This window comes from Prionailurus bengalensis, chromosome C1 (genome assembly GCF_016509475.1).
Source record: "Prionailurus bengalensis isolate Pbe53 chromosome C1, Fcat_Pben_1.1_paternal_pri, whole genome shotgun sequence".
NCBI classification, from domain to species: domain Eukaryota; kingdom Metazoa; phylum Chordata; class Mammalia; order Carnivora; family Felidae; genus Prionailurus; species Prionailurus bengalensis.
The window spans coordinates 163441123-163565345 of record NC_057345.1 but is presented as its reverse complement, the minus strand read 5'-3'; the positions used below and the strand labels follow the sequence as shown (position 1 = coordinate 163565345).

Sequence of the window (124223 nt, the reverse complement as noted above, 5' to 3'; positions counted from 1 at the left end):
TGAGATACTACTACACATCTGTAAGAATAGCCAAAATCCTGAACACTGATGATACCGAATGATAAGGATGTGGAGCAACAGAAACTCTCATTCGTTGCTGGTGGAATGCAAAATGATGGTCATTTTGGAAGATAGTATGGCAGTTTCTTACAAAACTAAACATACTCTTACCATACCATCCAGCACTCATGCTGCTGGTATTTATCCAAATGAACTGAAAACTTACGTCTACACAAAAACTGGCACATAGATGTTTATAGCAGCTTTATCATAACTGCCAAAACATGGAAGCAACTAAGGTGTCCTTCAGTAGGACCTATGGTTTTATGACTGGGTGTCCGCAATCAAAATATCCAGAATACTATTCAGCACTGAAAAGACATGAGCTCCCAAGCCATGAAAAGGCATGGAAGAATCTTAAATGCATATTACTAAGTTAAAGAGCAAATCTGAAAAGGCTATATATACTGTATGATTCCAACTATATGACATTCTAGAAAAGGCAAAACTACGGAGATAATAAAAAGGTAAGTGGCTGTCAGGGACTAGGGGGAGGGAGAGATGAATAGGTGGAGCACAGATATTTAAAGCAGTGAAACTATTCTGTATAATACTCACTAATGCATGTCATTAAACATTTGTCCAAACCCATAGAAGGTACAATGAGTGAACCCGAATGTAGACTATGGCTTTTGGGTGATAACGATATGTCAGTGTAGGTTCATCAATTGTAACAGATGTATTACTCTAGTGTGGGATGTTGATGGGGGTGGGGGGGGGGGGAGTTGGAGGTGGGACAGGACGTATGCAGGGACTCTGTACTTTCTGCTCAGTTTTGCTTTAAACCTAAAACAGCTATAAAAAAATATTTTCTTAAAAAGTTTTAGGAAGGAAATGTATTATTAGATTTACATTCCCAAGAGATCACTCTGCTGCAGTGACCCATGTGAACGGAGATAAAAAACAAAAATGGGTGTAGAACAGTTCACTGCAGTTGTCCAGGTGAGACAGTGCTAGTTGAGACTAGGGTGGGATGAAAGGAGGAAGAGAAAACATGTGAGCCCCAGAGAGAGAAATAAGATTCAAGTATGTGCCCCTGGATAAATGAACAGCCTGCTTACCCTTAGTTTCCCCATATATTAAGAGAGAGAAAGGAGGTGTATGGGGGTTGGCCAAAGGTCTTCATGATTTGGGGAGAGGCTTTCACTGAACCATATGTAAAGCAAACACATAATTAACTGAGTACTTGAGACAAATCTCTTTTCTTTTATAATGGTAGCTCTGTATTAGACAAGCAAAATCAAGCAGATTGTGGTTTTTAAATTTTTTTTTCACACTTATTTATTTTTGAGAGACAGAGAGAGACAGAGCGCGAACAGGGGAGAGGGAGATAGAGAAGGAGACACAAAATCCAAAGCAGGCTCCAGGCTCTGAGCTGTCAGCACAGAGCCCAAGGTGGGGCTCGGACCCACAAACCACGAGATCATGACCTAAATCGAAGTCGAACGCTCAACCAACTGAGCCACCCAGGCGCCCCTGAGCAGATTATGGTTTTTATGAGAGAACTAAAAAAAAGAAATTTTCTTTAATCATCCACTACTTTAGTAATAATCCTAATTACAATGATAGCAACCAATAAATACGATAATATAATAAAAAACCTAAAATAGATATTTCTAGAAACCAATAAATAATGTTGAGTTGGATTCTTCTTTTGTTTTATAGTTGCAACTTTGAGTCTTACTTGGTAATTTCTATGTAACTTTAACAAAGTTTTATAAACTTTGGGTAAATATTACTTATTAATAATGTTCATAATACATTATGCACTATAATGTTCTTCATGTTCATAATACACTAATAATTCTATTTCATTGCCACTATCTCATTCCTGTTGCTGTTTTCACTGAGTGAAGAGAAATAAAATTTGAGAAAGATTCAAGACACAGAAACAGTATCTCCTGAGGTCTTGGTTCCCTTATCCCATTTCTAATCCCCCAGACAAGCTCTTCTAAAAACATTACCGTAAAAGCCTGTAAGGGTGCATGGCTGAAAAAGTGCTTGATAATTAGAGCTAAAAGCTCACTGGTGCCAAGTCTTGACAAAAAGCATGTTTGTGTCTAATAAAAGTACATTTGCAGGATTAATACACTGTAATAAGACAATGTATAAATCTAGAAAATTTTGTTAGAGATGATTAATATTTGCTTAATGAGAAAAAACTCATTACTTGAGAAACAATATTTTCCATTACTAAAGAAAAATCTACTTTCTTGCTGTAATTGAGAAAATTATTTGAGGATAATACATAACTATACTAAATATAAATCTATTCATTATTTTAATATTTCATACTTTATGCAGAATTGAATATTTAATTATTGTAATTTTTAAAAAGGTATTATGGCTGGAAAAAAACCACATACACACACACACACACACACACACACACACACACACACATACCTGAAATAACTCCTGGCTATTCCATGATATATGTGCCTAATTCCAATGTTATTTTCTTTCTCAATATTTCAGCAAGACTATGTGTAGTTTTAATAGGCCATTAGGTAAACGCTATTAAAGAAAAATCAGATCTACTCAAACTAGGTTATATCATTTACCAAGGTGATAGATTCTGACTTTGAGGAAGACTGTTGACCATTTATATGACACTAAGAACTAATGTTTGACTTATAAATTCTAATTTCATCTTTTGCACACTGGGGAAAGAGATTAACAATTTTATCAACATCAAGAGGCTTGTTTTGAAGAATTGATTCCATTTCTTTGAATAGTTCTTTCTCCAGTTTCCTCATGTTGTCCAACATAGTTTTGGCTTTTTCCTGAACAATGAAAAAATAAAAATAAGTAAATTCACACACACATATAAGTCTAACCAAATTCCAAACCACCTCTACAGACAAGTTTTTTTTTTCATTCTGGTTTCCACTTCTAGTTTGGTTCTCCTCTCATTCTTTAGATATAGTACAGAATGAAATTCTTTAGGAAAAATCTTTGTTCTATATTGAATTAATGGATTAACTCCAATTTATCAGGTATTCTTAGTAGAAAAGAGTAAGCATAATTGCATAGGATTAGTCTATAAGCAAGAAACCTAAAAGAAAAATTTACAGGACCATTGAAATTATGATATTGTGTCTGGGGAAGGTTGCTGAAAAATGAGGCTAAGATATTTTTATGAAGGTGGATCTTCTATATTTAAAATCAATATTATCAGATTAAACAAAGGAAAAAGAACAGTAGTATTCAAGGGAAAGAACAACTAAAAAAGACATTTTCTCTATGATTCTCCCTGTTTCAAGAATCAGGGGAAAGGTCATTACTCATATAGAATAAAGGAATTTTTGGGGCGCCTGGGTGGCGCAGTCGGTTAAGCGTCCGACTTCAGCCAGGTCACGATCTCGCAGTCCGGGAGTTCGAGCCCCGCGTCGGGCTCTGGGCTGATGGCTCAGAGCCTGGAGCCTGTTTCCGATTCTGTGTCTCCCTCTCTCTCTGCCCCTTCCCCGTTCATGCTCTGTCTCTCTCTGTCCCAAAAATAAATAAACGTTGAAAAAAATAAATAAATAAAGGAATTTTTAAGTTATTGGTGAATTACCATGACCAGTTATAGGGTAGGTACTGAGAGAAAAAATATATAAGAAGAAAGTTACTAGAAAGTAAGCATAATTTTAAAAATTTGAACCATTATAGGGCAGAATTCCACAAAACAAAGATGCTTAATCTAAACATGGACTTTAAAATCAAATTGGATCAACTTTTTCTGACAAAACACTACATTACATATTAGTGAGAAAAAAATATATTTTGTCTATAAATGGTATTGAAATAATTGGTCACCTCTTGGAAAACAAAGTTAGAATCCCTACTTCATAACATACACAAAAATAAATTTCGGGGGCACCTAGGTGGCTCAGTAAGTTAAGCACCAGACTCTTGATTTCAGCTCAGATCATGATCTCAGGGTTCGTGAATTCCAGCCCCACATTGGGCTCTGCGCTGACAATGTGGAGCTTGGTATTCTCTCTCTGCCCCTCCTCCCACACGCGCTCTCTCTCTCTCTCTCTCTCTCTCTCTCTCCCCCTCTCTTAAATAAACATGAAAAAATAGAAAGAAATTTCAGAAAAATTCAAGAACTATTTTTTTCAAACACACACATACATACTAGAAGAAAATACAGAAGTTATATTTATTTTGAGATGAAGCAAGCCTCTTGAAGCATGAAATCAAGATGCCTTAAAGGAAAAGACTAACAAATGTAATTGACATAACTTAAAACTTCTGTCTGAAAAAAAAGTTAAATAAACAATAAACTGAGATAAAAAATTGCAATATAACAAAGACTCAAAATCCATATAGTTTTGCCTCTCTGAGGCAAAAGACAAAAACAACCAAGCAACAACTGAAAAACAGGCTAAGGAAAAGAACAGGCAAGTCATTTAAGAGGAAATACTAATGGCTAATAAACATCTGAGAAGCTTTTCAACCTCATTAGTAATCAAGAAACGTACATTAAAACTACCAGTAGCACTGACTCTCCCTAAGTCATAAAAATAGACTAGAACCAGAGAAAGACAAATACCACATGATTCTGCATAATATATATGGAATCTAAAAAACAAAACAAATGACAAAAAGCAGCATTAGACCCATAAATACAGAGAACAAAGAAATTGATGGTTGCCAGATGACAGGGGGTGAGGAGGTAGACAATATGAGTGAGGAGAAGAGGAAGATATAGGTGTCCAGTTATGGAATGAATGCCATGGGGATAAAAGGCACATAAGGAATATAGTTAATGGTATTGTAATAGCATCGTATGGTGACAGATGGCAGCTACACGTGGGGTGAGCACAGCATAATGTATAGATTTGTCCAATCACTATATTGTACACCTAAAACTAATGTTAACATTTTGTGTCAATTATACTTCAGTAAAAAAAAAAAAAAAAGTAGACTAGAATCCAGCTCTTTGACACTTCTTCCTTCAGGTTCTATGGTTTCTCCATTACTTTCTGTTGTCAATCAACATTTAATGGCTATTAAATAAAGCCTAAAATACTAACAGCTTTTAAATTTTAATTTCAATATTACTTAGAAAAATGTCAATCAGCATTTTAATTTAACAAGCATTTAATAATACGTCTACAAAACCAACCTTCCAGAAACAGTATTGAGGGGAAAGGAAGCTGACAATGCTGAGAACTAAGTAAGCGATTAGTGGCAGTGTGGAGGCTGCTCAGGGAGAAGTGAGGGAAAAATCCCTCCAGAGCAGACATATCTCTTGAAACATATCACTGAGGAACTTGAGCAAAGGCAAGAAGGATCAGGGGGCTCATTTGTCCCAGTACTGTGCTCAGTCAGGAGTGTAAGCCAAGCCCACACAGTGGATGACACCACTGGCCGGTAGACTGGGCTCTCATCAGCGTACTTAATGCCCCTAGAACAACTTGCCTGCCTCTCATTCCATGCCACCGGCTACCTACAAAAAGTGTTTACACTGTAAGTTACAAGTGAAAACAAAGTAGTCCAAGATAAAGCAAGTGTCAAGAATCCACAGCAAACAGGAGGTCTAGACAGAGTTCTCTGCTTTAAGTGTAAGCAAAGCGGGTGAGGGAATGGCAACCGTGCAAACATACTACAGACAAAAGTAAATAAATAATTACCTGGAAGACAACTGATACATTGCATTTTATGTAGAAAGAATGTAAATGTATATATCTCGAGGAAGTAAAAGGAATGATAGCAATAGAAATCGGGAGCCGGTACAAACAGGTGTGGAAAGGTACAAGATGGCCAATCTTTTCCTCCCTGGAGGGAATTAGTTGATGGTTCTGTAAAAAACCTCCAGCTAGCTCTTCCATTTCCTTCTAATCTATATTTTATCTCTGGGGCAGAGAGGGAAGAAAGTTGAAGAGGTATGGATATTAGAAAATTATCTGTCAATCTGTCTGTCTGCCCAAAAATATATCTGCTTATTTCTAGAGATGAGATTTTGGATGATGTTCATCTTCTATACTGCTTACATTTAAAAAGAATAAGCACTTACCATTTTTTAAAAAAGACTCCAATTCATCATTATTATTAAGTCTAAGGAGTGTTAAGCATTTCCAATAAAAATTAATCTGAGGCTATCTGATAAAGAACATTTTGTATGTAAGAGATGTTAACTGCCCTCCAGTAGCTCTGTAATTTTTGGTGTGAGATATAAACTAAGCAAGCTACTTAAACTCTCTAAGTCTCAGTAAATGGAGATTCCTTATCAGTGAAATGGAGATAACAATAGTATTTACCTCATAAAGTGGTTTGAAGATTAAATAAAATATTCTATTTTGTGTAATGATACGATAAAGTGCCCAATAAATGTTAGGTATTGTTATTATGTCTAATATACTAAATTTCTCTAAGAGATTCATAGTGCATTCTTAACCATTATTTTAAATCTTTGGTTTGAGCTCTACTATAATTGAAACATCTAAACTATTTTATTTTTATTTTATTTTTAAAAGCTTTTATTTTTTTAAATGTTTGTTTATTTTTGAGAGAGAGAGAGAGAGAGTTTAAACTATTTTTAAACCTATTTTTACATGAAGCAAGGAAAGAAAGGTGAAGTTCCAAAGTTCAAAATGTGGACTGAATAACACTTTAAACTGTTCTTAATGATAAAACAGAGAATATAATTTAATCATACCTCCTTTTTGTCTATTACTTCCAATGCCTGTTGATGTTCTTGATAGAGTGGGTGTCTTCTGTCAGGCTTAAACTGAAAACGTGGTTTCTTTTTAACTGGGTCTTCAAGATCAAATGTTGGTGAACTGGTATCCAATAGTTGTGAAACATTTGGCACAAATATGAAAGGCTTAAAAACAGATCTAGAAGAAAAAGTCATAGAGTTGGCTTGTGGGGATAGTGGGGATAGGAAAATATTTAGCATTATGCTAAATCTTCTAAGATTCCCTCTAGTTAGAAGGGCCTGGCACAGAAACAGTGTCCAGTGAAATTATAGTCCATAGTTTTCTACTGAAAACTCCATAGTTGAAGGGTAAGAACAATCCTCAATGTTACAGATTGAGGATTAGGATCTGGAATGAAATCACAGTAGCAGTATTAATAAAGTGTCCTCAAGTCTCACTCCATCTTCTTGAAATGATCTTTAATAACATGAAAGACTGTAACACTGAGAGAATATAAGATCATTTCTCAATGTAATGTGCATTAAGTTCTATGAGAGACACTAATGACTTAAGACAATTTTAACATATCTAAAATCCAATTTTAGATATAACTTCAACTACTGATAGTTTAAGTTTTACAGGCATATATTTTCTAGATATGAGCGGATAAGTAACCATCTAAATCCAGCACAACTACATCATTTAATCTTCTTAGTATTCTTAACCATCTAATATTATAATACTGAAATCTGCAAAAGAAAACCATCTACTTTCTTTTCTTGACAATTTTAAATGTATTTGGCCAAAGAGAGTAAGGATTACTGCAGACAAGAAACTATTAACATTTTTGTCCTAAAAAGTGAGAATAGTTATGGCAGGAATGCACATATGTAAATGGAAGCCTACAACCCGAACAGAAAATAGATCCAAAAATTATTGTCATATTTGTGTAAGAAAAAGTTAGCCTGGCAAAATCACCAACAGACTGATGACTATCCTAGCCCCTGACCCCTTGTTGGTTTACAGTATTTTGTGACTTTACCTCTCAGGATCAGGAGTCCCTGTAAAGAAGTGAATGCAAGGAAGGTTGGAGTCTTGAGGTAAAATAGAAACCATGCTTGCAGTGGTCAGGAATTCTCCCTCCATATTAATGCCACTTGGTTTATCTCGGAGAATTTCCATCATTGTTTCAAAAGTTATATTTCCTAGGAAAATCATTTTAAAAATCATCAAATACATATGAATTTGCAGGTTGACATGCTGCAATCATGAACTGCTTTCTCTGTTGATAATATATAACATGACACATTGGGATAAATTAGATATTGGGATAGGGATAAATTAGAGATTGACTACGAACAAACCTTGTATCATAACTATTAGTCTCATTCCACTATCATAAGGAAGATTTCTTAAAAAATATAAAACACACTAAATCTCAAAACCATTACTATCAGGTAAAATCTGTAACTTCCTAAGAAGGAATCAAAAATGCAAAATACACTCAATCTCGTTGCCCTTACAAAAATTTTTAAGGTGTATTTAGTTAGCAGTGAACTGACAATATCAGTAACTATCATCTGAGCCTATCCATTCTGGGAACCAAATATTAAAAGAATACAGTGCTTGGTTTCCAGTATTATACAAGGCGTTCTTTATAAAATAAAATACTCCTTTTCCTGTAATTTCTGTGGCTGATATTAATACTCTTATCTGAAAGTGTGAATTGTAACCTGAGTGGGAATGAAGGAAACAAAACACATTATTAGTTAGTGGGATTTTAATGACCATAAATCTGCTGGACTACTTAAAATATTTAAATGTCCATTGTGTGTGATAAGACAGATGGCATTATATTTTGTTTTCTGCTTTCATATGTAAAGTTTGATATTTTAAGGAGTTTTTTATTTTAGAAAAAGAAACTATTTTATCTCTTTAGCCAACACAACATGACCATGGTTACAGAGCCTCAGAATTCCATATTTGCAAGGCATTTCCACCAAAAAATTTAAAAAGCCATCGTGCCTTCGGACATCTCTGCTCCTTGCTATACATATCCATGCTCAAAGATGTGGTTCAGGATCTAACTACCTCATGAAAGATGAAGAATCTTACCCCCTTACACAATGCAGTCCTCCAAAACGTAGCCCAGATATCTTCTACTCACATGTCATAATTCTCTTCCCTAAAATTTGACTCTCAATTCCCCCTGAATCAAATTAAAACTCCTTCATTTTAAAAAAGTATTTATGTTTAGAGAAAGAGAGAGAGCACAAGCTTGGGAGGTGCAGAGAGAGAGGGAGAGAGAGGATCCCAAGCAGATGAATGGTGAGATCATGACCTGGGCAAATCAAGAGTCAGACGCTTAACAGATTAAGCCACCCAGGTGCCCCCAAACTCCTTCAAATTAAAATTTACCATTAAGATGAACTGAAATAAGCTTTTCCTTTCATATAAGCATTCTTGATTTTTTGCACGTATAGCTTCTATCCCTGCCATTAGATTATAAATTCTCTAAAGACAAAAATGAGATTTTTCTCTATTTAGTTCTCATTCCTCCAACAAATACTTATTGAGCATCTACTAAATGCCAGGCACTGTCCTAGGAAATAGAGAGATAGACAGACAGATTGATATTGATGTACTTTGACACAGATATGTAGCTCTGTGAATGTAAAGAAGTGAAAGTTCCCTTATCCAGTTTCAGTTGGAGGTAACCACAGTTAACAATTCAAAAAGGATCTTTCAGGAAGACTTTCAGAATAGGTTTAAAAGCTTTCAAACAGGAAATTCTCATTATCAAAAGAAAAGTGGTACAAGAAAATAGCCATTTAAAGCAACACATCTAAGTGCTTGCTTCGGCAGCACATATACTAAAATTGGAATGATACAGAGATTAGCATGGCCCCTGAGCAAGGATGCCATGCAAATTTGTGAAGTGTTCCATATTTTTTTTTCTTATTGTTTGATACAGAAAGAGAACATTTTATTTTTATTTCCCGTTAAAAATTTTTAAAAATTTTTTGCTATAGTTTTTATTTTTTGTAATTTTTAAAATTCTACTTTACTTTCCTCATTTCATTTTATTCTATTTTGTTGTATACATTTTTAAATTTTTTTAACACTTCTTACTTTTTTTCTTTTCTTTCCCTTTTTTCTCTATTCTATCAAGCTTCTTTCAAAAACCAGGCCAAAACGCACCTAGGATCTAGCTTCCTTTATTTGACTTTTTGTGTTGCTTTTAATTTTTTAATTTTAATTTTTTTATTAATTATTTTCTTCCTCAAAAATGACAAAATGAAGGATTCGCTCCAAAAGAAAGAACAGGAAGAAATGACAGTCAGGGACTTACTCAACACAGATATAAGCAAGATGTCTGAACCAGAATTTAGAATCATGATAATAGGAATACTAGCTGGGGTTGAAAAAAGCATAGAAGACACCAGAGAATCCCTTTCTGCGGAGACAAAAGAAGTAAAATACATTTGAGATTGCATCTCAGTTGTATGCCACGGCGGCAAGGATGGATGAAGCAGATCAGCAATATAGAAGACAAAATTATGAAGAATAATGAAGCAGAAAAAAGAGGGAAACTAAGGCAAAAGAGCATGATACAAAAATTAGAGTACTCAGTGACTTATTAAAAAGGAATAACATCTGAATCATAGAAGTCCCAGAAGATGAAGAGAGAGAAAAAGGAGTAGACAGTTTATGTGAGCAAACCACAGCAGAAAATTTTCCTTACCTGGGGAAAGACACAGACATCAAAATCCAAGAAGCACAGAGAACTCCCATTAGATTCAACAAAAACAGACCATCAACGAGGAATATCATAGTCAAATTCACAAAATACACAGACAAGTAAAGATTATGAAAGCAACAAGGGAAAAAAAAGTCTTTAATCTATAAGGGAAGACAGATCAGAGAGCTTATGGAAGAAATTGAAGAAGATACAAAAGAATGGAAAACTATTCCATGCTTATGGATTAGAAGAATAAGTATTGTTAAAACGTTGACACTACCCAAAGCAATCTACATATTCAATGCAATCCCTATCAAAATCACACCAGCCTTCTTCACAGAGCTAGAACAAACAACCCTAAAATTTGTATGGAACCAGGAAAGACTCCAAACAGGCAAAGCAATCCTGAAAGTGAAAAGCAAAGCTGGAGGCATCACAATTCTGGACTTCAAGCTATATTACAAACCTGTAATCATCAAGATAGTATGGTACTGGCACAAAAACAGACACTCAGATCAATGGAACAGAATAGAGAACCCAGAAATGGACCCACAAACGTATGGCCAACTAATATTTGACAAAGCAGGAAAGAATATCCAATGGAATAGACAGCCTCTTTAGCAAATGGTGTTGGGAAACCAGAACATCAACATGCAGAAGAATGAACCTGGACCACTTTCTTACACCATACAAAAAGTAAACTAAAATGGATGAAAGACCTAAGTGTAAGACAGGAAGACATCAAAATCCTAGAGGAGAAAGCAGGCAAAAACCTCTTTGACCTTGACCGCAGCAACTTCTTACTCAACACGTCTCTGGAGGCAAGGGAAACAAAAGCAAAAATGAACTACTGGGACCTCATCAAAATAAAAAGCTTCTGCACAGCGAAGGAAGCAATCAGCAAAACCAAAAGGCATAAACAGAATGGGAGAAGATATTTGCAAATGACATATCAGATAAAGGGTTACTATCCAAAATCGATACAGAACTTATCAAACTCAATACCCAAAAAACAAGTCATCCAGTGAAGAAATGGGCAAAAGACACGAATAGACACTTCTCCAAAGAAGACATCCAGATGGCCAACTGACACAGAATGGCTAACATTAACAACTCAGGCAACAACAGATGTTGGTAAGGATGCAGAGAAAGAAATCTCTTCTGCGCTGCTGGTGGGAATGCAAACTGGTGCAGCCGCTCTGGAAAACAGTACAGAGGTTCCTCAAAAATTAAAAACAGAACCAGCCCATGATCCAGCAATTGAACTACTAGATATTTATTCAAAGGATATAGGAATGCTGTTTTGAAGGGGCACATGCACCCCAATGTTTATAGCAGTGCTATCAACAATAGCCAAATATGGAAAGAGCCCAAATGTCCATCAACTGATAAATGGATAAAGAAGATGTGTTATTTACACACACACACACACACACACACACACACACACACACTAGAATATTACTCCTACCATCCATCACAGCTTTCTGCAATCTTTGGTTCACTGGCTAGCTGGTGTATGACTAAAATGAGGTCTTTTTTTTAGAAAGTCTCTCCCCAATTTTCCTCTATGACCTCCTAGTTTTATATGCTTGGAAAAAATTTATATTTCTAAAAGTATAATTCTACTAGAAAAAGGAAGTAGGACCACTGATACACAATTACATACTCGAAAAGCCAAAGAGGATGGAATTGAAGGATTTTTTTTTAAGTTTATTTATTTTTGAGAGAGAAGGAGGGAGAGAGAGAATCCCAAGCAGGTTCTGTGCAGAGTCTGATGCAGGGCTTAATCTCACGAACCCTGAGATCACAACCTGAGCCGAAATCAACAGTTGATACTTAACCGACTGAGCCACCCAGGTGCCCCCCTAGAGGACAGATTTTAAAATTACCAATTCAATAGAGTGTCAGTGAGGTGTTCCTTTAAATAAATGAAAACACTCAACAATTTTTATAGATAAAAAACAACTACTTAGCAAATATAATAGAAAAATATTCCATTCACATTACCAGCCAAAAATATAAAATATTGAGAAAAAACTTAAAATTTTGTCCATTGCATCTCATGCTCCCACCTTAACAAACTAGGAAAAGAGAAAAATAAGCCCAAACCAAGCAGAAGGAAATAATAAAGATAAGAGCAGATGTCAATGAAACTGAAAGAAGAAAAAAACAATAAAGGAAAGTCAACAGAACAAAAATCTGGTTCTTTGAAAAAAATCAATACAATTGACAAACCTCTAGCTACACTGACAGAAAAAGAGAGAAGACAAAAATTACAAAATTACCAATATCAGGAATGAAACAGGGATATCATGACAGACCCTGCAGACATTAAAAGCGAAAGGGAATACTATGAGCGACTCTATGCACATAAATTAACAACTTGGAAGAAATGGACCAATTATTTGAAAAGCACATATTACCTAAACTCACTCAGTATTAAACAGATTATTTGAATATCCCTATAACTATTAAAGAAATTGACTTTGTAGTTTAAAAACCCACAGAAAAGAAATACCCAGGCCCAGATAGTTTCCCTGGAGAATTCTATCAAATATTTAAGGAAGAATTGACAGCACTCTACACTGTCTCTTACACAAAATAAAAAAGGAGGGAACACTTCCTGATTCACTGTTAGGCTGATGTCAAAACCAAACAAAGGCAGTACAGAACAAAACAAACAAGACAGACCAATATCTCTCATAAATATAGATGCAAGAACCCATAACAAAATATTAGCAAACAGAACCCAGCAATACATAAAAAGAATTATATACCACAACCAAACTGGGTTTATTCCAAGGATACAAGGCTGGTTCAATATGTGAAGATCAATGTAACTTACCATATTAACAGGCTGAAGAAGAAAGAGAATCATATCAACTGACACACAAAAAAATAATAAACTTCAACATCTATTCATTACAAAACCTCTCAGCAAACAAGAAATGGAGAGAAACTTCCTTAACATGATAAAGTTAAGCATCTACAAAAAGCTATAGCTAACACTACACTTAATGATAAAAAAAACTGGGGCACCAGGGTGGCTCAGTCGGTTAAGCATCCGACTTCAGCTCAGGTCATGATCTTGTGGTCCGTGGGTTCGAGCCCCAGTCGGGCTCTGCACTGACAGCTCAAAGCCTGGAGTCTGCTTCAGATTCTCTCTCTCTCTCTAGTCCTCCCCCAGTCACACTCTGTCTCTTTCTCTCAAAAATAAATACTAAACATTAAAAAAATGATAAAAAGACTAAATGCTTTCCCCCTAAGACTGGGAATAAAGCAAGGAAGTCAGCTCTTACCATTCTTATTCAATATAATCCTGGAAGGTCTAGCCAGAACTATAAGGCAATAAAAAGACACAAAAAGTATATTGATTGGAAAGGAAGAACTAAAACTGTCCCTATTTGCAGATGATATGATAGTCTACATAGAAAATCCCAAGGAATCCACCCAAAGGAGAATCTGCCCAACAACAACAACAACAAAAACCAAAAGCTCCTAGAACTAACAATTTCAATGAGGAAAGTCACAGAACACAAGATCAACATACAATAAAATAATAACAATTTGAAATTTTGAAAAAATGTTCTAATTAGAGAACAATTTATTTAGGCTCTATAGAAGGGAACTAGAGAACTGTTTTCTTGTTTAGGTTAAGATTGCAAATACTATAGGTCCTGCTTCCCTTCTACAATCCATCCTAAAGAAACAATTTTGGGGGTGCCTCAGTGGCTCAGTCCATTAAGCGTCCGACCTCTGCTCAGACCATGATCTCACAGTCTGTGAGCTCGAGCCCCACATCAGGCTCTGTTCTGACAGCTCAGAGCCTGGAGCCTGCTTCTGGGTTCTGTCTCTTTCTCTCTCTGTCTCTCTGCCCCTCCCCTGCTCATGCTCTGTCTCTCTCTCTCTCTCTCTCAAAAATAAATAAACATTTAAAAAATTTTTTTAAAAAAAGAAACAATTTTGAAATGCAGACAAAACTTAATAAACCAAGATGTACACTGCAACATGGTAAAGACTAGAAAATGACCAAATAGCAAAAAATACTATCTGTTACTTGCCTGTGTCCTACCTTCCACTAGTTATTATGTTCCAGAAGGTCACAGACCATATCAATCATATCTGCTGCTATGTGATCTCAAGTCTAGCATAGAACAAGTTTTCACAAAAGATTTAACAACAAAAAAACTCAATATGGAAAACCTGGATAAAACTACACAAGTCTTAGAAACACAAAAGAAAATTTCAATAAATGGACAGCCATATCTTGTTCTTGAATAGGAAGGCAATATATATTAGATGTCGATCCTCCCCTAAAATAATCTATAGTTTTGATTCAATTCCAGTCAAACCTCAAAGAATGTTTTGGGAGGAGAAGCTGAATAAAATTATTGTAAAATTTATCTGGAAAATGATCAATCAAGGATTGTCAGGAACATTTTGAAAGAGCATAGTAGTGAAGATATCCTTGTCCTACCACATAAAAAGAAAAAAACAGTATTGCAAATTCCCTCATTTTGTTCTTTGTTCATACAACAAGTATTGAGTACTTACTGTGTGTACTTACACTGTTTTAAACAAAACTGGACAAATACAGTAATCTAATTTACACATGGGTTTACTTAGGAATTAATTTGATCAAGTTGGTTGACATTTCAAATCAGTAGAGAAAGATAATCCATTTAATCATTAGTACTGGGATCACTGGATAATCATTTGAGTGGTGAGGAAAACGGTAGAATCCTAATTCATACTTTATTTTAGAATGATTCTAGAATCATCATAATTTAAATTTGCAAAATAAAGTTATAAATATAAGATGTAGATAATCATTTCTGGGGGCACCTGGGTGGCTCAGTCAGTTAAGCGTCTGGCTCTTGATTTCGGTTTGGTCCGTGAGATCAAGCTCTGTGTTCGCACAGAGCCCGCTTGGGATTCTCTCTCCCATTCTCTCTGCCCCTCCCCTCTCTCACACACTCTCACACACTCACTCTCTCAAAATTAAATAAACTTAAAAAAAAGATAACCATTTACGGTATAGTAAAAACGACCTCTCTCAAAGGACATCAATGCTAGAAACCATTAAGAAAAATTCCATATCGGGGCACCTGGGTGGCTCAGTCGGTTGAGCGTCCGCCTTCGGCTCAGGTCATGATCTCGCGGTCCGTGAGTTCGAGCCCCACGTTGGGCTCTGTGCTGACAGCTCAGAGCCTGGAGCCTGTTTCAGATTCTGTGTCTCCCTCTCTCTCTGACCCTCCCCCATTCATGTTCTATCTCTCCCTGTCTCAAAAATAAACGTTAAAAAAAAAAATTAAAACAGAAAAAAAAGAAAAATTCCATATAGTGCAGTGTCTGAGAGACTCAGTCTCCCTCTCCCTCTCCCCTGCTCATGCTCTGTTTCTCTCTGTCTCAAAAATAAATAAACGTTAAAAAATGCTTTAAAAAAAGAAAAATTCCATGTAGGACAAAATCAACCCTTATATTTTTAGTTTTCTATTTATGCCAGCTATTTTTCCTTTTTTCTCCTTCCTTGCCCTCTTGAATTTTTCAAGTGTTTATTATTTTACTTCTCCCCTGTTGATTATACATTCTTTTATCATTTTGTTAGTTTCTCTTGACTTATTACAGTCTGCCTTAAATTAATTATCCATTAACCCAAGGACCTTACAACACTTTAACTCCAGTTACTGCCTCCGGTCTTTTGTGCTATGCTCAGACATTTAATTCTAGTGTTTGTCTGAGTCTTCTGAGAAGCAGATGCCATGACATATGGTTAAATGTACAAGGACTTTATTAGGGAAAATGACTATGAGGGAAAACGCCTGTGAGAGAAAATGAGGAGGAAGCTAGATTATGATGGAAGTCTCAACCTGGGTTTGGAAAGTTGAGAGGGAAGAAAAGTTGAGTTGGAAGTGTCCTAGAATGCCACACCATCTAAGAAAACCTTTGCAAGCCTATCAGGGGTTCCTTGACCCAAAGTCGGCCATTGGAGGATTCCCATGATCCCAGGAATTCCTTAGTCTCCCTGCCTCTTTCAGTCATTGGCAAGGAGCAGCCTGTGGGAAGCATAGTCTCAATACTACACAAAATCCATGCACGACATATTTTGAACACTGCAGCTATGGCCACTGGTCATAAAATTATCATTTTAAATACTCAATATTCATTTAGTTTTACCCACTTATTTCCTGTTTTTGTTGCTCTTCATTCACTCCTGCTTACCTTGCTGATATCCGAGATCATTTTTCCTGCCTGAAGAATGACTCTTACTATTTTAGTGCCAATTGGCTACTGACAAATTTTGTTTTATTTCAACTTCATTTTTGGAGGAGATTTTCGTATTGAGTTCTAAATGACTAGTCATTATTTGTCTTCATCACTTTAAAGGTGTCCTTTACAGTCTTCTGGATTCTTTCCCATCTAGTAAAAAGTTAATCGGTCAGTCCCATATTTGCTCCTTTGAAGATAATATGTATCTTTTCTCTCACTGCTTTTAAGATTTTCTCTCTGTTGGTTGTTGTTTGGTTGGGCTTTTTCCTTTAGAAATCTTACTATGAGGGGCGCCTGGGTGGCGCAGTCGGTTGGGCATCCGACTTCAGCCAGGTCACGATCTCACGGTCCGGGAGTTCGAGCCCCGCATCGGGCTCTGGGCTGATGGCTCGGAGCCTGGAGCCTGTTTCCGATTCTGTGTCTCCCTCTCTCTCTGCCCCTCCCCCGTTCATGCTCTGTCTCTCTCTGTCCCAAAAATAAATAAACGTTGAAAAAAAAAATTAAAAAAAAAGAAATCTTACTATGATGTGCCCAGGTATGGTTTCTTTTCATTTATTCTTGTGGTGTATAGAGCTTGAAGCTGTGGATTAATGACTTTTATTAGTTTTGGGAAATTCTTGGCCAGTATCTCATCAAATATTGCTTTTGCCCCTCCATATTCTCTCTGTCCTTTCCTGCTGAGACTCCAATTACATATGTGTGAGACCTTTTCACTGAGTCTGAGATGGCTCTCACACTCTTTTTTTTTTTTTAATGTTTATTTATTTTTTTGAGACAGAGAGAGACACAGCATGAGCAGGGAAGGGGCAGAGAGAGAGGGAGACACAGAATGTGAAGCAGGCTCCGAGCTGTCAGCACAGAGCCCGACGCGGGGCTCGAACTCACGAACTGTGAGATCGTGACCTGAGCCGAAGTCGGACACTTAACCGACTGAGCCACCCAGGCGCCCCTCTCACACTCTTATGTATATTTTCTAAACTTTTATCTCTCTGCTTCAATCAGGAGAGTTTCTACTGATCTTCCAGTTAATAATTTATTTTGCTAAGTCTAATCTGTTATTAAACCAATCCATTGAATTCTTAATTGCAGTAATTAGAATGCTATAGTTCTATTATTTCCACTTGATTCTATTTATAGATTCCAGTTCTCTGATGAAATTCTCCATCTCTTCATCTAATTTTCTTGAACATATAAAACATGCTAATTTAAGTCGGTGTCTGATAAAGCTATGTGGGGAAATACGTTCAAGAATTCCATATATGGGGCGCCTGGGTGGCGCAGTCGGTTAAGCGTCCGACTTCAGCCAGGTCACGATCTCGCGGTCCGTGAGTTCGAGCCCCGCGTCGGGCTCTGGGCTGATGGCTCAGAGCCTGGAGCCTGTTTCCGATTCTGTGTCTCCCTCTCTCTCTGCCCCTTGCCCGTTCATGCTCTGTCTCTCTCTGTCCCAAAAATAAATAAACATTGAAAAAAAAAATTAAAAAAAAAAAAAAGAATTCCATATATTTACATAAATGGATTAGAAAAAAGTTTAGGGTGGAAAGCTGCCACCATGGGGCGAAAGCGCCCAAGGTTAGCTAGCGAGATTATTGTAATGGGATCACGCGTAACTTGTTATATCACCTGCAGGAAATTACTTTCCATCTGGCGCCAATATACTATTGTGCTTTGATCACAAACTCCACTCGCCCCCCCCCCCCAGACCCTTTGCTTCTTCCACACACAAGTTAACAATTACTATCTGATTGTTCTCTTCATGTTCACCACGTGTGTAAGATCTTGTTTTCTTCACATCACCCTGTGTGTAAGATCTTGAGAGCTCAATAAATACGCACACAAAAGCTTTGTTTGGGGCTCTTGTCTCCTCCCAGACACTAGTCTCTCTCGTATTCAATTCTATGTCTGCTCTCTTGCTGCACAGGAGAGAACTCCAGACTCCTAGTCTGTGACAAAGCTAGTTTGTGGATACCAATGGGTTAGTTTCTATTGTCTGCTTTCTCTTGGTTTTTGGTCATTTAGTCTTATTACCTGGCATGTCTGATAATTTTTTACCCAATGTTGGAAACTATGAATGAAAATTTGTAGAAGCTCTTCATATTTTCAACAGAGGATTTAATTTTCTTCTGGTAAACACACAGAATATAGGTACATTACCTACTGATCCAGTTGTGACTGGCCTGGTCCCTGTTTCTTCTTTCTCTTAAGTGTAGTTTTTCTGGGCTGAAAGGCTGGGGTGTTTCCCAGGCCTCTTCTTGATTGGCAATCAAATTTAAGTTTTGTCCCTAAAGCCATGTGAGAGTCCCACATCTCTACTTAGCTTTTTAAGCAGTTAGCAACTACTCTGGTCTTGATTTCTCAGTGTCTCATCCTACATATGTGCCGCTTAGAAGTCAATGATTGCTTTAAGGAGAAATTGTGACAAGAAGGTCAGGTGCTTCTCAGAGTGTAGATAGTCTTTTCTTAATCTGTTGAACCAAGACCCTCATGTCCTAACTGTTACGGGCATTCACCTATGCCTTCATACAGTGGCTTTTATTCCTCCAGCTTTTTTGTTTTATTCCTCCAGATTTTATAGGTATTCTTAGGGGGAGGTTAGTCTAACACTAGTTACTCCTTAATAACCAGAAGCAGAAGTCCAGCTCTGTGCTTTTAACCCTCCACTGTTGTGCCTCCCACCAGTCTCTTTTTACCCTCACGTAGTATCAATTTCTCAATAACAGTAATGAACATGATAGACCCATATTGGAACAAGTACAGTTACAATAAAAACCCATAAAACCTATAGTTCCTGGTATCAGATATTTTCAGATACTTTATATTGACAATGTTTAGGAGGACCTGGGTGGCTCAGTCAGTTAAGCATCTGACCCTTGGTCTCGGCTCCGGTCATGATCTCACGATTTGTGAATTTGAGCCTCACATCAGGCTCTGCACTGACGGCACAGAGCCTGCTTGGGATTCTCTCTCTCCCTCTGTCTCTGTGCCCATCCCTGCTTTCTCTCTCTCTTCCTCACAAATAAATAAATCAACTTAAAAAAAAAAAAAAAGAGGAAATGTTTAACTACTGCATTAAAATTAGTTCTAAAGAAACAAGTAACTTCAACATGGTTGACCACAGCTATTTGTTTGCTCTCTCCTAATACCCTACTACAATGACAGTAAAGGAATAAAAAACGAAATAACCCACAAAGAAAGCATGAAAAGCAAGCATTTCTGCCCCCTCCCATTCCCATGATATATGGGAATAATTAAAAGAAAAAAGCTTACAGCAAGTCTGTTCTCAAGATGTGATTCTGTGACATTTCAAATTAAAACTGACTTCCATATAAAATTATGTTCCGTCCTCAGTCAGTCAACATGTTACCAACTGTTTTATGTTAATAGCAAATTTTCCATTTCTCCACAGGATAGCTATGACTTCAAATTCAAGAAAAATAATTTATAGATAACTTGTCATAGGAGCAAATCTTTGTTAATTTTGAGAAAATGCAGGAAGAAAAAAAAGGGGGATGTACATGTACCTGAAAACAGCCCTTCACATTAAAACTAAACAATAAAGCAACTTCTATCTATCCACTTCTATCTATCAGACACATAGCTTCTGCACCTAGTGAGATTTTAAAATGATTCAAATCTAAATTCCTATAAATGGCAAGGTTTAATGAAAACAGTGTCAGAACCATAACACTGCAATAATACAGGTATTATGAAAATGTTTTCTGTATTCAAAACCTGCAATTCTCAAAATGAAGGGAGGATTTACATGATCACTTGACTAGGATAGCTATAAGTAATCCACTAGCACGCATTGAGTAAGTACTGAGACCACAGTAGCAGGGTTCAGTGAAATGAATGCAAAACACAGGGTGCAATTTCATTGCAATTTAAACTAGTTATTTAAAATACATGAGTGAATATAGATACAATTTGGATATACATGCAGCACAGTTAATAGCTATCAGGTAGCTGGAAAGACGAGAGGTAGGCTCTTCCATCTAGAAAAATCACAGGAAAAATTAACTGTAATGTACTAGTAGACAATTTTCTATGAAAGTATTGGGAAGACATTTATTCTTTTGGCAAAGCACAGAAAGCTGGATGAACTGTACTTTACACTTGGGAAGAAAAATAAGTTTCATGTCAGATGCAAGTCTTGCTATAATCATGTATGCATTTTAAATCTATAACTCAGTTATTTTGTAGTTAAATATAACAGAATTAATTATTCTGATGCAGTGGCTAATTAATTTATAATTACCTCTATTTTTTCTTTTGTCCAATTACCCTAAACCTTACGATTCCTGACATTTTCCTCTCCACCTGAATTATGTGTTGTTATTCTTCATTTTTTAAAAGGAATACCTGCTAATTTATGTCCTGAGCCTCTAAATTTATTGCCAGAAAAAAAGTACACAACAGCAATCTTTGTTACATTATCTGTAAGTTATGGCTTAATCCAACGAACAATCCTTTGTTAACTTCATCAAAAACACTTATGAAACACACACAACATATTACTGCAAGACACTGAACTAGGTGCTGAGAGAAATGTAAGTTCAAATAAGAGAGTCCATTTTTTTCAGTTTCATAGAGGAGATAAACGAGCAGTTTCCTCATTCATAAAATGAAGCTAATACCTAATTCATAGTTCCCTGGAGAACATAATGTAATCACTTAGCACAATGTCTAGCCCTTGATAGCTTTTAGTAAATGGGAATAGATATGCTGCAATTGCTACTCCGTCTCTACTTTTACAACAATAGTAAGTCTAAAATTATAATCCTTGGGATAACACATTTTGGCATTTTCTTTTTTTTTTTTTTAACTTTTTTGTTTGTTTGTTTGTTTGTTTGTTTGTTTTTTGAGACAGAGAGGGACAGAGCATGAACGGGGGAGGGGCAGAGAGAGAGGGAGACACAGAATCGGAAACAGGCTCCAGGCTCTGAGCCATCAGCCCAGAGCCTGACGTGGGGCTCGAACTCACGGACCGCGAGATCGTGACCTGAGCTGAAGTCGGCCGCTTAACCGACTGAGCCACCCAGGCGCCCCCATTTTGGCATTTTCTACATATCCATCCACATGAAAAAAAAAGGATCATTTAAATAAACTATTTATTAAATGACAAACATTAAGAAACTTTACAGGAAACCTTTCAAACGGTAAGACATTTTGCTGGAAAGCAAAATGTAAGTAAGATACTAAATACTTTGAAAACAATGATATTAAGGCATTCTAAAAAGTCACAAAATTTTTTCTGCTATACCAAATAGATAACATAATTGCTTTGTTTAATGGATACCTAAGAGGCAAATACCAATCACTGATCTCTGAGTAGTTGCTTTCTCATTGATTTACAGAACGATATTATCCTTCAAGTGAAGGAATATATTAGTCACATATTTTGGAATATTAGTGGAATGACCCATTCAGTAGTTATTTCACTCAATAATCTTCTAAATAAAAGGTGTTTTTCTGGAGTTCTTCGGAGGCAAAGGGACAAAGATACATTACAAGTTATTTTTTAAGAATTAGTGGTAACTAGAGGAGGCTGGCTGGCTCAGTCAGTTAGGCATCCAACTCTTGATTTTGGCTCAGGTCATGATCTCAGGGTTTGTGAGATTGAGTCCCACATCAGGCTCTGTGCTGTCAATGGGGAGCCAGCTTGGGATTCTCTCTCTCCTCTCTCTGCTCCTTCCTCTGCTCATGTTCTAACTCTCTCAAAATGAATAAATTAACATTTTTAAAAAGAGTAGTAACTAAATATAAAAATGGAAAGATATATTAATTAACAGGCAATTTAAAAATCACAATTTTTTAACAAACAAGAATATGTCTAATCTTACTACTAACAGATCTATATTTTAAAATAATAACATGTCATGAATAGACACTTCTCCAAAGAAGACATCCAGATGGCCAACTGACACATGAAAAAATGCTCAACATCACTCATCATCAGGGAAATACAAATCAAAACCACACTGAGATACCACCTCACACCTGTCAGAATGGCTAACATTAACAACTCAGGTAACAATAGATGTTGGCGAGGATGCGGAGGAAGAGGATCTTTTTTTGCACTGCTGGTGGGAATGCAAACTGGTGTAGCCACTCTGGAAAACAGTATGGAGGTTCCTCAAAAAACTAAAAATAGAACTACCCTACGACCCAGCAATTGCACTACTAGATATTTATCCAAGGGATACAGGTGTGCTGTTTTGAAGGGACACATGCACCCCAATGTCTATAGCAGCACTGTGAACAATAGCCAAAGTATGGAAAGAGCCCAGATGTCCATTGATGGATGAATGGATAAAGAAGATGTGGTATATCTATACAATGGAGTATTACTCGGCAATCAAAAAGAATGAAATCTTGCCATTTGCAACTACATGGATGGAACTAGAAGGTATTATGCGAAGCGAAATTAGTCAGAGAAAGTCAAGTATCATATGACTTCACTCATATGAGGACTTTAAGATACACAACAGATAAACATAAGGGAAAGGAAGCAGAAATAATACAAAAACAGGGAAGGGGACAAAACATAAGAGACTCTTAAATATGGAGAATAAACAAAGGTTACTGGAGGAGTGTGGGAGGGAGGATGGGCTAAATGGGTAAGGGGCATTAAGGAATCTACTCCTGAAGTCACTGTTGCACTATATGCTAACTTGGATGTAAATTAAAAAATTAATTAAAAATAAATAAAGGCAATGAGATATTTAAAAACTGTTTATAGAATAGGGTAAAAATAGAGATAGAAGAAAAGAAAAATAAAGATAAAAACCATACAATTTAAAAAATAATAAATAAATAAAATAGTAACATGTCATTTTTGCCTACACAATTGATTAAGGTTGAACAAAAATAATATCCTACATTGATAAATATATTAGAACGGCACTCAAATATTGCTGGTAGAAATTTAATTTGATGCAACTTTTCTGGTGGCCATTTTGACAATGTGTTTCTTTTTTTTTTTTTTTTATAAAGTTGATGAGTATTTTTTTTTTAATTTTTTTTCAACGTTTATTTATTTTTGGGACAGAGAGAGACAGAGCATGAACGGGGGAGGGGCAGAGAGAGAGGGAGACACAGAATCGGAAACAGGCTCCAGACTCTGAGCCATCAGCCCAGAGCCCGACGCGGGGCTCGAACTCCCGGACCGCGAGATCGTGACCTGGCTGAAGTCGGACGCTTAACCGACTGCGCCACCCAGGCGCCCCGACAATGTGTTTCAAAAGCCTTTAAACATGCATATGCTTTGACCCTACATTCTACTTCTAGAAACATATTCTAGGAAAATAATCATGAATGAGAATATAAATCAGGTATAAGCATATTACATAATTTTCAGTACTGAAAAACTAAAAACAACCTAGATAATGGGGAATTTTTTAACTAAAGTATGAGTCATACAATCAATCATTACTATATAATGATTATAATACAACCATATGGAAGTAAACAAGATATCACAATATTAGAATACTATGCATCTTTAAAAAATTTTTTTTAATGTTTATTCATTTTTGAAAGACAGAAACTGAGCACAAGCAGGGGTGGGGCAGAGAGAGGGGGGGACACAGAATCTGAAGCAGGCTCCAGGCTCTGAACTGTCAGCACAGAGCCCGACACGGGGCTCAAACTCACAAACCACGAGATCATGACCCGAGCCGAAGTGGGACACTTAACCACCCAGGCGCCCCTAGAATACTATGCATCTTTTAAAAATGAGAAAGTTCTGTACATATCAAAACAGAATTATCTATATTATATATTTCTAACTAAAGAAAAGTTATGTGCAGAAATGTGTATATGGCATACTGCCATTTCTGTAAAAAAAAGAAAAAAGAAAAAATTACATACACATATTTGTTTCATTAAGCATATATTATATCTGGAAGACATAAGGGAATACCTACGGAAAAAAGAAATGAGTATCTAGAGACAGAGTAGGAATATACTCTTGTATACTCTTGTGTACCTGTGGATTTTGAATCATGTGAATATATTTCTATTTCTATAAGTAAAATAATGTCATAGAATATTAAATAACATAGGAAGGAGTTCTGCTTTCAATTAAGCTAAGTAAGTTCCTATCAGACCAACCCTCCCTTAGATAACTATAAACTTGGGATGTAATACAAACTATCAGGCACCTGCGTGGCTCAGTCGGTTAAGTATGTGACTTTGGCTCAGGGCATGATCCCGAGAGATCATGGGTTCGAGTCCTGAATCAGGTGAGCTTGAGCCCCACTTGGGTGAACACAAGCCCCACTTTGGGTGAGCCCCACTTCTCTCTCTCTCATTGTCTCTCTCTCCCTCCCTCCCTCTCTCTCTTTGCCCTCACTTGCACCCTCTCTCTTTCTCAAAAAAATACAGATTACCTGAAGGTTCTTTACCGTGAACAAAAGCAGGAAAATTCTGGAGGGGGACATTTGGAAGATGGGATGAAACACAGGATAAATTTCCTATTTGTGTTCTGGCTTTAGCTCAAGGGAAGGCCACAGTCAATGCTGTGCAGTATTGTGCAGGTATTTACAGAAAATCTCCGTCTTTCTGGCTTGAAGAACCAGAGGTCAACCACAGGTACTAGAAAGGGAAGGAGGAATCCCATAAAAGACGGAGTGACAGAGAAGAACCCCCAAATTCTGTGGAAAAAAAAAACCTGCCCAAATCTCCATCTGCTGTGTGAATCGCCATGTCAGGCAGTTTGCAAGCAGCTCAGCTAAAGATGAAAGAACTCAGCTGAAATTTGAGTTGCCCGCCCGTTGGGTTTACAGATTGAGTACAACCAATTAAATTGTCTGCCAAATCAAGAGTTATTTCTTTTTAGGTGAGTTTTGGTGGTTTGTGGCTTTCAAGGAATTAGTTCATTTCCTTTACTTATTGAATACACTTAGAGCTGTTTGTAGTATTCCTCTATTACCTTCCTTATTGTGCTGTGGTTGATAATGATATTTCTCTTCCTGACATATAACTTGTGTTGTTTTCCTCTTTTTCTTTGTCAAACTGTCTACAGTGTATCAATTTTATTGCTCTTTTCAAAGAACCAGCTTTTGGTTTGATCAATTTTCTCCACTGCTTTGTTATTTTCAATGTTATTGATTTCTGCTCTTGTTTTTATTATTTCCTTACTTGACTGGGATTTTTGTTTGGTTTGGTTTGTTTGATTCATTTTGTTTCCTTTCTTTTTTTTTATTTAAAAAAATTTTTTTAATGTTTTTTTATTTTTGAGAGAGGGAGAAACGGACCACAAGTGGGGGAGGGTTAGAGAGAGAAGACACAGAATCCGAAGCAGGCTCCAGGCTCTGAGCTGTCAGCACAGAGCTTGACGTGGGGCTCAAACTCACAAACCAGGAGATCATGACCTGAGCCCAAGTCAGACGCTTAACCACCTGAGCCACCCAGGCGCCTCCATTTTGTTTCATTTCTTAAGGTTGAACGTTTAAGTATATTATTGATTTAAGACCTTTCTTACTTTGTTCTGTGAACACTAAGTGCTATAAATTTCCCTGTAAGCACTATTTTGCTGCATCCCATAAATTTTGGTATATTCATTTTCACTTCATTCCACTCAAAATATTTTCTAATTTCCCTTGAGACTTTTTTTGACCCACAGATTAAAAGTATGTTGTGCAATTTCCAAGTATTTGGGGACTTTCCAGATATCCTTCTAAAATTGATTTTTAATTTAATTTCATTATCACCAGAAACCATCCTTTGCTCACTGTTTCTTTTAAATTTGGTAACATTTGTTTTATGACCCAGGATATGGGTAACCTTGATGTTTGATGTGCACTTGAAAAGAATATATGTTACACTGTTGTTGTTGGGTGGAGTATCCTATAAATAATCAGTTAGATATAGTGGTTGATGGTATTATTCAGGTTTTTTATTATCCTTGCAGATTTCCTGTCCAGTGGTTCTTCTGATAACTAAAAGTACTGAAGTCTCCAAATATAATTATGAAATTGTCTATTTTTCCTTTGAATTCTGTCAGTTCTTCATGTATTTTGAAGTTTTGTTGTTAGATGCATATATATTTACCAGGGAAACATAATAAGCCTAAAATAACCTTTCTTTGATTATGTAGTGTCCCTCTTTCTCCCTGGTATTTCATCTTGCTCTAAAGTCTAATTTGTCTAAGGGCACCTGGGTGGCTCAGTCAGTTGAGCATCTGACTTAGGCTCAGGTTTGTGGGTTCAAACCCTGCATCAGGCTCTGTGCTGATAGCTCAGAGCATGGAGCCTACTTCAGATTCTGTGTCTCCTTCTCCTTCAGCCCCTCCCTGCTCACGCTCTGTCTCTCTCTCTCTCTCTCTCTCTCTCTCTCTCAGAATGAACACATGTTTAAAAAAATTTAAAAATAAAAGAATTATTATCCTCTCAAAATTATATAGTGCTTCAGTCATCTCAGAGGGAAAAAAAGCTTACATCAGTTTACAAAATTTCAGTTTAATAAAACTATATCTCTACTAAGAATAATTCCCCCCAAACCAGATTTTATCATATCTACATTATACCTAGACAAAATATAATTTTTCATTCTGATATTATTTCAATGATAAAATTACCTTTGTGCTTATTCAGAAGCTTGTAGCCTTCACAGTATCTGCCTGGTGAAAGCATCATCTTGGCTGTGTCAAGATAAGAGTATGTTGCAGCAAAATCAAACTCCGTTTTACCATCCCACCAACCTTTCTGCTTAGCATAGTTTCTCAGGTCTGGATGTTCCCGATCAATCTTGGTTGTTATAGAAAGCTGATTAGAAATATTACGAACTCCCTCTATTTTCAAAGAAGAACAAGGAAAGGGAAGAGAAAAATCACATTTAACATACTGTATTTATCTGTACATTGTAATTATTAACCACTATTTAAATGTGAATGTAGACTTCTATTACACACTCAAAGACATAAAAGAATTACTTTAAAAAAAATTTTTTTAAGTTTATTCATTTTGAGAGAGACAGAGCATGTGAATAGGGAAGGGGCAGAGAGAAAGGGAGAGAGAATCCCAAGCAGGCTCTATACTGTCAGGACAGACCCTGACACAGTGCTCAATCCCACAAAATGTGAGATCACGACCTGAGCTGAAGTCAGACACATAAGTGACTGAGCCACCCAGGCACCCCCTAGAAGTTACTTTTTAAGAAGTAGTCATAAATAATATTAGAACAGAAATATAAGACTTTGCAAAATATCATGGCACTAAGTTATAACAAATTTTCAACTAAAAAACAAAACAGGTGGGAGGGAGGGGAGGGTGGGTGATGGGTATTGAGGAGGGCACCTTTTGGGATGAGCACTGGGTGTTGTATGGAAACCAATTTGACAATAAACTTCATATATTGAAAATAAATAAAAAATAAATAAAAAATAAAAAACAAAACAGAAGAAACAATAAAAACCAGTTCTAAAGAGATCATAGTAAATAAAAGAGATCACGAAAAATGAAAGTTGGTGAATGTTTTAAAACAGATTTAGAATAACACTCTGACAAGTAGAAATCAACTGCCCCCCAATTAGAAAATAATAAAATGTCTAAATTCACTTTTATATCTTAACAAACACACAGGCAATATATAAAATGAAATGTCCATCAAAACTGGCAATGACTTATTTTGAAAAATAACATCCAAATCCTCCAAAGCTCAAGGCTATCTTCATGAAGACTTTCTGAATTTTTCCAGTCCACAATTACTTTTCCCTTCTCTAATTGTTCACAGCATCTATGTGCCTGAATCATTCATGCAACACGCAATATTTTCTCATGTGTACCTTATCTCCCCTGTAAAACTAGGAGATCCAGGAGGTAAGTACATAGGAAGTACATGATCATGCTTAAGCACAAGGCTGTACTCTAATGAAAGAATATTGAACTGAGAGTCAGGATGGAAAGATTTAAATTCTAAGCCTTTCAATCACTGCCTTGAGTAAATCACATCCCTTTTCTGGATTTCCTCACTTTAAAAATGAAAGGAATATTTGATCACAAAGAAACCACGAAAAACATGTAAAGCATCCCAAAACAATCAAATTGTGTTATTCAGTGTTTATGCTTTACTATAATATCAACATATTCTTTCCAACCCTAATGGACAGACACAAATCCCCAGCAACACTCCCACTCCCCTTGCCTTACCTCCTTATGCATGTGTGATCAAATTTTTGAGTTCAGCCCAAAGGTAAATGAGGAAGAAATGGCAAGGGGTTATTAAGTGGAAAAGTACTATAAAACAGCCAAGAGCAGCTGCACAGAAAATATATACAGGTCATATAAAATTAATATCATAATATGAAAAAGAGATAACATCATCTTTTCCTCTTTTTCAGAAAAGTTTTTTATAGTGCTCTTTCACTATTACATTCTTTCACATTTTTTTTTCATTTCCCCTGCACTTTAACCCTTTATTGCACTGGATTACAAATCTTGAGAAACAATTAAATGCAATGTCTACAGTTAAGGGGGTTATTTTATTAATTGTAAAACAAACTAAAAACAAATTAAATCATGAGAAGTTGTCCATACCTTGTACTTTTTCTGCTGCCCAGTACTTCCCTGCAGTCTCCAGAATCCAGGCTTCTTTCCTATCAGCTATCAGGAAACTGTTATGATAGCTGAATACCATCCTACCCTCTGAACAATTTCCACCCTGGCCATATTTTTCTAATAGATCAACAATGACATTGAGGGCTTTTTCAGCTGTATCAGCTCTTTCAAGGCCAAGTCTAAAATAAAAATATTAAAGTTCTCAGATTAAAATAAATCTCCATTATTTTTCTTAAATAATTTCATGCACATGAGATTTTATTTTATATTCAAAATAAAAGTTCTTTTTTAAGAACTTTATCTGTTTTAAGTTAACAGATAAACTGAAATCCAACTTTAAAAAAATTTTTTTTTAACGTTTATTTTTTTTTTAATTTTTTTTTTAACGTTTATTTATTTTTGAGACAGAGAGAGACAGAGCATGAATGGGGGAGGGTCAGAGAGAGGGAGGAGACACAGACTCTGAAACAGGCTCCAGGCTCCGAGCTGTCAGCACAGAGCCTGACGCGGGGCTCAAACTCACAGACCGCGAGATCATGACCTGAGCCGAAGTCGGCCGCTCAAAGACTGAGCCACCCAGGCGCCCCAACGTTTATTATTTTTGAGAGAGACAGAGAGACAGAGACAGAGCACAAGAGAGGGAGGGGCAGAAGAGAGCGAGAGACACAGAATCTGAAGCAGGCTCCAGGCTCCAAGCTGTCAGCACAGAGCTCAGTGCAGGGCTCGAACTCACAAACTGTGAGAACATGACCTGAGCCGAAGCTGAACGCTTAACTGACTGAGCCACCCAGGCACCCCTGAAATCCAACTTCTAAGCCATTCCTTCTGAAGTCAGTTTGAAATCATGAAAATAAAGTTTTTGGAGTGAAGTAGCTCAATGTTAAAATTCCAATGTGGTAACTTATTGCCAAGTTGCTTTGTCTCTGTACCTCAGGTATCTCATCTGTAAAATGAGGATAATAATATATAGTCCATGAGGTTACTGTGAGAATTAAGGTCTGATAAAGTATATTTGGTATTTCCAATAAACCATAATTTTCAACCCCTTCTCTCAATGATATTTGAGGCTTCAAATTACATGCCTATATGGGCATACTTCGGAGATAATGCAGGAGCAGTTACAGGCCACTGGAATAAAATGAATATTGCGAAAAGTGAGTCAAATGAATTTTTTGGTTTCCAAGTGTATATAAAAGTTATGTTCACACTATACTGTAGTCTATTAAGTATGCAACAGCATTACGTCTAAAAAAAACAATTATATACCTTAATTTAAAACTATTGCTAAAAAATGCTAACCATTATCTGAGCTTTCAATAAGTTATAATCACTGATTACAGATCACCATAAGAAATATAATAATAATAAAAAGTTTGAAATAGTGTGAGAATTGGGGCGCCTGGATGACTCAGTCAGTTGAGCATCCAACTCTTGGTTTTGGCTCAGGTCATGATCTCACAGCTCATGAGTTCAAACCCCACATCGGGCTCTGTGCTGACAGTGCAGACCTGCTTGGGATTCTCTCTCCCTCTCTCTGCCCCTCCCCCACTCATGCTGTCTCTGTCTCCCTCAAAATAAATAAACACACTTAAAAAATATACAAATAAAAAAAATAGCGTGAGACACAAAAATCGTGTGAGATACCAAAATGTGACACAGAGACACAAAGTGAGCAAATGCTATTGTAAAAAATGGCACCAACAGACTTGCCTGACACAGCATTGCCACAAACCTTCCATTTCTAAAAAATGCAGTATCTGTGAAGTGCAATAAAGGAAACCATAATAAAGTGAGGTATGCCTGTATTCTAAAGCATTTGAACACAAACTATGAAGTATCGACATCCCCAAAATGGGACAAAAATAGGAAAATAAAACTGGCAAGAGTTACACCAAAATTAAAATTTTAGACATGGTCTATACCAGAAAAATATAATTAAAAAATAACCTGACAAGATCCATGCCCAGTAGCGCCTCTTCATCACACACCTCTTCTCTTCCCCATACAGCTTCATTCCCAATGCAAACTCCATGCTCGTTGGCTCCCATTTCTGCCCCCCATAACCAAGCTGGGCGACTGAGGACAACAGCATATGTTTCAGGAACTTGATCAATTTCTATGTAAGTACACTGTAAAGAAAGGCATAACAACAACCATAAAACCAAAAAAGAAAAAGTTACCAAATTCTAGAATCCTAAAAATCAGAAGACATACCCGTTATGAAATAAAGTATAACTAACTTAAAAATTTCAATAATAAAGTCATTACCCCTAAAACATATTCAGAATTGACCCTAAAGCTTTTATTCCTTCAAATATTTACTAAGCATCTCCTCTTATAAAGTACTCTGCTAAGAGATATGTTAGTTACAAAGATGAATTAGATACAGATCTTGCTTTCAAGAAACTAAGACTTGCACATTAACTAAAACATAACAAAATGTAAAGTATAAGGGCTGTGAAGAAAGATAAAAATGAGGTGCTAACGGAAGCTCAGTAGAGAGATAGTTTCTAGTTGTGAAATCTTGAAACATTTTGTAGAGGAGGATGTATTGAGTTGATGCTCAAGGGAGGAGACCTCAATCTCAATGTCTAGTATTTCTTGATTAGTGACCTAAGTCCCATATGTTAGCCCTTACATACAAGAGAATTGCTTGTATGAATTACATACAAGAGAATTATGTAGCATGTGAAAGTCAACCATCTGGTATGTCCACAGTAGTGAAAAGAATAAGAACCACTGGGTTCAGAACAGGAGAAATTTAAACATAAAGAGAGAAAGTGGAAAGGGACCCATGATGAATAAATAGTCTCAGCAAAAGAAAAAAAAATTTCCCTGTATACAGGAAACATCTTATTTAATATATTTTATTATTAGAATATCAATAAAATGAAATCTAAAAAATATGTTAGCAATAAAAGCATAATGTGAAACTTTAAGTTCTGTGTTGAATGGGTTTTTAATAAAAATTTTTAAAGGATCATTTAATTAATGTGTATACTACCGAATGATTGCATAAAATGCATATTAATAATGTAACCACAGGGCCCCATAGACCTTTTTTGATGTTAAAACTGTTATTTCCAGAGATTGGAATGACTTTCTCTATTCTACACCAATCAGAATCCTTTTTGGCCATCAAACTCCAGCTGAATCCCAGCTCCTGGGGAAGCCTTCCTCGATCTCTAGTCTGAATTAATTGCTCCTTCTCTATTGCTGACACAACTTGTGGCTCTTATTAAAGCATCCCACTTTACAATGGGGTTAATTACATATACATCCTATTCCTCTACTAGACTCTAAGCTCCTGGAAGACAGAACTAGTCTTGACAGCAGGCGTTAAATCCTTGCCCTATTTGACATGCTTGCATATGATAAACATTCAAATATTTGATCAAAGAATCAACAACTATTTCTATTGTTTTTTCAGCTTCCTCCACATCACTGAAAGAAAAGACCAGAAGTCTAATTCTGACTCAAATTATTTTTCAAATTTAAATTCTTGAATTTTTAACTTCTAGAATCTCTGCCAAATAACTAGCTAATTAAAAGGCTGCTTATGATACTTTTAAAGAAAACCATTGCTAACAAAACATGTACTTCACCTACCTGAAGATGTTCTCTCGGGTTCTCATGAACTGCAGCAGGAAAATAAACTACCTCCTGTACTTCATCACACAATCTATCTGAATTTTTTCCAAAAATAATCCTGTTATCAACCGTTGCTGGAGGTAATGCCACAAAAGTATCACAGGAACAAGGTTCCATTTTTTAAAAACTAAAAAACACATAGAAGATTCAAAATAAAAAGGGAGAAACATTTTTAGTATATACAAAACAAAGAGTTTTACTTGACAACCAAGGGATGTTATTGCCATATCAAATAAAGAGTGTTCATGAACGTTTTAAACTTTGTACTGCACTACAAAAATCTGTAAGAAAATGACTTGGGAATGAATCTTGTACTACAAGAATCAATAAGAAAATGACATTACAAGTAACTTCTTCTAGTCTATAGGTTAAATTTATCCTCTAAGATCTTTCTCTCCCGAATTTTTCCCTGAATCTCCTTTCAGTATTTCCATATTTGGGAACCCATGCACTTAACTCTACTGCTATGAAGACTATATTTGTGTACGCCTATGAGTTTCCATATTTGCGCACATATATGAGTCTCCTTCTGGACAATAAGATCCATGAGAGCTGGGAGCGTGCTTTATTAATCTTTGTATTCTCATCACCTGAAGTTATGAAATGTCCCAGTACTTCCTCAAAGGAAGGAAGGGGTCTCCTTTGAGCTGGAGAAGAATACACCCAGATTATAATACTGAGAAGACTGAAATTTTAAGACTCACTGAATCAGACAAATACAAAAACATGTCAATCAAAATACCAAACTGTTGATATGTCTAGGAAGAAGTTCACATACATAACTTATAAATCCTGATTGTAGAATTTAGTATCAAGATTGTGTCTTCATTTGTAATTTGGAAAACCTGAAATCCTCAGTTTTGGTAGATCATATTTGCTTCCAGAATGGACATACTGTTTTAGAGTTTCCTGCTTTCCCTTATTTTATAATGCCCAAACTTTAGAATCGCTTTACACAAACAGATACTAGCAGTTTATTTTATTAAAAAATTTTTTTTTGAGAGAGAGAGAATCTTAACCAGGCTCCATGGTCAGCGACCCTGGGATCAGGACTTGAGCAGAACTCGAGATTGGATGATCCACTGACTGAGTCACCCAGGTAACCCATACTAGCAGTTTAAAAACAAAAAGTAAGTTTAATAAATGTGTCATTCAAAAGAAAACAAGTGACTCAAGTAAGAAAGAAACACATTCAGCCTGAAACTCCTAACACTTTACTCTTTTCTTGTTGTTGAAAGAGGGAAGTCACGATTGCTGCTGTTCTTTTCTGTGTAAATTTCAACCTTTATGTCCTAGGTCCAGTTCTATTTGTGTTCCAAAGTTAGTTATACCACTGCATGACCTTGGCAAGCTATTCAGTCTCGAACTAAGCCTTCTGCCTCATCGGTAAATATCTCAGGAGGTTGTTATTAGAATTTAAAAAGACAGTGTGTAAAGCGTTTTTGCACAGTGCAAGGAACATATCAGACACTCAAATGAAAGCTGTTATTATTGGGCAGAAGAGTATATTTCTCATAAAAGGCTTCTTCTTGTTATCATACCCACCCCCTCCTTGCTGAGGATTTGGTTGGTGGATCCCCTACAGCAAAGCAGCCATGTCCACTCAAAACCCTGGAGTCTGAAGGGCCGTCAAAATGCACTAGATGACCTATGCTAACTGGAGTCATACGAGAAGCTAAGGAAACACGCCACCTACTTAGGAAAACGCCTAGCACGTTTAGAAGGGGATGGCTTGAGAGTCTTTATTAACTCCCAGTACGCATTCATCATCAACAAATGTTTAGGAACATCTTTCTGAACCAGGCACGGTACAGCTGAGAATCCTCGCTCTTACGGAGTTGACATTCCATTTTACATGCTTTAGCGTTTTTAGAAATATCACGTCGTTTGATCCACCCGATCCGTACGTACTACAGTTTGGACAAGAAGTACTATTTTCAAAACGCATTCGAGAAAACTCGGTGCGGAGAACTTTATGTACCCGGAGTCAGAGTTCACAGAATAAAGAGAACGAACTTCAAGCACCCCTTGCCACCCAGCACACACTCTGCACCCCAGCTGGCGGCGCTCAGCCCGCAGCCGGCTCACCCCAGACCCGGGGCCTCTCCCGGAGCCCCTCGGTCCCGCCACGCCACAGCGCGCGGCTTCCCACCTAGCACCACAACTTTGCACGCCCCTGCCCCGTTCACGCCCCTCACCTGGCCTAGGAGCTACCCTCAGAGGAAGGGGTAAGGGGTGTGCTAGGGCGGGCGGAGGAGCTAGCGGCCGGAAGCTGTCACCTTTGACCGCGGAAGTTCCCGCTGCCACTGGAGGCGCAGTTCCGGTTAGGCGGCAGTATTTGTTTACGTTGTTCACAGTTCCAGTGGCCGCCGGCCCCAGCTTAGGCTTCAAGATGGGGAAGTCTTTTGCCAATTTCATGTGCAAGAAGGACTTTCATCCCGCCTCCAAATCCAATATCAAGAAAGTGAGTAAGGGGAGCCGGGTAGGGTTCTGGCTCTTGGCGCCTGGGATCCCCAGGGCTGGAGGTGATGAAAGTGGTTGTGTCTGTGGGATTTCTGGAACAGTCGCCGCTTCCCCAGGCCTGACACCCTGGTCTTCCCGCCCCTTTTTCTCTGCTGAGAAACTCGCTAATAAAGCTGGCCTCGACGCTTATTCTCCATCAGCCGGGAGGCGGGCAGCCTTCGTCTGCCCGGTCGGCTTGTCATCTAGAATGTGTAAATCTGTAAGATACGAAGTATGATCATATGGTTCCTCGTTACTTTCTCAACTGTTTTTGGTTTTGTCTTTTCGGATCACAGGGATCGTGGCTTCTGAGCTCTGCTATCCCGTACAAAAGTGATTCCCTGTTTATTTAAGATAGCTCTTAAGAGGGAAATAAAGGCACCTCTTCCTGTCTTTATCCCACCCGATAATGTAGCGTCTGCCGGGTGAACTCTTTGAAGTTTGGCTGTTTATTTTACTTAATATTTTTTTTAATTGACGTGTATACAACGTTACATTAGTTTCCGATATACAACGACGTTTGACTTTTTTTTGAATTTTTTATTATTGTTTTTTTAAAGTAACCTCTACACTCGACGTGCAGCTCTAACTCCTGCCCAGGAAATCAAGAGGCGCTTGCTCTACCAACTTGGTCAGCCAAGCGCTCCCAGCACAATCACTTTTAGCCCTGAGATCTTACACAAATACTTAATATCCTTTATCCTCAGCCTCCTAATCTATAAATTTAAAATGAACAGTATCAGTTGCCTTGACTTGTGAAATTGTTATGAGGACTAAATAAGCTGCTATAGATAAAGGCTTGAAACAAAGTACCACATAGAGGGATTGCTCAATAAAATGTTAATTGCTCCTATACACATACTTATTTTTAGCCTACTCCTAAAATGCATGTATTACCCAGAGCTTCATCCTTGGCCTATGCCTTACTTTATATGCTTTCCCAGGCAATCACGTCCAATTTCATGGTTTTAACTACTTCTTTACTCAGGACTCTCAAATCTACAGTCTCACATTTCTTCTCCCAGCTTGGGGCATGTCAAGACCACTACATACTGGAAATTATCATCTTGACATATTACAGGCATCTCAAGCTCAACATGTCTGAAATGGATATGTCTTTCATTCAAAATCTGCTCTTCATTTTATACTTCCTATCTCATGAGTAGGAAATAGAGGTGGTAACACACATCCTGTCACCCAACCCAGAAATTCAAGATATATCCCTTTTCCGTTACCCCTTTATCTAGGTAGCTAATAAATTCAATTTGTCTTACCTTCCAAATATTTCGAATTCATCTCTCCTCTTTATCACTACTACCTGTTTTTTAGCTCAGACCCTCGTCATCTTCCACCTGAACTATTAAATTTCCTAACAGGTTTGGTTTTGGGGGGGCTTTGTTTGTTTGTTTTGGTTTTTTTGGCCTCCAGTCTTGACCCCTCTCAAATCCATTCTCTACATCGCTATCAGGATAATATTTTTTATTTGGCAACTTTATTGAGGCACAGTTCACATACTAGACAATTACCCACTTAAAGTGTACTGTTCAGTGGTTTTTAGTATATTCACAGATTTGTGCAGTCACCACCACAAACAATTTAGGATACTTTCATCATCTCCCCGCAAGACCTGTATCTGTTAGCAGTTATTCTCCATTTGTCCTTACCACCATCCCCGCCCCGCCCCCATCCCGAGGTAACCACTAACCTACTTTATTTCTGTGGGTTTGCCTATTCGGGATGTTTCCTAAAAATGTAATCATGCAATATATGGCCTTTTGTGGCTGGTTTCTTTCACTTACCATAACAGTTTTGAAGTTCATCCATGTTGTAGAACGTGTCAGTATTGTATTTCTTTTTATGGCTTAATAATTCCATTGTATTGATATAGTACATTTTATGTATCCATTCATCGGTTGAATATTTGGGTTGTTTCCATAGAGTGATCTTTTAAAAATTTTTTTTTAATGTTTTTATTTATTTTTGAGACAGAGAGAGACAGAGCATGAGCGGGGAAGGGGCAGAGAGAGAGGGAGACACAGAATCGGAAACAGGCTCCAGGCTCTGAGCTGTCAACCCAGAGCCCGACGCGGGGCTTGAACTCACAGACTGTGAGATCGTGACCTGAGCTGAAGTCGGATGCCTAACCAACTGAGCCACCCAGGCGCCCCCATAGAGTGATCTTTTTAAAGCACAAATCTGATTGCTTGGCTTCTTAGTAAAATACTACAGGATTAAATCCTAGTTATCTGGCTTCAGTTTATTTTTCCTTCTTCATCCCCTATTGCTACTCTCTTACCTCAGATTTTACACTCCAGTAATATTAAACTACTTAATTCTTATTTTGCACCTTTCGGCCTTTGTCTGAGCTATTCCCTCTGCTAGTACTATCTTACCGTGTTTTTTTCCTTGCCAAGTTTTGATCCTCTTCAAAACCCTGCTTGACATGTATGGTATTACTTATGTAGAGGGTTATTTGTTGAAGCAGAGTTTGTAATAGCAAAAGATTGGAAATTTCCTAAATGCCCGTCAGTAGAACAGGAGATTGGTTAAGTAAATGATGGGATAGCTCCACAGTAAAATGATATTCAGCCCCTCCTCCCTCCAAACCAAGAAACTTTTTTTTAACTGACCTAGGAGTGATCTCTATGATACTCAATTTTATTTTATACATATTCTGTGTATACATGCAGTATATGTTACCATTTATGAAAAGAGTGAGAAAAGAATGTGTATGAGATAGATAGATATATATATATACATGTATGTATATATATACGTGTATGTGTGTGTATATATATATATATATACATGTATGTATATATATATATACACACACATTGTTTTCTGTATATATGCATTAGAACATCTTTGGAAGGATATAGAAGAAATAATATCATTGGCTGCCTATGAATATATTTACTTAATTTAAAAATTAACTTCTGGAGCATCTGGGTAGCTCAGTTGGTTAAGCGTCACATTTTGGCTCAGGTCATGATCTCGTGGTTCATGAATTCCAGCCTCACTTCAGATCTTCTGTGCCCCTCTCTCTGCCCGTCCCTCACTCATTCTTTCTCTCTCTCTCTCACAAAGTAAATAAATAAACTTTAAAAAATATATTGGTAAAAAAAAAAATTAACTTCTGAAAACCAAAATAGGCACCTGGGTGGCTCAGTCGGTTAAGCATCTGACTTCAGCTCAGGTTCTGATCTCATGGTTCATGAGTTTGAGCCCCACATCAGGCTCTCTGCTGTCAGTGCAGAGACCACTTCAGATCCTCTGCCCCCCCGCCCCCGCTTCTCCCTTGCGCGCTCTCTTTCTCTCTCTCAAAAATAAAAATTAAAAAATAACAAAATAAAAACCAAAACTTGCTATAAAGTATTCCATTATACCAGCCTTCCTCCCGTCCTCTAAAATTAATCACCGTCTTGTTCTATTTCTTTATCTTGTATGTATTCCTATTATCCAGATAGCAAACTTTGTTATCACTTACACAGTTCATTTTTTTATTCTGAAATAGCTTAAACATACTTTTTTTATTAGCAGATTCTGAGCATTTTGAAGGCTAAGAATGGGTTTTATTTTTATTCCAGTCCATGATACTCAGTATGTATTTCAGCTCTTGAGCAATTGAGACTGGTGAAATAACATTGTAAAATCTAAAACTTTAAATAAATTATAGTTATTCTGTTAGAAATGCCATGTTATGATTAGTGTGTTACTCTCCAGGCAGTGACCCCTTGCATGTCTTTGTTGCAACTGTTTTCATTTTGAGCTGCAGTGAAAATTCCAAACGTGCTTTTTACTGCCTATCCCAAGTGTAGGTTTTTCTTCTGTAACATTACACTGGTAAGTATGAAGTCAGTGGAGAAAACGTTCAGAAACTTATCCCAAAAGAAATGTTTGGTATATTCTGTCCCTGAAGAATTCTTTTCATTTCTGTTTTTGCTTTCACTTCCATATGAATTCCTACTTGTCCATCTCACACTGTGTCCCCTTGGAACCTTCCTATTTCATCACTACTAAAATACTGGTGGGGCACCTGGGTGGCTCAGTCAGTTGACCTTCGAAACTCTTGGTTTCGGCTCAGGTCATGATCTCATGATTTGGTTCAGTCTTAGCACTGATATTGCAGAGCCTGCTTGGGATTCTCTCTCTTCTCTTTCTGCCTGAATGAATGAGTGAGTGAGTGAGTGAGTGAGTGAATGAATACATACATACATGCATACACACATACAAACAAACTGGTAACTACCCCTGTTTTGCTTCTAAAATTAACTAACGGCAGCCTTGTCCCACACTTATTTGCCCCCACAGTTAATGACATCATTTTATCAATGTAAGTATTTGTCCTCTAATTTACCTTCTTAAAACCTAGCATGTTTAGAAAGTTGTGTGTGTGTGTGTGTGTGTGTGTGTCTGTGTGTGTTGTTTGTTTTTGAGAGAGATTGCAAGTGAGCTCAGGGCAGTGAGAAAGATAGAGAATCCCACAAGTGGCAGAGAGAGGGAGAGAGAGAGAAAGAGAGAAGTGCGGCTTACCCGAAGTGAGGCACGTGCTCACCCAAAGCAGGGCTCAAGCTCACATGCTGTAGGACTTGAACTTACGAACCGTGAGATCATGACCTGGGCTGAAGTCAGAGGCTTAACAACTGAGCCACACAGGCACCCATGGATGGAAAGTTTTGACTGGCTCTTTACGTTGAATAATTGTCAAATACTGTGTCCTTTACTGTAAAGGCAGTTGGAAGGCATTTGATACCTTTTCAGTCTAGAAATAACCTGATTAAGTATCCTTGCTTAAGTTGTGTGGGCTTTTTACCTCCACCACGTTTATGATTTTGAGGATTTCATGTAGGGATACATTCAGCCTGTGATACTGGTGCCCTTGAGCAACTCCAAGGCATTTCATGCATCTCTCTCTTATCTCTGTTTCCTCTCTTGTCTCTTCCCTTTTTTCTGCAACTACCTTTCAATTCCTTTTCTTTTTTTCTTTTTCTCATCCTCCATTTCTCCTCCATTGGCATTTGGGAGCATTGTTTAATCCTACTGGCTGTGCCTTGGGTGTTTTCTGGACTAGACATACTCCATATAGAAAGATTATCATTCTCTTCTCTGAAATAACACAGAGACTAAGTGCAAGAAGCTGTTGTACCACAGGTACTTAAAGTGGTTCTTAAAAAATTTTTTTAATGTTTATTTATTTTCGAGAGACAGAGATGGGATGTGAGTGGGTTAGGGGCAGAGAGAGAGGGAGACACGGAATCCGAAGCAGGCTTCAGGCTCTGAGCAGTCAGCACAGAGCCCAATGTGAGGCTCGAACTCACAAGCTGTGAGGTCATGACCCAAGCTGAAGTCAGATGCTCAACCGACTGGGCCACCCAGGCGCCCCCTAAACTGGTTCTTAAATTTGATTTTTTCCTGAAAGCTAGCTATTTTGAATAACTAGATTTTTTTTCTTTTTTTAAGTTATTTTTTTTTAATTACATTCAAGCTAGTTAACATATAGTGTAATCATAATTTCAGGAATAGAATTTAGTGATTCATCACTTACATATAACACCCAGTGCTCATCCCAACAGGTGTCCTTCTTAATGCCCCTCTCCCATTTAGCCATCTCCCCACCCAAAACCCCTCCTTTTGTTCTCTGTTTGTAACCCTCTGTTTGTTCTCTGTATTTAAGAGTCTCTTATGGTTTGTCCCCCTCCCTGTTTTTATGTTATTTTTGCTTCCCTTCCCATATGTTCATCTGTTTTGTATCTGAAATTCCTCATATGAGTGAAGTCATATATTTGTCTTTTTGTGGCTGACTTATTTTGCTTAGCATAATACACTATAGTTCCATCCACATTGTGGCAAATGGCAAGATTTTATTCTTTTTGATTGCTGAGTAATATTCCATTATATATATACACACACACCACATCTTTATCCATTCATCAGTTGATGGACATTTGGGCTCTTTCCATACTTAGCCTATTGTCCATAGCACTGCTATACACATTGGGGTGCATGTGCACCTTCAAATCAGCACTCCTGCATCCTTTGGATAAATACCTAGTAGTGTAATTGCTGGGTCATAGGGTAGTTCTATTTTTAATTTTTGAGGAGCCTCCATACTGTTTTCCAGAGTGGCTGCACCAGTTTGCATTCCTACCAGCAGTGCAAAAGGGTTCCCCTTTCTCCACATCCTCGCCAACATCTGTTGTTGCCTGGGTTGTTAATTTTAACCACTGAATGTGTAGATTTAAGGACCTGTATCAAGGCACAAGTCAGACTTTTCAGTTGTCATCTTATGATGTCATTATGACCAAAATAGATTATATTGTAAACTATATACAATAACATTTTATATTTTGTTATAAAATACGAGCAAACTTTCTGTTTTAATTTTTTACTTGACTAATTTAGGTATGGATGGCAGAACAGAAAATATCATATGATAAGAAGAAACAAGAAGAATTAATGCAACAATATCTTAAAGAACAAGAATCATATGATAATAGGTAAGAAATTTCACTATGCTGGTGTTTTTAGAATGATCAGTTGCATGAGAATGATCCCTTACTGAATCATATATTAAATTAGCTTTTTTGAATTGAATACCCCAATGATAGGATTCTATTTCCTGTGAACCCTCTTTACTCTGATATCTGTACGTGGCCACTTTTTCCAACCTTACCAATAGTTCACATAAAATATACATTGATGTGACTCCATATACAGCTTATGAGGAAGTCCCAACTTAGGTAAAGCTTGGAAGAACAATAAAAGTCTACACTTGAACTCCTGACACCTCTTACAGAGATATTTCTTTAGTATACACTGAAATGAAAAGATGCATAGGACACCATCAAAAGTAAAGTGTCTCTACTTGACCTGGATATCATTGCTCTGTTAATGGCAGGATCATAACCAGAGTTCTTTGTTGGTTTATTCCAGCACAGTGCCTCCCGTTTAGCTCTTGTCATTTTGTGTTTATATTAGCAAGCCTAACTCTGAAGCTGGTTGCTCTTGGTTAATCAAACAGGTGAATAGTGATGTTTTAATTATATGGACCACACTGTCTGCAGCTCAGTTCTGTTTTTCATCAAAATATAGAACATAAGTAAAGTACTACTAGACTATTACTTAATATTCTCTTTAAAATCTAATGTAGTGTCGGGCACCTGGGTAGCTCATTTGATTAAGATTCCGACTCTTGACTTTGGCCCAGGTCATGATCTCATGGTTAATGAGATTGAACCCTGAGTGGGTTCTGCAGTGACAGTGCGGAGCCTGCTTGGGATTTATCCCTCTCTCTCCCCCCCGCCCCCTTGCTCTCTCGCTCTCTAAATAAAAATAAACTTTAAAAAAAATATGTATATGTAGTGTATCAAGAGCAAAATTATAGAAATAAAACTTTTACTTCAATTAAATACTTTTCACAACAATTCTATTCAATCTGGTTAACTTTTATTGAGTACCTCCTTTTGTGCAAGACAATAAAAGGCCCCTTTGTCATAGGGGCCTGTAAAGTGGGATATGTAGTTTGTCTCTGCCCTCAGGAATTCTCTCGTAAGTGATACGTACATATAGTTCAAAGCTGAATATAATAACAATGTATTAAAAACACAAGTTTTAAAAACAATAGCATGCTAACATAGGACACAGTAATTCCATTTGGGATAACAAGGTAAGACTTAATGAAAGAAGGGACATTTGAGCTGAACTATGAAGAATGTTAAGGATTTAGATCCATGGTTCTCATCTGAAGTCCATTATCCACCCCCCTCTTCCCCCTCCCCTGCCAGGGGACATGTGGCAATGTTTGGACACGTTTTTGATTGTCACAGCTCAGATGTTGGATGCTACCAGCATCTAGTGGGTGGAGACTAGGGATGCTGCAGAACAACCTACAATGTGCAGGACAGCCCCACACAACGAAGAATGATCTGGTCCAAAAGGTCAGTAGCACCACTGTTGAGAAACCCTGATTTACATATAGTAAAAGCTTATTAAAGATCACAGTGGGAAAGTAGAGAGGTGTTCAGGGAAACAGCCTATAGTTGCATTAGACTGATAAAGAGATAGTGGAGGTGAGTGGCTTTGCAGCAGATTATTCTGTTTATTCTTTTTTTAAAAATTGTTTTTTAATGTTTATTTTTTGAGAGAGAGACAGAGCATGAGTAAGGGGAGGGATAGAGAGAGAGGGAGACACAGCACAGAGCCTGACACGGGGCTCGGACTCCAGGACTGTGAGATCATGACCTGAGCCCAAGTCAAATGCCTAACCAACCGAGCCACCCAGGTGCCCCATACTGTTTATTCTTGATTTTAAAAAAAGTTACTTTACTCTCTTTGTAATTAAATACTTGAAGCCATGCAAATAATCTATTTTTCCTTGAACTTTTGTCCACTAATTTAGCATTTATTGGTGGATACTGCCTGCATTAGTTATTACCATGGTATTCTAATGGTGATTTTCTATTCCTCTCATTCCCTCTACATTTTAAAATTTGAATTCCTCTGGAAACAAGAATTTTCCCTTTCCCTATTTAGTTATTTATTTATTCATTTATTTCTATCAGTATGGACTCAGATATTTATTTAATGGGTTATAATCCAGGGGCACCTGGGTGTCTCAGTCGGTTAAGTGTCTGACTGCAGCTCAGGTCACGATGTCACAGTTCATGGGTTTGAGCCCCACTTTGGGCTCTGTGCTGACAGATCAGAACCTGGAGCCCGCTTCAGATTCTGTGTCTCCCTCTCTCTGCTCCTCCCCCACTTGCACTCTTACTCTCAAAAATAAATAAACGTTAAAAAAAATTTTTAATGGGTTATAATCCAATACTATTGTTGTTTATTTTGTTGCTCAAATTGTTTCAATTTTAGCCTTTGACTGCTCTACCAGCTTGGCTCGTATAACCATTGCAAATGCCCCAATCTTATTTTATTTTATTTTTTAAAATTGTGTTGGCTTTCTAAAGTTTTTTTATTTTATTAATCATTTTGAAGAGAGAGAGCATGCACTCACATGTGGGCACAAGCAGGGAAGGACAGAGAAAGAATCCCAAGCAGGCTCTGTGCTATTAGCATGGGAGCCCCACACAAGGCTCTATCTCACGAACCATGAGATCATGATCCGAGGTGAAATCAAGAATCAGTTGCTTAACCAACTAAAACACCCAGGCATCCCCCACCCCCAGCCTTTTTTTAAAACCACTTCCTGGCACCATAAGATGGTCCAAATTTGTCTTTTATTTTTCCCTGCTCTAGCATTGGAATCAACCAAATTGATTGGACCTTGATTCCTTTTATTGGAAAAAGGTATTTAGAAACCAGGTTCTGGACACTAGATGTGTTCACTGCTTCTCTGTTTGGTTATTCAAATGCACATTTATGAGTAATTGGTGATTTCCAAAGGGTTTTTTTTTCTTCATTCAGAAATGTCCTTGGTAGCCAATTTTGTTCTTTAGTAATCTAATTTTTCTCTTTTAAGTTTTTCCTGCTATAGAGATGTTTCTTAATGTTTATGAATATTGATTCCTACATACTCTTTTTAAAGATGACAGTAACATTTATTATTCTCATTGGATAAAAAAAATTTATTGGGATGTCAAAAAATCTATATCCATTCTGTATACAGTCAACAGCAATAAAAATAATAATTTTTACAGGTTTTTAATTGAAATTAAAATGTCAATATCATAGCTTTACTTTTTATTTTATATACCTGTAGAATTTTGCATGAAGTGGAAATTGGATCTTCCATTTTTGATTTTATGTTATTTTTATGTCAGTATAAACAAAATGCTTTTTTGCAGGGGTAAGATATATATATTTAACATTTTAAGTGTACAGTTCACAGCATTAATTACATTAACAGTGTTCTGTACATTTCCAGAATTTTTTCCATTACACCAAATAGAAACTCTATACCTATTTAACAGTAACTCCGTATTCCGCCTCCCTTCTGCCCTTGGTAACCACTATTTTACTTTCTAAAGTAAAAATGAATTTGCCTGTTACAGGCGCCTCATATAAGTGGAATCATGAAATATTTATCTCTTTGTGTGTGGCTTATTTCACTTAGCCCATTGTGTTCAAGATTGATCCATATTGTAGCATGTATCAGAACTTTTTTTTGTTTTATGGCTAAATAATGTTCCATTATATGTATACACCCTATTTTGTTTCTCTCTCCACCCCTGGATGGACACTTGGGTTGCTTCTACCTTTTGGCTATTATGAGTTATGCTGCTATAAGCATTGGCATGCAAATATCTATCTGTTCAAGTCCCTACTTTCAGTTCCTCTAGGTATATACCTAGGAGTAGATTTGCTGGATTGTATAGTGATTCTGTATTTAGCTTTTGAAGAACCACCAAACTCTCTTCCATAGTGGCTGCACCATCTTACATTCCCGTCAGTAGTGTCCACGGATTCCATTTTCTCCACATCCTCGTCAATGTTTCTTATTTTCCTTTTTTAAAAAATTTTTATAAAGTTTATTTATTTCTTTAAAAAAAAAATTTTTTTTTCAACGTTTCTTTATTTTTTTTGGGACAGAGAGAGACAGAGCATGAACGGGGGAGGGGCAGAGAGAGAGGGAGACACAGAATCGGAAACAGGCTCCAGGCTCCGAGCCATCAGCCCAGAGCCTGACGCGGGGCTCGAACTCACGGACCGTGAGATCGTGACCTGGCTGAAGTCAGACGCTTAACCGACTGCGCCACCCAGGCGCCCCAAAGTTTATTTATTTCTGAGAGAGAGAGAGAGCAGGGGAGAGGCAGAGAGAGAGGAAGAGAGGGAATCCCAAGCAAGCTAAGCACCCACCATCAGCACGGAGCCCGACACGGGGCTCGAGCTCACAAACTGCAAGATCATGACGCGAGCCAAAACCAAGAGTCAAATGCTCAACCAACTGAGCCACCCAGGCACCCCATTTTCCTTTTTTTTTTTTTTTTAAATAATAGCCATTCTACTTAGTGTGAAGTAGTATCTCATGGTCTTGATTTATACTTCTCTAATAACCAGATGTTGAGCTTTTCACGTGCTTGATTTTAATTTTTAAAATGTTGTTATTTGAAGATATGATTTGCACACTTGTTACAAGGTATGTTGTTTTAAGTATATATATTTACAGAGTCTTGGAGCCATCACCCTAATCTAATATCAGAACATTTTCATCATCCAAAAAGGAAATATTGTAGCCATTAGCAGTTACTTCTCGTTCCCACACCCTGTCCCTTCTACTTCTCCACCTTAAGCAGTCACTAATTTATTTTCTGTCTCTATAGATTTGCCTATTCTGGACATCTCATATAAATGGGATCATACATATAAATGGTCTTTTGTGACTGGCTTCTTTCACTTAGTATAATGTTTTTGAAGTTCATCTATTTTGTAGCGTGTAGTTCATTTCTTTTTATTGCAAAATAATATTCCATTGTATGGATATAGATCCTGTCATCTTTTTGCTCTCTTCCTTTTTTTTTTTTTTTTTTTTTTTTTTTTTGGTAACAGTTCTTTATAAATTCCAATGGAAATAAGAGAAGAATTAAAATTATGTAATCCTTTGTGATTGCCTTTTTCAAATATAAGAGGAAATTCTATTCACTCTTTAGCTTTCATCTTTATTATCAGTACTTTACTTGGATCTTATGAATCAAAACTTTAATTCAACCAGCCCTTCAATTTATTGCCGAGCTTAAAAAAAAAAAAAATCATAGCGTTATCTCTCTAAACAGAACCTAAACTGAGAACTTTCAGTGTTAAAACAGAACTAAAAAGAAAATGATTTTTGAGGTGCCGCAGACATTGATTCCATCATAGTAATTAACCTGTTGTAGAATATCTCTAAACTATATTCTCTTCTTTGGCCTCATCAAAGAATGTGATTCTCCTATTGACTTTGACTTTTATTACAAGCATTAATTGGATTTGACTTTTAAAGAAATTCCAGAGAGGGGCGCCTGGGTGGCGCAGTCGGTTAAGCGTCCGACTTCAGCCAGGTCACGATCTCGCGGTCCGTGAGTTCGAGCCCCGCGTCAGGCTCTGGGCTGATGGCTCAGAGCCTGGAGCCTGTTTCCGATTCTGTGTCTCCCTCTCTCTCTGCCCCTCCCCCGTTCATGCTCTGTCTCTCTCTGTCCCAAAAATAAAATAAACGTTGAAAAAAAAAAAAAATTAAAAAAAAAAAAAAGAAATTCCAGAGAGACTCATTTTTCCAAAACTGTTTGATCCCTCACAATTAAGAAAAAATGTTGGCACTATTTAACTTAATTCCAAATTTGTGCTGGCATATAGGATTTCAAAGCTGTCATTATTTCCATAGCATTTCAAAGTTTAAGAAAAGCATGTGAGAGTGACCATGGCATTTTTCCCCTTTTCTTCTGGGAGGGCGAGGATCTCTCAGGTAACGAGAAAGTCTCAGAACTTAAAGCCAGTTACTAAAGGGGCAGCACTGTTTGAATTTCCATTCACGTATTTCAGATGTTATCTAATCAGTGAAATAAAGTTTTGGAACTTTCTCCCTAACAAAAATATTTTCTATTAATTCCTTTAGGGATTTTGGAGATGGGGAACAGTTATTCTGTAATTTTTTTCCTCGTACATAAAACTGTTAACTTTATTTCTTATTTCATTTAGGTTGCTTATGGGAGATGAGCGTGTAAAGAATGGCCTTAATTTCATGTATGAGGCCCCACCAGGAGCTAAAAAAGGTACTTGCCTCATTTGCTTTTTTTTTTTTTTTAATGTCCTTGATGTGTTTGCGGCTAAAGATAGAACTGCTATCACGGACATTTTTTAAAAGTTGCTCTTCATTTTTTAAAATGGCTGTTATTCTGTAAAGGTAATTTTAAAATACTGTAAAGATAATTTTAAAATACTGTAATCAATACAATTGAATAAATACTAAAAATATTTGTCTAGTAATATTTTGTGATGACTTTTTTTAAATGACTTGATCTTTGAAGAGGAAAAAAGTCAGTATCAACAGAAGTGCGTTTTTCTTTTATAATTTGTGTATATATCTTTAGTCCTTACTGATACGAATAGAAAGCATAATATTATGTCAGTGAAAAATATAAAAGCTTAAAAATTAGGAATTAATGTGCTTATTACAGGCTGTCTCATTCAATATTGTATTTATCCTTTAGTGATTTGAATTTTATCATGTGAAAGAAGGAAAAAAAGTCAAACCAATAAATTCTTACAAGTTACAATTAAATGCTATGACATCATAATATAGTATAGTGTGGATAGCCAACTTGAATGTTGAAGTTTTTAACTTGACCTTTTTTTTTCACCCATATTTTGATATGCAATCAAGAAAACAAAGAGGTAAGGTACTATTTTCTGTGTTTAGATTTACTTGCAATAGATTGTAATTTAATGGAAAGGTTGAAAGACTTCCTAATGAATGTTTTTAGAAAGAAGAAACAGAAGGAGAGACTGAATACAAATTTGAATGGCAGAAAGGAGCTCCAAGGGAAAAGTAAGAACCAGTTTTCTTCTAAGATAAAATATATTATCACCAGCTTTATCTGATATCCCATCTTATGTTGCCTTCTCGTTCACTAGAGAAGGCAACTAACGTGAAAATGTATTTTATGTGATTTGTCTTATACAATTTATTTGATCATAGACTTTTTTTTAAGTTTATTTATTTATTTTGAGAGAGAGAGAGAGAGAGAGAGAGCGAGCGTGCACCTGTGGGGGAGGGGCAGAGAGCAAAAGGGAGAGAGAGAATCCCAAGTGGGCTCCCCCATGATGCAGAGCTCAGATCCATGAACTGCGAGATCATGACCTGAGCCAAAGTCGGATGCTTAACTGACTGAACCACCTAGGTGCCCCTTGATCATAGACTTTAATTTAAATAGTTTTTAATTTTTTTAATCACAAATCATCAAACTGGACACTTAATATGAAGTGATGTCTAGAAATACTAAGTAGATTTCATAGTTCTGTGTTATACATTTTATAATGTTTTTAGAACTAGAAAACTATTTTCAGAATAACTGCTGTTTATTAAATTGTTCTTAATATTGTGTTTGTACATTTTTTCTACTTAATAGATATGCCAAAGATGACATGAACATCAGAGATCAGCCCTTTGGTATTCAGGCAAGTGACCCATATTTTACTCTATAAGAATAATTTCTACTTAATAAATACTTCTTTTTTGTTGTCCAAAAGGTATTTAAGCTGAGAAAGGGCTCTGTTGTTTTGATTTATATCAGACAGTAAAAGGACTTAGGGGAGAAAACATTAAGTGTAGTAGGTTGATAAAAGATAGGAATCAGGAATTTCATGTCTATGTAGATTCCCTGTATGTATGTCTATTAAATTTGATTTTCTCCTGTTTAAAAAAAAAAAAAAGGTAGGAATCAAAGTTTTGTACTGAGGGTTGTAATGATAAGGGTCTCTTCAGTTTTCAGGAATTTAGAGAATTAGCTCAAGATCAAGAAAAGGTGTAAAACTATTTTTTTAGAACCCAAACATAGTATCACCAGAGGGCCACATTCTTGTTAGAAAAAACATTTTTTGGAGTCCTGCCTTCCTTATTCATTTACATATTGTCTGTGGCTGCTTTCCTGCTACATTGGCAGAGTTGAGTAATTGCAACAGATACCTCTGGCCCATAAAGACTTACATACTTAATATCTGGTCCTTCACAGAAGAAGTTTGCCAAACCCTGGTTAGGAAACTGAAACTTTAAAGATTAACTTATTTATTTATTTTTTAAATGTTTATTTATTTTTTAGAGACAGAGGGAGATAGAGCGTGAGTGGGGGAGGGTCAGAGAGAGAGGGAGACACCGAATCCGAAGCAGGCTCCAGGCTCTGAGCTGTCAGCACAGAGCCCGACGTGGGGTTTGAACCCATGGACCATGAGATCGTGACCTGAGCCGAAGTCAGACACTTAACCAACCGAGCTACCCAGGCGCCCCAAAGATTAACCTTTTTAAATTAGAGAATTTAAGTTTAAGCCATGACCTAATTCCTTTTTGATATTTTACCATTTCTCTTTGGATCACATTGTTTTGTTACCACCAAGTAACAGTCAAAAAGAGATAGTATTCAGCTTAGCTTTTAGGCAGAATTTACAAGAGGTTTTAGTATTTACGTTAAATTACCAAAATAGTTACGGACTCTCTTTCCCTGGAAATCTTTTAAAAATGAAAAGTAATTTACCTTAAACTCTGCCAAGGAGTAGGGATTTGAACATTGCTTAGAGTCTCAGTATTTTAATAACTAAAATAATGTTCACTATTTCTCAGGTTCGAAATGTGAGGTGCATTAAATGTCACAAATGGGGTCATGTCAACACAGATCGAGAATGTCCTTTGTTTGGTCTTTCTGGAATAAACGCAAGTTCAGTTCCCACTGATGGCTCAGGTATGCACTAGAGATGATTTATTTGTTTTATAATTTGTATCAAGGACAAACAGCATTTTTCTTTAATACTTCTGGATATTGTTTTCCTTTGGTTGGTTGGTTGGTTGGTTTGTTTTGACAAAGATAGGTACCCAAAATATGATGGTCAGTGGGAAGCTCATATATTTTCAATTTTATTTATTTATTTATTTTTAATTTTTTTTTTTAACGTTTATTTATTTTTGAGACAGAGAGAGACAGAGCATGAATGGGGGAGGGTCAGAGAGAGAGGAAGACACAGAATCGGAAACAGGCTCCGGGCTCTGAGCGGTCAGCCCAGAGCCTGACGCGGGGCTTGAACTCACGGACCGCGAGATCATGACCTGAGCCGAAGTCGGACGCTTAACCGACTGAGCCACCCAGGTGCCCCTAAATTTTAAATGCTATGTGTTGGAATGTAACTTAATTTTTCTAGCCAAGGGCCCTATAAACTTGATATTAAAGGTAAAATACTGGGGCAGGGGTACCTGGATGGCTCAGTCACTTGAGCATCAACTTTGGCTCAGGTCATGATCTCATGGTTGGTGAGTTCAAGGCCTGAGTCTGGCTCTCTGCTATCAGCACAGAGCCTGCTTTGGATCCTCTCCCTCTCTCTCTGCACCTTCCCCTCTTGTGCTCTCTCTCTCTCAAAAATAGAATAAACATTATTTTTAAAAAAAGGTATTAAGCATAGTTCATCAGGTTAGTAACCTAAAAATAGAAGGAAGAAATGGTTCTTTCTCATATTCATGTTCCCCTGAATTGTAAATGTAGGCTGATGAAAAGACTCAGCAATTGCCTCATTTAGTTCACGGATAAAATCAAAACTGAATTTTAAAAGATGTTAAATATCAGGGATGCCTGGGTGGGTCAGTGGGTTAAGTACCCAACTTCAGCTCAGGTCATGATCTCACAGTGTGTGGGTTCGAGCCCCTCATCAGGCTCTGCACAAACAGTGTGGAGCCCGCTTGGTATTCATTCTCTCTCTCTCTCTCTCTCTCTCTCTCTCTCTCTCTCTCTGCCCTTCCCCCACTTATACTCTCTGTCTCTCTCAAAACAAATGAAGTTAAAAAAAAAAAGAGGGGCACCTGGGTGGCTCAGTCAGTTAGGCGTTCAACTCTTGGTTTCGGCTCAGGTCATGATCTCATGGCTGGTTTTGTGTGTCTGTGCTGACAGTGCAGAGCCTGCTTGGGATTCTCTCTCTCCCTTTCTGCCCCTCCCCAGCTTGCTGTCTCTCTCTCAAAATAAATAAATAAACTTAAAAATTAAAAAAAAAAAAAATCATTGTCAAGTTTGACACTGTTTCTCTCTCTCTGTCTCTCTCTCTCTCTCTTTTTTTTTTTTTTAGAGAGGGAAAGAGAGTACAAGCTGGGAAAGGGGCAGAGGGAGAGAGACAGAGGGATGCCAGGGAATCTTCAGTAGGCTCCATGCTCAGCATAGAGCCCAATGCAGGGCTCAATCCCATGACCCTGGGATCATGACCTGAGGCAAAATCAAGAATGGGACACTCAACCCATTGAGCCACCCAGGAGCCCCCTGACACTGTTTCTTTAATGGTGTTATGGATGTTAGAATGGGGAGAAGAAGTACACAGATAAAAATATTAAAATTGATTTTTTTTAATCCTTACTCCTCTAAAAAAGATTAAGAAACTACATTTTAAGTAGAGGGAAACTATTTGCTCAGTGGTGAGAGAATGTTGGTACAGACCTTGGTCTGGCAATCTCTGACAAAAGAATGTTCCACTGATGACACAGTGCAGGTACTCTTAAAATCCACATACTGATGTTCCTTCCTCACCTGCCCCCACTCAAATGGTGAAAGAAGAGCCCCCAAAATAAATAAACCCCTAAAGAACATGGGAGTACACTAGATCATATATGAGGAACCCATTGGCTTAAATATTTCTGACTATTAATTTTAGTAGTAATAAAAACCTGATGTTTATATCTGAAAGGTATATATGTTTTCTGGAAGGGGTTGCATCTTGCTCACTTTTTCTTCACTCCAGCCTTGTGGTGCCCTTACAACTGCATGACTTCCGTATCGGCTAGCGGCAGGCAGTGGTAGTAGCTGTCTTTGTTCCCCAGCCTAGTCTTACTTTGATCCTGCTTCTGAGAGAATGAGGATAGATTCCAGACTTAGCCTTTTATTTGGTAATCAACAGACTTGCTTTGATTCTTTTTTTTTTTTTAACTTTTTTTTGATAGAGTGTGTGAGTGGAAGAGGGGTGGGGGGGAGAGAGAATCTTAAGCAGGTTCCACGTCCAGCTCAGAGCCGGACATGGGGCTCGATCTCACGACTTTGAGATCATGACCTGAGCTGAAATCAAGGGTTGGACGCTTAACCAACTGAACCACCCATGCACCCCTCGATTCTTTTTTTTTTTTTTTAATATTTATTTATTGAAGTAATCTCTACACCCAACATGGGGCTCAAATTCCCAATCCCAAGATCAGGAGTCACATGCTACCAGCTGAGCCAGCCAGGCACCCCTACTTTATCTTGATTCTATATGTTATTTAAAAAAAAATTTTTTAATGTTTATTTTTTGAGAGAGAGAGACAGAGTGGAAGTGGTGGAGGGGCAGAGAGAGAGAGAGAGAGAGAGAGAGAGAGAGAGACACAGAATCTGAAGCAGGCTCCAGGCTCTGAGCTGTCAGCACAGAGCCTGATGTGGAGCTCAAACCCACAAAACTGAGACCATGACCTGAGCCAAAGTCGGACACTCAACCGACTGAGCCACCCAGGCGCCCCTGTCTTGATTCTATATTAGAAAGTCTATAACAACCAGAAGAACTTGTGCTATTTACTTAATCTATTTTTAAAAGTATTGGAAACAGTGAACTCACATATAATGAAGCTGGTTATTAGCTCATCTCCAGCCATGCATTTATATTCATAAACCTTGAAGTAATCATTCATTTTATACAAAATTTTTGCACCCCATTTGTGGTACAGTTGTACTGTAGTACTGTTCTGCAATCAAATGAACTTTTTCAAAATAAAGTGAACAAAGTAAAAAAAAATACTTATTTTTTGGTTCCTAACAAGTTTTAACATATAGGTAACCCAACTTGTGATGTCTGCAAATTAGTGATTCTTTATCTGTGTCTAAATGAATTGAGCAGTGGAGTGGTAGAGGGTAGAAAGTATTAACTTTATTGAAATACTATAGTTAACATTCCTAGTATATAAAATGTCCTTTCAAGTCAATATGGTAAAGACGAACATACAAACGCAAAGGAGCAAAGGACAAAAGGAGGAATCCAAATGGCCATTAAACCTATGAGGACATTTTCAACAGCGTTAGTAACCAAAGAAATGAAAACTAAAATAATATATTATCTTTTTTTACCTATTAAATTGGGCAAAGATTTAAAAGAATACATCTGGTGTTGGAGCAAGTGTGGTAAAATGAATTTTAATCCACTGTTGATAAATTGGAACACCATTTTTAAAGTCATTTGACCATAGGTATCAAAAGACTTAAAAACATGCATATCCTTTTACCTAGAAATTCAGCTTCCAAGAATTCATAATAAGAAAGTGGGGGCGCCTGGATGGTTCAGTCAGTTAAGTGTCCAGCTGAGGTCATGATCTCATGGTCTGTGGGTTCAAGCCCTGTGTCAGGCTCTGTGCTGACAGCTCAGAGCCTAGAGCCTGCTTAGGATTCTGTGTCTCCCTTGCTCTCCGCCCCTCGAGCTCTGCTTCTCTCTCTCAAAAATAAATAAACATTAAAAAAAAATGTTTTTATAATAAGAAAGTGATAAGGTAGATGCTCAAAGGTTTATGGTACTGAAATATCAGGAACAAACCTGAATGTCCATCCATAGAGCTTGGTAAAATAAACTCACTCCTTTATTCAGCAATCATTTATGGAGCACTTACTCTGTGCCAGGCATTTTTCTAGGGTCTAGAATACAATAATATCAAGACAGGAAATGTCTTTACTTTCATTACATTGAAATGACACAAAATAAACTGGTAAGAAAATACTGGGTATTTATAAGTTCTGTGATGAAAATTAAATTGGATACTGTGATGAGAGGTAAATGGTGAGTAATTTTGTATTAAGCAGTCAGGAATGGCCCCTCTGAGGAACTGATGTTAAACTGAGACTTAAATGACAGGAAAGGTACAACCATGTAAAATCTGGGAGAAGAGCAGTTGGCATCGTACAAGGAATGGCCTTTTTTTTTTTTTCTAAGTTTATTTATTTTGAGAGAGAAAGAGCATGTATGTGCACACAGCAGGTGCAGAGAGAATCATAAGCAGGCTCTGTGCTGTGAGTGCAGAGCCCAGTGCAGGGCTCAGACTCACAAACTGTGAGATCATGACCTGAGCCAAAATCCAGAGTCTGGATGCTTAACTGACTGAGCAACCCAGGTGCCCCCAGAAGGAACGGGCTTCTAGAATTGGGAGCCATAGATTCTGAGAGGCAGTATGCATAGTGGTTAAGAGCACAGACTGTGGGACTGTGGGGCCTCCTAGATGCCTGATTTGTAACATCTGCTCTGCTACTTAGTAGGCCTGTATTTTCAAGCAAGCTACTTAACTGCTGGGTGTCTGCTAATGTCTATGAAATAGATATTCTCGCACCTACCTCAAATGGTGGTCATGAGAGCTAAACAAGTTAATGTGGAGTGCTTGCAATAGTGCCTGGCATATAATAAGCATTTCTTTTTTAAATTATGGTACATCCCCCCCAAATGGAATACCATATAGTCATAAGATATAAACAGGTGAATAGAGCTGTTTGTCTATGTTGACATATAAGGATATACTAAGGTATATCAAGTAAAAAAAGTTAAGAAGCAATATTGTTTAAAAGTATGTAGGAAAAAAAAAAAAAGTATGTAAGGTTAAAAGATAAAACAACCAGGATGCCTGGGTGGCTCAGTTGAGTGTCTGACTCTGGCTCAGGTCAGGATCTCATGGTTCGTGGGATCGAGCCCTGCATTGGGCTCTGCTGACAGTGTGGAGCCTGTTTGGGATTCTCTCTGTCTCCCCTTCCCCTGCTTGCTTGCTTGCTCTCTCTCTCTCAAAATAAATAAACTTTTTTTAAAAAGTTAAAATGACCTTTTTGAATCAAGTTATTTTTGAAATCTGTCAAATTTTTTTTTTCAGTTTATCTATTTATTTTGAGAGAGAGAGAGAGAGAGCATGCCCAAACAGGGGAGAGGCAGAGAGAGGGAGGGAGAGAGAGAATCCCAAGCAGTCTCCTTGTTGTCAGTGCAGAGCCTGATGTAGGGCTCAGTCCCACGAAAGGTGAGATCATGACCTCAGCCAAAATTAAGAGTTGGATGTTCAGCCAACTGAGCCACCCAGGCACCCCAAATCTATGAGATTTTAAATTTTTTTCAGTGTTTGTTTATTTTTGAGAGAGAGAGAGAGAGAGAGAAAACACAAGTGGGGAGGGGCAGAGAGAGAGAATCCAAAGCAGGCTCCAGGCTCTGAGCTGTCAGCACAGAGCCCGATACGGGGCTCAAACTCACGAGCTGTGAGATCATGACCTGAGCCGAAGTCGGAGGCCCAAACAACTGAGCCACCCAGGCGCCCCATAAATCTGTAAGATTTTAGAAGCTCTGCCTTTGATAGTGAAAGAATGGCGCACTGATTAAGTGCCCTATATGAAAATTCTTAGAACTACTAAATTTCTTTTTTACTTTATGAGATAGTTTTATTTGGCACTATGTATTTGATATCCCACATATCAGCCTTAAGTTTTATTTTTTGAACTTATCTGTTCCAGCCTCATCAAAGATAAGGGTTCTACTCCTAGTTCACAATCTAATCATTGTATAAGAATCTATTTAATAGAGAGTAACTTGAGTGTTAATAGGGGAGACAGGACTACAGTGACCTTTGAGGAATTATTAAGATTGAAACAGTTAGAAAGATGGGCCAGAAAGAAAGACCAGAAGAAAAACAAGCATAGAAGATTTATCTTGGATGACCATGAATGAACAGAACCAGATTTGAATGACTCAACAAGTTTTGCCATTGGACACTGCAGCCATCATGTCCCAAACCTGCCTGATGTAAAGGATCACTTGAGTAATTTGTTAAACGTATTGGTTCCCAAGGCCCTATTGAATCAGAGTCCTGAGAGGATTCTGAGACTCTCACCCTAGAGGATGGTGATGATCTGAAAGTTTGGGAAAACAGGTTTAGGCAAAAATGATGCCATAGAATATTCTGGGTGGGTGTGGTGTAGTGTGTGTGTGTGTGTGTGTGTGTTTGGAAAGGGAAAAGTACAGAGAAGGAAAAATGATAATGTGCTAAAAGCTTTTTTTTTTTAAGGGAAACATTCATTTCAGTATCATTTCTAATTTTTTCCTGTTGTAAACTAAATATCCAGTCCTAGAGGAATTGCCAAATTAATTGTTGATATATTTAGTGAATTAAGGATTACTAATTGAATCTATATTATGATTCTGGTAATATAAAGCTACATGCATATACATTAGGACTGGAAGGAAACATGGAAGACTGAAATAGTTAATAATTTGGTGAAATTACATGTGACTGTCTGTACTTTTATATTAAAATGTGTGATTAAAATTGGAAAAGAAACTGGGGCACCTGGGTGGCTCAATCGGTTGAGCGTCTGACTTTTGATTTTGGCTCAAGTCACGATCCCCGGGTCGTCGGACTCTGCACTGTCAATGGGGAGCCTGCTTGGGATTCTCTCTCTCTCTTCCTCTGCTCCTCTTCCTTGCTTGTGCTCTTTCTTTCTCTCTCTAAAATAAAAAACTTTTTTAAAAATGGGAAAGAAACAAGATTTGGCTTTTCAAACGTTGAATATCTCTTGTATTCTTGAGAAGGTTGATGTTTCCCTTTGTTCTCCTGTATTAAATTTATTTTCAGAATAGCTGGAACAGCTGAAGAAAGGAAAGAGTTACTGGTGTGTCGTAAAAAGCATATTCATGATGAGAAATAACTAGCAGACTGAATTAATTCTTTGCCTCTTTATAGAAAAAGGCATTAGGAAAATTTCCATTTCCAATTTTTCCTTTAAAACTGACAAATATAAGTGTGAGAACAAATACTGGTAAATACACAGGATATTTTTAATTTCTTAAATCCTGTATCTTACTCATCTGAGAATATCTCAACACACTGAACTCGATGATAAAATTATGGTAAAAATAGATCAGTAACTTTCACCATCTGTGATACCACAGAAGATGATGAAAGTTACTGATCTATTTCTGATGCACTGTCAAGGTTGAGAACCATCAGCTTCAGCTGTGTATAAGAACAATTGATATGATATGAAGATCTCTTAATGATATGGATGTTGTTTACGACATTTGGCCAAATTAAAAATGCAAATTGTAAAACAAAGTGGCTACATGGATTCCATTCATGTTTCTCTTGCTGTCTTTAGGTAGACATATAGACAGATACTTGTAGAAAAATGACTGGCAGGAGATAGACGAATGTATTAACAGTGGTTATACATTTATAGCTTTTAAGTGAGTATTAGAAGAATTAAAAATTTTGTACATAAATTATTTAAAATTTTATTGCTCAGTTAATACGTTTGAAGTTTGACCTGCATTTAGCAGTGCCACTTAACTAACACTAATAGAAACTCTTAAAGGAGTCTCAGAAACAAAATAAAAAACTCTAGTATATCAAATAGGAAAGCAAATAATAATGATGTTGTATCCTGAATTTGAATGCAGTGAAAAATAAACTGGCCAATTTCCTAATCCACTTGCTGATTCAAGCTAAAAAATCTTTTCATTTTAAAAAATCACCTATTGAATAATGTCTCACCAGTGAATAGAGATTATTTTTGCAATAATGCAATTTCAGTGGATGTGGTTATCATGGGATAATCACACCCCTGGGGTGCAGCCTTGTGCCTGTAATCTCCCAGGAGTGTAATTATTTCATGATAACCGCACCCCCCGGCGTTGCATTATTTCTATTATGAAATTCTAAGTTTAGTATATAAAGTAAGTTACTTTGATCACTGGTAACTGCAAGGTGCTGTTAGAATGTTCCAGCTGTGAGGTTTACAGAGACCAGCCATAAGATTTACTTCTCCTTTACAAAGTTAAATTAGGCAATCAAAATGCTTCTTTTGGCTAAGCTGGTTTAGAATATCTTTTCTACCGATAAGATCATCTTAACTTTGTAAGTTTCCATGCACTCTGAAGTACTTCAGAATTATATGTAAAACTTTCAAGCTTCAGTGGTGACTAAATGTGTATAAAGTATTTTTATATTACAGTATAATTAGATGTACTGCCCACCTGCCTTCATGTGTCCTCTTTGGCCCTTGTTCTTATCATTGACTCTTACCATCTGTCTCTTACATTTTTAGTGTATACTGATATTAAACATCAATTTTTTTTAAATCCACAAGGTGGGTTTTCAACAAAGCAAGTGGGGTGTTTTTGGTTTTGTTTCTGTTTGTTGCTTTCTTAATAGATTTAATAGTTACATGTATCTGTATGCCTTTTACTTAATCATTTTGTTTCATTTCCTGTTTGTGCTTTTTCTGAATAGACTTTATTTTTGAGAGTTTTAGGTTGAGAGCAAATTTGAAAGGAAAGTACAGAGTTTTCCCATAACAACCGACCCCCACAAATGCACAGCCTCTCCTATTATCAACATTCTCTACAAGAGTTGCACATTTGTTATAATTGATCAACCTACACTGACACATCATTATCTCCCAGAATCCATTTTTTACATTATGGCTAACTCAGCATTGTACTTTTTCTGTAGGTTTGAACAAATGTATGATATGTATCCATATTATAGTATCGTACAGAGTAGTTTCACTGCCCCAGAAATTCTCTGTGCTCCCTCCTCTGTTCATACCTCCCTTCCCTCTAGCCTCTGACAACCACTGACCTTTTTACTATCTCCCTAGTTTTACCTTTTCCTGAAGATCATGTAGTTGGAATCTTACAGTGTGTAGCCTTTTCAGATCGGCTTCTTTCAGTTAGTAATATGCACTGTAGGTTCGTCCATGTCTTCTCATGACTCATTTAATAGTTCATTTCCATGTAGTGCTAAATAGTATTCCATTGTCTGGATGTACCACAGTTTATTGATCCATTTACTTACTGATGGACATCTTGGTTGCTTCCAAGTTTGGGCAGTTAGGAATAAAGCTGCTGTAAACATCTATGTGTGTGGTCATAAGTTTTCAATTCCTTTGGGTAAATACCAAGGAGTGTATGGGTAAATACACTTGGGAAATACCAAGAGAGTGTGGTAAGAGTATATTTAGTTTTATAAGTAACTGACAAACTCTTCTAAAGTAGCTGTACCATTTTACATTCCCATCAGCAATGAACAAAAGTTCCTGTTATCCATATCCTTGCCAGCATTTGGCATTGTCAGTGTCGTGACAATGTCTTTGTATATTTTGGTCCTTTACTAGATGTGTCTTTTGCAAATACTTTTTCCCAATCTGTTGCTTGCCTTTTCTTTCTTTCTTTCTTTCTTTCTTTCTTTCTTTCTTTCTTTCTTTCTTTCTTTCTTTCTTTCTTTCTTATGTTTTATTTATTTTTGAAGGAGAGAGAGACAGAATGTGAGTAGGGAGGGGCAGAGAGAAAGGGAGACACAGAATCTGAAGCAGGCTCCAGGCTCTGAGCTATCAGCACAGAGCCCGACGTGGGGCTAGAACCTACGAATCGCGGAATCATGAGCTGAGCTGAAGTCAGACGCGTAACCGACTGAGCCACCCAGGCGCCCCTTCTTTTTCTTGATCAAGTATTTTTTCAGCAGCTTTATTGAGTTAACATCTGCATACCATACAGATCACCCCTTTAAAATGTACAAGTCAATGGCTTTGAATTTGCATATTCACAAAAGTTGTACATCCATCACCACAGTTAGGTTGAAAACATTTTCATTACCCCAAAGGGACCCCTCAGCCCCTTACCCTCCAGCTCCTAGTCCCCCCAAGCCCTAGGCAGCCACTACTCCACTTTCTACTTTTTTTGTAGATTGCCTATTTTTGACATTTCATATAAATGAAGTCCTACAAAATGTAGTAAAGAAGGTAGATTTAACATCATTTTGTTTGCGTTTAAATTTCACACTTAGAGGCACCTAGGTGGCTCGGTTGGTTAAGTGTCTGACTCTTGATTTCAGATCATGAGTCTCACAGTCATGATGAGTCTCAGGTCATGATCTCACAGTCGTGAGATTGAGCTGTGCTTGCACCCGCATGCTCTCCCTCAAAAATAAGTAAACTAATTAATTAATTAGTTAATTTAATACTTAAAGAATTACAATTGCCTTTCTCCCCCCCACCCCAAACACTTAACGTCTAGTGTCCTTTTCCCACGGAGTCTAGGCTTGTCACCTCCTTACACATCAATTATACACAAAGTATTGTTAACCAGGGAAGCTCACCTAAGCCAGAGTTTTTATTAGGGTTTAATTATATGGTCATGATTGATCGACTCATTGACCATATAGTTGAACTCCTCTCTAGTTCCTCTCCCTTCTCCAGAGGTCAAGCTAATATCAGAGCCCCAACCCTCTACTCACATGGTTCGTCCTTCTGGTGTGGCCAGCCCATCCTGACTCATCTCCTTAGCATAACCTGTCTATGTCACCTCAATAATGTAAACTATCAGATCCCATTATAAATAACAGACACTCCTATCACTCAAGAAATTTCAAGGATATAGAGGCTCCTTCCCAGGAACCGGGGACAAAGTACAACCAAGTTCTTTACTACACAGCAGTTGTATTTTTTTTTCATTTAGTTCAAAATATTTTAAAATTTCTGTTGAGACTTCTTTAGCACGTGTGTCATTTAGAACTGTATTGTTTAATCTCCAAATACTTTGGGATTTTCTGACTCTTCTTTATTATTTCTAGTTTAATTCCGTTTTGGCCTGAGTGCATTGTTTGTATGATGTCTGTTCTTTTACATTTGTTAAGGTGTGTTTTATAGCCCAGAATGTGGTCTCTCCTGGTGATGTTCCATATGAGCTTGAGAAGAATATATATTCTGCTGTTCAGAATACTTTATCCAATATATACAATACTTTGTACTGTATTGGATAAAATACTGTATATATATCAACCAGATCCAGTTGATAATGCTATTTAATTCAACTATATCATGTTGATTTTCTTCTGTTGCTCTCTGGATCTGTCTGTTTCTGATATAGGGGAATTGAAATCTCCAACTATAATAGTGGATTTGTCTATTTCTGAAAACATTTCTATCAGTTTCTGCCTCATATTTTGATGCTCTAATGTTAGATGCATACACATTAGGAATTGTTGTATCTTGCGGAGAATGAAACCCTTTTTCATTGTGTCATTGTCTCTTTATTGTTGATAAATTTCCTTGGTCTGAAACTTGCTTTGTCTGAAATTAACATGGATACTCCAGCTTTATTCTATTAGTGCTAGTATGGTGTGTGTGTGTGTGTGTGTGTGTGTGTGTATGTATAGTGTGTATATATATAGTGTATATATATACTATGTATATATAGTGTGTGTATATATATATATATATATATATAGTGTGTATACATATAGTGTGTGTGTGTGTGTATATGTATATATATATTTCTCCATCACTTTAGTCTGTGTCTTTATTTGTTTAAAGATTTCTTTTTTATTTATTGATTGATTTTTGGATTTTTAAAAAAAGTTAATTTACATCCAAGTTAGTTAGCATATAGTGCAACAATGATTTCAGGGATAGATTCCTTAATGCACCTTACCTATTTAGCCCATCCCCCCTCCTATAACCCCTCCAATAACCCTGTGTTTGTTCTTCATATTTACATGTCTTTTATGTTTTGTCCCCCTCCCTGTTTTTATATTATTTTTGCTTCCCTTCCCTTGTGTTCATCTGTTCTGTGTCTTAAAGTCCTCATATGAGTAAAGTTGTATGATACTTGTCTTTCTCTGACTAATTTCACTTAGCATAATACCCTCTAGTTCCATTCACATAGTTGTTATTTATTTATTCTTTAATGTTTACTTATTTTTGAGAGAGAGACAGCGTGAGCAGGGCACGGGTGGAGAGAGGGAGACACAGAATCTGAAGCAGGCTCCAGGCTCAAAACCTGATGCGGGGCTCGAACTCACGAATGGTGAGATCATGACCTGAGCTGAAGTCGGATGCTTAACCGACTGAGCCACCCAGGTGCCCTGTAAAGATTTTTAAAAATTTTTTTAAGTAATCTCTACATCCAACGTGGGGCTCAAAGTCACAAGCCCAAGATCAAGAGTCTCATGCTCCACTGACAGCCAGCCAAGTGCCCCTGTGTCTTGATATTTAAAGTGGATGTGTTGTGGTGCCTGGCTGGTTCAGGTCAGTAGAGCATGCAACTCTTGATCTTGGGGTCATGAGTTCATACCCCACATTGGGCATAGAAATTACTTTAATAAATTAGAAAAAAACTGTGGGTTAGTTTTAGACAACCCATCATTGAGTCATATATATGTAATAATATGTCTATTATTGATGTAATTATATTTATAATTGTTATCTATTTGTTGCCCTTGTTCTTTATTTTTTTGCCTTCTGCTTTTTCTGCTTTTAGTCGAGCATCTTATGTGATTCCATTTTCTCTCAGCATATCAATTGTACTTTTTTTTTTTTTATTTTAGTGGTTGCTCTAGAACTTGCAATGTGCATTTACAACTAATTTAAGTCCACTTTCAAATAGCACTGTACCACTTCACAAGTAGTACCAGTACTTTACAACAGAATAAACCAGCCAGACCAGGCATGACCAGGCACGGTCATTTATATAATGCTCCTGTTGTATAACACAATTCCTTTTCTCTGTCCCTTTTAACATTGCTGCCATACCTTTACTCATAAACTATAATCATCTAGTATATCCTTGCTACTATCATTCCAAACAAGATGTTATCTGTTAAGGGCGCCTGGATGGCTCAGTCAGATAAGTGTCTGACTGTTGATTTCAGCCAGGTCATGATGTTATGGTTTGTGGAATTGAGTCCCATGTCGGGCTCTGTGCTGACAGCACAGAGGAGCCTGCTTGGGATTCTCTCTCCTCCCCTACTCTGCTCCTCTCCCACTCATGCACATGCACTCTCTCTCTCTCTCTCTCTCTCTCTCTCTCACTCTCTCAAGTAAACTATAAAAAAAGACACTTTCTCTTAAATTTTTAAAAATATTTAATTATTTTTGAGAGAGAGAGAGACAGAGTGCGAGTGGGAGACACAGAATCTGAGGAAGGCTCCAGGCACAGAGCCTGACGTGGGGCTTGAACTCATGAACCATGAGATCATGACCTGAGCCAAAGTAGAACGTGCAACCGACTGAGCCACCCAGGCGCCACTCTTATTCTTAAGATAATATTTTATCTTCCATTTATTCCTTTTCAAGTGCTCTTTCATTATGTAGATCCAAATTTCTGATCATTGTCATTTTCCTTCTCTCTGAAGAACTTCTTTTGGGGTGCCTGGGTGGCGCAGTCGGTTGAGCGTCCGACTTCAGCCAGGTCACGATCTCACGGTCCGCGAGTTCAAGCCCCGCGTCGGGCTCTGGGCCGATGGCTCAGAGCCTGGAGCCTGTTTCCGATTCTGTGTCTCCCTCTCTCTCTGCCCCTCCCCCGTTCGTGCTCTGTCTCTCTCTGTCCCAAAAATAAATAAACGTTGAAAAAAAAAATTAAAAAAAAAAAAAAAAAGAACTTCTTTTAATTTTTCTTGCAAGGCAGGTCTGCTGGTGACAAATTCCTCAGTTTTTGTTTGTCTAAGGAAGTCTTTATTTCTCCTTCACTTTTGAAGGACAGTTGCTCTGGATACAGAATTTAGTGTTGGTAGGATTATCTTTCAACACTTTCAATAGTTCACTCCACTCTCCTGTTGCTCCCATGGTTTTTTAAGAGAAGTATGATGTAATTTTATCTTTGTTCCTAACTAGGTAAGAGTTTTTTGCCCTCTGACATCTTTCAAGTTTTTCTCTTTGTCTTTGATTTTCTGCAGTTTGAGTATGATATGCCTAAGTGTAGGTTTTTTGGTATTTATCATGCTTGGTGATCTCTGAGCTTCCTGAATGTGTGGTTTGTTGTCTGTCATTAGTCTTGGGAGCTCTCATCCATTATTACTTCAAATATTTCTTCTGTTCTTTTCTCTCCTCCCTTCTCCTTCTGGTATTCCTGTTGTGCATATGTTGCACCTTTTGTAATTGTCCCACAGTTGTTTTTTTTTGTTTTTGTTTTTAATGTTTATTAATTTTTGAAAGAGAGAGAGAGAGAGAGAGTGAACAGGGGAGGAGCAGAGAGATAGGGAGACAGAATCAGAAGCAGGCTCCAGGCTCTGAGCTGTCAGCACAGAGCCTGACGTGGGGCTCGAACTCACAAGCCACGAGATCATGACCTGAGCTGAAGTCAGACGCTTAACCGACTGAGCCACCCAGGCGCCGCCACCCCCCCACACAGTTTTTTAATATTCTGGTTTTATTTTTTTCATTTTCTTTGCCTTTGCTTTCTGTTTGGGAAGTTCCTATTGACATACCTTAAAGCTCACTGATGTCCATGTCGAGTCTGCTGATGAGCTCATCAAAGGCATTCTTCATTTCTGTTAGTGTTTTTTTTATTTCTAGCATTTCCTTTAATTGAGTCCAGTGTGAAGCTTGAACTCATGACCCCGAGATCAAGACTACTCCAACCTGGAGCGCCTGGGTAGCTCAGTCGGTTGAGCGTCTGACTTCGGCTCAGGTCATGATCTTGCACTCCATGAGTTCGGGACCCGCATCGGGCTGTGTGCTCAGAGCCTGGAGCCTGCTTCAAATTCTGGGTCTCCCTCTCTCTCTGCCCCTCCCCCACTCATGCTCTGTCTCTCTCTCTCTCTCTCTCTGTCAAAAATATTAAAAAAAAGTTTTTTGGTTTTTTTTTTTTAATTTTTTTTTTCAACGTTTATTTATTTTTGGGACAGAGAGAGACAGAGCATGAACGGGGGAGGGGCAGAGAGAGAGGGAGACACAGAATCGGAAACAGGCTCCAGGCTCTGAGTCATCAGCCCAGAGCCCGACGCGGGGCTCGAACTCACGGACCGCAAGATCGTGACCTGGCTGAAGTCGGACGCTTAACCGACTGCGCCATCCAGGCGCCCCAAAAAAAAGGTTTTTTTTAATAAAAAAAAAAGACTACTCCAACCAACTGAGCCAGTCAGGTGCCCCTAAGCCTCATTCTTTTAGTTAGGATGTGTTCCCCTGAGCTGTAACCTTCACAGGTGCTTCTCAGCTTTTTTTTCTCCACTTCCCCCCCCCCCCCCCGCCCCCCGCCTTTTTCCCCATGTAGGTTAGGTTTTGGTAAAATAGTTTCCCTTGAGGGTAAGCATATGTTCAGGACAACAAATGCTGTGCACATATTTCAGACTGGTTATTTTTCCCTTCTTACTGTTGGAAGGTAAATACAAGGAGATTGTTCTTTGATAGTTCTTTGATAGTGAGAAGTGTAGCGGCTTCAGGAAGTAAAACTCATGAAAGTGTGGGGGCCCTATGAAGGTTGGGCCCCCAGGAGTTTTTAGTTCTCAAGCTAGTCCTTGCGTAGTCTCCAACAACAGTATGTTACCCTTTTAAGGATTCCTAGTAGTTCCTGACTCCATTGGTGGTTTCTGGTCCTGTTAAACTGTGATTGTCTGTACCGCTTGTCTCTCCTGTTTTGGGGATAATGTCCTATCCTGTGGTCTCAATTCTTTAATACTGCTAAGAAGATTGGTTGATTTTCAGTTTTGTCAGCTTTTTGTTGTTGTAAGGATAGGAGGACTTTCAAGCTTTTTATATATTGGATGAAAATCCAAAAGTTGTAAAAGCAACATAAAAGTGAATAAACGTTGAGTCCACATTTGTTAACATTAGTTTCATATTGTACGAATTACTTAGTACAATTTTGGTGTTTCAGGCTTAAGTTGCTATATATTTAAAGTTACTTTGCCATTTTTTAACTTAGATACACTTTTTTAAATGTTTACAACGGACTCCATAAATATGCAAATTTCACATTTTTAATAAAAGTCAATTTCAAATTCAAAATTCAAATTCAAATAGTTTTGACACAGACAGAATTTCTGTTTTCTTTGTAACACGTAAGTCTGAGAAGCAGCCACACCACAAATGGCTAACATGATGTTAACGTTTCCTGTGTCTCTGTCCACTCTTGTGTATGCCATAGCCTTTCGTGTGTAACAGTATGAAAATGAAGAAATAGCTTAAATTGGGGCGCCTGGGTGGCTCAGTCGGTTAAGCATCCGACTTTGGCCCAGGTCATGATCTCACGGTTCATGAGTTCAAGCCCCGCATCAGGCTCTGTGCTGACAGCTTGGAGCCTGCTTCCGATTCTATGTTTCCCTCTCTCTCTCTGCACCTCCCCAGCTCGTGCTCACACTCTGTCTCTGTCAAAAATAAATAAACTTAAAAAAAAAATTTTTTTTTTAAAGAAATAGCTTAAATTGAGGAAAGCATCATTTTACACTTATTGCAAAGGTTTGCCTATGAACACTCTTCCTTACCTAACTTGATTTAGTTTCCTTGAAGAATGTCACACTCAGCGGTCACTCTGATGGAAGTTTCCTGCAACACAGCTTCCACGTGCTACTTCTCCGTCTTTTAATCAGCCTGCTATGTTGACAACATTTTGTTGCTTGAGGACATGTATGGGAAATGTAACAAAATAATGGTCTGATCACAAGCTTCGCTAGAAAGACATCTAGCAGCATGCTAGAGGGACTTCCCATAGAAAGAAAGATGATAAACTCAGTTGCCCATCTGGCAAATCTCCCTGAATCTATTATGGAGTTCCCTTAACAACTCCTTGGAAGAAGTTGAATCCTACCAGCACAGCTACTAGGATAGACCTACATCTGATGGCACAATTTTTGTTTAATTTTCCAGCATAATTCTGGAGAAAAAGTATTTTCTGCAGAAAAAAATACTTGTGTTACCGGATTCTCATTAAAGCTAACCTCCTGGGGACGCTTGGCTGGCTCAGTCAGTAGAACATGCAACTCTTGATCTCAGGTTCATGACTTCGAGCCCCATGTTGGGTGTGGAGCCTATTTAAAAAAAAGGAAAAAAAAAGCTAAACTCTTAAAATAGGCAGATATTAAAACTAATAAATAAAGGATTGACCTCAAAATAAAGAAGTGATGGATCATCTCTTTCCTTTGTCTAGTTGATCAGTCAGGGACTAGGTTTTTTGTGTTTGTTTTTAATGCAGGTGGAAGCCAAGTAGCTGACAAGAAGTGTTGACCTTTTTTTTTTTTTTTTTTTTTTTTTCAACGTTTATTTATTTTTGGGACAGAGAGAGACAGAGCATGAACGGGGGAGGGGCAGAGAGAGAGGGAGACACAGAATCGGAAACAGGCTCCAGGCTCTGAGCCATCAGCCCAGAGCCTGACGCGGGGCTCGAACTCACAGACCGCGAGATCGTGACCTGGCTGAAGTCGGACGCTTAACCGACTGCGCCACCCAGGCGCCCCAACCTTTTAAAGAGCTATAATTCAGTAAAACTTGTCAAGTTATGGTGCTCCAAATGTCAAAGTGGTACTCTTGATTAGTACTTTAAATTTTGGCTATTTTAAGTGGTTACCAATGGTTACATCATTTCTAACTATTTATAAGCACTATTATAATTCAGTGCTTAAATTTGTTGTTACAGTGGCTAGGCCTTGAAATTCCACTGTCATTAGCAAATTAAATGTAATCCTGTTCTGTCAGTAAATTACTCTGCTCTGTGTTAAAGTCACGTGTGGGGTAGTGGGGGCTACACTTCTCCATAATCTCCAAGGGGTATTATGATTCTCAGATCACAGTCATAACTCCCTTTTACACGATTCTTCCTATTAACATCGTTCCATCTACTCAAAGTCTGCCAGCTTCAAGTAAAGGAAATGAATTAATGATTACCTGGAAAAGGAAAATGAATGAAATATAGTCCACTTAGTAAATATTAATTCTACGCAAATCAAACTTAATGAAGTTAACAACCTTCATCGTGTTACGCTCACTTAGAATGCCCCACTTTTTACCTTTTCCTAAATCGTATGAGAGTTCGAAAATCAAATTCAGCTTCTTACTCTTTCCTGGAAAATACAAGCTTTTCTGAATTAGGGACTGTATCTTCTTTATCTTTGTGTCCCTAATGCCTTGCACCGTGTACATGCTTAGTAAATAATACTTTAGAAATAATAGTTTAGTGAGTGACTGAATGAAAAGGTTTTGCTAACTATATAAACATCACTGCTTATCATCTTCTCTGAATATATCTTATAACATACGTTTACAATTCATATTTTTCCTGTTCTTTGATATGAACTGATTTTCCAAAAAAGATTAGAAGCTTGAAAGCAAAAACTAAGTTCTCCATTCTCTAAAATGCTAACAGAATAAAATAATAAGCTCTCAGTAATACATACTGATTAAAAAAAATTTTTTTTTAACGTTTATTTATTTTTGAGACACAGAGAGACAGAGCATGAACGGGGGAGGGTCAGATAGAGGGAGACACAGAATCCGAAACAGGCTCCAGGCTCTGAGCTGTCAGCGCAGAGCCCGACGCGGGGCTCGAACTCACGGACCGCGAGATCATGACCTGAGCCGAAGTCGGCCGCTTAACCGACTGAGCCACCCAGGCGCCCCTACATACTGATTTTTAAATCACTTTCTAAGTTATATACTAGGGAGGAATAAGCTGAAATTCCTTATGCCAGGTTCCCTCCATAGTTAGAAGGAGATGTAATACAGAAATGTGGTGAGCGTCTAGCATAGTCGTTGAGTAATTATTGTTGACTGATTTAAAATATCATGTGTAACTATTTTATAAAGTAAAATGTACTGGTCAGGCTGCCTGGGTGGCTTAATGGGTTGAGCCTCCAACTCTTGACTTCGGCTCAGGTCATGAACTTGCAGCTGGTGTGTTCAGACCCCACGTCGGGCTCTGTGTTGACAGTGCAGAGCCTGCTTGGGATTCTCTCTCTCTTCCTCTCTCTTTGCCCTTCTTCCACTCTTGCTCTCTCTCTCTCTCTTTCTCTCTCTCAAAATAAATAAAGTTAAAAAAAAAAAAGTACAATATACTGGTCGTATAGAGTTTGACAAATACGTACACCCCTGTAACCAATGTCTCTGACAAGCAAGATTCAGAGCTTGAATATTACCATAACCTAGAACATACCCTTCTGTCCCCTACTGGTCAGCCTCCTCCACCCACAACCGCTGTTCTATTTTCTAGTCTCGCACGTTAGTTTTGCCTGTTCATGAACTTCGTGTAAATAGAATCATACGGTATGTATTTTTTGTGTCTGACTTCTTTGACTCAGCATAATGTTTTGAGGTTCATAGATGAATAATGTTTAAGAGCTGTCATATTCTCTCAGGAGCAATCATGTTCTTTGTTTTTTGTTGTTGTTTTTGAGAGAAAGGGAGAGAGTGGGGGAGGGGCAGGGGACAGAGAGGAAGGACAGGGAGGGAGAGAGATAGAGACACAGAGAGAACATCTTAAACAGACTCCACACTCAGTGAGGAGCCTGATGAGGGAGGGGCTCCATCCCACATCCCTGGGATCGTGACCTGAGCTGAAATCAAGAGTCGGGTGCTCAACCAACTGAGCCACCCAGGCACCCCCAGGAGAGCATTCATATTCTTAACTAAAACCTAGTGCTAACTTCTACTACCTCATGTTCATCACAACACAAATGACTTTTCTCAGTCCCCTATGGACTGTGAATTCACTTTATCACCGCAAGTGTCATCACTAAAATATTTGCATATAAATTAAGTTGAAGATAGAAGTTTGAAGATACAATCAAATGTAAGTCATATATTTGTAACTCTATTGATTCTGTAAGGGAAAGTTTTTTTATTTTTAATAGTGTTCTTTACTAGCATACAATAAGGGCAGTTTTATCTTTCCTTATTTTTATGTATTTTCCAGACACATAGATTAAAATGAAATGCTTCATTTTTCCTTTACATTGTATGTTTTAATAGAGATCAAATTAGCTGTCTTCAGTATGAACTTGAGATAAGGGCAATAAGAAACACTTTTGTTTCCAGCCTCCACTAAGCTGCACTGGCAGTGTTTCAGGAAAATTCCCAGTATGGAGCAGTTTTATTACAATTCGGTACAATTGGTTCTTGCATAACCTTTGGAAAATCATACGTAAAACATTCTCATCTATATAAATAAAAATCACCCACACACTTTATTAATAGCTTTGTTCACTTTTTCCCTGGGACTTGTGCTGCATGTTCCCACTGTGCCCCCTTTTTGAGTCTTTTTTAAAGATAACTTTCTATACGCTTTCTTAAAGGCAAAAAGGTTAGGTAATATTAGGAATCATATGTATACGATTCTTGATAATTCCCACTAGACACAGATCTCCCCGTCGTGTTCTATAACCAGTGTCTCTGTGTGGCCTTTTTACCCTTAGTAACAGGGAGTGGCTTTTTTACTAGATTCAGTCGATTTAATTTCAAGGAAGAAAGACGGAAAAAAAGGGTGTACTCCCATGGAAATAAGAATCATAACATATTTAATTTGTGGTCATATTTGGGAGTTTATTTTAAAACGCACATTTTTCAGGTTCTGCCCCCTCCACTATTACTACGTAGCGACAGCAAAACGTTCTAGGTTGAAGTCTCAGCCTTTTGTCCTCAGTCTAGTTCACTGGCCAGAAATGGGTGTGTTTTCAAGTGTCATTTTTCTCAAGTCCAAACGTAAGAAGACTTGCTATGTAATCCTCCTAAGTATATGGTATAACATGCCAGAATAACTTAATAATAAGCCCGTAGATCTAACTACCAACTTACAGGAAATACAAAGACTAGAAGAACATATTAAATGACATCACTATCCAGAATGTGGGATACTCTGCAGGACAAATAACCCAGTTTCTTCAGCAAACGAATAGCGGGTGGGGGTAGTGAAATTTTTTTAGATGAAAACAGACTTAAGGTATGTGTCACTTATACCTCAGTTTCTAAAGAGGGAAAAGAGGGGCTCCTGGCTGGCTCAGTTGGTAGAGCATGTAACTTTCAGTCTCAGAGTTGTGAGTTCAAGTCCCACATTGGGCATGGAGCCTATCTAAAACTAATTACTTAAAATAAAAAGAGAGAGAGGGGCTCTCAGGTGGCTCAGTTGGTTAGGCATCCGACTCTTGATTTTGTCTCCGTTCATGATCTCACGGTTCGTGAGTTGGAGCCCCACGTCGGGCTCTGCGCTGACAGTGTGGAGCCTGCTTGGGATTTTTTCTTTCTCTTTCTGCCCCTCCCCCCACTCGCACTTGCTCTCTCAAAATAAATAAATAAGCCTTAAAAAAGATAGTGAGATTTAAGAGATATATGAACTAGATGCAGTGTGAGGACCTTGTTTGGATCCTAATCTGGACAAACCAACTGTGAAAAGATACTGTTGGGACAATCTGAATGGTGACTGGATATCCGATGATATTTTAAAACTGTCAGCATGGACAGGTGTAAAAGGTGTTAGGGTTTTATTTTTAAGAAATACTCCTTGTTTGTTAGTGATTAAATACCAAAGTGATATCTGAGATTTCATCTCTATCAAAAGCTGGATCTGTCAAATACTCTGTCAATAACTCTATCAAAAAAGAAACACAGGAAGTTGGAGGTCACAAAGTAAGAATGGCAAAATATCATTGTTGAAGCTAAGGAGTACATTAGGTTCATTACATTATACTCTCTAGGTTTGAAATTTTTTACCGTATAAGGTTAAATACAAATCCACAATGAAAAGGGAAAAATTGATCACTTAAAAAAATTTTTTTACGTTTATTTATTGTGAGAGAGGATTTGAGCAAGTGCAGGGGAGGGGCAGAGATAGCGGAAAAGAGAGAATCCCAAGCAGGCCCTGCACTGTGAGCACAAAGCCCAACGTGGCTCAATCTCATAAACCGTGAGTGCTCACCACTTTAATAGCAAACAAAACTATTTTCATTTTAGGAATAGCAGACACTTGCAGCAAACAGTACATCCCATAAGGTATTGTGTTAAATTTGGGGGGAGAAGGAAAAGGCATTTCTCATGCAGCCTTCCCTAAACTGCAGGTCAGTGCCCTCCCTTCTCCCGCTGAATACCATGAAATTGTAGAGGGTAATGTTTCATTTCAAAAGGAATGAGGAACTTGGAAAGGAAGATACATCTGTTCTTGGGAAGAGCAGATTGACCTCGTGCTAGCAGTGAGACACAAGTGTGTCTGCCTTTGACATTCAGCTTCCTGCTGAGCTGTTTGTGGGCGTCAGCTGGGACTGCTGTCTAACGGTGAAGTTGGTGATGGGGCCTTTCTCATAGCCAGGACTTTTTAGTGTCCTCCAATAAAACATGCATTTTACTACGCAACATTTCTTACCTCCCGTTACTTTTGCTGAGTTCTATAAAAATGAATGCTCTTAATGAATAGATTAGCCCCTGTCCAAACATAATTTTGTACAACCTAATTTGCCTTCTGGGGATTTTTTTTTTCCCCCTGAGACACTGACCCCACGGTATTTTTCTAGTAGAAAATAGTCTAGGTCTAATCAGGACATGAAACTGAATACCGTAGTCACAATCAGTATTCTGATGCTTACCTGTGTCACAGCAGAGAAAGTTTGCAAAATGTAAAACAGTTTTCATCAGTGGACCTGCTTTTCGAAGTTGGAACATCGGTTTTCATGCTCTGGAGGCTTGACCCAGCCTGAGTGAAGTGATCTAGAAAGGAGTCCTCACAAATCTACATTTTAAAACAAATGTCCTCTTCCTGAATTCTCTAGAGTTCTTCAACCATAGCAAATTTAAGAGCAAACCAAACATTCGTGGGCCCCGAGTCCAGTTGTAGTTTAAACTGTTAAGGCACAGACACCAGAGAGCAAGGTGGTAAAAAAGGAGGACTTGGGTGGTGCTGCCCTCTCTGTAGCCTTGGGTGTCCGCGCCAAACTTCCACCAGTGCTGTTGGGACAGAGCGCCCGAGGTTCGCGACGTCCGTGGTCCCTAGAAGCCACTACTAGGAGGGCCCACGGACCAATTTGCCATTTTCAGTGGAAAACAAGTGGCGGTTACTAATTACGATGACCCTGTACTTTGGATCTGGATTTGCTGCACCTTTTTTTTATAGTAGGACACCAACTGCTTACAAAATAAGGACGTTTTAATTAATCCATTACACAGATGTGAAAAGGAGTATTTTAAGAGATGCGGTCTCTTTGACAAATGGATCAAACTCTTGAATTCAACATAATATGTTTGTAAATAAACTTATGGTGTGAATCTTTAACGCCTCTTCTCTGAAACATGGAATGTAAAAAATAATAATCATTAGGCACTATACATGAGAATAGTCATTTTGCATTGGAATATATTGTAAAATCTGTTTTTTTCAACATACCTATATAATCTAGGATATCAACTAAACATTGAGTTCTCAGAGAGCTGGAGTCATGTCTATCAAGTTAACTCTTCATAGCCACTGTCACAATAATGGGAAAGTATAAAGATACCTTGCTAAATATACCTTAATTGAACCTGACTTGTCACATCTTCTAACCCGGAACTTTTTTTTAAAATTTTTTTTTTCAACGTTTATTTATTTTTGGGACAGAGAGAGACAGAGCATGAACAGGGGAGGGGCAGAGAGAGAGGGAGACACAGAATCGGAAACAGGCTCCAGGCTCTGAGCCATGAGCCCAGAGTCCGACGCGGGGCTCGAACTCACGGACCGCGAGATCGTGACCTGGCTGAAGTCGGACGCTTAACCGACTGCGCCACCCAGGCGCCCCTAACCCGGAACTTTTGATGATAGAAAAAGGTTTGAGTATAAGAATATATGAATAAGACTGGATTTTGAAAAATACTACTCTAAAAGCGTTTTTTAAATCATGAAGACTATATAATAAAATAATCATAAACATTTTTATAGCTACTGGCAAAAATAATAATTGTTACTGTTTATTGAATACTGTTTGTCAGGTGGTTCCCTAAGTATTTACAGTCTTTAGTGTGGAAGTGTATGCCAAGCATATGTACTACCCAGAGTTCGCTTGAGGATTTGGAAAAATATAGACGCTACAAGAGTAATGTTGGTCTCACAATCTGTCAGACAGGCTAAAGAGAGATCATTTTCTTGGAGTAGTTGGAAGCACTGTAATGAAAATATAAAAAGCGTGTTTTTTAAAACTTCCTGAGAGCACCCGTGTTTTGATGAAATTAGTAACTTCTCATCATAATGGCCAAACCCTTCGGCCCCTTACCGAAGTAGCTTTTATCCTAATCCTTAGCATGTTTGCTTTCTGAATTCATTTGACATCTTAAAAAATTGTTAACAAGGAAATGGAGCTTTGACGCTTCAGAAAACATATTTTCTACTTTATAAAATTGTGTTCTATTTTCAGTTGTTCTTGGTAATGTGAATAGAATGGTGTAAAGCCTGTAGAGCCCAGTAACAAATAGTAACCCACCTAACTTTTTACCACAGATGCTATTGACAAGTGAGCGGATTTGAATTTGATTGTTTTTTGTCTTCCATGCTAACGTATAGGTGAACGTGCAGATAACTGGTAAAAGACCAACAAAGCAGTGAAAAGAAAAATAGGTGAAATATTTAATCAATGAACTAGAGAATCCATTTCTGAAGTTTCTCTGTCCCCCACCCTCCCTTATGAATTGCTTGTTAGCAGGAACTGCCTTTATTCTTCCTTATTTTCTGGATAGATCACCCAGTTAGTTCATTTAAGAAAGTATAAAGGATTCTGGGGCGCCTGGGTGGATCAGTTGAGCGTCAACTCTTGATTTCGGCTCAGGTCATGATCCCAGTGTTGTGAGACTGAACCTCACGTTGAGCTCTGTGCTGAGTGTGGAACCTGCTTGGGATTCTCTCTCTCCCTCTGCCCTTCTGCCCCACTCACATGCACTCTCTCTCTCTCTCTCTCAAAAAAAAAAAGGGAAAAAGAAAAGAAAAAAGTAAATTGATGATTTAGGCCAGAAACTTTAAATAGCTTCTATGAAAAGTTGTTATTTGCTACTGCAGGGAAAACAAAGTGAAACTGAAATATACGAAAGAATGAGGAAAGGGTCTCTCCTTCCATATGGTAAATCTAATAATGTTCGAGGGAAGGACACCAACGTTTTCTTAAAAAAATTACTTTTTAATTGTATCTGTCTTTAGTCCATACCTATTTTTAGTATATAAACAAAAAGGAGTTTGCTTTTCAAATTGGGATTTTGCAAAAGTAGAAACAGCAGCTTGTGAAAAATGTAACATATAGACATCTATCGCCAGCCTAAAATTGCTTGTCACCAACCCCAAACTTATAACTAGAAATTTCAAACTCTGAGCATATATATCTATATATGGAAGATTAATTAGTGCTTTGTAGTTATCCGTAGCATGTGTGTATGTACGTGTGTGCACGTGTGTGTGTGGTGATAATTAGCAAACCATATGGCAGTGTATTCAGTATTGATATTTGATAAATGAGGATGAGGAATTTTGAATTAGAAACTCGAATAATAGATTGCTCATGTACCTTTAAAAGTATCTTTTTTAAATTGAATTCTTACTGAGAGAATAACTATTAAAGTTTAATTGCAGTTTTTTACCATTTTCCTTTGATTTTGTACTAAAGACTGCCAAGCAGATAACATCTAAACGTATCTTTTCAGTGTGACAAAGTTACATAAGAAGAGAATCCCCTAGCACGTAAAGAAAAATGCAATTATTTTCTATTCTGAATCTCCAGACTGCTGTTTTAGAAAATCATATCTGATTATTTGCTCAGCAGAAGATTATTGAGTTGATTTAGCTGTGATTTTACTTAACAAAGCTTCAACTGCATTCCTACTGTGGAGTCCAAAAAAGGTAGAGAGATATAAATGATACATTCAAACTGCGATTTTTGTGAACAGGGCCATCGATGCACCCCTCGGAGCTAATAGCGGAGATGAGAAACAGTGGGTTTGCACTGAAACGAAATGTACTGGGGAGAAACTTGACCGCAAATGATCCATCACAGGTAATGATCTTTTTATCGGTAAGCTGAAAATGTCTATAAATCTAAATGTGATTGCTTGTGAATTGCTACTTATTGTTTTCCAATATGCATATATCCATAGGAAAGCAAGATAGAGCAAAGAAGATGCCTAAAATGTACTTGGATTTTGATTCTTTATTATTTTAACCTAAATGAGAAATTGTTTTTAAACCTATATTTTTAATAAATGAAACTGCTCCTCTAGGTTTATGTGGTTTAAGTCTCTAACTGAACTGGTGATAAGGTTCTTTTTTACTTCCTGCTAACTTACATTAAATAGAACCAATAGGAAGGAATGTATAGAAGCAAACTCCTAAAATTATAGAAAATATTTTAAACTTAATTTATTGAACTGTACATAGATCCAGAAAATGGTTGCGTTTGAAGGGTTGTGGATATTTTAATGCAAAGTATTTTATTTAAGGAGGAAAGTGGAGCCCAGAGAAGTTAAGTGATTGATTGCCCTTGTGGCTCATGTGGCTGTCTAGAGATAAAACTGACACTAAAACCCACACTCCCATTGGCATAATCTTGTGGTACTCTGAAAAGCGGCAGATTACTTTGCAAACACTGCTAGGGACTGTTCGTAGAACCTGTATCATCATATATTTGTTCTGTTTGGTATATTGGTGTGTATTTGATAACCATATATTTGATAATGTACTGTTGAATTTATAAATGCTAACATTATGGATGTTTTGACCTTCCTATAAAGTTCATGATCGTCTTGGTTTTAACATTCCATTAAATTAAAAATAAAATAGTTTAAACTCTTATGTGTTTAAATTCAAACTCAAGAGATAGAGAGCAGAAACCATGTTATAAACGTTTTATTTGTGTTTCTCTATCTTCCGCTTTCTGATAAAGTTTGTTAATGCTGACCAAGCAGTTATCTTAACCTCTTGATGTATTATGATCCTCCTTGACAGGAGATTATAAGAAAATTTTTAATCCCCCCTCCACTTCTCAATCCAGAATGTCATACTCGTCTCTAGTATGGGTTTGACAGAATTTCTTTATGCTTTCTTTCCCGTCTGATAACTAATTTGTCTTGCAGTCTAGCAATTTAATGATGTCTCTATTGACTCAGGAATATGTTGCAAGTGAGGGTGAAGAAGATCCGGAAGTCGAATTTTTAAAATCACTAACAACCAAACAAAAACAGAAACTTCTCAGGTAATTAAACAGTGTATATTTAATGGATTCAACTATTTTTTTCTTATATTTCGTCCTATGCATCCTATCTACTGATTTATTCCTCAGCTATAGTAATACAATTTTGTCTTTCTTTCAGTAACATGAAAATGAGCATAAGATTATATACTCAGAATATACCACAAAATCATTGTACGTTCCAGAACATTTAGTTTGGAAGTAGATTTATTTGTAGGTTTTACTTTTTGTACTAGATTTGTATATATCTTTGCATACAGTTCTTACAAAGTATTATGGGTCATGTATTACTATTTTTGTGATTTTTTATGAGGAATGCTGAAAAATGTTTAAATATGAATCTTAGTTAAACAGACTACCTCTGGATTAAAGAATCCAAGAAATGTCTGCTGAGTCCAATAGAGGGAGCTCATGATGTTTCAGTTTGTGGAGTTTTGAGAATGGCTGGACAGAACCCAGTGAAGACATTTTTATTTTAGAGTAACTCAAGCACCAGAACAAGTTACTCTTCTGAGAATGTGAAGTACTCTTCAGAAATTCAGAATGCCTTAATAGAATTGTCCTAAACAGTTGTTGAAAACCAGTATGTGATTATTTTATATAAGAAGAAAGGAATCCAAAAAATGTAAAGTGTATTCTTTTTTAGAATTCCTGGAAAATATGCCCTTCAATTTTGATAACGCAATGTTGATTAATTATTTCCATACTTTAATATAGTACAACATTGGGGCGCCTGGGTGGCTCAATCGGTTAAGTGTCTGACTTCGGCTAAAGTCATGATCTTGTGGTTTGTGGGTTCGAGCCCAGCATCAGGCTCTGTGCTGACAGCTCGGAGCCTGTAGCCTGCTTCAGATTCTGTGTCTCCTTCTGTCTCTCTGCCCCTCCCCTGCTCACAGTCTCTTTCCCTCTCAAAAATAAACATTAAAAAAAAACCTTTTTTTTTTTTAAATTGTACAACATATAATTAATTTTTCATCTGATTATAGCTATATATTTAAATTTACATTAGCATGTAGCTAATGTTTTATAAAGTTTTCTTGAGGTCAGGATGTCCATTTATTTAGAGTGCTATATAATTTCAAAATCTGAATCAGTAAGAATTTTTTTTAATAGTCATTGCTATTGAGGAAAGAATAGTGAGATAATTGGCTTTAATTTTATGTGTGACTTGAGTAATTTAAAAGGAAGAAAATTATTTGTCATTTAATAAAGTATACATTTATATTTGAGTCCCACTTTAAATAGTACCTAGGAAAATATATTGTCTATTTAAAATTTTATATTTGTCATCAAGAGAACTATTTTTACATAGTATGTTATTACGATTTTCCCAATAATAGGAAATTGGATCGACTTGAGAAGAAAAAAAAGAAAAAGAAAAAAGACAGAAAAAAGAAAAAGCTTCAGAAGAGCAGAAGTAAACACAGAAAACATAAAAATAAATCCCCCTCCTCCTCCTCTTCCTCCTCCTCCTCCTCCTCCAGTGAGACTTCAGAAAGCAGCAGTGAGAGTGACAGCAAAGAAAGAAAAATACAAAAGAAGAAAAGAAAGAAAAATAAGTGTTCGGGGAATAGCAACAGTGATTCTGAAGAGAAGGACAAGTCTAAGAAGAGAAAACTTTATGACGAACTTTCTAGCAGCCACCATAACAAGGACAAAGCCAAGGAAAAGCCTAGGTTTTTAAAACAAGAGAGTTCTAGAGAGAATAGCAAATGGAGCCATGCTGATTCCGACAGAAAGTCCAGGAGCCATAACCGGAGCCCAGAGAAGAGAAGATCTGCAAGAAACGAGAGGCGCAGCAGGAGTCAGAGCAGGGACGAGAGGGGTAGGAGAAGCCGGAGCAGAAGTCACGGTAGTTACCAGCAAAGAGAAATAAGAAAACGGCCACAGCGCAGTCCCAGTGAAGAGCAGGGTGGAAGAAATGGCCCCAGAAGCCACGGCACAGGTGTCTACAGAGGAGGAAAACCGCACAGGGAGAACCCAGGAGATCAGCGTGCCGGAGTGACGCAAAGGGAACGAAGCAGAAGTAGAGAGACTAAAGAGAGACTGTATGTGACAATTACCTGGGAATAAAAATATCTCTGCTCACTTATTAAATACCTGTGGCAAGGGCTAAACTACATACTATTGTCTTTCTAATGAAAAAGCTTTGTTTTAATTTTCCATCCCTGAAAACTGGCGTATCAAATACAAAAACCACATGAGTCCTATAGGAGTGAACTTTGCAAATATTTGCAAGTAATCTCTTTTGGGGCTGTAAAAAGATTTTCTGTGGAGAAATGTCTCTTGTGCCCTCTACTAGATAAAAACCCCTATAACTCTGTGGCATTTTCTTTTTTCTGAAACATCATTAAAAGAATGGCAATACACGGAATGGGTACAGTTTAATTTTCGTTACTTTTTTCTTTCTGTTCAAATTTTTACTTTTAAGATTTGAATTTACTTGAAGCAAAGTATAATCATTGTTGAAATTCTCTAGTATGAATTCAGTAGTGGACGTGATCACTATTTCCTTGAGACATTTAAACTCCCTTCAGGTGTTCTGTTCTACCGATTTACGCTTGGATGACACCCTAGTTTTCTCTGTTGCCAGAACAGATTACCTCACACTTCAAACAACATAGATGCATTGTACAGTTCTGGAGATCAGAAGTCTGAACTGTGTCTCCCTGGGCTAAAATCAAGGTGTCGGCAGGATTGATTCCTTCTGTAGGCTCTAGAAGAAAATCCGTTCGCTTGCTTATCTCCAGTTTCTGGAGCACAGCTGCATTCCTTGGCCCCTGGCCCCTCCTTCCATCTTCGGAGCTGACAAGGGTGAAGTGAAGTCCTCACCTGTCGTCGCTTCGCCATGTGCATCCCTCTCCCACCTTTGAGGACCCTGGTGATTAGATTGGGCCCACCAGAGAAACTCCCTACTTTAAACTGATTAGCAACCTTAAAGGCTACAGCATTTGCGTAATGTCATTAATGGACTATTGTAAACTATTAAATAGTTTACATGAGTATAGGTATTAATAGTTTTTCATGAGTATAGGTATATAAGGCATATTTAAATGTAGCTGCACATTTTCCCTTGTGTTTCAAAGAATATGGTAAAGGAAAACTATAGAAAACATTACTTGGTACAAATTGCAAGTAACCTGCAATTCCAAAAAACATGTACTACAGCATCGCGGACAAGGCATTTCTGTTACCAAGGTTCCGCATTTGAAAAGACACGGGTCATTTAATACAATGCAAGGGTTGGTTGGTTTGCGTGGTTCTGAGGGTTGACGGTCATGATTTCATAAATTCCATAAGTCTGTTTGAAAGGAGTTAAAAACCACTGCATTTAGTCTGATATATAAGCCTTTGTCATGCATATACACATACACAGGTGTCCTTTGGTTTAGAAGAAACTAAAGGCATAAAGCAACCCTTCGATTTTTTAGATTTTTAAGAGAATTGGAGGTAAGGGCAGAACTTGAATTCCTTTTACACTATTCTTTAATAACTTAGCGCACCTCAAAGATCCCTTTCCTTCATTAAAAAAAAAAAAGCATGCATTTGAAATTGATAAAGACTGCTAATTTACACCTTGAGTTCATCAGTGTTGCACTGATTATTTTCTATCTTATGCCTTTTTAGACTTTCTAATTTTTATAATGTCAAAACCTATGCAACACTTAACTGTCTCAAAGGGTTTCTGAACCAATACAGTGTTTATGAAGAGAAATGTTGAAATGCATCCTGTAATTAAAAGTGAATTAAAGAAATACATTGTCATTTCTTACACTTCTTTCATTTGACTTTCACAAGAGCGTGATCCACTTTTAACTTCATAAGTGGCCATGAAAAAAAAAAAGTGGCCACGAGAAATTTTTTTCATCTCTGGTTTGATTATCCTTCATTGTTAAGACTGAGAAACTATCATGTACTACCAATAGCCCCAGCACTCTTACCCATCTAATGGTACAAAAAGTTCCTGTGTGATTATGGAGGATGTTGATTTGCTACTTGACCTTCAGCTTTGGTCACCCAAGGGTGCTAGACAGCCCACAAGGGGCTAGCATTCCAACTTTGCAAAAGGCAGAAACCGAAGGAAGGGATTTTCACGTACAGTCCTCACATGGTAGCTTTAAAGAGGCTCCCTTGCTCTGCGTACTCATAATGATAAGGGTTTAAGGAATTGAAAGTGATTTTTTAAACTAAAAAATGTTACTACATCTAATTCTACTTTTGCTTTTGAAATACAAGGTAGAAAACAGAGGTAAACACCATAATAAAAAGGCCATCTAGTTGTAGGTGTGGAGACTCCCCTCAGTACTGAGAGCCAAGGAAGAGTCCTCCCCATTTAAGAAATCTATGATCCAAGAACCCAAACAAGCCCTCCACAGTGACATATTTTAGAAAACCACAAGAAAAGTGTGGTTATATTGGTCATTCTCAGCCTTCCTAGAGAAGCTCTTGTAAAGCAATCTGGGTATGCCTAGTGACATTTGTCCATGGGCCTCAGACTGCACTTGAGGAACACGGGAGCAAGCTCTGGGGCACCCTCACTTCCCCCCGCCCCTTTCCCTAGCCTAACATTTAACATAATTTAACACGATAGCAAATTAATTCCTGTAGGAGGTGCTGTCGATTTACAAATGGCCAGGAAAGCTCGGGTTACTAGGTTAGGACGCATTTGTTTATCCGGATGTCTGTGTGGTGAGTTGGCCCTAATTTCACTTAACAAATGTGCCCAAATGGGCAGAGGTTGCTGCAGCATGGTGGCAGGTCTCTTACCTTGCAGTGTGGAGTAGAAATCTTGTTTTGAGTCCTACGGTTTTAAGCTGAAGAAAGCTTTTTATCGGTAAGGCTTGGAGAGACCTCTCTTGCTGTTCTTCCACGAGACTGCTTGCTGATAGGGAAGCAGATCAGGCCATGCTGCTGGGAGCCCGCGTTTCCCAGCTTTAATTACCGAGCATTTCATCTGCTTTACATCGAAGCTCAAAGATTTCAGAATCCACCTGAGCCATTTCACTCCCCTCCTTACCTAATGACCACTGGGCCAAATGGCTGGCTGAAGTCGCTGGGGGACGCAGCTCAGTAAGGCCGCCTCCCCTCCCCGCCCTCCCCCAGCCTGTGCTTAAGATCAGGGAGAAAGCTACATTCTAGCAGCAGCAGCTGAAGGATCTTCAGCAAGCTTTTTTTAGAAAACCTTGGTAGTTGCCACTCCTTAAAGGCACGCAGGCCTTGGGAGCGGGTTTTTTTTTTTTGGGGGGGGGGGGGGGGAGGTTGGTTTTGATCAAAAAGAAATGCTCTTTAAAAGTTGTGAGAGACAAATAAGACCGAGGGAACTCTAAGGTCAGGGAGTGCGAAGGATGGCAACTGGGAGTTCTCCTGCCGTGGCTCCTAAAACCCGGCTCCTGCTGACAGAAAAGGAAGCTGAGAATGACTCTTCATCACCTCCCGCCTTTCTCCTCCCTTCACGCCACACTTAGCATCCCTCCGAACGTAACAGTAAGAAATACAGCGAGGTGCGGGATGAAAGTCAGGAGCTGCTTATAATGAGAAGGAACCCGCACTCCGGCCCAAACTGCCAATGAGCCGCCTTCCCCCCCCTCCCCCCCCACTCGTAGACTCGGAAACCCCCCAGTCCCGTCGGCTCCAAGGCCTCCCCGAGCGGGTGGGGAAGGGGAGGTCCGGGGCCTCGGGTGTTGACCAGTGCAGACTTCGCCCTAAAGCCAAAGGAAGCCGGAAGGGGGACGGAGTGAGTCCTGGGCTGGGGTTGCCCTGCCCATCCCAGAGGCGACCACCCCAGTGTACTGTGCTTGGTGATTTCCTTCTAGACATGCATCTGGCAACCTTCTGATCGCATCTCAAGCCCAACTGTAAGGCGCAGAATTAGGGGGCACGTGTCTCCTTCCTGGAAGATGGGTCTCCCGCGTCAAGAGGCCGCTGGACTCCTCACCCACTAAGTATAACGGGAAGGGGTCCGGGTTAGCCCGCAGCACCGGTCCCCGCCCCCCCCCCCCCGCCCCCGCCTGTGGCCCTAACCTGCCCAGAAGAAATTCCCGGGCCACTCTGCCAGGCTGCCGGCCGAGGGAGCTGTGCCCTGGGGACCGGCCGCTGGGACCGCCGCGCGCCCTCGCCCGCCAGTTCCCGCCTAACCTCGCTCGGCCTCCGGCGCGTGTCTCCTACGAAGATCGGAGGGTGAACTCGCCTTCGGTGGTTGGGAAAGCGAGTGCCTTTCTCTCGTCGCTCGGCTCCACAGGTGAAGAGGGCGCTTTAGGACCCCGACGCTAATCTCTCGCTCCTGGGGCAAAATGGAAATATCACCTCCAGCCGGCAGCCTGCAAGCAGAAAACGGACTGGGGGCAAGACACCCTATCACTTTGCATTTCTTTTATATATGAGCCACCCAGAAACGGTTAGGTGTTTGCAAAACATTGCAAAAATCCCCTATATGAATTTCCAAAGGAAGAGAGTGCAGGGATCTTAGAAAATCTAAAAACTGAGGTGCTTTTCTTTCCTGGGTCGCAGAGAACAGGCCCTGGAGGAATGTGTCCCCACGGACCTTCTGAAACCTTCCCCTTAACAGGAGTTGCAAACACACTGTATGTATTTATATCAATAACATATAGGGTAGGCATGTCTGTATGTATTTACCTCATACATATTTCTATAAACTCCAGCGTCTAGAAAGGGTGGGGGTAAATAACACTGAACGGTTAAAATTATGGAGAAGGGATAATAACTGATTACTAATTTGAAAGTAAATAAACAGGTGACTTTTTCAGATCAAATTCCTCCTTGGATCGTTACAATAAATATCTCTGAAGGAAGCTCTCTATTTATGTTGTCATTGATTAATTCTTCACTACCTCATTTGATTTCGATTTAGAACGATTTGATTCTAATTTAATTAGCATGTAATTTGGATGTACATAATTACTGTAATTATGACATTCAGGTAAGGCAGCTTTAGGCTGAAAGGCAATTTCAAATTTTCTAGCAACCTACTTTGTACTGGGAAATGGACAAGGACTTTGCGCCCTGCTATCCAAGTAGTAATTAGCACATCTTTGAAATAGGCAGTGCGGCGGGGTTTGTATTAAAACAGCAAATACAAACCCAGCCGAGTTACTCGCTGCAAAGGTGGCTGCGAGTCTCCGGAAACGCGTTGCGTTTCCTCGGCTGGAGATCGGGGAGCCCGGCGCCCCAGTGCCTCGGCCGACTCTCGCTGTTGCGGGCGACGGCGCTTTTGCCGCCCTGGGCGCGGAATTTGGAGGTGTAGCTTTTAAGATTAAAATACAATAAAGGCTCAGGGGAAGGGGTGGGCAAGAAAGGAGGGGAAGAAGCCACCGCACGACGTCTGAAGATGAGGGGTGGGGTAGTGGACTGGGAAGAGGAGGGAAAGGGGCGGCGGGGGGAGGGCGATGCACAGACTGGAGAGAAAATTGGTCAACGCCCCCAACTGTTATCCGATTTTAGATTTGGGTTTCAAAGGGGAAAGGTGGGGACGAAAGGGGTCAGTTTCCGCCGGCAGGGAGTGCAGACCCTTCGGGAGGGGTTGGGGCGAGGGGTTTCGGGGCTTCTGGCTGCTTTCGGGGGCCCTGCGCCCCTCCTCCAGGCCCCGGGCTGCTCAGCAGCCCCCAGCACCGGACTCGGAAAGGACAGTCGCCTGGAGGGCGGCGGCAAGACTAAAGGATGCTTCGGCCATCCCCAGTCTGGCTGGTGAAAGCTACGGAGTCCTTTGCGTTCCTCCCCTTCAAAGGGGAATCTGGGGACCTGGGACGGTCTGGTAGCCTGCTTTAATCAGCCTGGTTCCGATCGGTCCTGGATAGTCCCCGTGGGCCTCGCCGACCGGGCCGTTGAGCCAAGGGCTCGGGGGACTGAGCCCACGGCTGCGTGCCCATCCCGGGGTCCACGTCGCCGCCGACAGCGCCCAGCGTGCTCAGCTCCGAGTTGTTGGAAGAACCTGAAGTTGCCTTGAAAGGCATGTTAAATGCGGCAATTCTAAGACTTGGGCCAAGCGGGGCGTTATTTTGTTTGTTTTGTTTGGGTATTTCGTTAGCACGTTCCAGAAACGACCGCCTTCCTGGAAGCAGCAATACCGGCCATTGCTAAGTAGTGCCCCTCAAAAGCGAGGCTCGTTCCCCCTCCCCTGGTACACAAAAACTCGCTTTTCTTTGCTTGCTTCACTGGGTTGCTGCTGCTCGCGGCAAACGCCGGTCTCCCGGCGCTAATAGCGACAAGCCAGGCGGGCAGCGCGGCCTTCCCGGCCCGGAGCTCTAGATGGCGCCAGCGAGCCGCACTCGCCAAGCTCCTCTTAAGGGAATCAAGAGCGACTGTCAAACATAAAAGCAAATCAGAGTTTTCAGTTTTTTTTAATGTGTTAAGAATGTTATTCCTTAAGAAAATTTGTAGCTAAATTATTCTCACTTAAAATAAACACTTAGTATACCAATTACACAAATGGGCGGGATTTATGTGAGATTTACTTCATCTGCATTTTTGTAGTGGGAGAGAGCCTTGGTGAATACAGATAATAGATGCAAATAAGATTAGAGTTAAAATAAATAAAGTTTCCATCTGAATAAAAAGAAATTCAATTTTACGCGACTTATAACGATTTGACGAAATGTCCAGACACGCCGTTCAGGTGCACAATAATCTCGCCAAAATAATGATGTGTCTCCTGGACGAAAGAAAATCTCTCTTTTCTTCTCTTTTTCTTTTTCCTCATCAGGTAGGCTCCAGTTCAGTCTACGGGGGCCCAAACAGACCCAGGAAAGGTAACCGCGGGGGGAGGGTGGGCTTGGGGGCTGGGTGGGCGCAGGGCTGGGGAAAACTTGTTCTCCGCTCCTCCACTGCGCAGGAAGCTACAGAACAGGAAACGCTGGGAGAAACCGGCTGAAACGAAATCGCATTTCCCCTCACCCGGGCCACGCGGGACTCAGAGACCCCGGCCGCGGCCCCAACAGCCCGGCCGCGGTCCCCGCCCGGGTCTGCGCCCGGACCCCTCCCTCGGCCTCGCGCTCCTCCCGGGCCCCGGGCCGGAGCATCCCATGCCGCCCGCCGGAACCCCGAGGTAGCCTTGGGGAGTCGCTGCCCCCTCTCAAGGGGAGACCGAGTTCGTCTCCCCGCTCGTGGGCTCTCCCCTCCCACGCACGCCCTCTCCAATTTGCTCGGCCTCAGCAGGTAGCCACCCGCTCAGGTCCGGGCTTCCCCGCGCCCCCAGGGGCCCCTGGGGCTGAGGGTGCGGAGGCTGGGAGGCCTGGGGTCTGTTTTCGCCTGTCGGTTTGGGCCAGGGAGCAGAGGCCCCGCTTCCTTCGGGTGCGGGTTCCGCGAGCTCTGGTCTCCCGGCTGGACGCTCGGGCCGGGCCACCGCCCGCCGTTCCCGGAGCCGCGGTGATGGACGTCCGCTGACCCTCGGGGCAGAGGCAGCGCGCAGAGGCCTTGATCACTGGGCTGCGGAGGGAGCCGCGCGGGGAGCGGGACCTGCACGGCCAGGCCCTTTGATCTGCCTTTATTATCCACGAGAAACAAAGCTGCCTGGGACAGACGCCCGGGCGCCCTCTTCCTCAGGAAAGCCCACCACACTCTCACCTCCGTGCCGCCGGCCCGCAGTCCCCAAACGCGCCCGGCACCCTCTCTCGGCCTTCTGCGCCGCGGCCCAAAGCCCCCGGAGCAAACGCACCCCTGCCAGCTTCTCCAGAAGACCGGGCCTGACCCAGAAGGCGCGCGGGGGGCTGGGCTGCGAGGTCCCGGTTATGAGCTGTTTGAGCGGGGAGAGAACATGGTCAGAGAGGAAAACTCGAGGAAGAAGAGCGGGGTTCCGAGGCTGCGGGGACCGCAAGAACGAGGATAGGGAAGAAACCACGGAACCCCACGCTGCAAAATGCCCCTCTGGGGACCTTAGCTCTATGTTTTATCGCCACTTTGCTACTTGGCTTTTCAGAGCAGAGTTTGCGAGAAAACAATTTGTTGGTTGTTAATAACAATAATTTATTTTTTCTTCCCCCCCCCAAATCAAACCTCCATTCAAGTTCTCAAGATGGACAGTAATAATAATTTAAAAAAAAATTCCACTGGTGCTGACTTTGTTTCCTATTGTGTGGGGGAGCCTTTTCGAAATATTTTTATTCTGTAAATATGTACTTTATTTTCTAAATTAACATTTTCGAATTGCGAAATTATCTCATTTACCAATTTTCTTTTTCGTCTCTCCCTCTCTTCTCCCTCTCTTTTAAACTGGGGCTGTTAAGTTGGTGGTCAGGAGACAAAGAGAGTGAAAATAATTTTCATTTCAATAATTGCCTTCTGGTCAATTTAACTGTGCCTTATTTTGAAAGAGACTGTCTAAATGAGATTCCTGTCCCAAATGTGTTCCCAGGCCTGATCCCAGCCTTTAATTATTCCTGAGTTTTTTTTCTTCAGAATAAGACGCCGCACTGAGTAATCACAAAGAAGTCAGAGAGCATCCTTGAACCTTTTCAGAAGCAGCGCCACTGATATTCAAATAACCTGCGAGGGCCATTTGACGGCGCGGGGACCTAGGCATTTCCAATTCACTATTTGCATAGATCAGCCGTCTTTGAAAAGGAAAGGAGCAGTTGTCTTCCATAACATTAAAAAGCCTAGTTATCAAATCAAGTGCTTAGTTTGGGGGCTTTTAAAACGTTTACATTTTATCTCAGGTTGCCCTTTACCGTTTGACATGCAAATTTGGTGCAGTTAATTTAGACAATTAAAAAGATCTTCAAGGGAGCTTTGTCACGGAGAATATTTGGAGTTTTCCCCGTGGACCAGCTGAGATAAAGTTGGCCAGAACAAATGATGTCTAGGAGATTAATTAGATATTTGATAAGACATGAATCCCTAATAAGGGAATACAAGGCACAGGGGGCTGCTGTGTGCTCTAAGTCAAAATTAATAACATTTAACAAGATTTTCATTTAGGCATGAAATGTCTTTTCCGGGGTATTGACTCTAGCGATTTATTCCCCTGAGTCACCTCCCAACGTAGAGGGCCTTGGGAGCTAAAAGACTTCTTTTAAAAAGCTTTTTCCTTTCACAGATTGTTTTTAAATCGCTTCTTAAAAACAAACAAACCCACTGGAGTTTTGTCTGACCCCTCCCGGGAGGTGTAGGCACCTACCCAGTTAAAGCTGCCAAGGATCTTGGTTTTATTTTAGGCGCTCCTAGAGTTTTAAAATGTCACCTTTTGAGAGCTCTCTCATTAAGTAATACAACTACACATTCTTATAACCCAATTTAATTTACACTATTGATATACAAATAAATAATTTTGACTTCTCAAAAACGTATATGTATTATGGCTTTTATAACTCACATAAACCTTACATTACCTAAAACTAACATTAAAGGAATTTTTTCCCAACAAAAAAAAGTCGACCCACATAAAGGATATTGACAGGGGAACAGGATTAAAAAAAAGGAAGTGTATTGTTCAGAGTCCTTTAATAATACCAAAATGAAAATATGATGTCAAGATTTTCTTCATACAGATAAACGCATTTAATTTCTTTAGATGACCTTAACTTACGTGTTTGTGAGTGAAATGATAACTCAACATCTTAAATATCTTTTACATATATACTGACTTTCACAAAGTGCATCAGAAAATTAAAAAAAAAAAACTCCCTGAATTTCAGGAATTCACCAAAAAAAAAAAAAACCTCTATTCGAATGAACATTTACAAGAAAATAAAAAAGAACACAATCTTTTGAACCCTATTTATACAGATGTTATGAAATACAGAGAAACTGTCACTAGACTTCCAGTTTAATTTCTCACCTTCAGCCTTTTTTGATGCTTCCTTTTTAGGAAAAAAGTCTCATTGTAAGTAGATATCAAGCAGGACTTGGAGCATTTTATATATAATATAATCCACACAAAGGGTCTGTTTTTATAGGTCCCGTTTGTTTTCAAATATTCTGACAGTCCTTTGCAGAGTAGTGGCTTGTTTTTTGAGAAAAGGAAAGAGAAGGGTAGTGGAGGGGGGGGCGATGCAGGGAGGTGGGAGCGTTTCTGTGTATTGCTCTTCTCGAGAAGTTTGTGCGAGTGTTGTGTGTGTGTCTGTGTGCGTGTGTGCGTGCGCGCGCGCGCGCGCGCGAATGTGCGTGCTTGTGGTTGTAGGTCTCCGGTGTGTGTTCATGTCTGTGTGCAGTTTTTTTAGTGTTGTTTGTGTCGGAGGGTGGTTTGCTTTTGTTCCAGGATCACGAGTTCGATTCTCGTCTGGGCTGGGATAGCAGAGGGGAGCTCCTGGCTTGGCCGGCAAGCAGCGGCCGGGCAGCCGGGTGCTGCTGCACTTCGTGCTGGCCCGGGGGCGTCACTGGAGCCCCCACCCGTCCGTGCCCCGCTCGCTGGCCCTCCGAACCTCTCGCTCGCTCTCGGTGTCTCTACTCGCTCGCTCGCACCTCTCGCCCGGCCTCTAAGAGTCGTTGGGGCCAGACGCGGCTTCCTTGCCTCCCGCCGAGGCCGCCGCCGCCGCCGCCGCCGCCGCTGCCGCCGCCGCCGCAGCCGCCGCTCGGGCGGCACTGACGCCGGAGTCGTGCAGGATGAGGTCAGGGGACTCGGAGCGGGGCGTCTCCAGGTTGCTGGCGTCCGTGTCACTGTCGCTGCCCTTTTTGCCCCCGCCACCCCCGTTGTGCGTCTTAATGTGTTTGCTCAGGTGGTCGCTGCGCATGAAGCGCTTGTTGCACACCGGACAGGCGAAGCGCTTCTCGCCCGTGTGAGTCCGCAGGTGCCGCTGCAGCTCGTCCGAGCGCGTGAAGCGCTTGCCGCAGAAGAGCCAGTTGCACACGAAGGGCCGTTCGCCCGTGTGCCAGCGCAGGTGCGCTTTCAGGTGCGACGTCTTGCCGTACACCTTGCCGCAGCCCGGGATGTGGCAGCTGTGCAGGCCCTTGCGCCGCAGGCTCGCCCCGGCCGGGCCCAGCCGCTCCGCCTCCTGGCAGTTGGGGCAGTCGCAGGTGGCACGGCCGGAATAGCGGCGGGCTGAGCGCGCCGAGCTCCCCCCGGCGGCGGCGGCCGCGGCGCCCGAGATCATGGCGCTGGCGGCAGCAGCCGCCACCGCGGCGCTGGAGTCCGAGTAGGAGGGCAGCACCGGCTTGAAGCCGTCCTGAGCCAGCAGGTGCTGGCTGGTAGAGAGCAAGTGCGAGGCGGCGGCGGCCGAGGAGCCGAGGCCCGTGGAGCTGAAGGCCGAGTGCGTGAGCGAGCTGAAGTCGGGGTTGTAGGTGCCGAGCTGCGAGTGCAGCGAGGCCTGGGGGGCGCCCGAGTGCAGCGAGCTCTGGAGCCCCCCAGCGGGGTTCTGCACCTCCAGCCACGAGCCCGGGCTGCTGTGCACGTCCCACCACGACGACGCCGCGCCGTTGGTCACCTCGCCCGCCGCCAGCGTCGAGTGGAAGCCTGACTTGTACCACGACTCGTACGGGTGCGCCATGCCCACGCGCGGGTACAGGCCGTCGGCCGCCGTCGTGTGCACCTTGGAGATGAAGGCCGACTGGCCGCCCGCCTCCTGCGGGGACACTCCGGCCGCCGCCGCCGCGGCGGCCGCCGAGTTGGAAAAGAGGCCGCCGTAGTCGCTGCTGAAAGCGGACGACGTGGGGGACGTGGAGGCCAGGCAGAAGGCGCTGTTGGCTGCGCCCGAGCCGCCCGCCAGGCCGCCGGAGCCGCGGCCACCGGTGGCCACGGCGAAGCCCGAGAGGCTGGAGCCGAGGTTGCAGCTGGACGAGGAGCGCTTCCAGGGGTGGAAGCCGCCCTTGGCGAAGGCGCTCGACTCTGGCAGCGTCGTCAGCGGGCTCGTGTTGCCGATCTTGTTGCAGGTCGCCGCCAGCATGGCCAACGGGGTTGTTCCGAAGCGCGGCTCTTCCTAAAGTGGGTGGGGTGAGGGAGGGAGCAAGGAGAAGGAGGGCAGGAAGAAGTGGGAGGAAGACACAAAGTGCACCCGTGAGCAGCCTCGTTTCCCCTCGACTAGTCCCGGGGGGTCGTGGCTCCTGGGCTCGCGCCTCCTCCCCGCGCGCTTGCCAAGGATGCGCCGCGCCCCGCACGGGGCAAGGGCGATCCCAAGGGTGAGGGTCCCGGCGCTGGAAAGTTGTTCTCCGGTGGGGCTAAAAATCAAAGATGTCTCGGTTCTCCCCGTCTCAGCCGCTGCAACCCCTACGCAGGGCCGGACTCGGGTTGCTCGCCTCCCGCTCGCCGTAAGCCCGATCCTCTCATTCAGGCCCCCAAATCGCCCTTCGGGTAAAGCACGGAAGTAAACACATCGACAACAAACACCGGGTGAGGGCGGAGGCGGCCGAAACAGAGGCTCAGGGGCGGGGGAAACTTGGGGCACTCCTCCCAAGGGTGACTACGACTTGACTCTTTTTAATAGAAAACGTTGTTTTAAATGTTTACCCCCCCCCCAAAAAAACCCCTTGATTATGAAAACAAGAATCCGAGGAGGGACCCAGCGATGGATTTCAAAGTCACAGGCAACTGGGGAGCCACAGAAGTGTAAATGTTTGTTAACGTGACTACACGGACTGAAAAACGATTAAGGCTGTTTTCTGGAAACACCACTGTCGCGTAATTGCAACAATCCCCGAAGCAAGGGGGGGTGGGGTATAAATCACCAGGGGAAGAAAAGAAACCTCTAGATTTTCTTTAAAGCCACAAAAAAAAAAAAAAAAAAAAGGACTAGCTTAACAAATCATTTTCTTACAAAGGCATCTCCTAGGTTTCAATAACTTGGAAAGAATCAGTCCCAGAAATGTGGAAAGTGCTAAAAGGAGCTGAAGCTGCAGCTGCAGTCCGGCAGCAACAGTTTTTCCGGAGCTGCGGACGCGGAGAAGCCATAACGAAAATTTGCTGCAGTTAAAACAAGCAAATGCCTTGTCGCACTTCCGACTTACCCCGAGTATAGACGTGGCCATAGCAGGTCCGTAGGCTGCGCGGCGGGGCCAGGAGCGGGACTGAGCCTGGCGGCTGCTCCGGAAGGCTGCTCCGATCCCGCGCAGCTCCCGCGTCCCCGCGCTCGCGCCGAGCGGACTCCGGGCTCCCGCCGGCTAAACTCAGCCTAAGTGCTAGGAGCACCCGCTTTGAAGTGCCGCTGGCTGCGCCTCTCGCCCAATGAGGGCGCAGGCGGAGCAGACGGGAGCTGCTCCGCAGCCAATCAGACGCGCCGAGGGGCCCAAGCCAGGGCTCCCGGCGCGTGCCAGTCAAGGCGGCTAGCGCTGTGTTGGGGGGGGAGAGGGGGGCCGCGGGCTAGAGACTGAAGAAATTACAGTGCAATTAAAAATTTACACTCACGCACTAAGCCAGGTTTAAGTAGCGTTGAGACTGAGACACAAGCCCCCCGAACCACCCCGAGATGATGCAAGTTAGGACTGACAGTCCGATTCCACTCCCCACTTGTGGGAAAGAAGGCAAGAGGGGAGGGGGCGCCCTGGCGGAGGCCGCACTGGCAAGGCCCAAGTAAAGACGGAAATGTCAACGCTCACTTTGTGTGTCTAAGCTCTCGCCTGCGCAGCACAACTTCAGCTGGAATCCATCATTCTCGCTCGCAATTTTATCATTGTTTGTGTTCTACCCAGTTCCTTTTCCCCAGTGGATTCGGTTTTACCCACTCCAGAGTCACATTGAGGAGAGGGCGCGAAAGGACAACTCCTCTGAGAGGAGAGAAATAGGCCTCTGTGTCCAGGTCTACACCCACAGACTTGTTGGGAGGGCCTGGAGCCTGCGCATCCCGCTATTTTCCCCCAGAGGTCTAAGTGACTTCCTAATTGTCGCTCTGGCCTCTGACCCAGGGGGTAATACAAGTGCCACTCACACCAGAAGCTTCTAGTGGTAATTGAGGGCACCCTTTGTACCGTTTCGCCAGCGCCTAGATACCAGGTTAACCCAGTTGTCAAATACGACTAAACAGTGGGAAGTGCTGATTATCTGCCGGGTTTCGCTGGGGGCTGGCGTGGGGGTGGGAGGCATCAGCCCATACAACACGCTGCACGAAGCCGCTTATTTTCACGTTGTAACAACTTTGGAAACAGAGACCGGCGTGAGCTGCGTCCGCCCCCACCGCCACCCGCGCTGAAGCTGCAGCTTGCTCGGCTGTTTGTTTAACCGGGTGAAGATTTGCATGTCACGTTTCACCCTGGAGTCGAGTTTTCTTGCCCCAGCTTCAACCCGCTCCCACTCCAGAGCCCCTGGGCCTATAGAGGCTCTTTTGCACAGCAAGGGCACCGCGTTGAGAGATGGGTTCCCCCATCCAGAGCCCTGCTTTCCTGGACACGCTCCAGGAGCCTCTCTCGGGGACCTCCATCCGCGAGTGCGGGGGACAAGGCCACACGTGGGCGCCTCCACATTTTGTAGGCTGAAAGCATCATGAAGTCCTCTCCGGATCTTGTCGGTGTGAAAAGAGGTGTCCTCAAACTGACAACTGCGCGTGCTAGAGTCCCTCAGCAATCGCTGAGCTGTTTGTTTTTCTTTCTGGATCTCACTTTGTCTTTCTTCTTCAGGGCAGTTGGAGCTGCTTTTGAACCAGAAATGCCAGCGTCCTCGGACAGACCTGGGTACTACGGGTTTAATGTACCACATTCCCCTCCAAACCCACATCCTGCTTTTTAAGAGACATTGTAAACCACAACCTCCAAATGCTTGGGTGCAAAAGAGTTGTTGCGGAGGGGAGTAAGTGAGCACGAGTGGAACTGTGCCCCCAGTGTTTTCTCTCCTCTTTGCAATATCTCTTGGCCCAAACGTGCGACCACTGTGGCTCTTCTCCCAGCCCTAAGATGGAGCCTGCGTGCGTCTCAGTGCACTCGGTGGGTGGGAGGGCTGTAAGGATTGCTTTCTTTGCTTATCGTTATAATACCTTCGCTCAGAATGGTGCCCTCCCCCACTTTAGTTTAAGGTGGCGAAAGCACCGAGGAAAATGTGACACAGAAAGAGGGGGAGAATCGGGAGACTAGCGCGGCGAAGCCGGAGCACTGAGCCCTGGGGGATTGTGGTGGAAATCCGCGGGGGGAGGAGGGAAGGTGTCAAAAGCCCCCCCCCGGGGGGGGGACTCGGGGTGAAAGGTTAAGGGAGAATCCTGGCAGACTGGAAGAGCCAGAAAGCCCGGCAGGGGGACCCGGAGCCGTTCCCAACAGGTGACTTCTGCCCTGCAAGGGGAGACCGGTCTCGGCTTCCAGTAGAGTCTCCGTGTCGATTTACTAATAGAGGGATTGTTAAGTGGCAGCGAGGCGTTTCCGACTCACCCACCGCAGCCCGGTAGGAGAAGCGCAGAGGTTTCCCCTTACCACCTCCTCCCCCACCTCCAACACACCCCCTCCTTAAGGAAACCTGACAACGTAATAAATAAGACAATCCGAAAAGCCACTTAGCACTAGTGACATTTTCAAGTCAACCATTTAAAACAGCTCACGCTGGTACCTAGGGCTCCGGGAGCCCTGGTCGCCTTCCTCTTCTCCTTCTCCTTCTCCTCCTCTCCTCCCCTCCCCCTCCTGCCGTTTTCAATGTGGTTCCAGCTGTCAGACTCTGTACGTGGGTACTCGGATATTCCTTTAGATACACGCATCCGGATCACAATAAAAGTTAGGGGAATCTTCCAAACGAACACAGGCAGATACCCCGGCCACTGTAACTCTAAGGTGGGGCCCCAAGGAGATCTTTCCAAAGAGGTCCAGTTTTTTTTTTTTTTTCGTGTGACAGATTTTTTCATCCTCTAAAAAATCTAGTTTTTAAACAAAGATCAATGTGTTATGCTAAAGTGTTGAGCTGACTGTTAAAACATTTGGGGAAATAATGACAATGTAACAAAGGCCTGGTTTGGAGTGAATCATCACCCTTTTAAAAGTTAAAGCAATTTTCGGGAGAATAGCTTTCAGCAAACGCTTTACATTATTCAAAACGGCCAAATAATGCTCTATTATAGCGCCTGAATGCTGCCAGTCAGCCCCTAAGTGCAATTTGTGCAAAGGCCCCGGTGCCTTATCTCCACTTCTTTATAAAGAGGTGAATATAAAACAATTTCTTCCAAACCCAGACAGAGAGCACGAAAATTGCTTCCCTTTCTGCAATCAGGGCAATTTAACTGGAGTGCAATTAGCACTATTAAATGTCGATTCTGCATAAACAAATCTGACTGAGCAGCGAAAGTGGGGTGAGAACCTCATATACACTGAAACTGATTTTTTAAAATTATGTATCCGGGTCCTTTACAATTGATCCGTGACGTTTTCATCTTGGAATATATTTACATGGTAAATACACTATGGGAAATCAACATAATTTTTTTTGCAAAAAAAAAAAAAAAGCAGTAGGAATCCTAATAAAGAAGAATAGGGTAATTAAAGGGAAGAGTTCACTTCCTTTGAACAAATATTGTTTCTCCCATTTTGCCTCTCCCGAGAGCTTTGATCCGAGCAACTGCTCAAGTTGCTGCATTTAGAAGGCAAAGCCGGAGAAACAATTCCGTCATTAGCGCTGATCCGAAGGATTGGAGCTCCTACACTACAGGGGAAAAAAAAAAAAAAATGCTTCTCCCTGATGCACAGGAAACAGGGTGGGGACGGGGAGGACCAGCTATCTTCGGAATAATTCGAACTATTAGGTGGCTGTCCAGTCTCCCTGGGGCTTCGGCCAGTCGCAGAGTTAGCAGCGGATACACAGCACCAAGGTGGGGTGAGGTGGTGCTGGGGAGACTTGAGGATGTGGGCGGGAGGGGAGGCGCTGGGGGAGGAGGAACCGAAGGTTTTCACACAGGCCCTGCTGGCTGCTGCCAAAGCCTCGACCACCAGGACCGAGATACCCCGGGGGCGGGGACAGGGGAGAGGGAACAGAGAGGAGCCCGTAAAAAGCATTTATCTGACCTGTCCTCCTCCAACCTGCCTTTATTTACTTATTTGGTAAGCCACAGCGCTCCCTTTTTTAATCATTTGCTCAGTTAATTACGCTTTTCATTTGCATGATCTACACTAGAGCAGTGATTATCAGGTCAGCACGGTGTGGGAATTGGGGAGATACATTAATAATTTGAGTTAAAAAAAAAAAAAAAAGGCTACCCCTGTGTACCATAGTCGCCTGCCATGAACAAGGGCGAAGGAAGCGGGTACAGACGGAAGCGCCTGTTGAGTGCAGTGAATCCTTTCCACAGTTGGAGCTTGCCAGTTGTGGGTGCAAATGAAATGCAGCTTTTGATTAGAAGGGAATCTTTTATAGCTAACACATATTTATGTTTTAAAAAGCGCCAGCCTTGAGATCAAATGAATGGAGAAAATTAATTGAAAATTGAGGAACTCTCCCACAATTTCTGCTGAGCTTTCATTTAATACTTGTTCTATAACGCCCTAATTCCAGCCCAACCCTGGCAAATAAAAGAGCCAGAAAGGATATTTTCTCTGCCTCAGGAGTGTTACTCCTATTTAGAGGGGGCAGGAGATGCAAATCCCTCTTGCCTATAAGGTCTACTGGAGAAAGTGAAAACCCCTAGTCTATTAAGTACACTCCAAACATTTGCTATACAACTAATTTTCTGCTGCTAGATGTATCTGGGCCTCATATTTTAAGCCTGCCTTGATCTGTTTATCTGAGCCAAAAATGCATTAACAATTAAAGGAAAGACTCTGGTGTGTCAAAGGAAGGAAGGTGACTGTAGACTGTGTGATGATTTTAATGACTGCAATTATTGGAAGATTATTCAACAACATCATAGATTTGTTTACTGCATTACTCGGAAACTATGGGGGGCCTATTCAGATTGGAGTTTTACCTTCCTCCCTCCCTTACCAACTACCACAGAGGGGTCTTAGACCTAAGCAAATGTGTCATTCAATGTTGGCTTTCCTTCTTTTTAAGAGCATTCCTACCAAAAACGAAGCACAATTTGTTGCCTTAGCCTGAACTTAAATGGAACCACCTTTGGAACATTAAAGTCATCTTTTGAGCTAATAGTAAAACATTTTAAAAGCCAAAGGCCAGACGATTCTGCTCATCGTTCAGCTCCCCCCAGCCAGGGTAGCAGTTCCTTCCGTTTTAGTCTTTTGTAGGCAGCTTTTGAGAATACTTCCAACTTTACCTCTTCCATCCAGGGCTTGGAGGAGACACTACAACCACACAAGATGTTACCCAAGAGTCTAGGCATGTCTCAAGGATTCCATGTTGGAGAAAGTTTGGCTTTTTCTTCCTTGCTTTTAGCATGCCCCTCCCCCCATTTATTTCCTATCCCAACTCCTGGTGTTACCAAGTTAGAAATAAGTAAATAAAAAGAAATGTATGACTAAGAGAATACCGGTTTGCAGCTAAGGAAGTTTTTACTCTACATACAGATATAAATGATGCAAATAAGGAAAGTTTCTCATCTGATATAAGCAATAATCAATAAATCACAGCCTGGGCTTTGCTCATTAGAGAATTACTAATTTACTAAAGAAAAAAAAGACAATTATAAATTTGGAAGTAAGCTTTGAAAAGAAAAGAAAAAAAAAAAGAATAGTAAATATCTCCAGTTAGCCCCCTTTCTCCCTCCCCTGAGGCACTGAGACTGTGGCCTGGCCACTGCAGTGCTCTTCCTTGGTCTGTGATCACCCAGTTTCCAGATTAAGGAGGACTTGGGCTGGAATGAAACCTTCCCCATTCAAACAGGAACCTGCAGAACTCTGCAAGTGGCAATTAGGAGCCTATTACAAGCCATTAGATTGATCAATGTACCTTAAACAATGCGAATGATTTATATGGCTGATTTATTGGGGGGGGGGGGGCGGGTGGAGAGGGTGGAGACTCCAGCTTCTTTATATCCGTTGCACTGTTCTGGAGAAGACCCGGGTTCAGCCTCTGTTCATCACTGCTTGGAACCAATTTATTTAGAAAACTTTACAAGCACAGATACAGGCTCGCCTGGCTCGTCCGGTGGGTGGCGAGATGCACATTCTTTGCCCCTTTCTCTACATTCTAAGGAAGAGCTTAGAAAGACCAGGGCCAGGAGGAGCAGCCGGGGGTCACAGCAAGCCACTCCCCTAACGGAGGACACACCGCCCGAAGCGGTCCCAGCAGCCTTCCTCCCCCCGGTCTGTCCCCGGAGAGGGAGAGGATGACTTACATACTTGTTTAACGGAGTGTTGGAGAGCTGTGTGGCCTCCTAATTACGGCAGGAACACAGAACCATTAGCCCTGGAAGTTTCAGGCGTGACTCGGGAAGGAGCAGCTACACAGCTCCTCGCGTGCACATGACGCGGGGGTGGAGGGGTGGGGTGGGAGCGGATTCTGCGGAACAGAACTCCCAGCTAGGGCTGACTATTTTGGCTAATCTGGAGAAGACAAAATTACAACAGAGTTGAAGCCATCAAAGCTGGCCCCCGCCACCCCTCCTCCCGCCCTCCTCCCTGGCCCAAAGTCTGTTTGCAGTTGTCTTCTCCTCTGCAGACGCTCGTCGGTCTTCTCACGACAAGGAAATTCCTGCCAGTTTTTCCAGAGCCTGCAAGGAGAGGACAGATGCACTTCACACTTCTCAGAGGAGAATTCCCTTTGTCTTATCTCCCCCTCCCCCCAGTCGGCTTCAGCTCTGCGACGAGGAAGACTCAGCCCAGGGAAAGATCCTGGGCGCGGAAGGGGGCGTTTGTAACGGAACCCCACGCCCAACTCTGCCCCTGCGGGTCCCTCCTCTTCCTCCTTCCTCTTCTTTCTCTTTCCCAGGCTTCTCTCTTCCTTTTCCCCCTCCCTCCTTCCAGTCCTCTAGATCTTCTTACCACTCAAGTCTTCTCCCGGGTTCCCGCTCCCAGAGTTGGGGCAGGCACCGCTTATTTCCCAGCCTTAGTGGTTTGGCGGGAAAGGGCTTCGTCCTGGCTTGTTCATGGATGTCTGGAACAAATCCTTGCGTGCGTGCCTAAATGTGGAATGGGAAACATAATGCGTCGATAATGAGGCACAGAGGGAAGAAGGGGAAAAAACAGAGAAACCACTTGCTTTGGGAAAAGTTGCTACCTGGGTCCTTTGCAGCCAGTGTGGGATGGGAGCCCAGGATTTGCAAACTCTTCTAGGTGGGTCGAGATTTCACACACCCACATCGTATTACTACTGCTGCTGCTACTACTACTACTACTCCTCACACACACACACACACACACACACACACACACACACACACCCAACTGCTCTCATCTGCCCTTTATAACCCCACATCTCGCTGTCCTGAGTTCTTCTCTGAATTAGTTCCTTCCAATCCTCTGCTTCCTAGGACTGATTTCTCAGGGCCTTTCAGGTCAGTGAGAGGCAGAGGAAGAAGGTCGGTTATAAGATTCCTACCAAGGACCCAAGGACCCCTGGGCTGTGATATCGCCGGGAACAGGCCTCTCCTAGGGTCCACACGGTCGTGCTTTATGGAGTCCTGCCACTCTGGAGTCCAACCCTGCGTGCTGGCCTCTCCTGTCACACCCACCGATGGATGTCACACCCACCCCCATGGCAAGGCCAGACTGACACCTCCACCCTGACTCGCTTCTTGGAGTACACACGGGGGAAGAGGGAGGCTCCGCACGCAGTAGACACGTGCGCCTCCTCCTGCCTTCCTCCCTCTGCCGCACGCAGAATGCACATTGATGACACAGGCACACTTACTCGGGCACGCGCCAGCGGCGTCCACCGTCCTTCCCAGCCAGGCGGCAGCAGGCGAGACGGCCTCGAGGCAGGTGACACCGCCGCAGGGAGGCGGGCTTGGCGCCCGAGATGCCTACCTGGGCGCGGAGATGTTCAGGTCCCCCAAAGCCCGCTGCGGGCCTCCCCGGTTTCGTGGCCGGCGGTCTCGCTGCTGCTGGGCCTCGCCTCAGCCTCCTGCCGCGCTCCCGGAGCGGACTCCCGCTCCGCGCCGGGCTCCGCACCTCCGCCCGCGTAGCGCCCCCCACCCCCACCCCGGAGCTCCTCTCTTCCAGAAGGCTGCTGCCCGCCCGCCTTCCATAGGCTCAGCTACATCTGGGATGCATTGCCCCCTAATTGTCAACCCCATTATTGTGATCAAGCGAACGTCGCTAATCTCTACATTTATTGTGTAGGTAAATAGAGGCTGCGTTTAATCAATACGCAGGGCCCCAGCCCTCGCAGCGCCAAGTAACTTAAGTCAACGGTGAAGATTTCAGTGTGTGCGTAATTATAGAGCACGCGGAATATTCACTCCAGCCTAATCCCGCAGCTCTCCTCCGACCCGGGGTAGCGGGAGGAGGGAACGTGAGGACTCTCCACCCTCCAAGGGATCGAGGGATGGCTCCCTCCGGGGAAGAAAAGGATTTTGTGGCAGTGACGCCGTGCACCCGGCTGCGCAGGGGCCTGCGGCTGGACTGGGGACCGCTCTCACTTCCCAGCGGCCAAATCCCGCGCTCGGCGCCCTCTCCCTGCGGCCTTTTGGATCCCGCCACTCCAAACGAATCTGCCGCAGGGAGGAGGGTGGTTCCGCGCTCGTCAGGTCCCCGCCGGGCGGGAAAACCGAGGGCGGGGCTCGGGAGGCGGGTCGCCGGGTGCTCCAGTCGCCCGGGCCTCCGCGAGCTGTCTCCCTTTCCCCGGGCGGCTCCCTTCCCCGCCGGAACTCCCGAAAAGGCCAAGCCTGGGTGCGCAGAGAGCGGGCTATTGGCGCTTCTTCTTAAATAGTTATTGTTTCTTAATTAAGAGGACTTTAGCCCAACCCGTGGGAGAGGATCCGTGATTCGCAGCAGGGGATGGTCAGGCCTGGGGAGCTTGGCTCTGGAGACGGTCGGTGTCGGCTCCAGACTGCAGCCTGGCTGCTGGAGTGGCCTTAGAGTGAGGGCCTCAGGGCCACGGAGGGGAGAGGGTCGGTTGGAAATCTTTCCGGTGGCTGCTGAAAGCACCCGAGCTCTCCCGACGCTCTGGAGTGGAACCCAGGAGGTTAACCCTACAGTTTGAGACACTAACACTTTCTCCTTGAGCGTTTTGTCGCTGGCCTTTCGCGTTTCTCGTGGTGCCTCTTTCTCCGCTCCATTCCCAGGAATGTTGGATATAAACAACCAATAACTCCGGGTGTAATCAGATACCCGCCTTTTTCGTGGAGTTGTCCCGCTTTATTTAAATAAGCTGGATTCTAAAGTCAACTCATCATTTGCAAGTTTAGGGTGTCGGGCGCAACCACCGAACTAAATTACAGCTGGAGCTTGAATGAAGGCCGACAGTGCTGGATGGCAGCTGGCTGTTTTTAATTTTTGGAATTGAACAGCCCTCCTATAAGGTATCTCTCTCTGCTTTCTCTTTTCCTTAAAAGTGGAATAGCATTTAGAACAAGAGGAAAATTAAACACAAATGTCAGTACAATCCTCAAATCCTTTTTCTTTCTATTACTTCTTCCTGAGCCTCTTCTCTGCAGGCCCCAAGCTTCCATCCAAGCCCGTGACTCTCCTCATCAGATATTTAGACCTTTCACCACCCTGGCTGCAAATCAGTCACAGGACAGATAACTATGACTTCAGACTCTTTTGATTGGAGATGTCAACTTAACTTGTGGGGGGCCGTGGTTGTTTTTAAGGTAGGACAAGGAAAAGAAAGGCAAAGGAGCTGATGGCCAGGACTGCTGGGCCCTTTGGGACTTTCAGGAGCTTGGTATGAGAAAAGGTCCACCACTTAATGCTGTCATCTTGGGCAGACCAGGAAACTTCTGTTTCCTCCCCTCTAAACTGAAGCTAATAATTTAGATTTGAAAGGATTGTTCTAAAAGCTAAATAAATTATATAGGGCTACCCTATATGTAAATATGCTAAACATTTAACAGTTGAGCTCTAAAAAAAGTTCTTGCCTTCTGTTTTCCACTGAAATAGCATTCCCACCTAAAACTTACCGGGGAGCTAAAGCCCAAATCAACAGCTACTGTAAGACAGAATTTTCATTTATGTGTGGAAAGCACAGGGTCTAGTACAGAATTAGGTTGGGTAAAGATGAATGCGGTAAGAGCTAAGGGCTGCCTGTCTTGGAAGGAGTAGGGTTAGCTGCTCCAATCAGCAGCACATTTCATGGTCTGGCTTTCACAAGTCTGCACATGGGAAAGAGGAGGTCTTGTCTCTCCTAGACATGGCCAACATTTGTCCAGCACTTATTATATGCCAGGCACTCTGCCAGGTGCTTTACACACAGCATCTCATTTAATCCACATGATAATCTTATCAGGTGAGTATTACTGCTATTTCTCTTTTTAAACTTTTATCATGGAAAATCTCAAATATGTATTTAAAAGCAGAGAGAAGATGATAAATGAGCCCCTCTGTGTTCATCACCCAGCATCAACAATTGTCAGCTCATAGCCAAGCTTGTTTAATCTCTAGCCCATCCACTTCCTCCTCCCTTATTTTGATGCAAATCTCAGACATCATATCATTCATTTGTAAATATTCCAGTTGGTCTTGAAACAGCAAGACTCTTTAAAAAACCCAAAATCATAATACCATGTTATAATCATGCCTAAACACATTTGAAATAACTCCTTAATATTATCAAACATCTAATCAGTGTTCAAAGTCTCCCCAGTTGTCTCATAAATGCTTTTTACAATTGCCTTTTTTCCTTTCAAATCAGATCTAAGCAATACCCACACGTTTCGTCTCTCAAGTCTCTTTTAATGTATAGGCCCTTCTCCCTGTTTCTTTCCTTGCAATTTATTTATTGAAGTAATGATGACATTTGTCCTGATATCTTTTTTTTTATAAATGAAGAAACAGGATCCGAGAAGTTAAACGAATTTAGTAAAAGGTAGAAAAGGAATTCAGTCCTAGCTATGTCTGACTCCAGAGTCCAAGCCTTTACCGACTTTATCATATGCCCTTTAAATCAAGTGATGAAAAGCAAGACACAGGAAAACACAATCACCCATAAAAGATTTCAGAACACGCATGACTCTCCTAAGTAACCAGTTCCCTTACCAAGTGCCCACACAGAAAACCGTTCACTTAAAACCCAGGCAGGGTTTGAAGTGTGGGAAAAGAAATTGAAAACAGGATAAGTCAGTATCCTCCTTATGTTTCGAATCTGACTAAATAAGTCTTGTATGCAAATGTATCCGTAACATGGTGACGGGGGTTTTTATTTCCAACAAATATTTAGCAAGGCAAAAATATGTCTTGAATCTACCAGTTGCTTTTTCCTCTCTTCTCCTCCTTGAGTTTCCTCCTCCCCCCCCCCCCCCCGCCCTTTTCCCCTGTCCTCTATAGCGAGATAAGGAGAAAATATCTCTTTTAGGTAGTTATTTTAAAATACCAGTCAAATTAACAATTTGGTAGTTTGATATGTGATATCTGGCTTTTGTTACAGTAGTTTTGAAACCACAGTTACCCTAGCAACTGAATACATTTTTTTCTTTTAAAAAATTTTAGCTGTCGAGAAAAAAAAAAAAAGAAAAAGAAAACTTCTTGCCAGAATTTTCCCATAATAGCTTCCATTAACTGCAGTGACTTCTATTGGAGAGGCCAGCACTGCTGTCTCCTGCTGTCACCAGTCATTCACTGATCTAGCAGATGTTTTGTTTGATAAGGCCAATTTGAGCTTTATAAAACATTTATTTTTTCACCTCCAAGGAGCAAATACCAGTAAGGATGGGATTCAGCATCCATCACTGGATACCATACAAGGGCCTCAACCTGCCAGTGGAGTTTCTAGGTGAGAAGACATACTAAAACAAATCTAAAGGCTTCATTTATTTTTTCTTTAAAGAGGGGGGATGGTTAAACACATTAGATCAGTCCCTAGAGACTTAGCAAGAGGAGAAAAGTGAGTGGAAGGGCCAATAGTCTACTATGGAATCTTTCTGGAAAATACCTTGTAGATGCATGCCCAAAGAGGGTGATGATGCTAGTTGGTGAGATGAGGGAATGAGAGAGGGAGTGATGCACATTGCATTGAGTTTTATAGAATTGATAAACTGTGTATTAGCATTTCAAGGAGGTGAAGCAGAGAAGAACAAGCAAGGGGAAAGGGGTCCATTAGGGCTTTTTGGAACAAGTAGACTTTGAGCATTTGTGAGAACACTCCCTTGCTTCTCTCATAATTATGCTTCTAATGCACATAACTCAAAATTACCCTTTCTTTCCAAAAGACAAAACAAAACAAAAAACCAACCACTGATTGTATAAAATTACGAATATCAGGGCACCTGGGTGGCTCAGCTGGTTAAGCTGATTTCAGCTTGATTCAACTCTTGATTTCAGCTCAGGCCATGATCTCATGGTTCATGAGATCAAGGGATCAAGCCCCACATCAGGCTCTGCACTCACGGTGCAGGGCCTGCTTGGGATTCTCTCTCTCCCTTTCTCCTTGTCTGTGCCCCTCCCTGCCTCAAAATAAATACATAAACATAAAATAAAATAAAATTACAAATATTCAAATCCTTTCTCTTGAGTAAAAGGAAGTTGGTTTCAAGACTTGGGGCTATGGTGTGAGTAAATCAAAAGAAGTAGTGGGTAGTTCTGTTCTTGTTGGTGAGATGCCTCCTTTTATTTATTTATTTATTTATTTATTTATTTATTTATTTAACATTTATTCATCTTTGAGAGACAGAGAGAGACAGAGCATGAGCGGGGAAGGGGCAGAGAGAGGGAGACACAGAATCCGAAACAGGCTTCAGGATCCGAGCTGTCAGCACAGAGCCCGACGCGGGGCTCGAACTCACGGACCGCGAGATCATGACCTGAGCCGAAGTCGGCCGCTCAACCGACTGAGCCACCCAGGCGCCCCGAGATGCCTCCTTTTATGAGTCTCCTGTGGAATTGTTTATTTTGTCATTCTGCAGAAGACCAAAAAAAGAATTCCAGTGCAGGAAGTCCCCCTTTGCAAAATAATGGCTCAACAAAATGAAGGTTTCAGTCCTTCGATTTTACTTGAGATTGCCCTACCTAGGTAAAATATTTTGATTTGAGGAATTACATTTGTAGCCAGGATGAGAACTAAAAAGAGAGGAAGAGAATGTCAACTCCATTTGCAGAAAATGTAATTAAAAAAAAAAATTTTTTTTTTTTAACGTTTATGTTTGGGACAGAGAGAGACAGAGCACGAACGGGGGAGGGGCAGAGAGAGAGGGAGACACAGAACCGGAAACAGGCTCCAGGCTCTGAGCCATCAGCCCAGAGCCCGATGCGGGGCTCGAACTCACGGACCGCGAGATCGTGACCTGAGCTGAAGTCGGACGCTTAACTGACTGAGCCACCCAGGCGCCCCGAAAATGTAATTTTTCTACAGTAAACTCACCCTGAACAACAACAAAATGTTTGCAAATATATGCACAGTGTTCTCTAAGTCAAAATAGAAGGGGGGGGGGGGGGAAGAGCCAAACCAGCAATATCCCAGTTAGGGCTTTTTCTTAAGGACTTGAACAACTTAAAAAATGTACTGCTTCTTTTTTTCCCCCAGCTTTTTGGAGATATCATTGACATATAACATTGAGTAAGTGTAAGGTATACAACACGTTGATTTAAAGCACGTGTATATGGTGAAATGGTTACCACAATGAGGTTAGTTAACACACCCATCACCTCAGGTAATTACCACAACTATAGTTACCATCTGTACATCCTTTGATCCCCAGAACTTACTCATCTTATAGCTGGAAGTTTGCACCTTTCCACCAGCATCTCCTCATTTCTCCCCCAGCCAGTCAGTCAGGAACTCAGCTAGACTACAGTGAGGATGGATCACTTGTCTCTGCTCCACCATATTTGAAGCCTCAGCTGAGAAGACTCAAGACCAAACTAGAATCTTCTAGATGAGTCTTCATTCACACCTCTGGCAGTTGATTGCTGGCCATCCACCAGGATACCCATTTGTGGTCTCTCCATATGGTGTCTCTGCACAGGCTGGTTTGGACTTCCTCACAGCATGCTTGTGAGTTCTTGGAGTGAGTGTCCCAAGAAAGCAGGGTGAAATGCATGGCATTTTTGTGATCATTCTGCACTGCTCTGTTGGTTGGGGCAGTCACAAATGTTTGCCCAGGTTTGAGGGGGACAGGACATAAACTCTACCTCTCCGTGGGAGACATGTTTAGGCCACTTTGTAGAAAGAGCACTTAGGATCCGAAATACTGTTCCAGCCTCTTTTGGGGAAATACTGTCTGCAATAATATATGTATATACATGTGAAAGGAGCTTCCTAATAGTGCAGAGAACTGACATCTAAGGGCCACTTTTTACCATCTGTGGCAGTTGAGAATTAAAGTTTTTTCTCAAAGACTGAGATGTAAAGCAGGATTGTATGTACTCCTTATGCTTTCATTATTGGGAATTCCTTTCGATTAGTTTCTTGGAAGTGTAAAATTTGCAATGTTTTAACATTTTGCTCTCACCTGCAATGTTTGTAAGCACATTGCAGCTCTCTTAATTCTCATCAGCAGATAAACAACATCAAGTCCAGAAATTTCCATACCTCAGGGAATTTCTGTTTTGGCTCAAAACACTGCAATGAGGATATTGATCTAATAACTCCATTACTGACGTCTCTTTCCTATAAAATTTGACAGACTGCTTTAATAGAGAACTATTTACAACAGAAAAAAATAATGCTCAATCTCTCGATTGTGCATTTTCTTTTACCTTCTGTTTGTTAGAAATCAGCCTCCATCTTTGAAAGAAACTTTAATAGTTTTCTTTGTTACTGCAGGTCTTTTTTTTAATTTTTTAATATGAAAAGAGACTGAGGAAATGTCCTAATGTTTGGTTAACAAATTAAAAACCCATGTTTAAATGCTTTAATATCCTGGTCCTATTTCACTGTGTCATCAGGGGTTGATTTACCAGCTGTAAAATTACATAAGAAATCTTTTAAATGTAGAACTGTTGACAATATTTGAACTTCTGTATATATACTGTGATCTTCTGATAATGACTGCATCAATTGTGACAGCTCACTGTAGCTCACCCAGACTAGCTCTGAAATCAGGGATGCATTTACAGAGATCTGAGAGGGGTCATGAGGCTGGGTTTGATTTCAGTATCTAGTGCTTTTCATAAACTCAACAGTTCAGGCCTTTTCCACCCTTCTCCAAATCCTTTCTGCAAACTTTGAACAAAATACCTCTTTTAAGAACCAAACCATTAGTGTATCTGGATAGCCTATCAATTAAGAAGGTAAGAAAGATGTTGATTATATAGCCCGGACAGGCCTAAGGGAAAGGAGTTTTGGAAGTTGACAATCTGTCATTTTAAAACATTAAGTTGAATGTGATACATCTCAATTAATAGGTATTTTAGATGAGAAGGCATTAACTCAGAGCTAACCCATTTTTCTTTTTTTAATTAAAAAAATTTTTTTTTAACGTTTATTTATTTTTGAGACAGAGAGAGACAGAGCATGAACGGGGGAGGGGCAGAGAGAGAGGGAGACACAGAATCGGAAGCAGGCTCCAGGCTCTGAGCCATCAGCCCAGAGCCCGACGCGGGGCTCGAACTCACGGACCGCGAGATTGTGACCTGAGCTGAAGTCGGATGCTTAACCGACTGAGCCACCCAGGCACCCCTAACCCATTTTTCTATGTGCCTAGCTCCACCATAATTGAGAAATAGAGAAAGCAGTGCACAGAAATGCAGGTGAGAGCAAGGTGGGATTCATTTGGCTACATGTGTTAAAATGATGGGAAACCAAGATAAATATATTGGCCTCGAGTTTAGAAAATAGAAGTTTACTCCTTTAAAATAATTCTTTTTAAGTTTATTTATTTTTGAGAGAGACAGAGTACGCGTGGGGAAGGGGCAGAGAGAGAGGGAGACACGGAATCTGAACCAGGCTCTAGACTCTGAACCAGCACAGACCCCGATGCGGGCCTCGGGCTCACAAACAGTGAGATCACGGACCTGAGCCTGAGTGAAGATGGATGCTTAACCAGCTGAGCCACCCTGTCACCCCCGGAAGTTTACTTCTAAACTGATATGATGACTCCATGATCATCAGAGATCTGACTCCTCTCTTGATGCCCCACCTATTTTACTTAGTACACAGCCTTATAGATCAAGATGCTCAAGGTCCAGCTACTGATTCTACATTCTAGTCAGCAAAAAGGAGGAAGGGCAAAGAAAACGTACTCTCTCCCCTTAAGAACACTTCCCGGGAGCTACGCTCGACACTGGAGTTAACATCTCCCGTAATAGAATTTACTCACATGGCCACATCCAGGTGCAAGGAAGGCTGGGAAACAGTCTTTCTTCCTCATGGCTCTGTTCCTAGTTAGGAAATCTGTAACCAAGGGAAAGGGGGAGACGAGACACAGGATGGCAAATAGTATCCACAAAATTAGTGCTTTGTGTGAGGAGGGAAGATCTAGAAACCAAGAACCTGTTAACAATGCTGAGACAAATTTATACTACATTTGTAAACTTCATTCTATCCAAGTGAACGTCAAGAATTATACGTAAATGAAACAAACTATTATTGACGTTGCTAAGTATGAAAACAGCATTGTGGTGATATTAAGATAATGCTCTTACTTTTTAAAGATTTATGTTGAGTATGAAGAAGTTAAATAACGTGGTCTCTGATTTGCTTAAAACAGTTCTGCAAAGAAAAAAAGTTGGTGGGATGGGGAAGATGAAGGAAGGAAATATGGTCAAAATATTGATAATTTTAAATTTTGGGTTAAAGATATACAGGAATTATCATCATCACATTATTATTTTTTTAACGTTTATTTTTTGACAGAGACAGAGCATGAATGGGGGAGGGGCAGAGAGAGAGGGAGACACAGAACCCGAAACAGACTCCGGGCCCCGAACCGTCAGCACAGAGCCCTATGCGGGGCTCGAACTCACAGACTGCGAGATCATGTCCCGAGGTGAAGTCAGACGTTCAACTGACTAAGCCACCCAGGCGCCCCATCATATTATTTTTTAGAATGTTTGAAACATTTCACAATAGAAAGTTCTTTGTAAATAATCAGTATCAAAATTTCTAAATCCTAAATGATAATATGAGTTCCTTATAGCCGTGGCCAAATTACTTAATATTTCTGAGTCTCAGCTTCTTCATATGTAAAATGCAGATGATGATACTTGTCCTAACCAGTTAACAGTGCTGCAGTGAAGGTCAAATGTAAAAATGCCTGTGAAAGTGTTTTGGAACCTATAATGTAGTATGGTATCAGTTATTGTTAATGATATGCTTGCTGTCATTTTTGTTATCATTATTAATGTGAGGGCAGAGGCCACGTCTCATTATTCACTGTTGTGGCTAGTAAACTGCCTGACACATAATAGATAGGAAATGAATGTTGGATGAGTAAGAACAAAAATTGTTAAGAAAAAAATATACGTATTGGGGTGCCTGGGTGGCTTAGTCGGTTGAGCATCCGACTTTGGCTCAGGTCATGATTTTGCAGCTGGTGAGTTCGAGCCCCGTGTTGAGCTCTGTGCTGACAGCTCGGAGCCTGGAGCCTGCTTCGGATTCTGTGTTTCCCTCTCTCTCTGCCCCTTCCCCGCTCTCACTCTGTCTCTCTAAAAAAGAAAATAAAAACACAAAATAATTTAAAAAAAGAAAAAAATATGTATCTGAAACTGACAGGGACAGAAGGGACCTGAGAAATAATCCAATAACTTCGTATTACATATGAAGAAACTGAGGCCCAAAGCAATTAAATGACTGGCTTAAAGTGACACAGGGTGGCAGAGTTTCAGTATAGTGAAAGAGGCAAAGGCAGAGTCGGGCTTAAAATCACAAGGGAAACACCAGAGACCCAGAGAGAATTTTATTCCCTTTCTAGCTACCTTAGGAAAACGTACCATAATATAATTCTGTTATCTCTGTTAAAGTCCCAGGGAACAGTGTATTTTGTAGCAGCACTCAGATATTTTTCTTTTAACTACTGTTTCCAAACAGGAGGCTAACCAGTGGGGACTCAAAAATCCTTTTGTTATGCAAACGTGTTGGCTCTGATAATGGCCCCTATGATAAGAATTGGTCTTCGGGGCCCCTGGGTGGCTCAGTCAGCTAAGTGTCCGACTTCAGCTCAGGTCACCATCTCACGGTCCGTGAGTTTGAGCCCCGCGTCGGGCTCTGTGCTGAGCGCTCAGAGCCTGGAGCCTGCTTCCGATTCTGTGTCTCCCTCTCTCTCTGCCCCTCCCCCGTTCATGCTCTGTCTCTCTCTGTCCCAAAAATAAATAAACGTTTAAAAAAATTTTTTTAAAAGAATTGGTCTTCATGTTCCTGGGTGGCTCAGTCAGTTAAGTGTCTGACACTTGATTTCTGTTCAGGTCATCATCTCACCGTTCATGGGCTCAACCCCCGCATTAGGCTCTGTGCTGACGGCACAGGGCCTGCTTGAGATTCTCTCTCTCTTTCTCTCTCTACCCCTCCCCACCTCAAATAAATAAACATTAAAAAAAGAAAAGAATTGGTCTTGTAGATGGAATTACTGTTTACAATCTTTTCTTTAAAAGGTCTCATAATACTGTTACATAATCTTTGTGGTCAAGGGCTGCAAATTTAGTCCAAATCTTTCATAGGAAATTCTCCACTTGAGCAGGTATCTGAATTGATCATCTCACTGATACCATGACACAACAGGGCTGAGTTAGGACCACATTTTCTGTTGCACACGCTATTTTAATGTGTTAGATATGGATGTTCAACACCCTCCAAGAGAATAACCACAGATGGCAACCATCACGTAGCCAAGATTACAATAATAGAAATGATCACTTATCTGTTTGGGCATACGATAAATATGTATTTTTGCTCATGAGTCTACTGGTTGGTTAGGTAGTTCTGCTGATTTGAGGTGGGCTTTGTCGATTGCATCTGGGCTCATTTGAACCTGTGATCAGCTGGAAGGTCAGCCTGGAACTGATTGGACTGGGATGGCCACGGATGAGAGGACTTATTCCTGCACTCTTGTCCTCCAGAAGGCTAACCCATGCTTGCTATCATATGGAGGCAAAGTTTCAAAAGAGCAAAAGAAGCATGAAAGTCTTCTCGACTTCTCAGCTCAGACCAGACACATTCAGTTCTGCTGCATTCTGCTGGTTAAGCAAGTAACAAGGCCAGTATAGATTCCACCTCAAAATGGGAGAAGCTGCAAAGTCACATCATAAGAGGCATGGATATCGGGAAGAGAAGAATGGAGGCCATTTTCACTATTAGTCTTCCATAATAAGGATGGGATTTTGCTAGAGATATCTTAGTGAGGTTTCTCCTTGGAGTGCTCCCAACTAACCAGACATATAGCCTTCCAAGTGCTTTACCTCTTGAGTTAGGAGAAGGGGAAAACTTCATAGGAACAGTGGAGAAAATCTTGAAGTCAGGCAGTCTGGAAAAAGGTATGACTTTAGAAGTTTACAAAAATAGGCATAGATGTCATCTTGCTGTGTTTTCCAAAGCTTCCCTATGGCCAATAACAACATGGATTTCTATGTTCTGGCTATTAAGCTCTTTGCATATAGCAGATCATTTAATTCTTATAACTACCCTATGAGACATTATTACTCCTACTTGATGGATAACATAATACAGCCTTGGGAAGGTTAAAGGGTTAAACAGCCTGAGAGCACCTGGGTGGCTTAGTTGGTTACGCTTAAGCATCAGACTCTTGATTTCGGCTCAGGTCGTGATCTCGCCGTTGTGAGATCAAGTCCCACACCCAGTGTGGAGCCTGCTTGAGATTCTCTCTCTCCCTCTGCCCCTCCCCCCTCAAAAAAAAAAAAAGAGAGAGAGAGAGAGATTAAATAGCCTGATTGAGGTCTGTCAGCCCTAAGTGAGGGAGTGTGGTTTCAAACCCTGTCCATTCTGACTTCAAGGCCAGTGGGAGGTGTTAAACACTATGCTATTTAGTCTCCCCCAATGCAGAAGCCCCTGTACCCTGCAAATAGCATTGCACATCCATTTGGAGGCACAGAAAACAACAACAACAACTAACAATCTCAACTTAAATAAGAAATAGAATTTTCACTTGCAGTTTTTATGCTACAGCAGGTTCGTGTGAAATCAGAAAGCAGGAGTCAACAAACTTTTCCTACCAAGAGCCAGAGAGTAAATATTTTAGGCTTGTGGGTCGTATGGTCTCTGTTACAACTCTCAGGTCTGTCTTTGTAGCTCAAAAGCAGCCAGAGACAAAGTATAAAATGAATGAGTGTGGCTGTGTGCCAACGAAGTTTTATTGATAAAAATAGGTGGCTGGCCAGATTTGTCATAGAGAACTTGGAACCAAGCCAGGACTTGGCAAAAACGCACTTTGTTCCAAAGGACAGTTTGATGTGTTGTCCAAATCCTCTCAAACACAACAACAACAATAATAATCATGCACATTATAATGATTCATATATGCTATTAATAAAATATATTTTTACAAGTAAGGCAAAATTATGACTATCACACAAATACTAAAAAATACATATCAAAGATTTTATTTAACTCATTAATGAGGGAAGCAGTAAGAGGTTAAAACCCTTTCAAAGAGGAATCCAAGGAACAAACACACATGGCAGCATTCAGAAATGCTGAAATTAATTTGCTAGTAGTTGAAATACTGATAAATATTTACAGGGAATAAAATGTACAGAATCATTTCTTCTATAGGCTAATGGTCAATGGCATGTTCACCAGACACAATTTATTTACAGGAATATAAGAATATCCATCACCTGGGGCATGTGGGTGGCTCCGTCGGTTGAACATCCAATTTCAGCTCAGGTCATGGTCTCACGTTTGTGGGTTTGAGCCCCACATCAGGCTCTGTGCTGACAGCTCAGAACCTGGAGTCTGCTTCGAGTTCTCTCTCTCTCTCTCTCTCTCTCTCTCTTCCCTCCCCTGCTCACACTCTGCCTCTGAAAAAATAAAATGTTAAAAAAATATATATCCATTACTCAGGAAAGTATTCACAATGTGAATAATAATAAAAAATGTATGATATAATAATTTAAAAACTATAAGACGTGTAAAGAAGCAGGAAAGCTATAAGGAGAAAAATCAATCAATAGAAATGGGAGAAAACTGACACAGATGATAGAATTCAATAGGCAAAGACACTGAGTTATCACAACTGCATTGCCTATGTCCCAAAATGTACTAGTAATTTTCAACAGAGGAGTGCTTTCTCCCCCCAGGCAACGTTTGGCAATGTCTGGAGACAGTTTGGTTGTCACAATTTGGCAGAAGTGGTGCTATTGGCATGTAGCAGGGAGAAGCCAAGGTTGCTACTAACCATCCTACAGTGTACATGACACCCCCCATGACACAGAATTGCCCAGCCCGAAATGTCAGTAGTGCTGAGGTTGAGAAGCCCTGAACTAGAGGAAAGATTAAATGTGTTAAGTAGAGACACGGAAGATACGAAAAGACACAAAATGAACTTATAGAGATGAAAGCAATGACAGAGATGAAAAATACACTGGATAGGATTAATTACAGACTGGATATTGCAGAAAAAACAGGAGTGAACTTGAAGACATGGCATTATAAACTATACACAATGAACCCAGACAAAAACAAGTCTGGAGGAACAAAAGGAACAGAGCACCAGTGAGCTGTGGGCCAACTTCAAGTGGCCTAGTGTATACATACGTAACTGGAGCCCTGACAGAAAGAGGGGTGGGAGTGACAGAAAAAAACCTTTAAAGAAATAAACCCAAAAGTTTTCCAACTTTGATAAAGACTAGATCAAAGAAGTACAACAAACCCCAAGCACAAGAACATGAAGAAAATACCAAGGCAACATCACGATCAAATTGCTTAAAACAAGTTATAAAGAGAGAATATTAAAAGCAACCAGAGAGGGGGGCACCTGGGTGGCTCAGTCGGTTAAGCGGCCGACTTCGGCTCAGGTCATGATCTCACGGTCCGTGGGTTTGAGCCCTGCGTCGGGCTCTGTGCTGACAGCTCAGAGTCTGGAGCCTGTTTCAGATTCTGTGTCTCCCTCTTTCTCTGACCCTCCCCTGTTCATGCTCTCTCTCTCTCTCTCTGTCTCAAAAATAAATAAATGTTAAAAAAAAAAAAAAAAAGCAACCAGAGAGGAACAAACAAAACAAAACAAAACATGACATACACAGAGGAACAAAGATAACGATGACAGAACACTTCTTAACAGAAACAATGTAAACATTTGGGCACCTGGGTGGTTCAGTTGGTTAAGCATCCTACTTCGGCTCAGGTCATGATCTCACGGTTCCTGAGTTCGAGCCCCACATTGGGCTTGCTGCTGTCAGCACAGATACTGTTTCAGATCCTCTGCCCCGCCCCCCACCTCTGCCCCTCCTCTGCTTGTGCTTTCTCTCTCAAAGAGAAATAAACATTAAAAAAAAAAAGGAAAAATGTAAAAAAAATTTAAAAAGCGACATCTTTAAAGTACTGAAAAACAAAAAGCTATCCTGTATGTACTACACTAAAATACCTTTTAAAAATGAAGGAAAAATAAAGACTTTTTCAGGCATTAAAAACCTGAAGTAATTTATCACCAGTGCTAGCCACATTGTAAAAAATGTTGAAGGAAATCTTTGAGGCAGAAATATGAAACTACCAAAAAGAATCAAAAGCATTGGAAATGGTAACAATAGAGGGAAATGTGTTTGATTGTTCCCTATTCCTTGAATCTTCTAAAAGGATTACTTTTTAAACAATAGCAACAACAAAATAATGTAATGTGGGGTTTACAACATATGTAGAAGTGACATCTATGACAGCAATAGGACGAAGTAATGGTTTACTTGGAAGGGAGTCTGAGGGGGGGTCGTCTAGGAGCTCTTGTCTATGACTGAATGAAGTTGTTATACTTAGGAGAAGTATTAGAAAACTCATCTGGCCTAGAGGCTGAGTCAAGCTCCCCAATTTGGTAAGTATAATATTTATTTCCTAAGGAAAATAAAAAAGGAATGAAGGTATAGGCCGATTTGTACAGGGGCTTAATATGGATTTCCTCAGCAATAATATAGGTCATTGATTCTCCTTTTGAACATCCTATCCACAGCAGGCTTAGTAGACAGGCCTGTCCTAGGGTAGATTGAGATTGGGGAACAGGCATTCAGGAAGGTTCTCCTTTATGGTATATGACAAGGAACAGACCAGCAAACTGGCCTTCTGAAAGCCAGGAGGACATGGCTACTAGAATATTCAGATGGGGAAGCCCAATCTGGATTAGGGATGCTGCTGCCCCAAATGAAGCTAATGGGCAAATAGCCACCCTCTCCACAAGGCCTGGGTCTACTTCTAGAAGTCTTTTTATTTGTCCCTCACTTTGGGAACCCAGAAGTAAGTGGTAAATGTCTTCATAATCACAGGGAGGCAAAGATATTCCTAAATATAAGACCAAGGCCAGAAATGAGGAATGTGGCCTCATTTACCAGTCACTGGGATTCACCTTGTGCCAACATTGTATTACCTAATGTTTTCATAGACTTGACCAATCATTTTGATATCGTGTAGATACAGAACTTGAAATAATTTGTCTTCAAAAGTGAGGCTGCAGCATTTGGCCTTAAAGATGTCAAACCTAGAAACTGTAAAAGTTGGATTCTCAAAATAAAATATAACTGAAAGACGGACTAATTATCATGTGGAGCTTCAGTAGCTATAAAATCCCATAGAAATTGTCTGGGTCCTAGTGCTTCTGTTGGAAATAACTGGATTATTCGTACAAACTCATAAACACAAATTAATTTCTCACTCTGTACAGTACTCTGAGAATTAGTAATGTTTTGACCAAAAATGACAATTCCCTTAAAAGTTAGCACATGGTTTTTATTTGGAGAGACAAGCTGATAACAGTCTTAATCTGAGCACAGCAAAAGTCTTTTCCATGAACATGGAGAAGCTGGCTATATTATATTCAACAACCTGTTTGTTATCACTCTTCCAGATAAGTGAGAAAGTTGTAGGTAAAAAAAAAAAGATTAACATCAATGGCATTTCTTCATGAGTTATGTTTTTATCTAAGCCATTTGGACTCTAGCTCTGCATCTGGATTTTACATATATTGCATAGCTACTGTGCAACTCTGCACGGTTACTGTACAAACGAGATTTTGCTAGTTACGTTGCGATAAGCATGCACAAATCTTAATGGCTCACAACAACAAAGGTTTATTTCTCACTCATGGAATGTGTAAGCTGTGGCTCTGCCCAAGGTGTGTTCATTTTGAGATCCAGGTTGAAGGAGCAACACCTATTTAGGACACTCATTATTATGGCAGAGTGAAAAGAGCATAATGGCTGAACCAGGCAGTGACTCTTAAGCTTTCATTTATTTAATTTTTTTAAAAAAATGTTTATTTATTTTGAGAGAGAAAGAGAGAGAGCGAGCATACGTGGGGGAGGGACAGAGAGAGAGAGAAAATCCAAGCAGGCTCCAGTGCTGTCAGCGCAGGGCTCCAGGCGGGGCTCAAACTCATGAGCCATGAGATCATGACCTGAGCTGAGATCAAGAGTCTAATGCTTAACCAACTGAGCCACTCATGCGCCCCTCTTAAGCTTTTGTTTAGATGCTACATGACAATTATGCCTCACATTTCATTGGCCAAAACATATCACGTGGTTAAACCTAATGTTAACAGAGTGAGGAAGCGTGTGCCTCTCCTAGGAGGGGACTGCAAGTCACATGGAGATGTGTAGGATATATAATTCTCTTACAGGAAGTGTGGTGAATAATTAAGAACAATAATGCAATCTTCCAGTTATTAAATGGGATGCATCTGATGAAGAAGTAATTCAACAGACCTGTTCTGATCATTCAAATAAGACGGACTTGATTATTTATGCACTATCCTTGCAAATTTCATCACTACACTTCCAATTTAAGAATTATGAAACTTCTAGGGAAATATGAACCATTGTTCCTAAGTGCATTTGTGTGTTGTGGGTGGAAAGATGGAGGAGAAATGATTCCTTAACAGGACCAATCACTAACTAGTTACGCCAAAGATAGTGGTGATTCTGTATAACAACAGTGCTCCAAAACATTTATTCCCACACATGTTCTTTTTAAAATGTATGGCAGCCACCACCATTCACAGTTCCTATCACTGTCCTTTCAACTTTGTCCCCTACTCAAAATCTTTTCTCAAGAAGAGCTGTCATTGATTTTTTGTTTTCCCCAGTATTCCATTGAGATGCCGCACGGTCTGAAGCTGAATGTCAGTGTATATCCTTCCAGCAATTCTTCTGGCTGCAATCATCCCCACACCTTCGCTTTAGCTCATCATGTAGGAACCAGTGGTTATCCTGATGTCACGAACATGCACTGGGCAGGAACTATTTTTGAAGAGTTCTGCTACCATACAGATTTTGTAAGTCTCCATTTGTGATTCAAGAATTTTGATATGATGTTTGATTTTATAGTTCTTTGAAAGAGACTGAGCTCCACCACAATTTAAGGACCTTCATTTTTGTCTGTTGCCTGATTCTACTCTCTTTTCCAGTTTCCATTACGATATGATGGTCTTCCTGATATTACTGTTACATTTTCTTTATTAGTGCATGTGAGACTTTAACCCCCACTCCCACCCCACTGCCTGTAGAGAGAAAATTCTCTATCATTATTACTGGATGAGATGAGTTAGCAAAGAGATTCTGAGTAATGGACAGACCTGAGAGAGTAGGCAAAGGTGAGATTATTCATTGAGCTTTGAACTTGCCAGTTGTCTTTGCCAGGCACATGAGCGGAGAGTTCAAGGTTTCCGGAAGATGAAAACCAGCCACTGAGTGGATGATCCGACAGAGGCATAAGCTTTGAACTTGAAAATCAGAAATTCGTCTTTCCCCTGGCAGGATGCTGACGTAGATGGAACACGTGCTATGAAGACTAAGATGAATGCAATTGCTGAAGAAGCAATTGTTCCTTAAAAGCCTTCTCAATCCACCAACAACGGGCTTCAGCAGTCCCAAAAGGGACTGAGAGGGGTCTAGGGTAAAGCCCCAACTTCATCAGTGTGAAAGAGATGACTGGCTGGTCAATATAGGATTCCTCCAACAAGCTTTTAAACTAGAGAGGAAACTCCCCTCCTTCTGTATCTAGGGGATTAGGAAAAGGCAGAATATAAGAGACAAGGTGGCTGATGGCCCTGGCAAGGGCATTGGGCCCACATCCTGTGATAAAAACCAGCACATGGTTTCTGGAAGAGACGGAGAATTCTGTCAGTTCTGATGTTGGTGCCTGTCCAGATATGTTCAGGCTAGCAGTGTGAGCAGTTTCACCAAGTATGTAAATCAGACTGGGCAGGAGTACAGCATGGACGTGGGGACTGTGTTCGTCAAAGCCAATCCAGGATTGAAAGCTAGTTGCTTAGATAAGAAATTTGGGCTCTGTCAACTATAAAAAGGTAAAGGGAAATTACATGCCCCTCTCTCCAAGGAGGAGTTGACACTCTGGTTAGATCTCAAAAAACTTATTAGTCTACAATTACCTATAGGCAAGGTCATTGTGATTAAAAACATGCCTTTTCTTTTAAAAAAAAAATTTTTTTTAACGTTTATTTATTTTTGAGACAGAGAGAGACAGAGCATGAACAGGGGAGGGGCAGAGAGAGAGGGAGACACAGAATTGGAAGCAGGCTCCAGGCTCTGAGCCATTAGCCCAGAGCCCGAGGCAGGGCTCGAACTCACGGACCCCAAGATCGGGACCTGAGCTGAAGTCGGACGCTTAACCGACTGAGCCACCCAGGCGCCCCAAAACATGCCTTTTCTTCTCCCTCTTGCTTTCATAAGGTAAGCTGACATGACGCCTGCTCAAAACATTCAGATATTTTGTCCCTTTTTGGTACTTTCTCCTCACTCATGCAGCAGAAGGATCAAAATGAACGGAGGCCTGCCTCCTTGAGAAGCCTGGGTTATCTTTCTTTCCATCCTTTCTCATCAGATGCTTTAGTTCCTGGGCTAAGTCCCTTGCAGAGAGAGTATAGTCTTAAATGGCCCAGGTAAAGCTATATTCTTAAGCAGTTCTGAAAATCTTTCTTGTGCCTTGGAAATTTCTATGAAGAACATGATACACACCACACTGAACCTGTTCATGTCCTAGCTCGGTGTCATTCTATTGGTTAGGCAGAATTCACCCTCCCACAGGCAACATCAAAGAGAAAAAGAAGCAGGATTTTCAGGGCAACGAAATGTGTTCAGTGGTGTTCAGATTCCAGGTTTACAAACGGTAGGCTTTCATTTGTTATGAGTGTTTGCTCAGGATCATGATGGGGTAAGCAATATACTGGGCAGTGGACTTATAATAAACACATCGGATAATCCGTGCTTTACAGGTGTTTCACATATAAAATTCTTTCATGTGTAAGCCTGGGGAGAAAATGGATGTTCCACAGCCCTTCCTTCCCAGCAGGCCTTTTCTTTTGGAGAATAATGAAAATATATTGTTGCCTGCACATTCCCTATTTCTGCTCTCAGGAAGATTGTATCCAGGTGGCATGTGATTCCAGAAGGTCCATTTGATGATGGGTGAATGCTACAGATTAATTTGGCTAAATTTCTGGAAGTTGTGCCCAACTCTCTTGTCCCTTTTGAAGTGATGCACAGGATGGCAATGTGCTCCTGGCCTTTTGCAGTCGACTTTGTGATAGATGAAAGGACCGGCGCCATGTAAATGACGATAGTGTTCAGGCTTCCCATACATGGCTCCCATAAGAACAGATCTGTGTTAGCCAGACAATGATTCATAAGTCGTAATGGAAACAAAAAAGGGTGAGAAGATTAACAGTACAACATGAAACTCTCTTTCAGACTTTCCGACTCAGTAGTGGGCCATGGTAAGGGAGAGTGTCATTATGGGGAGCTCACGGCTAGAATCACTGGATGTACTTACATCAGGAATCTCTCACTTTGTGCCAAGATCCATCAGCCAAGATGGTAACCCTAGAATTCAGCTGTTCACGAGAAACTGTACTGTTAATTTGATGGCCTTGTCTGTTGGGAGCAGGAAGAGAGAAATGTAACATCGAATCGAGAACATTGCTGCGCATTTCAAAGGAAGACCATGAACTGGCATTTGCCACTTTCAGATTCCTTATGTCTGATTTATGACACAGTTTAGATCTAAAAATTCTCAAAAAAATAAGTTATGAGTATAATTACTTCAGGTAAACATCTTTGTTCATGTTGCTCAGAACTTCATGATTTGTTTTTTAGTTTAACTGAAATATATTTCAACATTCAATATTATTGTAGCATCATTACACTCAAGGTTCAGAAGTGAAGATTTCTTTTCCTGGGATTTCGTGCTTTGAGTGATGGTTGGGGCTCAATATTATGTAGCTGAGCCACTGACTATATCAACACTTATAACTCCACAAATATTCATTGAATATATAGTACTTGAATTGTAGGCTCAAAAGTGAACTAAATAATGATTCCTGTTGTAAAAGAGGTTAAGACCTACATGTCAAAATATCCTGATGAAGTGTCAAAAATGTGATGTCCAACACCAAGATGTTTGCAAAAACTTTTTTTCCAGAGTGTCATCATTGTGGGATAATATAATTGTAGCTTTCAAATATTGATTTGTGCTTAGTACCCAATTCTGTTCAATTTTTTCAAGTTTAAACAGTCGCCTCTCTTCAACATTTTAAAATCCATGTTATTAATATTAATAGAGCATTTCAGTTCTCATAATACTCTGCTTGATAAAGATACTCGCCAGACATTTGCATTCCTTTTAAAAAGAAAATTTATAAAGAATTCAGTAAGAAAAATCAAAGAAAAAATCATAAAGTTCATTCTTCTAAAATGTACAATTCAGTGGTTTTTAGTGTATTCATAAGATTGGGCAACAGTCACCACCATATAATTACAGAATATTTTGTCACTCAAAAAAGAAACCCTGAACCCATAAGGAGTAATCTTCCATTCCCTTCTGCCCCAGCCCCTGGCAACCACTTATCAACTTTCTGTCTCTATGGATTTGCCTATTCTGGACATTTCATATAAACGAAACCACACAGTATATAGCCATTTGCATCTGTCTTTTTTCACTAAGTATAATGTTATCAAGGTCTGTGCATATTATAGCATGAATCAGTACTTCATTCCTTTTTTTTTTTTAACGTTTATTTATTTTGAGAGAGAGAGAGGAGGGGGGCGGAGAGAAAGAGAGAGAGAATATCCCAAGCAGGCTCTGTGTTGTCATTACAGAGCCCGATGCAGGGCTCCATCCAGCCAAGGGTGAGATCATGACCTGAGCTGATACCAAGAGTCCCATGCTTAACCCACTGAGCCACGTAGGTACCCCGGTATAGCTTATTTAGAGAAATGTCTATTCAGGTTCTTTGCCCTTTTCTGTCTTGTTTTTTTTGTTTTTGTTGTCTTGATTTGTTTTCTTGCGTTTTTGTTTTTGTTTTTTAATTATTGAGCTGTAAGAGTTCTTTATATATTCTGGATACTAGACCCCTATAGATACATGGTTTGCAAATACTTTTTCCTATTCTGTGGACTATCTTCACTTTCTTGATAGTGTCCTTTAAAGGACAGCAGCTTTTAACTTTTTTTCTGCCATAACTTCATTGCTTCCATTTGGCCCAGGGCTGGGGAGAAGGCTCCAGGTGGTTACAAAGTTGCCTAGTAGCTTCAGGCCGAGGCTCAGAGGCAGCAGTGGGATGCCAGAGCGGCCCCTCAAAGGCTACTGGGTCCCGGAGACTCCTAGTGGGGCTTGAAGGAGATTTTGAAGAGATACTCGCCCAGCCAGCCTGGGGGCGGCCAGCCTAAGCAGGTGAGTCAGGTGGTCGCCCATCTTGATGAGTTTCACCTCTACATCCGGGAGCTAATGCTCCAGGAAGTCACAGAGCCAGGGGTCTGCGTGGGCAGAACCCAGGCATGCAGCCCAAGAGGGACGGGGCCACGTTCTTCTCCCGGACCCTGGGGGCTTCCAGGGCTCCAGGGTTCTACCCCACTCTTCTCAGGACGATTCAGGGTGTCCTGGGAGAGGGCATGGCCATGCGTGGGTTTCTCATGTTCAAGAGACCCCGGAGCCCTGGCGCTTGTCCTGGCCAACTAGGGAAGCAGTGGCCGCCGCCCTCCAGAGCCACAACCTCGTGGGGTCAAAATAGACGCCCAGAGAGAGGTAGGTGTCGGAGGCCCTCAGATGCCTACCGGCCGGCCCGTTAACAGCGGCCTCCACCTGGGTGGAATAATTCTGATGAATCTGGGAGCTCGCGGTGGGTCGGCTGGTCGGCCATGAGGAGTTAGGCCCCCAAAATGGTGTTGGCTGGTCCTGGAGGCAGAGGATGGCTGGAGTATGGTTCTGAAGTGAAAAGAGATTGGAGGGTGGTCGCAGGCTGGAGGAAGGGGCATCTTCCGGGTCTGTTATGGCCAGACACTCTGGAAGCAAGACGCAGAGCTGCAGTACCTCCAGGAGCCCTGCCCAGTTTTTAATTTTGATGAAATTTAATTTATGTAATTTTTACTTTGGTTGCTTGTGCCATATAAGGAACCATTCCCCAATCCAAGGTCATGAAGATTTACCCCTACGTTTTCTATTAACAGTTTCATAGTTTTAGCTCTTGCATTTCCATCTTTGATCCACTCTTAATTAAATTTTGAATATCTGTGAGATAGGGGGCCAATTTCATTCTGTTGCATGTGGATATCTAATCATTTTCTAGGCAGTTTTGCTTCTATTAAAAAATATGGAGGGGCACCTGAGTGGGTCAGTCAGTTAAGCATTCAACTTCGACTCAGGTCATGATCTCGCAGTTTGTGAGTTCAAGCCCCACATTGGGCTCTGTGTTGACTCTCAGAGCCTGGAGCCTGCTTCAGGTTCTGTCTCCCTGTCTCTCTGTCCCTCCCCTGCTCTGGCTGTCTCCCTCTCTCTTTCTCTCTCAAAAATAAATAAACATCATTAAAAAGTTTTTTGAAAATATGGAAAGTGCTGATAAAAGAACTGATCTAATTCTAATGAAATACCATATTAACAAAATGAGAACTCAGAATCTCTAATTTCTAGGTTCATGTCCAAATTACACTGGTTTTCGTCTAAGAGAAACTACTAAATCTCTTCTGTTTAACTTTGAAAATCATTTGAGCATCATAGATTTGTATGAAGTCTCTGAAATACCAACTGTCTATAGGTTTTGGTAGTTTTCTTAATCTTTATTTATTTTGAGAGAGAGAGTGTGAGCAGGGGAGGAGCAGAGAGAGAGGGAGACACAGAATCTGAAGCAGGCTCCAGGCCCTGAGCTGTCAGCACAGAGTCCGATGTGGGGCTCGAAGCCACGAACCGTGAGATCATGACCTGAGCTGAAGTCGGACGCTTAACTGACTGAGCCACCCAGGCGTTTCTTATAGGGCACTTTCAAAGAGCAAACTGTTTGAGCTAACTTTGAGTTCCTCAGTTGGTAACT

General features: G+C 40.7%; 3 protein-coding genes and 1 non-coding gene across 6 annotated transcripts; 2 read left to right on the top strand and 2 right to left on the bottom strand.

The window, feature by feature from the left end:
- Nucleotides 1-2581: 2581 nt before the first annotated feature.
- SCRN3 (secernin 3) lies at nucleotides 2582-35198 on the bottom strand. Of its 3 annotated transcripts, XM_043577079.1 has the most exons (9): nucleotides 35117-35198; nucleotides 32877-33045; nucleotides 31215-31396; nucleotides 29247-29446; nucleotides 27290-27502; nucleotides 13740-13778; nucleotides 7738-7900; nucleotides 6713-6893; nucleotides 2582-2846 (listed from the first exon to the last, which is right to left on the bottom strand). In XM_043577079.1, the coding sequence occupies exons 2-9, from the start codon at nucleotides 33033-33035 to the stop codon at nucleotides 2676-2678; spliced, it is 1308 nt and encodes a 435-aa protein (XP_043433014.1). In that variant the 5' UTR covers nucleotides 33036-33045; nucleotides 35117-35198; the 3' UTR covers nucleotides 2582-2675. The 3 variants fall into 3 exon arrangements, with proteins under 3 accessions (XP_043433014.1, XP_043433015.1, XP_043433016.1); XM_043577080.1 differs by lacking the exon at nucleotides 13740-13778 and having other exon boundaries at nucleotides 35117-35196; XM_043577081.1 differs by lacking the exon at nucleotides 32877-33045 and having other exon boundaries at nucleotides 35117-35193.
- Nucleotides 9545-9648, top strand: LOC122482236. Its single transcript, XR_006297043.1, has one exon. It is a non-coding gene; the product is annotated as a U6 spliceosomal RNA (small nuclear RNA).
- Nucleotides 35199-35229: 31 nt separating the features above from the next.
- CIR1 (corepressor interacting with RBPJ, CIR1) lies at nucleotides 35230-80364 on the top strand. The gene is made up of 10 exons (XM_043577078.1): nucleotides 35230-35382; nucleotides 41826-41920; nucleotides 48045-48118; nucleotides 48730-48740; nucleotides 48830-48894; nucleotides 49475-49523; nucleotides 50680-50797; nucleotides 76697-76803; nucleotides 77912-77997; nucleotides 79335-80364. The coding sequence occupies exons 1-10, from the start codon at nucleotides 35311-35313 to the stop codon at nucleotides 80065-80067; spliced, it is 1410 nt and encodes a 469-aa protein (XP_043433013.1). The 5' UTR covers nucleotides 35230-35310; the 3' UTR covers nucleotides 80068-80364.
- Nucleotides 80365-89647: 9283 nt separating this feature from the next.
- On the bottom strand, nucleotides 89648-91912 carry SP9 (Sp9 transcription factor). The gene has a single exon (XM_043577077.1). The coding sequence runs from the start codon at nucleotides 91821-91823 to the stop codon at nucleotides 90420-90422; it is 1404 nt and encodes a 467-aa protein (XP_043433012.1). The 5' UTR covers nucleotides 91824-91912; the 3' UTR covers nucleotides 89648-90419.
- Nucleotides 91913-124223: the final 32311 nt, after the last annotated feature.

Excerpts from the sequence above, each read along its gene's own strand:
- CIR1 (XM_043577078.1), top strand. The coding sequence starts at position 35,311 with ATGGGGAAGTCTTTTGCCAATTTCATGTGCAAGAAGGACTTTCATCCC. Across the intron at positions 48,895-49,474 it reads AAAGGAGCTCCAAGGGAAAA|ATATGCCAAAGATGACATGA; the intron begins GTAAGAACCAGT and ends TCTACTTAATAG. Across the intron at positions 77,998-79,334 it reads CAAAAACAGAAACTTCTCAG|GAAATTGGATCGACTTGAGA; the intron begins GTAATTAAACAG and ends TCCCAATAATAG.
- SP9 (XM_043577077.1), bottom strand. The coding sequence starts at position 91,823 with ATGCTGGCGGCGACCTGCAACAAGATCGGCAACACGAGCCCGCTGACG.
- SCRN3 (XM_043577079.1), bottom strand. The coding sequence starts at position 33,035 with ATGGAACCTTGTTCCTGTGATACTTTTGTGGCATTACCTCCAGCAACG. Across the intron at positions 6,894-7,737 it reads GGGACTCCTGATCCTGAGAG|ATCTGTTTTTAAGCCTTTCA; the intron begins GTAAAGTCACAA and ends TTTTTCTTCTAG. Across the intron at positions 2,847-6,712 it reads AAGTAATAGACAAAAAGGAG|GAAAAAGCCAAAACTATGTT; the intron begins GTATGATTAAAT and ends TTCATTGTTCAG.